General features: G+C 40.9%; 1 protein-coding gene and 3 long non-coding RNA genes across 5 annotated transcripts; 3 read left to right on the top strand and 1 right to left on the bottom strand.

Annotated features, from left to right (window-relative positions):
- Nucleotides 1-8,007: 8,007 nt before the first annotated feature.
- LOC133504543 (uncharacterized) lies at nucleotides 8,008-25,986 on the top strand. Its single transcript, XR_009796012.1, has 3 exons — nucleotides 8,008-8,069; nucleotides 22,510-22,559; nucleotides 25,781-25,986. It is a non-coding gene; the product is annotated as an uncharacterized LOC133504543 (long non-coding RNA).
- Nucleotides 25,987-48,261: 22,275 nt separating this feature from the next.
- On the top strand, nucleotides 48,262-64,705 carry LOC133504542 (uncharacterized). The gene is made up of 5 exons (XR_009796011.1): nucleotides 48,262-48,531; nucleotides 49,970-50,079; nucleotides 61,730-61,853; nucleotides 63,435-63,522; nucleotides 64,305-64,705. It is a non-coding gene; the product is annotated as an uncharacterized LOC133504542 (long non-coding RNA).
- On the bottom strand, nucleotides 52,331-139,119 carry zgc:153039 (uncharacterized protein LOC767698 homolog). Of its 2 annotated transcripts, XM_061826883.1 has the most exons (14): nucleotides 138,462-138,582; nucleotides 136,228-136,416; nucleotides 128,497-128,631; nucleotides 125,925-126,062; nucleotides 125,333-125,647; nucleotides 123,942-124,049; nucleotides 123,743-123,854; nucleotides 97,359-97,516; nucleotides 96,022-96,104; nucleotides 90,447-90,571; nucleotides 64,761-64,953; nucleotides 59,622-59,796; nucleotides 58,180-58,326; nucleotides 52,331-54,589 (listed from the first exon to the last, which is right to left on the bottom strand). In XM_061826883.1, exons 3-14 carry the CDS (start codon nucleotides 128,588-128,590, stop codon nucleotides 53,658-53,660), a joined length of 2,580 nt encoding a protein of 859 aa, XP_061682867.1. In that variant the 5' UTR covers nucleotides 128,591-128,631; nucleotides 136,228-136,416; nucleotides 138,462-138,582; the 3' UTR covers nucleotides 52,331-53,657. The 2 variants fall into 2 exon arrangements, with proteins under 2 accessions (XP_061682867.1, XP_061682866.1); XM_061826882.1 differs by lacking the exon at nucleotides 136,228-136,416 and having other exon boundaries at nucleotides 52,336-54,589; nucleotides 138,462-139,119.
- LOC133504541 (uncharacterized) lies at nucleotides 138,535-142,263 on the top strand. Its single transcript, XR_009796010.1, has 3 exons — nucleotides 138,535-138,667; nucleotides 139,640-139,737; nucleotides 141,786-142,263. It is a non-coding gene; the product is annotated as an uncharacterized LOC133504541 (long non-coding RNA).
- Nucleotides 142,264-144,179: the final 1,916 nt, after the last annotated feature.

Genomic DNA, 144,179 nt, shown 5'->3' with positions numbered 1-144,179 from the left:
AAGATCAAAAGGTCCGTGAGGACTTGTATTCGGAACCATTGGAAGGTGGACCGGTTATGTTCACGGATGGGTGTTGTTGGCGGGCCAAGGATGGGACACTCCACGCGGCAGCGGCAGTGGTGGATTGGAAAGGTTCTTTCTTCCTCCCGGTGACAGCTCAGAAGTTGACAATAAAACCCTCCGCCCAGGCGGCTGAGGTGTTGGCTCTGGTGTTGGCCTTGGAACAGTGTCCAGGACAGCAATTAACTGTATATACGGATTTGGCATATGCAGCGTCGGCTGCCCTGATTGACCTAAAGGGGTGGCTGCACAATGGCTGGCTAACAGCGAAAGGCAAAGAAATTGCTCATAGAACTTTGATGGAGCGATTGTATGAAGCAATTAAGGGTCCCCACGAATTGGCGATTGTAAAGGTCCCGGGACACTCAAAGGCCAACACCATGGTGGCAAAAGGTAATGAGAGGGCGGATGCTCTCGCGAAAGAAGTGGCTGGGTACACCCCTCAGGACGAGATGATGTTTGCAACCACGGCTGTGGTCTGGGATGGGGAACCCCCGGATCTTCCAGTGGCACCCGAGGTTACACTGGAGGACATTATGGACGCACAAGGTAAGTCGTCGCCGGAACAAAAATCTATGTGGATCGCATCAAAGGCGGTCAGGCGATCGGATGGTCTTTGGGTGGGTCCCAGAGGCCAGCCGGTCCTCCCTGAAGGACGACTCATGACCTCGGTGTTGACTGAGGCCCATACAGTGGCACATGTGGGGCCTCAGGCAATGCTTCCAAAACTTTGTCAGTGGTGGCATCCAAGGTTGCAGGAGGTGGTCTGGCAGTTTGTGGCGGCTTGTGAATTATGTCAAACATTTAATGCACGACCGACATTGAAACCCAAGCCAGGGGCATTCTCCCCTGTGGCCTGGCCTGGAGTAGAAATTGTAATTGACTTCACGGACATGATTGACAGGGTCAATGGTCATTGTGGATTCTTATTCTCGCTGGCCGGAGGCGTATCCGTGTGCAAGGGAAGACACCACGTCAGTCATTAAAGCTTTGGTGAATCATTATATTCCAACACATGGTTTTCCTGCTTGAATCAGATCTGATAATGGGACACATTTTAACAACAAAGCAATGGCTAAAGTGGAGGCGCTGTTTGGGCTGAAGCATCGCTTTGGGTGTGTGTACCACCCCCAGAGCCAAGGCAAAGTTGAAAGGTTTAACAGGAATTTGAAAGAAAAAATGGCTAAGATCATGGCTCGAACAAAAATGACGTGATTGCAAGCTTTGCCCCTAGCCCTGTTGGTCATCCGCTGTTCAGGAATAACAGGTTTTGCGCCATTCGAACTGTTAACTGGTCGCCTAATGCCAGGGCCTGCCTCCACCTTGGTCCCGCCAGCTGACGTACCGACACCTGATTTATCACACGCTGCATACTGGATGTACCTTCATTCACTTGTATCCAGTGTGTCTGCCCAGGTCACAGACAAGGCGGTTGCAGATTCGTCATCAGCATCACCGGAGTCGGACATCACTCCGTACGTCTACCTCCGGGTGCTTTCCCGGAAGTGGACTGAACCTCGCTGGAAAGGACCGTTTAGGGTTCTGGCTAGAACTTCACACACCGTCCAATTGGAAACTAAAGGACAAAAGTGGTACCATTACTCACAGTTGCGCCCGGCCCCAGACTTTGTGCCTGCCAATGATGCGCTTAAAGGTTGACCGCCCGGACGGGCAGGTCAAGAGAGGGAATGTGAAGATGGCGAGAATTGGATGAAAGTCGGACTCGAAAGTGTCTGAACAAAGACGACGACGATGCAAACGTTTAACTTTATTGGCTATTTTGCTTGCTGGCTTGTGCTTTGTGTGGACTATGTTGGCGTTTGAACATATGGTGCGGGATGACAGAAGTGATGGAGCGAAAGGAGAACGAGTGGTGGTGTACCATTCCTGTAATAGAACGGTATGGTATGAAGCAGAGCAAGATGGTGGTAAGACGCTGACACAGACAAAACAACTACTGCTAAATCTGAAGTGTAAACAATCGACACAGGTGAACGCTTGGGTGACAATTTCGTCTGAGGTCATGAGAGGGAATAAAGGAATATAAGAGTTTGAGCTTAAAGTAGTTCATTAGATGTTGCTGCATCCTGTGTATGAAAGTGTGAGACTGTAAAGTGCTGAGCGTGTGACTGGCGGAACGAAACAGGGTATGTGGTGCAAGAATGGAATGTTTTAGAACAGACGGTGCTAACTGCTAGGAGGATGCGGAGACAAGAGGACTCAGAGGCAGTTGGTGGAAAAACTACTGTCAGGAAACCACCACCAGGAGGAGCCAGCACATGAGTCTGCAGGGGAGGAGTCGGGCCAACATCCGGCGGACCAAAGGAGACCAATGAGAGAGCGCCAAGGATACCTGGAGGAGACACAGAACCAATAGTGAATCAGTAGATTGTACTTTAAAATTGTTCTGGGAAACTCGGATGTAGAGTACGTCGGCTGCAGGGAACAGAGACGTACAGGGTTGTAATGAGAGGGACCCGAGACCCAGGTGTTTGTTGAAGGAATAAATCCACTCGTGTGTGAAAATGCCGGCTTCCTGATACCTTTCTATTGCAGAATGAGTGCGCGTATTGTTGGATGAGTGGCAGTTGGGTAAGGTCACAAATTGGAGTCAGATTACTAACTTAAGTTTATGATGATTTAGAAATAAAATTTCCAACACAATTGAAAACTCTTTGCAGAGCTTTCCTGTCAGCTGTTGTACACCCAGCATACTACACTGTGTTGCAGTATGCGAGTATGCTCTTCACAGTGGTTCTGTCGAAAGCCAGCAGCAGCTTAACTTTCAGAATGCTTTTCCTGAGCACTCTCATGAAGTGGAGTCATTGCTCGGCCTTTCCAGGTGAGTTTGTCTGTGATGCGGACTCCTAAAAATCTGAAAAAGTGGACCCTCTCCATACCCTCCCCATTCATGAACAGTGGGGCCAGGTCTATGCCCCATTTCCAGAAGTCCATGATGATTTCCTTCGTTTTGTGGTGTTTAGTGAGAGGTTGTTTACCAAACATAACTTTGACAGTTTTGCAACCTTATCTATGCAGGCAAACTCTTCTCCCTCTGAGATAAGCCTGACGATGGTGGTATCCGGGTACCCGGTGTTGAAGGTGATGTGGAGGAAGAGACGTATGGGCCAAGTCTGGCAGATTGTGGAGAGTTCTTGAGAAAGACCTGAAATCCAACAGCAAATGGAAGAGGATAGTCCAAAGAATAAGTGTTTGCCAATCAAAATACCTGGGATGATGGGTATTGAAGGCTGCGCTAAAGTCTTTGAAGGTCATCCTCATATTGTTTCCTTTGTTTCCAGGTGGCTCAGTGCAGTGTGAAGACCCATTGTGAAGGCATACTTGGTGGACCGATTTTCCCTGTATGCAAATTGGTGAGGGTCGAGTGAGGGAGGGAGTCCCTTATGTGGAGTACAACCAGCCTCTTAAAGCATTTCATGATTACAGGCATAAATGCAACAGGCCTGTAATCTTTGAGACTCTCTATGGCTGCCTTTTCAGGGAGAGGGATGATTGATGCAGATTTCAGGCAGGAAGGGATTGTTTATTTTTGAAGGGAAGAGTTAAAGATTTTTATGACAACATCCGTCAGCTGATCACCACAAGCTTTCAGTACCTTCCCAGGCACTCCATCTGGGCCGGCAGCCTTCCTGGTGTTTGCAGTCCTGAGCAGACATCCCACTTTGCATTTCTGAAGTGTCAGTGTGATGTGTGATGGGAGGTCTCAAAGCAGGCATAGAAATGGTTTTGTTCCTCTGGCAGCGAGATGTCCATGTTGGCACACATCTGGTTATTTTTGTTGAAGTTTCTGAGGTGTTGAAATCCTTCCCACAGATTATGAGTCTCTCCTGCAGGTGTAGCATACGGTTTGCTAGCGAAACTGCAGCGTTGGAGATTCGCAAATGTCGCCACACATTTCCTTGATGAAATTAACACTGCTGTTCCAGACAAAGCTGTTTGTGGCGAGTTGTAACTCCAATTTCTCGATTTTTTTGGGTGATGGATATGGGGTTGATCTGCTTGGTAGCAGTGGTCTGTGTGGATGTTTCCTTAGGTTAGCAGCCAGGCCTTACCGACATCCTCGTTTTAGCTTTCACTACCTCCGCTGTCTCCGCCGCTTGCTGGGTTGACCAACTATCCACAGAGAGACGGGTGGTCTTGAGATGTCATCTGGAATATTGTCTTTTTCCTTGATAGTTGTTTGTTGTTGATAGACATTGCTTTAGTCCCAGATCAATCAGGACCTGGAAGTAATAGGTAAATGTAGATTTACAACAATCCACAAACAACACCAAAATAATTAAGAAGAAAAAGCACAAAACTGGAGCACTGGCATCTTGAAAATAAAGACGCACCTGGTTGAAGAAGGTATCATGTTTGATTCATGTTTCAATAATCGAGAAAAAGGAGCATGATTGCAAATTAATAGTAGATGTATTTTGGAAGTCCTGTTTTGAGCAATTTAGTTATTTGTGAGAGAGTAGTCAGTTCCAGAGTAGAGGTGAATTGAAGAAAATTTTTTGTAAAAAAAATAAAATAAAATCTCCAAATGTTGGTAAATCTAAAATCGTGCATATATTCATCTAATATTATGAAAGACCATACTGCTCCTTTTTGTTTTTTCTGTGGTTGGATTAAGTATTAAAGTCAAAACATATAATAATAGTTGAATTAGCTGAAAAAATGGAAAGTGTGTGAATAAAGTTTGGAATTTTTTTTTTTTTTAACTCTTTAGTAGTTAGCCTATGGACAACTGGTTAGAACATCTGTCTCAGTTCTGAGGACAGATGTATCCCTGTTCAAATCCAGCCTCACCTTTGTGGAATTTGCATGGTCTCCCTGTGCCTGTGTGTTTTTTCTCCTGGTACTCCAGTTTTCTCCCTCAGCCCGAAACATCTATGGTAGGTTACTTGAGGACTCTAAATTGTCTGTAGTTGAAAATGTGTGTGCGAATGGTTATATATTTGTGCCCTGTGATTGGTCCAGGGTGTGCCCTACCTCATGCAGAGAAGGTAGTTGTGATAGACTCAGCACATGAGGAAAATCCCTATTGAAAATGAATCAATGAACTGTTAACTCAGTTTTTGTCTTCCTGCCCATTTTCACATGACCGACTGAAGCTAACACAACCACCCCGCACACAGTTTATGAAATTTTTACAGCTATGTCTCTCTTGTGGAGGTGTGCAGTTTATCCCTGCCATGACTGTTGTTGAAACACTTTTATTTGGCGACTATAAATGCAGAGCTGTGTAATACGCAAGTTGTACTTGTTAACCTGTGTGTGTGCGTGTTTGTGTGCATGTGTGTGGTGTGAGTGAGCCAGTGTTTGTGCATGCGCCTATGTAAGAGCGAGAGAGAGACTTTGTGTAAAAAGACACATGAGTGATTTGGGATGTGCTATTCCTGAGAGAACTTGACGGGCTTCCTTATCTGAAAAAGCACATGGCCTTTTTGTATCCTCACTCTCAGCCAAGGCTGTCATAACCACAAAACAGGATGGATAAATTGTTACCACATTTTGGTTACGTTTCCTAAAATTAATCTTTTTGGAACGTGGAGGAGAACCCAGAGAAAGTCCATCCAAGCACAAAAAGTCCAGCCGAGAGTCACTTTGGCTCTCCCGCCCGTAGTTTGCCTTTGTACTTGAGTGTATACTATGCGCTCAGTTTTGAAAATGTACTTCTGTTCTTCTCCAAGTCAAAGGTGTTGGTAATTTTGGTCATTTCTAGTCACTATTCCTCCTTTCCTTTCCATTACAGGGAACAAAGCAAAAACAACTGCGACCATGGAAGAGTGTCTGCTTGAACAAATGGACCTAAACGATAAGATGATACGTTTAACTGTGCAGCAAAATTGATCAAGAAGGGAGCGCCGTAGGTGGTATGTGGACCCAAAACAGTGAATATGTCATCACAGCACACATTTCCAAATTAACAAACGTGCATTGAGCCTTTCGCTTGTTCGAAAATCCAGATACACTTCCGTCCCTCCACTTCCGCCTTAATGTTATACTGACACCATCATTGAGTGGGAACTGAACCAACAATGCCTCAGAGGCAGGCGTGTAAACTACTCCACCATCAGTGATCTCATTTGTATTTCATGTATGACAACTCATTATGTTTAAATGTTCCATAAAGCATTACCTGTACAATTAACTCTGGAATTTTTTTTTTTTTTTTTCAAAATTAGATTAAACTATAAATTGGCCAACGTCATCAAACAGATTGTGTTTCTTTCTGGAGATTGTACGAGATTCTGCACTTCTCCACTTAGGACCAATAACAGGATTGTCTAAATGTTTAAAAGAAACACAATGACAGTGCAAAATGTGTTAAGAGATTGGCAATTGGACATCATGCTACTTGAAGAAGAAGAAAATCTGCCAGTAAGCAGGTCTTTGTATTTTTGAAGTATCCAGGTTGTCCTTCTGTCACCTTATTGATACTCCTTCAATATTTCCACGTCTGCAAGCGTGAGTGCCATCAGGCCTGTTTCATGTGGATTCAGCCCTCCCATAGTTGTTCTACCCGTGAGGACACGGCTTGGTTTTATGAGTTGTTTCCCATGTTTTCTTTTTTTTTGATGATTACGATTGTTCACCTCCAACCATCAGGCTCATTTCCCCCACTGTTTCCCTCCTGCTATCTTCTTGTTTTCATGCCTGCCTCTTGACCAGCAACCCACCAGGCAAACGTCTACCTCACCACTGATTCCAGCCAGACTCTGTTGACACAATTCCTTCCTGATTAATGATCACAACCACCTTCTCTCATCATTCTCTTTCTGTCTCATGAAAAGACACTATGAGAGGGAAGGATCACAGTTTGGTTTAAACAAAATCATAGCGAAGCAAAGCAAATTTGTTTATGTAGCACATTTCATATACTCTATTTTCGCGGCTACAAGGCACACTTAAATGTCTTGAATTTTCTCCAAAACAGATAGGGCGCCTTATAATGCGGAGCGCCTTGTATACGATCCGTCACAAATTTGTATCCAACTGGAAGCATTTCATGCTGACACGCTGGTTATATAAAGGAAAAGCGGACCTGTGAGAGGACAGCATATGAAAGTTACAGGGGAAAGTGTGGGCATAAGAGGATGCTAAGGGCACGAGCCCGAGAAGGTACATAACGCCTGTATGTGTTTTCTGCTAAACAGCATAGTTTTGGCTAAGGGCCCCCAAAAATGGAACCAACAAAGAGATATGCTTACAAAGAACAAACAACCGCTGTGAATAAACAAGCGCAGCTAATGAACTCGGAGCTTGCTGTTATACTGGAGCCTACAAGGCGAGGAGGACCAAGTTGGAAGAACAACACAAGCAATGGATTACTTAACAAAGAACAAATAATTGCAGTGGGAAAAAAAAACAAAACAATGAAGTAACTTCCTTTGCTGGACATCGCCGTGAACAACATAAACAAGGTGAAATTGTGAGCGGTGTGGGAGCAATGGATGATATATGGCAAACACGTTATTAAGAGGCAGTCCAGGGCGAGTTATGCCACAATTTCTGAAAGGATTGTGGATGCTTGGGTTAACGTGTCTGCTTCAACTTGAGGAAGTAGGAAAGAGAGCTTTGCCAAGTCACGAAGACCAAGCTGAGTTTCCGTGGAAACAAGGTGAGGTGGCCCAAGTTGGAAGAACAACACGAGCAATTAATTAATTAACAAAGAACAAACAATCGCTGTGAATGAAAAACAACAACATTTGCTGGACATCAACATGAACAGGGTAAGCAAAGTGAAGTTGTGCGCAACGTGGGATATACCAGATACGCAGTGAGTTCGGTTGTTGTCATGCTCCTGGTTTCCTGCCCAGGCTGGCGTGGCCAGCCAATCAGCCAGAGCACACCTGCACCGTGTTACAGTTGATGACGCCCAGTATAGATAGGATGTGGGGGACGACTTGTCCTTCACGAGATCGTCGTCCTTGATACCTCGTTCCCGAACTCCTGTTTGCCTCCGTGCACCGACCCACGCCTGTCCACTGACCACCCTGGTAAGCCTGCCGTACTATTACTAAAGGTTTCCTCTGTACTGTCTGCTGTCTCTGGAGTCGTGCATTTGGGTCCACCCTCAAGCCCAGTTTCGTGACAGTTGTACTTTATTAACGTATTTAAAAATGTAGCTATACTATATAGCGATACTAGTTTAAAGTATGCGGTAGCATGCATGCACGCTATTTAAAAAGGCACCCGGAAGAAAACTTGAGTTCGGTTGTACTTTAATTAAGTTTTTCACATTGTAAACATTGAGCTTGGTTGTACTTTATTGAAGTGTTTAAAAAGCGTGCATACACGTTACCATATGGTTTAGGCTAGTATCTCAATACAGCTATATTATATTGCTACATAGTTAAATACTTAAATAAATTACAACCGAACTCACAATTTCCACTGTTAAATATGTCAGTAAAATACGCACTACTGAAGTTGGTTTCCTATCGGGTACCTTTTTAAATAGCGTGCATGGATGCTACTATATGCTTTAAGCTAATGTTGCTATATAGCTATATCCTTTATGGCTCTAAACGTGTATGTAAATAAAGTTTGAAGTGGATGTATTGTGTCAATCAATTCTTCGCTCATTGTTTTGTTGTCTGCTGGTTGTGCTGTTCTGTTTGGTTCGGTGTGAAACTGTGGGTGAAGATGGTGTGTTGACTCGTGACTCGCTTCCACCGCTCGTAGTGAGGGAAAAAAAGTGTAAGCGTGTTCTTCTGCTTACAAAAATAAAGGTGCAATTGTGCCTCACTGTCTCGCGAGCGCTACCCCGCCTTTACCGAATAATACGGTGTGCCTTTTACATGTTAAATTCTGGAATTTCACCTGCATCTGAGACTGCGCCTTATAAAGTGAAGAAAATAAGTATTTGAACACCCTGCTATATTGCAAGTTCTCCTTCTTAGAAATCATGGAGGGGTCTGAAATTTTCATCGGAAGTCCATGTCTACTGTGAGAGAGATAATCTAATAAGAAAAAGCCATAAATCACAATGTTTGATTTTTTTTTTCACTTTATTTGTGTGATACAGCTGCAAATAAGTATTCTAACGTCCGAGAAAACCAATGTTAATATTTGGTACAGTAGCCTTTGTTCGCAATTGCAGAGGTCAAATGTTTCCTGTAGTTGCTCAACAGGTTTGCACACAGTGCAGGAGGGATTTTGGCCCACTCCTCCACAAAGATCTTCTCTCGATCAGACAGGTTTCTGGGCTGTCGCTGATAAACACGGAGTTTCAGCTTCCTCCAAAGATTTTCTATTGGGTTTGGGTCTGGAGATTGGCTAGGCCATGCCAGAATCTTGCTATGCTTCTAACTTAGCCACTCCTTGGATGGAACTCATCATTCATCTTCCTCCAAACACGGTTAGTGGAATTATGACCAAAAAGTTCAGTTTGGGTCTCATCTGACTACAAAACCTTCGCCCATGACTCCTCTGTATCATCAAATGGTCACTGGCAAACTTCAGAGAGGCTTTGAGATGTCCTGGTTTAAGCAGGGGAACCTTCTGTGCCATGGATGATTTCAAACCATGACGTCTCAGTGTATTACCAACAGTCACCTTGGAAACGGTGGTCCCAGCTCTTTTCAGGTCATTGACCAAGTCCTGTCGTGTAGTCCTGGGCTGATTCCTCACCTTTCTAAGGATCATTGAGACAATATGAGGTGATATCTTGCATGGGGCTCCACTCTGATATAGATTGACCATCATGTTTAGCTTTTTCCATTTTCAAATGATTGCTCCAACAGTGGACCTTTTTTCACCAAGCTGCTTGGCAATTTCTCCGTAGCCCTTTCCAGCCATGTGGAGTTGTACAATTTTGTCTCTGTCTTTGGACAGCTTTTGATCTTGGCCATGTTACAAGTTTGAGTCTTACTGATTGTATAGGGTGGACGGGTGTATTTATGCAGCTAACGACCTCACACAAGTGCATCTGATTCGGGATAATACATGGAGTGGACGTGGTCTTTTAAAGGTGGAGTAACAGGTCTTTGAGGGTCAGAATTCTAGCTGATAGACAGTTGTTGAAATACTTATTTGCAGCTGTATCACACACATGAATTGTTAAAAAAAAAATCATACATTGTGATTTCTGAATTTTTCTATTTAGATTATATCTCTGACAGTGGACATGCACCTATGATGAAAATTTCAGAGCCCTCCATGATTTCCAAGTGGGAGAACTTGCAATGTAGCAGGGTGTTCAAATACTTATTTTCTTCACTGGAGCTGTGAAAATACGGCACAGGGTAATTCAATGTGCTTTTCATCATTAAAATAATTAAAAAAAATAAATGCATAAAACTGATTAAAAAAAATACAAATAAAATGGTAAAAGTAGGGCAGTATGGTGGGCCAGCTGGTAAAGCGTTGGCCTCACAGTTCTAAGGTCCCGTCTTCAATCCCGGACCTGCCTGTGTGAAGTTTGCATGTTCCTGTTCCAGTGTAGATTTCCTCCGGGCACTCCAGTTCACCCCCACTTTCCAAAAAACATGCAATATAAATTGGACACTCTCAATTGCCTGATGTGTAATTGTGAGTGCGGGTGTTTGTCTCAATGTGCCTTGTAATTGGCTGGCAACCAGTTCAGGGTGTACCCCGCCTCCTGCCCATTGACAGCTGGGATAGGCGCCAGCACTCCCCGCGACCCTTGTGAGGATAAGTGGCAAAGAAAATGGATGTATGGATATATGGATGGATGATAAAAGTAAATTTATAACACCTTACAGTGTAAAAAATATGATTTACTCAAAAAAGCATGAGCAGGAAGAAGTTATCACTCATTGATGGTTTCAACAGCTGAAGTGTTTTCTGTTTTTTTTTTTTTTTTTAATGGTCAACTATCAAATTCTGACATGCTAATAGAGTTTTCCCTGGGTGGCTTCAGATGTAGTATAATCTTATCATTTTTCTGGTTTGTGCCGGTATTTGACCTGATGGATTGTATTTTTCACAAAAAACAGACCAAATTATTGGATTTATTTGTTGTTTCGAGTTCTTGAGCTATCTGATTTTGGGTTGGGGGCTAGTTGTGAGCTTGTCACCTACAGCAAACAGACTGTGAATATTTTAGAGGTTCTTCCTGATGATTTCAGAAATACATTGCTGTTTAGCCCTTGGTAACTCTCGGTTCAAGTTACAAAGACTTTATAGAATTCATAGTGAATTTGTTTTTTAGTTTTTCTCCACTTACATTCTGCTTTTCTGCACTTATTAATTTAGAAGTCTTTCCCATCTTAGTGCTCCTCTTTAGTGTTCTTGATTGTCTTAGTTTTAATTGGAGCGACAGCATTCATGACATTTCAGATTTACAGGTGAAATTGTAGCTCAACAACTGTCGCAGCATTCATTGTTTGTGGCACAGCTATGGTCTCCATAAAATGGTCAAAATCTTTATGATCAACTGACTTTTCCCTTGTCTATTCCCTCCTTCTCTCTCTTTCTCTCTGAAACCTTGGCACAAGCAGAGACACAAATCTAAAACTAGTTTTTCAACTTTTCCCAACCTATTGCTTCTGGACTCACATATCCATTCTTCCTTTTCTCCTTCTTTCTTCATCTACTGTTTTTATTTCGTCTGCTTCATCAATCAGTTCAGTACAGCCGGTGTCCCCCGTCCACTCCCTGGCTGGCTTTCTGTGTTCTCTGGGACATTTTTTTCATTAGAGGAAAGGATATGAGTTGGGGTGATTCCTTGATTGCCCGAGCGTATTGAGAGGAATATAAATCTATCATCACATGTCCCACTAAACATGCACCCATGCACACAGACACAATAATTTCCTCATGTCCTCACTGGAGCTCTGTTCTGTAGCCAGATGTGTCCTTGAGCACATCTCTGCATGTAGGCTAATCTTGATGAACTGCATACTGGACACTTTGTAATAATCCATTCCCAGATAGAACCGGTTGAGACAGAAACCTTTGTCTAAGTGGAAAGCCCTGATCCCACGCCACAGGTTTGATACCACCCACAGTCCGCCTTTTTGATAAGATAAAGGATGTGCGTTTTCTCTGTATCTTTGCGCTTATGATCTGCTCTCTACAGCCATTGTCTGTAACTCATAAGTGCCCAGAATATTCTGTAAGTAAATTCTTTGAAGAAACTGTTCATCACCTCCAGCCTTTATTTGGATAACCAACATTCTCACTCCCCAAAATTAAACAAAAACGGGGAGGAAAAAAGCATCCTCCAACACAGCTTTCAGAGCAGAGGCGAGACATGACTATCTCTGAGCGACGGTTTACATTCAATCGCTTTTAAATTGAGCACAAAACCTTTAAAACTGATCTAAAATTGTGTTTTTTTTAAAAGGCATAATCCTCTTTTTCCTCATTATGATGAGAAACCCTTGGAAAAATGTGTACGTGCGTGAATTTGTCTGACTTATTCATCAAATTCATCACTGGGGATGACCTTGATTAAACATTTCCAATTGTCACCAATTATTATGTTGAACCAAATAATTCTACCATATTTGGGCTGTGTATTACAAATTTGGTTTTGGATATGATCGGACGGATGAAAGGTTCGTGTGAGTGTCACTGGCTCACTGCAAATCGTTGAGGGGTTTTGCAGCTTTGCGTGAAATCAGATTGCATGCGTCACTTTACTTTTTTGAACTTTCACTTTATGACCTTTATGAAAAGGATTTCCCTTTCCAAAACATTGCTGTTTTAGAAACGATACTGATTTCATGAATCAAACTCAAAATGGTTCAGTACATTGTTTCCATGTCTCAGGAGAATTCCGAGGAAATTCGTGCATCTTGAAGTATTGGCGGTGTAATGGTATGTGGTGCTCTCTTTCATGCAGTCAATGAGGGTTCAATGCCTGGTCAGTGACCCTATTTCTAGCCACTATTAGTCCCAATCCTTAAAAAAAAAAAAAAAAAAAAAAAAATAGGTGGGCTGTGTCAGAAAGGGCATCTTATAAAAACAATGCCAAACAAATCACTTGACTGACTTGCTGTGGTGACATCTGATCGCAAAACCTGAAAGTCGGACCAATTTTCCATCTTCAAGAGGAGTAATTTCATTCTGCTCTGCTTGTTATTCTTGATTGTTGTCATTTATCTGCTTTGAGATGACTTGGGAAGCACACATCTTTTTTGAACAACTTTCCATTATAACAATGTCACAAATCTGCAGATGATCTGAAAAATAACCCTGAAGACATCATTTTTTTTGTTGAGACGGATGCTCACTTTATTAACTTTATTCAAATATGTGACATTTTGGTAAAAAACTGCTTTGAATTAAAAGGTAACGCATGGACACAATAAATGAGTTACCAACATGTATTGTTTAATTTCTTTTTTTTGGCTGTTTTTTTATTTTTTTCATTTTTTTACCCAGAGAGGTCCAGATTTCCATGCAATGGGTTAGTTTGAGACAGTCTTGTCTGTCTAGTAGTCAGTCTACTATTAGTTGAGATATTCTGATTGGTTGCTTTGATTGAAAATTCAAAAACAAATTTTCTGCTGCACAGGCCATTATTTTTAGATGGTCCCATATTGTATCTGTTTAGACCTCCATAGAGTGACTCTCTAACATAGCAAGAAAGTGTCTGTTTTATAAACTTTGACAAAACCACCCAGGTTTTGTCCTACAAGTGTCCAGAAAAGCCAGCTTTGACAGCTACCTGTGTTTGACCCAGTTTTGTACCTTCTTTGTGTACATTTGGCTAAGACTGCCCCCTTTCATCCGATTGGTTCCAGCTGTGGAAAAGACCCACTTGTGAGAGCACACATGATAATGTTGGCAGTGTTGGCTCAGAGCAGAGAGGTTGGCAAATATCTTTCTTAGAGATGTAGATCAGCTCGAGAAATTGGACCTCAGGAATGAGTGGATCTTTTCATTTCAGGTTTACTGAGGCACCAAGTACCAGTAAAGTTTTGTATGGCAAAATATAGGACCTTTAAATACAGTCATCAGTTGATCTAACTGATTAAACAGTTAAAAGGCATATAATCCAAATGCATGTACAGCAAAAGTTGTCTTGGTTTGAATCCCTGCCCTGAATGTTCTGTGTGGGGTTGGCATTGTTGTTTGTTTCCTCCGCATGTCCATTTAATTTTGGGTAGTGAGAATGTTGGTTATCCAAATAAAGGCTGGAGATGATGAACAGTTTCTTCGAAAAATTTACAAACAGAATATTCCGGGCACTTATGAGTTACAGACAATGGCTGTAGAGACCAGATCACATGTGCGGAGGTGCAGAGGAATCACACATTCTTTATCTTGTCAGAAGGGTGGAAAATGGGTGGTATCAAACCTTTGGCATGGGATCGGGGCTTTCCACTTAGACAAAGGGTTTCTGTCTCAACCGGTTCTAGCTGGCAATGGATTATTACAAAGTGTCCAGTATGCAGTTCATCAAGGTTAGCCTACGTGCAGAGACGTGCTCAAGGACACATCTGGCTACAGAACAGAGCTCCAATGAGGACATGAGGAAATTATGCAGTCATGATTAAATATGGGCATAAGACATACTTCAATCCCCCTTTCGGACTCGAAAGAGTCCGACACCTGTAATGAACAAAATTAAAGAAAGCTGCCAGCTTCGTCATTGTCCGGAGTGGGTGGTGCATCGGGCATGGGGCCCTTTCCTCTGGGATGAGTTGAGCTAGAACGCAGTCAGCTTCCAGAGTACCAAACACCATTCCTAGTGAAAGCAAAAAATTGCTTCAGCAAGGGTGAAGAAAAAGAAAGCATTAGCCAAGTCAATCCAAGTGAAATGAGTGTGGGCTGATGTAATTTGGAACAATGCCGAGTCTGGGTTCGGGACGGGCAAACTGAGGGTTAACACAGCCGCATTAATTGCTCGCAGGTCATGGACCATGCAAAACTTTCCAGTGTTTTTCTTTTCAACAGACAAGATGGGGGTGTTAAAATCAGAGCCAGGAATTTCACACAACACTCCTGCTTTGAGCAAGCTGTCAATTGTTTCAGAAATTCCAATCATACAAGCCTCTTTTACAGGGTATTGGGGAACATATATTTGTTCTGGTTTCATCTGAAACACAACAGGTGATACTTTGCAGTGACCAACATCAGTGGGGTCCATGGTGATGTGGGGAGGGAATCAGGAAGTTGACCAGCAAAATCACTGTCAGTTGTTTCACGCCCATGGTGCTCATCCAGAAGCTGGTGTTCCAAAACAGAAGTGGGTAAAAATGTGTTAGACTGAATCCAATAAGCATCGGGGGAACAGAGCAATAGAGAGTGAAATGAATTTTGCCAATCAGTGGCCTGTGTGCATGCCAGGACAAACGGACCGATATCCTTCGCTGTGTGCTGAGGCGAGACCATCAAAGAGACATGTGGGTGACAAGGAGGCATAGAAGGATCTAGGGGATCCACCATCCTGTAGCATTTGAGTTGTTCAGGAGTCAGGAACTCCAAAAAGGCGACAGCCGGTTTGCCTGCGAACACGTCACCCATGTTCAATTTCCGTATTTTGTTTTCAATTTCCTGAAATGCCTCACTATACCTCTCATCGCCTGATCTGTCATAGAACAGAGTGCAATGCATACAATCAGTTACCATATCATAAAATCTGAGGTTGCGAACCCGAGGTGACCAGAGAGTCCAAAAGTGTTCAGCGTCGAGCCAACCACTGGAGTCAATATCCACTCTTGCCCAGTAGATGTCGGCAGTAGCGCATGCCACAGGGCATTGTTCAACAAGCGGGAACTGGGAGGTGGCACCGGACGCAGAGGCGCAGTAGGTGTTACCATCCGGAAATTCCAGGATGAGTCCATCAGGGCTGCATTTGAAGAGAGGGCATGTGGCGATGAAGAGATCTCTGCCCAAATGATTGACTGGAAAGTTTGGTGCAAACACAAAAGAAGGCAAAAGAGTCTTAAGTGATTGTTTGTTTGACTCTCTTGGGGTTGGTTGTAACCTCCTCGATTGTAGCCACGTGCTCCATCCAGATGCTTGAGGTCACTGTCTGCCCTCGTGGGCCCAATGACCAGGCTGTCCACAATTGAAGCACACGTTACAGCCACCAGGGGTGCATCTCGACCCATGAATGAACCTGCTTGATACTTCATGCACTCGAAACCGACAGAGGGAGATGAGATCAGAGCAAGAGCGGCTTCTTCCGGCTTTTTAGATTTTGCAACTGCAACATGGCAAGTTGTGTTTCTGTAGTTTTGTGTTTGTCAACCTTAGACTCTTTTTCTTTAGCATGTCTCCTCAAATGATGTTTACCACCAGTCAACCTCAGCACCAGGATGGTCTGGATTGGCCTCCATGGCTTGCACCACAGACTTGGGAACGCCCTTCAAAATGGCTGCTCGGAACACTTGCGAATGCAAAGCGGAGGCTTGAGGGGCATGTCCTGTTTTCAGAGTGTAATCAGTGAGGGCTCGGTCAAGAAAAGCCACGGCCTCCTCATCTGCTTTGGGAGCAACCAAATCTGAAATGATACCCGCAGGAATTGGAAATAAAGTCTCTTACGCTGCAGATAAGGTCAAATAATTTTCTTGTGTAAGAGCCTAAATGATCGGGGAGAGAAGAAAAACCTGAATTTTGCATCAGGGTTGATTGTGTTAGTAGAACACGGATGTCACCTGCTGTTAACTTTTGTTCCGTAACTGCTTTCTGCACTGCTTGAAGCCAATTGCGACGACCAGATTGCATGGGTGGAAATTTCTGCATCAGTGGGAGGGAAAGATTTGTAAAACATAGCAGAGTTACCAGTAGCCGGGTCAACTTTGGGAAGAGTCACATGCCGATGAGGAGGAAAAGCTGGACGTTTGGAAGATTCCTCTGGGTCTTCAGGACCTCTGGTTCGATCCAAAATGGAGTCTTTCAACTGTTCTTTCTCACAAACTCATTCTTTTTCAGGCAAGCTTCCAACACACACATCACATGCATTTCTCACTTGTACACTGAGCAACAATTGTTCATAATGGTTTGGTATTTGCCGCAAATCGAACCATTCAATTTCCCTATCAAACTGTCCCTCCATTTCATTTTAAATCGAATCCCCCGTCTCTTTGTTTTGTTTTTTGTAGTCAACAGGTCTTTCTATTTCTAACAGAGAGGCAGATAAGTGACAAAGCAACAATAACGCGGAGAGTGGGCCTCCTTGCACACTCACGCAGCCAACAACTCAAAGAACTTAGCATTAAAAATGCAAATATATCAAAACAAGAATGAGAACAGTAGACGTACAGGCAGTGTTGCCTCTGTTGATCTTGCACTCAACCACACACACATACATACAAGCACGCTTGCCTCACTATGCTACAATCGTGTGTGTGCACGCAAGACACTCACCCGCGAGCCAGCAGATGCCGAACGACGCTCCTTTTTTTTTTTTTAACTACCATTGGGTATCGTCATACCCTTCTTAGGCCATTTTATTAGGGTCACTTTAATTTCCACAATTTATATAATCTCTCAGATGGATTTCCCTAACCCTATTATTATTATTATTATTATTATTATTATTATTGTTAATATTGTTGTTGTTGTAGTTTATTTATTTAAAAAAATGCTTGAGCCTCTTAATTTACAGTCCTTTGATTTCGAATGAGGAATTCTAGTCTCTCGGATTCTCCGTAAAGTACGAGACAACCTCTCGGTCCAGAAAGTTTTGGACTGGCCCTCAACCTACTGGCTTGTCTGGCAGTCACGGGATTTACAACCTTTCTGTGTCAGCACAACCTCCGAACACAGGGCTCGTCTAAACCCTTTCTAGGGTGGTACGCCCAAACACTCTAAGGCTTTTAAACCTCTACTCATAGGACTATACCACCCAAAGTTTCCCCTACTTTTCAACCAGCCAGAGACTAATTTCACAATGTCACAAATTCAAACGTGACATGGACCTCAACCCCAGTTAAGATCAAGATCATTTTTGGAGGATAAATGTCCTCTTACCTTATCAATTGTTGGCCGGCTGATGTTCTGTCTGTCAACCAACATCTCAGTCCGAAATCACGTCGGGGTCACCAGTTGTTGGAGGACGCTTTTTTTCCTCCGCGTGTTCGTTTAATTTCGGGTAGTGAGAATGTTGGTTATCCAAATAAAGGCTGGAGATGATGAACAGTTTCTTCAAAGAATTTACTTACAGAATATTCCGGGCACTTATGAGTTACAGACAATGGCTGTAGAGAGAAGATCACAAGTGTGAAGGTACAGAGAAAGCACACATTCTTTATCTTGTCAGGCGGGCGGACTATGGGTGGCATCAAACCTCTGGCGTGGGATCGGGGCTTTCCACTTAGACAAAGGATTCTGTCTCAGCCGGTTCTAACTGGCAATGGATTATTACAAAGTGTCCAGTATCAAGGTGAGCCTAGGTGCAGAGATGTGTTCAAGGACACATCTGGCTACAGAACAGAGCTCCAGTGAGGACATGAGGAAATTATGCAGTCATGACTAAATATGGGCATAAGACATGCTTTAGCATGTTCTCTTTGTCCTTCCATGGGAACAAACCAAAACATGCATTGGAGGTTAAGTGATGACAATGTAGAGGAAATAAAAGCCTGTTTTTATAACCATCAGTCCTCATATGCGCTCAGTCAAGAAAATTAATTTCTTTCCATCGAACTTTCGGTGTAAAGTAAAACTAAAAAGGAAGGAAAAGACTTTAAAAAAAGAAAATAATTTTACTTGACAATAACTTACAGATTCACTGAGTAACATCACAACCAAGTAGTAGTGCAGTTATTTGATTTATTTGTTTGGTAGCACAAAAAAGAGCACATGAGCACTTCCCAAGTCATGAAACAGTAAAGTATCATCACTAAGGATTATAAAAAAAAAAAGCATGATGGGTTATTTCCATTGTGGCCCTCAGTACACAAAAACACCATGCAACAGAAAACAAAGACATAAAACAGAAACATCCAATTCATAAAATACTTCACATATTTAAAAAAATCTACAATGTAAAATAGTACAAAGATCATCATACACTCCCTTTTTTGAAAATCAGGGTAATGCCAGTAGCAGGGCAATAGTGCTATACATCTTAAAAACATGAAATGATCCAAAATTAGATAATTATCTGTTGTAGGTCATTCCAACTGCCTCCTTGGAGCAGTTTCCCCACCCATTCCTACTCTGTAAGTTATGCCATGCGTATATACATCTTGCCTCCTGTTGTTCATTGCGAGTTTGTTGTACCTCATTTCACGTTCCTGCATTCCTTGTTCCATGATCTGACTCATAGTAACCTGACCAGTGTTTTTGACCTTGCCGTATGCCTAACTATTTGGATACTGTTGCCTTTTCGACTCCCTGCCTGTGTAGCAATCGTTGCCTGACATTAAACCCACTTCTAGAACTACATCTTGCTCTCGAGTCATGGATTTGGATCCTCTCCCATGTTCTGCACTTGACATTATCTATGACAGTGACTGACAAGCAGCTAAGAGTGTCAGTGTTTACGAAATTCAGGGACAGGTACTCCGAACTGGATTTGACTGCTGAGCTGACAAGAGACAGCAGTTCGGATCCGTTTGTGCTGGAGCAGCGACGTCATGTAATTGAACTTCTGACAACCATAAAGACAGGCACTGGTGACCCCAACTCGGCTGCTGTGAACTCGTTACGGCGAAGCGACTACCGAGAACTGCTAGACTTGGTTTTAGTTTACCTAGGAGAGGACAAGACATCCAACTTTCAGAAACCCGGTGCGACAAACAAAGCTCGCTGGATGGGAAAACTTTTGTATGCGATCAAAATGATTCTTTTAAGAAATTCTGTCGCCGATTTGAAGGATAGACTCTTATCAAAGTCTGTCATGGATAAAGTAGCAAGATTTGTGACTTTTTTTGACGCACACTTATGTGCCGTGGTGGTTCATGTGTCCAATTAGCTCGGAAGCGCCGATCAATGATTTACAATTGGCTAAAAAATGGACAAAATTTGTGAATATTGATCCAGTAATAGCTAAAGCCGTTTTGAAGGGGTTCATGAATCACTATTGGTACTTGGTGCCAGAAATGATTCCACTCAGTCTCTTCAGTGACAGTCTCGACAAGACAGAGAAACGTGAAATAGCGGAAACAATTATCTCATTACCAAAGAAACCACATAACGAGAGTCGGCACGGGACTGGTTATGGGAAACCAATTTTCCCCCATTTTGACCCTGAACATACAAAGTTGAAAGATTTGTGTTCATGCGATTCGTGGAAATTCTTTGAATTACTTGATAAAGACACTGATTTTCTTCATGAAGATCCTGAACAATGGCTGTCAAAGGAAAACTACCGAAAACATCGATCTGTCGTCCGAAACCTGAGGATGACTAACGACAGCGCCGAGAGAGATGTAAAACTAGCTGCCAAATTTCTAAAATCTGCTAAAATGGAAAAAAACTACCAAAATATTTTGCAAGTTGCGGGAAATGACAGGAAAGCTGTACAAAACCAACGGAAGAAAATGAAAACCGAAATTGAAAATTGGTATTTGCATTTGTAGACTGTAGACAAACTGAGAAAAATGTAAGATTTTACTATTGCAGCAGTTTGTAGGTATATTTCAGGATGTATGTTTTGAATGATGGATGTTCATTTGAATGAATATTTTACGAATAGATTTTAATTTGTATTATTAAATTAAATTTTTTTATTTCCTATAGGCTATTTTTTTTTATGAAATCACGGATATTTTATTGCCTGCAGTCCACTGATGCGAGTAGAAATGTAGCCTATAATGTGTCAATTTGACTGATGCAATGTTGAGATTTCCATCGCGATGAGGAACCCCTAAACATTGAAATATTTCATCCGAATTTCACCATTTTACTTTTAATATCAAGCCTCACGCTAGAAAAAAAGTTCAGTTCAAAAGACTCAATTTTTCAAAATCAAGGGGGACCAGATTCAACCTAGTGCCCTTGTGACCTGACCTCGGATAGGCAATGGATTTGGTATATATGCAAGACTATTAATCAACCCAACTTTCGAATAGTTGATCACAATGAGATTAATATGGTAACACAAATGTGAAAAGTGTTATTTCAGTTGATTTAATGCAATCAATATTGGTTTTATTTCTAAAGCAAGTAAAAAGATTATTTCAACTGTGAATGAATTGTGATTAAAACGCTTTCATATATTCTCAGGATTTATTTTTCAATTTGATGCTAAAAGTGTTCTTCAGTTAAAGGTGGTGTACCTCAATGAGTAAAAAGTCCAAAGTCACAAGAGTTCATGTTGTAGTAGTGATTGCAGTTCGAATACATTTCATTGAGTCACAAATGATTTACTTTTCTAATCTGACTTGATAAAAGCAAAAATATATGAATCATCAAACCACTGGCTCCAACATCAGTAATCCTCCATGACCTCCTTTTAATTCAGTTGAGTTTTTCTACACACACAGATTGTATTTATATGATGTAGTTTATGAAACCTATATCTTCTTTATAAATTGGATGTTATAAATGGAGAATTTTTACTTTTATTTACACATAGAGAGGGCAATGAAGTGTGAGACCCTACTTCTGAGCCTTCTTTAAAAATAAAGAAAATACATGAGCCTTCAAGAGAAATCTATTGCACAAGCCATTATTTGATACATCCATCAATTACATGTACAGTTGAACCCAGAAGTTTACACAAACTGCAAAAAACAATTTCATTGTTGTTTCCTTGTCAGAAGCCAAATCAGACTAAACCTGTCCTGCTTCACATCAATCAGCATCACCAAAATTATTTGATTTTGTGAAATGCCACAACAATGAGAGAGAGAATTTCTTAGAGTTTTAGATTTTCTTCTAAGTAAAAAATTTACATGCATTTCCTTCGTATCGACTAACATTTCTTTTGAACCGTGTGACTTGAGTCAAATGTTTTGGGTAATCTTAAAGGATTGATGTTCATAAATACGTGGACTCACTACCTTTAAAAAGCAAAAACTAAGCCCGAAACCTAAACAGTCATATCAAATCAATTGCTAAAACTGCCTTTTACCACTGCGATTGGCTATCAACCAGTTCAGGGTTTACCCTGCCTCGTGCCTGTTGACAGCTTGGATAGGCTCCAGCACTCCCGCAACCCTTATGAGGATAAGTGGCTAAGAAAATGGATGGATGGATGCCTGCCTTTTACCATCTGAAGAACACATCTGGAGTGAAGGCTTACATGTGTCAAGCAGACCAGGAGAAGCTCACCCATGCTTTTAACTCAAGTAGACTTGACTATGGTATGGTCTTCTGACTGGGCTCCCCAAAAAGAGCACTAAACAGCTGTAGCTTGTTCAGAATGATGCAGTTTAGGTTGTGACCAGAATAAAGCGGTGAGAGCATATAACACCAATTCTCAAGTCTTCACACTGGCTTCCAGTCAGTTTTAGAATAAAATTAAAATTTCTACTACTGGTCTTTAACTCACTAAATGGTGTATATGAATTCTTACAATCCATACAAATAAATTTGCTTTGCTTCATTTTTCATTTTCAGGTTGGGTGTTTGTCTGTGAAGAATACATTGAAAATTGCTCAAGTCTACAGGTGAAAAACTATCCATTGTGAAGTTGAGAGAAAATTAAATATCAACCAGTAATTGCACAAACCATTTGTAATGGCAACCTGAAGCATTTTGAATGTGCTAAAGAAAAATTAAGCCTCACGTGTAACTGAAGTTGATTAAGGAGATCAAGGTAAAGAGCAGCAGTTGATGATCGAAACAGTATAAGTCAAAAACAAGGCCCGGAAAAACATTGTTTAAACTCTTGTAGACATCAGCACCTACCTCTGGACAGCAGCCGTGATCATATAATTTATTTTATGAGAAAAAATACACAGGCTACACAAGAAAATATAAACCACGAGAAATAGAAAAGCCATGCTGTAATTTGCCGAACAATTAAATAGTGACTCTAATATTAGATTTTCAACAGGGTATCAGTTGTTTGCATTTTGATTCTTTTTGTTAATTTTGAATGAATGCATATATATATATATATATATATATAATGGCATATAATCAGAGAAAGACAATCAAAAACTTCAAATTTACAAGGAAACAGTATTATGGAAAAAATAAATCTGAGGTTTTTCAGCAATTTTTTTTTTCTCAATGGTAACCAAAACTGTGATCATGGAAATTTCCAAAAGCAACTGTAAGTCAATTACATATTTTCATCCAGTAATGCAAGGAAATCCATAAACATACAATAACTACATAAACTAAATAACTACTACTATAACTACTTCTATAACTACATAAATTAACTACAACATTTTTATTTTTTTCATTTAACGACATAATCTAGTGAGGTTAAAGGTAATTAGGTTACACGTAACACTGTCAAACATACTAAAATGTTGATCTCGTGTCTGATACCACATTTTTTAGTTTACAGCAAAAAATAATGAATTGGTATCAGTTACATTACATTTGGAAAGCTGTATATTTTTATTTGATTAAAATGTAATTTGTGAGGAATTAATCACAGTGCAATTAAATTAAATGTTTTTGTCAGGTCCCACCACAAAAAAAAGCTAAAAAAAAAACAATAATGTATTGCTATTATCAATGGGATTACATGTACAGTAAAAACAATGCAAATATGCCATATTAACACCACAGAGGAAAATTTCGATCCATTATGATGTTTTTCCACTCCACATTTAATATTTGTTACAATTTGGTTTGTTTACACACCAGACATGTTAGTTTCTTTTGCAGCTTGTTGTAAAATGGGATGCAGTTTTTGAAAGCAGATATGAAATGGAGTGCTCTGCTGTGCCCCCCCCCACTTATTTTTTTTAACCCATGTGAGTATTGTTATTGCAGTCAGTGACGCAGTGTAGCGTAAAACCACTGCTTCAAACCACACTTAATCACACACTGCAGCACAGAGTAAATATCTAATCACACTCACAGGACTGCATGAATGCTGATGCTCACACAAAAATGCTTATCACACACACACACACACACTTACACTCACACCAGTCTCACACATCTGAAAAGGAAATTCCATCTTTTTCCACTTTGGGGCATGGTCGGAAACACTCACACACTCCACGCAGACAAATCAGAGTTTTTGATCTATCTCAATGCCACGCCTCAACAAATTCAATCAGAAGGGAGCTCGAGTTTTTGTATGGCTGTTGTTTTATTTTTTCTTTACTCTCCCGATTTCGTACTCCCTCTTTGACTGCCCCTGTCAGGTATTAACGCACACACTTTTTTTTTTCTTTACAGTGAAGCAAGGAAATATTGATGAAAGGTTGCATTAATTGAAATAGTGTAGATCATGTGGCTACAATTGCAGTAAGTAGTACATAGCTTTAATGGATTGATATGTTAAAATTAAAACATGGTGGGCAACATGTGTCACTAATACGGCAGTATTTTCTCTTACAAGCACCTTTTTCAAAATGTTATTCCATTGATTCCTTAAGGCTACACTGAAAGAGACACTATGAGCAAAACTCAGAGAATTAAGAGAATACATTCATGTTTTACATGAATCAATGCCAAAAAATTACATATCCACTAAATACGGGAGAAGGAGCATCAGAAAACAGCAAAGAGTAGCATGGCTGCAACAAAATACCAGCAGCATTACAGAGGAACAAAAAGAAACTGAACGTGTAACAAATGAGGGACAAGAGAATTCTGCTGTGATTTTCAGTATCCTTGTATTTTGTTTTTCAAGAAAATGCAGGGAAATGTAGAATGCACTATACAAAACCATTACAAATATACATTGTGTCACAGTATGGGTTTTGAAAATGAGGAAGGCAAGGCAAAAAGATGTGGAGGACCCAAGTGCAGGGAAGCAGTGTAGGGAAACAATCACTTTTTTTCATCATTTGTTCTTGAATTTCTTTGGATCGTGGCATGAGGCATTGGTTCTTGTAGCCTACTTCACGTTCTCTGACAGTCTATTAAATTGATTTCTTGATTCAATAAGTGTGGTGGTAATCAGATTTGGGTGCGGTAACTCACCTTTCCAAACTGTGATTTAACATGGAAGGGGTGGGGTGGGGTGGTGTGGGGGGGGGAGTTTTTCACAGTTGTATTTTTTTGCGCCTTAATAAATTGAATTGCCATTTGAAAACTGCATTTTGTATTTCCTTGGGTTATCTCTGAGTGATATTGAAATTGGTTTGATGAGTTTAAACCTCTGCGTGTGACAGATGGATATGCAAAACAATAAAAATCAGGAAGGGAGTGAATACTATTTCGCAGCATTCTATATGTGTGCTTGTGTTTGTGTGGGTGTCTCATCAGACCAAAGCCCTTTCCGCTTTTCATCAGTTCATCTCAGATGTGCTCGGCGGTTCTGAGTGTTTTGAAACAGTAGTTCCCTGGGATAATTAATGAAGCTAAAAAATAACAGTTCTTCATGTCAGTATAACCTACCAGGCTTTAGGAACAGGAAGTCGGGCAAGAAATTACTTAATAAACAGCAGCATAAGATTTGTGAGACAAATGTATTTAAATACAAAAATTTTCCAATTGAACCGCTGTTGCGTATAAATTCAGATTGCATCATCCCTGGTGGGACCTCAATTAGCATTTAAGACACTAATTGTAAGAACTTATACATGTAAAGTTGTTTCACACTCAAAATAGGTTCAATTTCATGATATTGGCTACTAAATACAATGTGAAAAAATTTGTTGGATAAAAAACGTTGTGAAGACACTTTATTCTGAATGTGGATGGTGACATGACCCTGGTTTATTTTAAAGCAGTGTGGAACTGTGTGCAGGAAGCGGGAGACATCAAGGACAGATGCGGAAGCAGGAATGCTTGTGTTTTCACAGAGTTCTGTGATTTATTGATGTCATCGTTGGAGGAGAGATAAATGATAAATCTGGACATCATTACGAAGCATATCCTAATTGCTGTCCCAGTGTTGCTATACCTATTATTAAACAAAGTGTAAAATAGAATTGACAATTAAGCACCATCATATGGAAACCATGGATTATGTTACCGGGTTACTAATTATGCCTTATAAAACCATCAACTGTAGCCCTCCTTCCTCTATATGCTTCATTTTTCATCACTTTATAGTTTCAGGAGAGTTCTAAAACGAATGAACACAATTGAGAGCCTCCAAGTAAGAAGCCTACTAGTGGGATCCTGGATCGTGGCAGCGGATTGCCTCATTAAAAAAGAAAATCCCATTTACGCTTAAACTTTTCTTTTCCCAAGTGTGGTTGGTTACGCCAAATCCAATACCAACCTCTAAAACCTTACCTGAGGCAGCAAATATTGCCAAGTGTCTGAGTAGAAGTCTAAATTCATCTGTTTGCACTGAATGTTCAACCCTCTGCTGTCAACCTGTGCAGAGTAGGATCACATAGGCGAGTTAGGCAGATGTTTCGTCGAAATGAGGATGTCGTTTCTTATTTCCTCTCTCCCTCAGCTCCTCAACCACATTCATTGTTTTTTTCTCCCCTCTCTTTGGGTTGTCCTCTTTTTTTTTCTTCTGCTTCCAAATACCATTCCATGATATACTCTGCTGTGTGAGACCTTTTTTATGATGAGACAATTTCGCACTTAGGCTAAAGAACACAGAACTGTGAGAGTGGATGAGAGAATTTACCTTTGCAGTTACTTCAACAATAAAAAAACATTTTTTTTTCATTTTTATACTACATTTAGACCACACATGTATCAGTAAGTGTCAGTTTTATCCTCTGAATAAAGTCTGTTCTTGCAGAGAGCCATATTCTTCCATGTGTGCAAGAAGGTAAGGCAAGCAATTCCATGCCTTTCTGACTGAGCTGATTCTCCCATCCCATCTCCTGCCCCAAGTGTGAATGTTATAATTATTTTGTTGTTAATTGAAGGTTGTGTCAGGAAAGGCATCTGTCATAAAACTTTGCGACACAAATATGAGCATTTTCCTAAAGAATTCCATACCGGAAAACATTATTAACCATGAGAAGAGAAGAGAAGAGAAGAGAAGAGAAGAGAAGAGAGAAGAGAAGAGAAGAGAAGAGAAGAGAAGTAGGGTTATTTTAAAGGGACTGTTAGCTAAGAATATCTTGGAGGTATAAATATTGTCTCTGGTGAGATTGTAACTTCAAATTGAGCGTTATGTATGCTGTCGTTAGTGGCCATTCCCCACAGGTAGGATTGGCTTCGAGATGAAAGAGAAATTTTGGAAAGAGCCAACCAAAGTAGTTCTGATCATCCTAGCCAAAGACTCATGAGTGGTGCAGATTTAAATGAACATGTGGTGAAAGGGTATGGGAGGGATAAAGAAGTAATGGGCAAGTTCAGGATCCAGAAAATGAACTTAAAGGGACAGATGATGGCAGACTTTGCTAAAAGAATGGAAATGGCTGTAATAATTTTCTTTACAGAAGAGGAAGGAACATAGGATGACGTACAAGACCTGAGGTTGAGGCATACATTTGTATTATATCTTGACCAGACAATATACTCTGAAGGAGGGTACTGGATGGAAGGTAGAGTTCGTAGGACGATAGTGTGAACGATGACTCTGAGGGTGGGAGTTAGATTAAGAAGACACATAGACAAGAGAAGCATGTGGTGGGAGCAGAGAAAGGAAGAGTGTTATAGAAGAGATGATACAGGTTCTTGTTGGACAAGAGAAGCTTCCAGAAGACTACTTCAGCCATGGTGAGCTGTGAGACAGACAGGAAAATGGTAGAAAGTGGGAGAAGGAGCTTCGGTAGTGCCACTTCAAAGTACAGGAAATTACGTAAAGAAAGAGGTTAGCTAAGAATCAGAGGGTCACACAGATGCCCAATGAGAGGACACACGAATGAATGGAAATGCAATGTAGGGAAAAAGTAGGATATCAAATTAGTAGAAAAGAACACCAACAAAACAAAAACTGTATGATAACATTTATGTTGCCAGGTTAGCCAGGTTGGACACTAAAGAGAAAAAAGCTCTGTACAGATTGGCAAGACAAAGAGATATATGTGTAAAGGTTGTGCAACAGGTTAGGGTGATGAAGGCTAGACATGGAAATGTGTTGAACGGTACCAGCAATGTGCTAAAGAGATAGAAAGAGTACTTCGAGAAGTTAATGAATGAAGAAAATGAGTGAGGATAAAGGGTAGACGAGAAAAGTGTGGTGGACCAGAAAGTATCAATGATTAGTTCGGGGGAAGTTAGATAGGCACTAAAGAGAATGAAAAATGTAAAGGCAGTTGGTCCTGATAACATCCCTGTGGAAGTTTGAAAGCATCTAGCAGAGGTGGCTGTGGAGATTTTGAGCTGCTTGTTTGACAGGATTCTAGTAGTGGAGAAGATGCCTGAGGAATAGAGGAAAATTATGATGGTGCCCCCATTTTTAAGAAAAAGAGGGTAATTTCCAGCGTTATGGGGACTCTCAAGGAATGGAAAAGAGTCATGCAGGCTAGACTCAGGACAGAATTTGCGAGGAAGAGTACCAGAGATGCATTATTTCTGTAAGATTTTTTGTGAGATTGTTGATGGAGATCTCAGAAGAAACTACATTTTTGTAGATCTAGCGAAAACATATGACAGAGTACGCAGACAGGAACTATGGTACTGCATGGGGAAATCAAGGAAGTGTGGTTTAGGTGTGACAGAAAAGTTTAAGGTGGCAGTAGGACTGGATCACAGATCAACCCGGAGCCGCTTCCTGTTTGTAGTGGTGATGGAAAGGCTGACAGATTACGTTAGATGGCATTGTGATCTGCAGTGAAAATAGGGAGCAGGTGGAGGAACAATTGGAAAACTGGAAGAATGCAATGGAAAACAGAGGACTGAATATTTATCTATTTAAAATACAGTATAAGTGAAGAATATATGAATCTGCATGATTGCAATGGATGAAGGAGGGCATAGTGAGGCTAAAGGGAGAAGAGATCGGGAGGGTGCAGGACATTAAATCCTAGGGGCCACCAGTCTAGAGCAACGGTTAGTGTGGTAAGCAATTAAGCAAATGGGTGCAAGCATGTTGGACCTGGTGGAAGAAGGTGGAAGGTGTGGCATGTGACAGAAAAGTCTCTGCTAGAATTAAAATCAAACTGTATAAAACAGTAGTTAGGCAGGCCATGATTCACAGATTGAAGACAGTGGCACTGAAGAGACAACAGGAAGCTCAGCTGGTGGTGGCGAAAATTAAGATCTTGAGGTTATCTTGAGGGCTGATTAGGTGGGATAGGATTAGAAATTAGGTCATCAGAGGGACAGCCAAGATTAGATGTTTTGGAGACAAAGTTGCAGAGAGCAGACTTTGGACAAATCCAGAGGCGAGATCGTGAGTATATAGGTAGAAGGATGATGAGGATGGAGCTGCCTGGTGAGACAGCGAGAGAAGGACCATAGAGGAAGTTAAAGTGTATGGAAGGTCCTCAATGCACCTTTTTTCTAATATTATCATTTTTTTAATGCAGAATTTGAATCTGAATTCCGTTATGAAGGAAACATTTTTATTTTTTGATTATCGGCAAAAAATGATTGCACATTGCCGGATTCGGCGGAAAAAGAAGGAAACGAAGCAGAAACAGTCAAGTAGGAACGTGACGTCAGAACCCGTGACAACAATGGCGAGCATTGGAATAACTTGTGAGAACGATGATGAATTTTCCGATATTTTGAGCGATGAACACTATTATGAAGGGTCCCACAAAGACGGCGAATAGTATAAGCTTTACAAAGGTGGTAAAGGTTATCCATTTGCAGCATACACATTGGAAGGCAGATGAAATAGCTGGCCACGAAGAAAGTGCCGAGCACCCAGGGAGCAGGATATGCCTCGTGTTGGAAACAAAGACTGATAAGCATTTGTGAAGTTCTTGTTTGGTTTAGTTAGTCATAAACAGATAAATAGTAAAGGCTTTGATATCCTGAATGTATATATGAAGTTTTCGGTCTTGTTTTTAAATTATGCAAACGCCCTGTATTTAGTAAATAGGTACGCGACCACCCGGCCGTTCATTGTACATCGCGATGGATCTGCATGTGCTTGTATGAGAAACTATCTGCAGTATGATGTGTTTATCTGTAGTGACGTCAGAGGTCAGCCACACGCGCTTTTCAGACACGGGAAACTAGGTCAAAGTTCGCAGACTTTAATTCATAAACACATATTTTTTGCTGAAAACATCAAAAAGGTTATGCATTTTATGGTACAGTGGAACATATATTTTCGGTTAGATAAGATAATTTGCATTAGAAATTAGACATTCCATAAAGTCGTGAGGGAAGATGTGGGAAGTTGACATCAGAGATAGGCTTTCATGGAAAAAACATGCATCATTGAATTTTTTTTTTTTTTTTGGCTAGAGCGAAACTACAAAAATGTTAGAACTTTTTTCCCAATCATCTGTTTAGTAGTTCAAAACTGCAGTATTTAGCTCACACTCCCATCTATTGGTTCGATGCAACAGTCTGTTATATCACCAAAGGATAAGGTTGCATCCTGTTCAGGTTGGAAGGTATACAACTTTTTCCAATTCAAAATAAAACATTGTTTTGTGACTTAATCTCCCCGGCTAAATCAGAGGGGTTACATCAGGAAGGGCATCCAACGTAAAACTATTCCAAACATATATGCATGCATCGAAGATGACGCGCTGTGGTGAAAGGAAAAGAAGAAGGCTACCACTTCATTTCATCTTCACTTCAAAATCTCATGAGATGTGGCCCCAGTCATTCTTTCCTTTCAACAAATCAGTCATCCTGGTCCCTTTGCAAAAACAGCCCCAAACCATGTTTCCACTCTTATGGTTCACAGTCGGTATGGTGTTCTTTGGATCCAAATCAGCATTTTTTCTCCTCCAGACACAACAAGTTAAGTTTATACCAAAAGTATTGATTTTGTTTTCATCTGACCATATGGGATTCTCCCAATCATCTTCTGTATTTTCCAAATGCTCTCTAACCAACTTCAGATGTGCCTGGATATGTACTAGCTTATGCAGGGGGACACATCTGGCACTGCAGAATTTGAGTACCTGGTGGTGCAGGGGGTTAATGATGGGAGCCTTTGTTACTTTTATCCCAGCTCTCCGCAGATCATTTAGGAGGTCCCCTGTGTGGTTCTGGGATGTTTTTCCTCACTGTTCTCCAGGGTCAGATCTTGGGTGCAGCCCCAGAGTGAAGGAGATTATCAGTGGTCTTGTATAGCTTCCATTTTCTAAAAATTGCTCTCACAGTTAATTTCTTCGCACCGTGCTTTTTACCTATTGCAAAGTCAGTCTTCCCAGGCTGATGCATGTCTCAAATTTTGTTTCTGGTGTCCTCTGACAGTTGTTTAGTCTTGGCCGTAGTGGAGTTTGGAGTAGGACTGTTTGAGGTCTTTTATACTGATAATGAGTCCAAACAGATGCCATAAATACGGGTAATGGGTAGAGGACAGAGGAGAAAGAATTTATCTTTCTGTGAGAGCCACAAATTTTTCCTGTTTGTAGCGGACCAAATAGGTATTTTCCACCATAATTTGCTGATAAATGATTTGAAAATCAGACTGGGATTTTTCTGGATTTTTTTTTTCTCATTTTGCTTCTCATTGGTGAGTTATGCCTAATAAAAATTTCAGGGCTTTCTCATTTTTTTAAGTGGAAGAAATTAGTTGAGAAATTGGTGGATAACTAAATGTTATTTTTCCACACTGTATTTAATCCATCCATTTTCTTCGCCACTTATCCTTACGAGGGTCGCGTGGCGTGCTGGAGCCTCTTCCAGATGTCAACGGGCAGGAGGCGGGGTACATCCTGAACTGGTTGCCAGCCAATCGCAGGGCACATTGAGACAATCAGCCGAACTCCCAATCACACTTAGGGGCAATTTCGAGTGTCCATTTAATGTTGCATGTTTTTGGGATATGGGAGGAAACCGGAGTACCCGGAGGAAACCCATGCAGGCATGGGGAGAACATGCAAACTCCACACAGGTGGGTCCGGGATTGAACCCGGGATTACAGAACTGTGAGGCCAACGCTTTACCAGCTGAGTCACTGTGCCGTCTATATTTAATCATTGTTTTTTTTTCCTGCAAATTCATTAAAATATGTCTACATAAAAAGAAACAACTCTCAAACAGTTGTTCCAAAGCGTATAAAAGGATGGGAACTGCCGAATGAGACCATGTTAGGCACACCCCCTTTTTATTTATTTGTTTTTTGAGTGTTTGTTGTTTGACTTTGTTTGTTGTTTTTTCGATTGAATAAATTTTGTTGATTTCATACATGCTGCATCTTCTACATGAGGAATTTTCAAATTAAAAGTTTTGTTTGTCTTTTGAATGAATTTCTATGACTTTCTCAAATCGAAGGCACAGCGGAGGACTGGTTGGCATGTCTGCCTCACAGTTCTGGGGACCAGGGTTCAAATCCCGGCCCCGCCTGTGTGGAGTTAGCATGTTCTCCCTATGCCCGTGAGTTTTCTACGTGCACTTCGGTTTCCTCCCACATGCCAAAAACATGCACTAATTGGATACTCTAAATTGACCATAGGTCTGATTGTGAGAATGGCTGTTTGTCTCTATGTACCCTCTGTGACTGGCTGGCAACAAGTTCAGGGTGTACCCTGCCTCCTGCCCAAAGATAGGTGTTATAGGCTCCAGCACTCCTGCGATCCTCGTCAGGATAAGCGACTCAGATAATGGATGGATGGATGAATGGATTCTCAACTCTCGAAAAGTACCAATTCAATGATTTTAATGAAGTTGTTAGTGGAATACGCATCTTCCTGTCCATTCACAGGTTTTGTGCGGTGGGTGTATTCAAAAGTCGGGACAGCAAAATCTGTGTACAAGGAAAGTGTACAAGGTTGTGCGAATGGGGAATATGGCCATTCATGAGTGATTACAACATTTTGAATGAAATTTGTATGGAAGGGGATGACTGGTACATTTGAGTAGTGATGAGGATCAAATCACAGCTACAGGGATCATCATGCAGCCCTCAGTTTTTATGAGGATACTAAAACATTGAATGTTGTTTATGGCACTTTAAAAGTACAGCATTTCTCCCTCCTAATCAATGAGTGTATCTTTAACAATGACATACTTCTCAGATTTTTCAGATTTAGTGGATGTTTACATTGGATGAGGTAATTGCAATACTTTGTTCCTAAAGGACATGTCTGGAAACATGGCTTTTTTTAGCTCCTCTGCCTTTATTAATTCTTGTGAACTGGCTTTCTTTCTTCCTTTCTTTCTCATATCATTATCGATCTCTATAGTTTTGGCCTTTCAATGGTTTAAATATTATTTGGTATATTGTGTAAACAGTTTAAATTATCTTAAGCAAGAGATGAACACTAAGATTTTTACAATAGGGTACAACATTTGTTGTTGTTGCTGTTAGGTCAAGCAGAATGGAGGATTTGTATCCCTTTTAGGTGGGGACAGTTTGAATGTGACAGAGTGCAGTTTTTTAGATGCTGCTATATTTTTTTTTTAGTATTATAATTTATATTGATTAAGAATGGGAGTTAATCGAGTGGCATGGTTGCACAACTGGTTAGACAGTTGGGCTCACAGTTCTGAGGACCAGGATTCAAATCCTGGCCCCGCCTGTGTAGAGTTTGCATGTTCTCCCGTGCCTGCGTGGGTTTTCTCCGGGCACTGGTTACCTCCACATCCCAAAAACATGCATTAATTGGAGACTCTAAATTTCCCTTAAAGTACTAATCTAGAGGATATGTATTAAATTTGTCTATCATACAAATGTAGCTAAAATTTCATTTAAAATATTTAAACGTCACATGTCGACAACCCCAGTAAAGATAATGGCTTCCTACGATGACCATACACGCTGCGAGTGGGATCTCGAGGAGATAGACAGCAGTGATAAGAGGTTTTTATGGAATGCTCTGTGCAAGAGATAGGAATTGAAGAGGAGAATTTTCTAATGCTTCCCAATTTCGAAAAACAGGTGTAATTCAACCATATACGTATGTTCAAACCGGAGTTGACGAACGCAACACAAGTACAGGATTTGGCAAGACCTTACCAAGTTGTCGTGGAACTTCGCACCCAAAACACAGACTTCTACGTGCCTCAAGAAATCTACGTACACCTTGTCAACGAAACAATCAAATTCAAACATATTTAAACGTCTGGTGCTGCTTGTACACAACAGTGAGTCGTTTGTTGTTGTACTAGTAGCTGAGTCGGTGTAAAAAAAAAAATGTAAACCTTCGGTATCGTGCGTTTAAAGATCACATCTATTGTACGCTCTGAGTTGGACAGTACAGTACACTTACATTTAGCCAGTGGTTATCCTTATTTAAATTAAATGATCACTAGTTGTAGCTAATAGCCATATACATAGAAATGTGTAGTTTGTATTTGTATCTGTACTAGAAGGACATAAGGCTTCAAGGGGTAAGTTAAACATTTAAAGTTGTCCATTTCTTAATAGTTGTTAAAGGTAGCTTTGCATACATTCAAGTATCTGATGTTTTCACTCTTTAGTCAGAAGATAATGAATGAATAAATGATACGGCTTTACGCCACAGCGGCATTATTTCAGCCTTATCTTGGCGAGAAAAAGATAGTTATGAAATACAAATTTGTGCTTAAAACAAACCAAATAACATTATTTTAACTGATTATATTTTTACCCAGGTGTAAATGTGGAAATTGCTAGCCAATCCCTTCCCAGAGAGAATGCCGCTCCTGTAAGGAAATTACACAAACTCCTCGGAAGTTGGATGGAACCGCTTTGGCTTGCATTGTTAACCACGACGGCTTTGACCGAGTCTGCCTAACCCATTTGTATTGGAGACAGCTTGGCATGTCTATCAATACCATTATGGCAGAAACACCTTCGCAAGAGAAGGACATCAAGGAAAACACCATGTGGCGTACAGACAGTTGGTGAGGTGGCGTTGGGGGCCTCTCGACAAAAGCCACAGGGTTGTTATACCATCATGTGCTGTGCAGAGAATCCAAGCAGAATTCCCCCCCAGGACTTGAAGATGATGCCGTGTTCACGGGATTTATGCCCAGTTGATGAACATTACCCTTTTCTTTTCATGAAAACTAAAGTGTGGGTGTTGATCCTTGACTAATAATTGATGGACATTGCTGTCATTATGTGACAGTTTCGACTCTAAATTATCTTTTGTTGTTCTGGTGTAAAATTTGCCTTTCGAGTTGACTCTAATTAGAGTAAGGGAAATGGTTGAAGAATTTGTGATATCATCTGTATCACAGCACTGAAAAAGTTTCTAAACCAAGTTATTTTTTTACAAACCACTGAAGGTGAAACCATCATTCAAAAAATATTTGTATATGCACATGCTAAATATGATATTGTTTCATTCCATAAAATGTAATTAAGAGCTGGAGAGTTGAAATCCAGAGTATGCCACCTCACCTTGCTTTCACCATGGAGGTCATATTATAGAGGTTCACACAAGTTGAGAAAATGACTATTGAATAGACAAGACTAATGCCTTATTTTTTTGCATCATGCAACATGAATGGTTAATCAGCATGCGTCAGATGTTTGTAACACAGACACAGTTTTTAACCGGTTTCTTCAAATTTGTATTTTTTTTTTCACAAATACCGTATCATTTCAACAGCTTTGATTTGAAAATCTTGAAAAATGATCCCGGATAGCCAAATCTTTGCTTGGTTTTGTGTACTGGCTGCTGAGTGGTGGTGGTGATTTGGCATCAGCAGAGGAAGTAGTTCAGTTCACATCCATAAAGATGTTCCGGTACTCTTCTAACAGGGGTTCCACATACCCTGAAACATGAAAATTAAATTTCTTCATACATATGCAGATACTGCTGTCCGGGTTTACTCCTTCATCCTATAGGTATAATATTTTTTAACATGCATTTGGAAACCATACCACACCAACAATCATATGAGGCATTGAAATTAATTCAAATTCAGATTTATAAAATGTATCTCACCCCCCCTATTCACAGATCTGAGGACTACATGTGCAAGAAAACTGTAACATGATGGATTATAAAACGTACTCTTAATCTTTCTCGTTTTTTTATGAGCTCATCTTTTACGTTTGGGGTTACAATTCTCTTTGTCTGGTGAAAGGCACGAGGTAGTAACTTTGGCCTTCTTCAAGATAAAAAAAACATTTCATTCATATTTTCAATTTGGAATATTTTGTCAGATCAGAGTAATGTCCATTGTTCATAGAGCATTCTTCTCATTATTGACATGCATTTAGCCCATATTTTAAATAATGCACCAAAGATTTGAGAGCACACAATGCTGTAGTCGAATTTGAGGAAGACCTCAGCGTCAACAGTACACTAACATTATACAGTGTACAAATGCTGCCACCTCCTAAACATCACATGGATACGGATTAGCTGACATATATATCTGTATCGGTATTGGAGTTACATTTAAAGTGAAGTAGATACTTGTCAATATTGAACGGTTGAACACGCACATACTTACTTGCTACCGAAGCCAAGTGAACGCTGTACCGGGTTTTCAAAGCAGTCCTCCGTGAAATGCTTGGAACATATTAATGTCTACTTTCATATGTAAGTCCAATGCGCCCACTTTGTCTTCACAAACCAGGTCCATAACCTGCCTATCCGTTCATCTTTTGGCAATTCATGTGAGCTAACTCCGTCCGCGTTTGACACAGAACAGCTGTATGCATTGCACTTCCTCATTATCTTTGCTAGCTTTTGCACTCTCTGGCTAAATGTTATCATGATGTCACGTCACATTCTGGAGTGAACTGAAACTTGCCGCATCCAAGCGACATTTCAAACATCTTCTTGAGACTGACTTTGACACTAATTGATTTCATTTCTGTTGTGTTAAGGATTTTAAAAATTTGTTTTATGAAATTTTAGCTACATTTGTATGACAGACAAAACAAAACATTTCTTCAGGATTAGACCTTTAAGTGCAATTGTGTTTCCATGTGCCCTGTGACTGGCTGGCAACCAGTTCAGGGTGTATTCTGCCTCCTGCCCGATGACAGCTGGGATGAGCTCCAGCACTCCTGCAACCCTCGTGGGAATAAGCGGCTTAAAAATTGGATGGATGAATGAATAGACGAAATTGATCACTTGAACAGAATAAAGTTTCTCAAGGGGAGTGAAAACCAAAGACAAAAGACAAAGCACTAATTGTAAACAAAATGAGGAAAGTGATACACACACCTGACTTTGGTGCGGGCAGTGTGGGATCGATTCCTGCTCACTGATGGATTCAATATCTGACCTCTGACTGACTGGTGACTAGTTCAAGGTGTAGTCTGCCTTTCGCCCAAAGCTAGCTGGGATAGGCTCCAGCTCTCTCGTGACACTTGTGAGGATAAGCGGCTTGGATAATGGATGGATGACAAAAGTAAATCTTTACATATCTAAAACAATTACTTTTGTATGGGGCAGTCCTGAGGGAAGGACAAGACAAGGATTTGAGAGGAAGCATGCAGGACAAGGGTCATGACCCGGCTTGACAAATGAAGTATATGTAAATTATTAAAGTCTATTGAAAGTGAGGGGATACCCAAACAATTAATATGTTCAGTAGTTATTGTTGAGTCCCAGGTAGAGAAGATGCCAGAAGAATGGAAGAAAAGTGTGCTAGTCCCAGTTTTTAAGAACAAAGGCGATGTTCAGAACTGTGGGAACTACAGAGGAATAAAGATGATGAGCCACACAATGAAGTTATGGGAAAGAGTAGTGGAGGCTTGACTCAGGACAGAATTAAGTATCTACGAGCAACAGTATGGTTTCATGCCTAGAAAGAGTACCACAGATGCATTATTTGCCTTGAGGATGGTCGTGGAAAAGTACAGAGAAGGTCAGAAGGAGGAGAATTTAAGATAGAGGTAGGACTGCATCAGGGTTCCACGCTGAGCCCCTTCCTGTTTGCGGTAGTACTGGATATGCCGACAGACGAGGTTAGACTGGATTCCCCTTGGACCATGACGTTCAAAGATGATATTGTGATCTGCAGTGAAAGCAGGGAACAGGCGGAGGAACAGTGAGAAAGATGGAGGTACGCACTGGAAAGGATAGGAATGAAGATTAGCCGTAGTAAAATAGAATATATGTACGTGAATGAGAGGGGCGGCGGAGGAAGAGTGAAGCTCCAGAGAGAAGAGATAGTGAAGACAGACAACTTCAAATACTTGGGGTCAACAATACAAAGCAATGGAGAGTGTGGTAAGGAAGTGAAGAAACAGGTCCAAGCAGGGTGGAACAGTTGGCGGAAGGTGTCTGGTGTTCTATGTGACAGAAGAGTATCTGCTAGAATTAAGGGCAAAATTTATAAAACAGTGGTGAGGCCGGCGATTATGTACGGATTAGAGACGGTGGCCCTCAAGAAACAACAGGACGCAAAACTTGAGGCAGCAGAAATAAAGATTTTGAGGTTCTCACTTGGTGTGAACAGATTTGATAGGATTAGAAATGAGCTCATTAGAGGTAGAGCCAAAGTTGGATGTTTTGGAGAATAGGTTCAAGGGAGCAGACTACGATGGTTTGTACATATTCAGAGGCGAGTGAGTAAGTATGTTGGTAGAAGGGTGCTGAGGATGGAGCTGCCAGTCAAAGAGCGAGAAGAAGACCAAAGAAAAGGTTGATGGATGTTGTGAGGGAGGACAGGAGGACAGTGGGTGTTAGAGAGGAGGATACACGAGATATGATTACATGGAAAAAGATGACACGCTGTGGTGACCCCTAATGGGACAAGCCGAAAGAAGAAGAAGATTGTTGAGTCCCAGGGGTGTGTGCTTGCGGACGCATGTGTGTGAATTCACATCATTTCACATGAACAATGACTGACAGAAGTGTCCTGTTATTGCTGTGCCTGCGCTGCTGAGGATTAGGTCCCAACTCAATCAATCGAGAGGTGGGATCGGGCCCAGCATTTCACCTGTGAGCAGCCAGATGGACGGAACACGTCCCAAATCAGTCTCTCAGCCACACTGAGACGCCCCGACAACTCGGCACCTGGAATAGGCCGCAGGGATCCCATGACAACCCCCCCCCCATCCACCTGCCATCCCACACTCCCCGCTGCACTTCCCCACTCCACCCACAAGGGAGTCAGATGCCCCAAACTTGTAGAGCCCACGATGCAGCCAGTCAGGAGAGGGGATCCCCAACTCCAAGCAATCATCCAGTCTGGGGGGTCTGGCCTGAGGTGCAGCACCATAAAACTTAGTGAGAACCCACATTCAAAGAATCTCCAAAGTTAAGTTCTACACTTTGGAGTACAACCAAAATCTTCTTAAAAATATGCACCTCAAGTCAAATAAAACAGTGTTCAACATCATTAAGCAACTCAGCAATTCCTGTAAGAATTCAGGTGCTTTACTCCCAAATTATTTTACTCTGGACTTCTTGTGTTTTTTTGTGATGCAACCAGAGAAGGGTACCAGTGATAGCAAAGGCCAAAGTTACACAAAGCTCTTGAATTATGCTCATCAATGAAGGTCTAACTAACTAACTAAGTTATGTTATGGGAGTCCTGTAGCCTGTTCCAGCTGTCATCGGGCAGGAGGCGGGGTACACCCTGAACTGGTTGCCAGGCAATCGCAGGGCACATGGCGACAGACAACAGTTGCACTCACAATCACTCCTAGGGGCAATTTAGAGTCTCCAATTAATGTTGCATGTTTATGGGATGTGTGAGGAAACCAAAGTGCCCGGAGATAACCGGCGCAGGGATGGGGAGGACATGCAAACTCCACACAGGTGGGGCCGGGATTTGAACCGTGGTCCTCAGAACTGTGACGCCAAGGCTGTACGGCTGCTCCACCATGCCTCCAAGGAATATGTCCATGAAAATTTTCTGTGTTTGATATGTTGTTTTGCATTTATTTTTTTTTTATTTTGTAGTTTTCCAGTTGGCAGACAAATCGTTATCGATCATAAGATTACCAAAGTGTACCAAATGTTATGACAATTATGACAGCTATGACTATTGATGCACTCGTGTTCAGAAAATTCCATCGATCAATTTTCTGCATCTGTTATCATCGCTACGGTTTTAGGTGTGTTCGCACCTATCTCTGCTGACTTCGCATGAGGTGGCGGGGTCCACCCTGAACTCGTCGCTAGCCAATAGCTAATGCTCAGAAAATTATTTTATGAAAAGATTTACAAAAGTGACAGTTTGTTTGAAACTTAAAACTCTTTTTTCAATTGATGGAACCCATGCATAAATTGATTTAGATTAGGATTAAACCTCATTAACATGTGATTATTTCACTTGTTGGAAAGAGCTCCTTTTGCACTTTAATGTACTCATCTACTCCTGTGCATGTTTATTGTAAAATTAACATCAGGAGGGCACTATGCCCTTATACTCTGCTTGGCTAACCTGAGCATTTTATTCACAGCATCATGAACTAATTACAGCTGTACATACACACAAGAACAAACTGTTGTAACAATTTGCCTTACACTAATTTCACTGAGACAAAATTCCCCATTTTCATGCTGTCTGCACAGTGATTCTGTCGAAGCGATCATGCCGGTTTCGACTGTGTGAAAAGGACACACTATCTGTTTGTTCTCTGAAGCACAAAGAGATGACCTGCCTCCTCTTTGCAAAGGAAGTGGGTGCAGGAGAAAGGTAGAGTGGGTGCAATTTAATCTTCATGACTGAATATATGTGATTACATCTGTGGCGGGGTTGGGGCAGTAGGAGGTGACAGCCAGTGAAATAAGAGGTGGGATGATAATGACTTGCAGCAGGACTGAAGCAGAGCAGAGATGAGATCTGCTTTTGTTCTTCATTTGGGTCACCGCTCTGATTTCTGCACATCAAATGAGTAGTCGTGTTTTTTTTCTGAATATAGTTTAAGCAGCCCGATAAGGAAAATTAGACATAATGTTACCGGTGTGTGATGGGTTCTTGTAGAGCCCTCGCATTACAGTATGATTCAAAGCGAGAGTAGTTTTAATAAAGAAGCAGCAGCAAACACATCTGGGGCAGTGACAACAGTGATAAACTGCCAAAATGGAACTGTCTGAAATGTGGGACCACACCAACACTGTCACCTTGTGAGTAGTGAACCAGGAAAAAAAAAAGCTGCCAATGAAAGTGAATGCGAGTAAACCTTTCATGGTGGCACTAAAATAAAAAAGTGTGGTCAGCACATGCCAAACCAGACTATCATTGTAGTCTGCAAACTATGATTTATATATAATCTATAAACAAATAGTTTAATTGAAACCATTTAACCATCTTGACTGGACAATTCCTCTTGCTACTAGACAGCAATATCCAGCACAACAAAACAGTAAGAGCAACGCTCCAGATGTCAATGATACAGTCATCCCTTGAGATACAATGCCTTGTGAAAGTATTCGCCCCCCTTGAACTTTTTTGAATCTATCGCCACATTTCAGGCTTCAAACATAACGATATGAAATTACATTTTTTTTGTCTAGAATCAACAAGTGGGACACAATCGTGTAGTGGAACAAAATTTATTGGATATCTTAAACTTTTTTTTTTAACAAATAATAACCTGAAAAGTGGGGCATGCAATATTATTTGGCCGTCCAGGTGTAATCCAGGTGGCTTGTGGCAAACTTTAAATGAGAATCCTTATGAATATCTTTGAGAAATGGCATTCTTCTTGCCACTCTTCCATAACGGCCAGATTTGTGCAGTGTATGACTGATTGTTGTCCTATGGATAGACTCCCCCACCTCAGCTGTATATCTCAGTAGTTCATCCAGAGTGATCATGGGCCTCTTGGCTGCATCTCTGATCAGTCTTCTCCTTGTTTGAGGTGAAAGTTGAGAGGGACACCTAGGTCTTGGTAGATTTGCATCCTTCTGTCACGACCCATCGAAACGGAGGGAGGACCCAAATGGAGGACTCGAGAGATGCAAACTTAATTCGGGAAAAACGTTTATTGTTTCAAGGTCGGGGATCAAGCAGACAGTCAGGTGCAGCAGTGGTGGTCAGGACGTCGGGCGGAGAGAGCAGGTCCGTGGGCAGGCAGGAGTCGGTACACGGGAGATCGATCATAGAAGGCAGGAGTGTCAAAGGAGTCAGGCTTACGGGGTTGGTCGGAGAACAGGCAAAGGTCGGTACACGGGTTCACGATCAGAGATACGGGAGTGCAGGAACGGGGCATGAGTTGCAATGCTCTGGCCCAGGACCAGTTGTCCCCAGGGTCCTATATACACCGGGGCCAATCAGCCAGCATGAGGCGCAGGTGTGCACCTCCCAATCAGCGCGGCCGCGCGGGAACACACACACCCTGGGCTGGACCGGCAGGACCATGACAACTCCTTCCATTCCTCTGCAATTCTACCAAGACCCGGTCAGTCTTGGTAGATTTGCAGTGGTCTGATACTCCTTCCAATTCAATATGATTCCTTGCACAGTACTTCTTGAGATGTTTAAAGCTTGGGAAATCTTTTTGTATCCAGTATCTCGGATCTGCCTAGTGTGTTCCTTGGTCTTCAAGATGTTCTCTGCACTTTAAAAATAACCCTTAGACTATCACAGAGCAGGTGCATTTATACGGACGCAAGGCACTGTACAAGTGACATGACTTTTTATGAGCTTTCATCTGGCTATTTTTAAAAAAAAATTCTGTGCTGTGGTTTGTTTTCCCTCTGACTCGGCAGTCAAATTACAAGTGTTGAATGGTGGCAGTAAGCTTAACTCAACTCTTTTCACAGCAAACACCTGTGTGGCAGATATTGAACAGTTTTTCAAAAAGCCACCCCTAGTTGAAGTCAGCTGTCACACTAAATATAAAACAAAGACAAGACAATATAACATTTGCACGTACTGTATATATTCAGGGGTGCACATGATGATTTTGTTCTGGTTGTTAAATGCGCACCAGGGGTTGTTGCTTGGTGCTCTTTATTTTTTTCCTGACATACTGACCTCAGTGGATGAACTGTTTGTAGACGTTATATTCCTTACATGATTATTTTCTGGACAAATAAAGGAAAAAAAAAACATTTTTGTAATAATATTGTTTGGTGCAAAGCAAAAATCCATTGATGCAATCAAATCGGTTGTACTTTTCATATTTGCAGTGAACATGCACTCCTGTACACCACTTATGTGCAGCCCTGTATATATTCTTTATCTTCTGTTTAAAACCACTAACCTTCGCTAACTGAGTCTCTTACCGTGATTGTGAAACTCTCAATATTATATGGCGCTCCTTTGTTCAAGTCACGCCACCAGAAATAATGCTAATCATCAAGTACAAACTGTTTAATTCTTTACACTCCATAATTACTGCGTGGCGTGACCGATGGTGTAGTGGTACACTCTACTGACTTTGGTGCAGGCAGTGCGGGTTCAGTTCCCACTCAGTAATAGTGTTGATATGTTTCCAATGAGTGGCTGGTGACCAATTCAGGATGTATTCTGCCTTTTGTGCAAAGTTGGCTGGGATAAGCTCCAGCACTCCTATGACCTTGTGAGGATAAGTGGCTCGGACAATAGATGGATGGATAGATAAAGATTGCATGGTTTTGTAAATTAAAATATTAAATAGCTTCTTCTTTTCCTTTCGGATTGTCCAAATTAGGGGTCGCCACAATGTGTCATCTTTTTCCTTCTAACCCTATCTTGTGCATCTTCCTCTCTAACACCCACTCTCCTCGTGTCCTCCCTCACAACATCCATCAACCGATTCTTTGGTCTTCCTCTCGCTCTTTTGCCTGGCAGCTCCGTCCTCAGCACCCTTCTGTGAATAAACTCTCTTTCTCTTCTCTGGACATCCAAACCATCGAAGTCTGCTCTCTCAAACCTTGTCTCCAAAACTTCCAACTTTGGTTTTTACATAGCAATATACAATAATGTTAGATATATATTTTCATTATGAAAAGGAACATTTTAAAATGTATGTTGGGTTTTTCAGAGGCTTGAACAGATCAAAGGCATTTCTTTTCAATCATGGGGAATTTGAGACATTTTGAGTAAGGAGAATGTTTTGAGCGTTTCACATTCACCACTGTATTGAAAGAGGATACATTTTGCCAAACCAACTTTTTTCCCCAGCATTTGGGATGTAATATTATCTTGATGGGGCCTTAGTACACATTTAAAATATGAATTAAAATCGTCCACGCATTTCTGACTTCTGAAGGTTTTTCTGCTGAGAGGCTTGTAATCCGGTCATTCGAATTTCTTGAGTTTATTTATGTCAGTAGCAAAGATCTCAGCCTTTCCTTTCCACTTCTGTATGAGTGCAGTCAACATAAACGTGCTCTCACAAGTGGGTCTTCTGAACAGAGACAACCTATGAATGAATTAATGAATTTGACACTTTTGTTCTAAGTCAATGTTAGTCACTCTAGGGAGGTCTGAACGGCCAAAATATAAAACCTTTAAAAATGTAGTCTGTGCCATGGTGGCATGACTGGTTAGTGCGTTAACCTCACAGTTCTAATAACTTTGCTTCAAATCCCAGCCCCTGTCTGTGTGGAGTTTGCATGTTCTCCCCGTGCCTGTGTGGGTTTTCTTCAGGCCCTCCAGTTTTCTCCAACATCCCAAAAACATGCATTAATTGGAGACTCTGGATTAACCTTAGGGGTGATCGTATGTGCAATTGCTTTTTTGTTTCAATGACCACTGCGATTGGGTGGCAACCAGTTCAGGGTTGCTTCCTGCCCGATGACCGTTGGGATAGACTCTGGCACTCCGGTGACCCTTGTGAGGATAAGCGGCTCCTAAATGGAGTCGAACTTCAAATTTTAAAACTAAACAAAAAAATATGTGAAATTTGGAACTTGCCACCCTTAAAAGAGACAATGTGCATTTTGTTTACATTTTAAAACAGTTTTGAATTGCCTTAAAATACCTGTGACATTCATTTGGTGAAATACTCCAAGTATCAAGAACAGTTGCATACTTTCTACCCAGAGGCATGCAGACATAGGGGTTGAGGGGCCTGCGGCCTTGGACATCTAACTTCTGGGTGGTGGGCATTCAAATGAGGGAGGTGGGAATAATGATTAGCCAACACTCAGCAAGGTTTTATGTTGGTTGGAGCATGGTGCACCCCACCTTCTGATTAAAGTCACATGGGATAGGCCTAATGATGACAAGCCCTAGATTTTTTCCCGTGCCTGTGTGGATTTTTTCCGGGCTCTCCAGTTTTCTTTCACATCCCAAAGACATGCATTAATTGGACACTCTAAATTATCTCTCGGTGTGATTGTGAGTGCGACTGTTGTGTGTCTGTATGTGCCCTGCAATTGGCTGGCAACCAGCTGGGGTGTAAACACGCCTCCTGCCCAAAAATAGCTGCGATAGGCTCCATCACCCCTGTGACAGTTGTGAGGATAAGCGGCTCAGAGAGGAGATCTTTGAAGTTCAGAGTGTATTCAATTGTGGAATGTGGTGAGCTATGAAGGAAATTGATTTCAGAGTAGCAAATAAATGTTGGATCGTTTAAAGCTGGCAAGGACTGCTACACTTTATAGAGACTCATTTGTTGAGGTGTTTTTACAAACTTTCCCAAATCAATGCTGCAATAATTCTTTGGTCCTTCAAATGTATACGTAGAACCAAGTATGAAATGCAACTGAGAGGAAAGAGTTGTTCAAATCGTTGCAGAAAATCTAGAATACTTTTTGATGGACTCCAAAGAAAGAAAGGAGATTTTTTTTCAGGGTGAAAAAGGAACAAATAGATGACAAAAAATTCATGAGGTTTTAAAGAACCAAACTATTTTGTGTTATTCAGTATTACAGAAAACACACAAAACACACAAAGTATTGTATCCTTAAAGCACAAGTGGCAGGCACACATTTTCCTGTTACTGTGATACATTTAGAGGCATCTATTCTATTAGTTCCATTGGATGTCATTTCTTCCTCAGACCCCGATCTCAATCGAGAAGGTCCATCCTTCCATTATCTGAGCCGCTAAGGGCCACCGGAGCACTAGAGCCAATCCTAGCTATCTTCGAGCGCGAGGCGGGCTGCATCCCAAACTGGTTGCCAGCCAATCAGAGTTGTAATTGCAGAAGACACAGTGAATTTGGTTGTTGTGCATGGTGAAACAGGGACCAAAATGCAATGTTCTTCATCCACTGTGTCACCATGGTTATGAACCTTCTGTTGCCCCACTTGAGCAAGGCAATTATTGATTTTCATAGGACAGTGCACTCTACAAATGAGACTGAATAAGAAATAAGGCATAGTTTCCACTTGTAGCTCTGCAAGCACAACCAGCATAAATATTCAAACACTCCATGGGAGGCCCGGGGTGGTGCCCAATGGAACGCCTCACACACACTTCAGATCCTTTACAGATACATTACAGTTTGTCATTCCACATATGAATATTTTTTCCCAAATAATTTACATTCATATGTATGTAAATTAGGCAACATGGTGCACAGCTGTAAAGCATTGGCCTCACAGTTCTGAGGACCAGGGTGTGGATCCCTAGACCACCTGTGTGGAGTCTGCATGTTCTCCCGTCCCTGTGTGGGTTCTTTCCAGGCACTTCAGTTTCCTCCCACATCCCAAAAACACGCATTATTTTGAGACTCAAAATTGCCCCTAGGTGTGATTGTGAGTGTTGTCTTTCTCCATGTGTCCTGTGATTGGCTCGCAATCAATTCAGGGTGTACCCTGTGTCTCATCCGTACATAGCTGGGATAGGCTCCTGCACGCCCATGACACTAGTGAGGACAAGCAGAACAGAAGATGGATGGATGGATTCTTTCTCTCTGTTGCTGTGCTTTAGAGTAGTTCCTTTTTTATAATATCCCCATGGGAACAAGTATAAAAAGTATATACTTACCGGTTTATTATTATTTTTCAAAATTCAGGATATGCTTTTAAATAGACAGTTTCTTAGTTCACCACATCACTTAGAAGGGAAAAAAAAAGTACATACTGTATGTTCTCCTTTGTGATTGGCCAATGATAGGCCTGTTATTAGTACACTGAAAAGCCCTTGACATATTCACTATTGCAGCGACGTTATTGCAAGACTTTACAACTTTAAATGTCAGCACTGTGTTGCCAACTAACACGTTTTCTGCAAACTCGTATGCATATATGGCCCAGAGCAATCGCCAGGAGTCTGTTTAGCTTCCAAAATTCTTAACTGGTAATCGAATCTGAGTATCAGCATAACCAGATTGCTCTTGACATCGCACCCTGAATACATCTTTTAATTCCTTTCCTGTCTCGATTTCCCCGATCCATGTGATGACTCAGGAAAACTGCATGTCTTGTAAAATAAAGTGGATGTGAAGATGCGGGGAGGCAGATGAAATGGAAAGTAGGGTAGAAATTAAAAGTGAAGTGATAAGTGAGCGTGTCAATCCTTTGGCTAAGGTTTTAAGGCTATGATGCATGGAGGGAGTGACACGTTTCCTCTGATCAGGGCTGTGGACGTGACAGGGCAAAAAATGCTTTGCCTGGAGGCAAACATGCTGAGCCTGGATGTTGGCTACCTTTGATTTTGCACACACACACACACACACACCACACACACACACCACACACACACACACACACACACACACACAACACACACACACACTTTATAAAACTTTTTTTGTGTGTCCTCTCCACTAATGCATATTTCTACATTGCCTCTTGACAATGATAACACACAAAAATTCATGCTTATAGAAAAGCAGACTATATCCCACTGGGCAACCTGCATTTGTTTGTAACATATTTGATACCTACAGTTTATCTGTATTGAAGTAAAGGAAATTAGTAAAGTGTATTGTAATGCTAGGAGGACTCCACGCTGGACTTCCAAGTAGACTTAGCAGCATTTTGTTAATACAGTAATGTCGCTCTTTGTATTTTAACACTAACTGTAATTGATTGGGCAGGACGGTGGCGCAGCTTTACGTCGTTGGCCTCACAGTTCTGAAGACCGGGGTTCAAAACCCAGCCCCAACTGTGTGGTGTTTGCATGTTCTTCCCGTGGCTCTGTGGGCTAAGAAAATGGATGGATGGGTGCAGTTTGTGTTTCCCAGTATTTAATGGACGCTGCATGTATGTTTTACTTGTTGTACATCATTCTATGGTACCAAAAGGTTGGTATTTTGTTTAGTGACCCCTCCTATACATTTCAACGTGTTGACAAACTAGTTGCAAGATTGGCTGCTGGTTGCTGAACAACTGAACCTCTTCTTCATGCAAGCTAAAGTCCCTCTGCCTATTAAATAGTGACTATTTCTTGTGCAACTCAATGGACCTTTCTGACAGACGATCTTAAGCTCCGCCCCCTTAGCTAAAGTTGCCATGTCCCACAAGCTTCCAAAATGGCAACTGAACAGAACAAGTTTGAAGTCAATTCTCTATTGCGTATTCCAGATAATATTGGAGTATGTTTTTTGTAAAGTGTGTCAGACTTGTCTAAGAGTTCTACATAGAGGTCATAACTATTTAACGCAAAGATATGTACACGGAATTAAGATTTTCGACGGAGCAGGACTCAATGTCAGCGTTACAGCAAAATGTTGGCAATCGATGCACAAAATTTGACGCCTCACAAACTTCATATTGAAATCCAACAGGATAAAATAGTGGAATCATACTGCGTATGTAAAGCAGGGTGAGTACTTTTTACTTGGAAAGATCACGAGTGATATCATTGTAGTCTGTATAAGTGAGTGGGTGTATTCATTTGACTTGGCTCATAATGGAACCCAGTGATCTGTCTTAAAAGTCCGATGTGATAGAAATAGGCAAATAGACATTTCTCTTGCATGACATCGCGCATTTACGTGTCCCTAACCCGACTCTTCGGCATAAAACATTACACACTTCATTCAGCAAGTTAGTGATACGCTAACAAAGTGAAAGTTGTTCTCCTGCAATTTATAAAGCACTGATAATAATGAAATCAAACTCAGAGAAGTTACTTCTCCCTCACTTACCTTGGAACAAACAGCCTTGTGTTTGGTGATATTGTTCACATTTAGTTGTACGTGCGGTCTTCCGCAAGGCTTAATCCATCGTAGCCACTTCTTCAAGTGTGTTAGGCTTTGGAAAATGAATCAACTGGGCCCCTTGTAATCTAGCAGGATATCTTTCATCAGAATTGCATGTTCCCCAAGCGCATCTGGGGACCATCTTCTTCATAACATTAACATTTCCAAGCGCATGCTACTGACAACCAGCATCGCTTGTGGGACAATACGGTGAGAGGGGTGAGTCAAGCCAGGGGTTGAGACAATGCGGCTATCTGATTGGCTACTATTGTACGAGTGATTGACAGGTCGGAAAGGTTCATATTGCCACACTTGTGTCAGAAGTGGGATTGCAGGAAGGCAACCACATCTGAGGAAATCTGAGATTTTTTTCAAACACTTGCAGAAAGTGGATTCTTTGGCCACACCTTCCACAGTACCTCCCAGAGGCAATGACCAATTCCTGCCCCCAGAGGCACCTTGAGAAAGAGATAATACCCACTACTAGAGTGGCGCATGGAGTCGACCTGTTGCATCGGTGATTCTTGCCACCGGGGGCGCCTTATGGTGGTGACAATGAACCCCCGCCACCTGGAGTTTAGCATGGAGATATGCAGTCAAGGGAGTGAACTCTGCCACCAAGAGTTCAATGCAGAGGAGACGTGCAATTAGTCTAGAGCTGCGACACTTCTAGGTCATGAAAACAACATCCCCGCCAACATCTCCAGCACCTGATTACCACCATACTTAACACAGGAGATGAATGGTCATTGGGGGACAATGAAGCTGCCTAGCTGCAATGGAGAAGGATCTCCCAAGGCATACTGTACCGCATCTGGGTCCTGGTCCTGGTAGTTCCTCACTTGAATGCTTAGTACTCAGCCTCAGGATACTAGGTCATCAAAGTAGTTTTCCTTGCCTTGCAGGTGAGGCTTTGTCAGTCTTTGTGGACGAGTGCGAGGTGGGATAGTTTAACTTTTTATTGTTAAAAAATAAAGTGGTTTGTGTTTCCCTTTTTTGTAGGAAAAGGGCTCACGAATAAAGATTGACTGATTGATTGATTGATTAATCTAATTGCAGATGGAGGCAGAGTTCAGTGCCTGGTCAGTCAAGGTGACAGCAACCTTGCTGTGGAAGCCAAAGTTCTGCAAATAATCACGGATCTCAAACAAGAACAACTTGATTGAAGGGTGAGGGAGCCCCGCAACAATGTTTTTAGCCATCGCACCCATGCTGACGACACGAGACACAAATCGGTTCTTTCTCACTCTAAATACAACAAATACTTTTGAAAAGTGCAGAAAATGTGCAATTTAGTCCTGAAATGTATGGCTTCATTTCAGTTGGCCCTCCCCCATTTTCTAAGTACGTACCTAGTATGATTGTCCCATGCTGTTCACCGCAGTTGCAACTTCTTTATTGATAATAATTTGGCCCAATTTTGAACAGAACTACAACTTCCAAGTCCAAAAGAATTTTGGGGTAAGATACCCGCTTCACACAAGTTCCACCTTTTTACTAGCTCAATATGTCACACACAATGTTCTATTTTTATTTTGGTATGCCTATTTTCCTTTTTATAATCATTTTATTTTCACAGTCAAGACCCTTTTTGCATTGTTTTTTTTTGTAGTTTCCCTTTTATATTGAATTAAATTTCCTCTAAAACTTCCAGGCGGCATGGTGGACAACTGGTTACAGTGTCTCACTCACAGTTCTGAGGACCTGGGTTAAATCCTGGCCACACCTATGTAGTGTTTTCATGTTCTCCCTGTGCCAGTACACAACATTTCAGTGCAGAGATTGAGATACTAGAGAAGATCATCTTATTACCATATGATATATACTGTTCTGGCAAATCTTTTTCTGACAGAATAATTAAAGAAGCAATCATTTCTTTGTGGGTTTTTAAGTAAAGAGAAAAGACAGGAAAACGTACAAGTCTTATGTGTTGTCACCACTTACTGAAGTCCAAGCAAACTATGACCTCTGTTATACAGAAGTGAGAGGACCGAGAAGAAAAGGAAAGGAAAACAATTATTTTTATCCAGCTGCACTCTACTTATTTCTTTATCAAAAAAAAAAAAAACAACTAGTCAGAACATGGAACAATAAAGCATGTGAAGGTTTTATCAACAAATAGTAACTAACATATTTGATATATATATATATATATATATATATATATATATATATATATATATATATATATATATATATATATATACTGTATATAAAACATAAATTTCCAATGGCCAACATGTTCATTGTAAATTTGTCAAAAATGCAGCACAATCTGACTCTGAGTACCCTAATCTCAGGGCATGGTGAGAGCATTGGTCAGAATTTCTGAACGTACCCAGACACTGAGGGAAAACTAAAATTGGTCAAGACTTCATGAGGACAGAACAGAAGGCAGTTTCCAAACTACAAAAATAACGTCCAGTCTTTTTCAGCCCCTGAGCTGATCGAGCTATGTGTGGAAGACCCGAGTCCTGAGCCTTTCTCAACTTTATTGGTTGACTACTTTTGTATAAATTGCTAAACGTTTCATCCAGACTAATTACCGAAGAATCACCTCAACCAGAAGAAAAGTGTAAAAGTAATTTATATTTTATTTTCGTGTCTGTCATCAGCTGTTATGTTGCTTTAGAGACGAGAATAAACCCCAAAAGCAGGGTTGCAGTGGTGGCTAACTTGTTAGCTGACTCAATGTTGGAATTGATCTATTTTATTGTTTCATTCGAGGCCAGAAGTGGCAGGGAGCACGTCAGACTTCTACACATTATAAGAGCCTCCTTTCCAATCTTATAATCTTATTCCAAGCGGAGGACAGAGGTGATTGGTCACTTATTGCAACACGCTTTTGTTCGTCGCTGCCATTGGGGAAAAGCCTTTGGTTTTTGCGTGTTCTTTGATGGTTTTCTCCACTTTCATCGAAACTGGGAACAAAATTCTTTAAATTCTAATTATTCTGGTAGTACTGGAATGTTCTTTATTCTCGATCCCAAACCCTAACGTCTTGGTCTTGCCAATGAGGAAACACTTTCCTTGCAACATGAGGGTAATGTAATATTTGATGACATGCTGAGAGTGCAACAGTGCAATCAATGTACTATATATATTTGCTGACTGGGATGTTTTGCTTTTTTAATGTTCACACTATAGGACAATTTCTCAAGTTCAGATATTGTGGGTTACTACAATAGACGACAGTCAAAACAAACAGCATTGTAAACAAAATTTGCAGTTTTGCAAGTAGTCCGTAGTTGAGAAGTTGATGCTGTCCATAGTTTGCGAGCTTTGAACTAAGCACTTAATGTATTTGTGTCCATTGCTTGATTTTATTAAAAAGTAAGAGATTTTAAGAAATTTTGTTCATGCAAGATGAGAAATGCCCAAGTGTCAATTTTGAGGGATAATGATGTCCTTTTTAATTTTTTTTCATGCCATAAAGCAAGAAATTAATGAGATGTAATAAGTCTTTATTTTTCATCATAGGTTACATTTCTTTGAGCACAAATTTAACAAGAAATTCTCATTGATCATACCACTCATTTAAATAAATGCATAAATAAACATGTACATCATGCGCAATTATATCAAGAAATGTATAACATGTTTATGTACTGAGGAGTGTTGAGGCGTACCGATTGAAATCAAAAGGATCCAAATGCTCCCGAAGTGCTACAAATATCTCAACTCATATATCAACAACCAATTAAGCATATCAGGATTTTAGGATCAACTGATTAAACATAAATTACATTTAATTGCGAATGTTTTTTATGGCAAACACTGGCTAACAAGGAGTCTTAAGATCTCAGAAATAGTGCTTAAATCGGAGCTGCACAAATAAAACTGTGGTAAAAGGACAAGAATTGTATTGCATTTTATTTTGACACGTAATTATCCAAACTGATTGGGCAGTACTAATGAGGAAAAACAATTCGAAAACTTATGAAGAGAATCACAACAGCTGTAAACATTGTGAGCAGTGTAGTTTGCTGGAGAAACGGGGAAAAAAAAACCTTTCCCATCACTATAAAATGGAAAGTGAGTGTACTCTTGAGTGTACCTGCTATGAAAATTAAAAGCCAGACTTCATTTTCAGGCTGGACTAGTTCCACACATTAGATCGCTAACATGCCCAACACTTTTTGATCTGAAGGCGTATGGAATGATCATTTTAAGAAAATTGACAGGCGACCCATCTCTGCCCCTCTCTAAAAATGGAAAAAAAAAAAAACAGGCCAAGGGAAGCCAGAGGACACTTCAAATTCAGCTCAGACTGCATCGGCCAGTGGAAACCTCTCACTAGTGTGGGATGGAATGAGATGAGGGAAAAGATGTGAGTTCCCCATCTTGATGAGAGGACATATTCCCATGTAACTTCTCTTGGCTCATTTCATACTCATTTGATACATACCCATTGTTCGCCATTGTTCTCTTTTTAGACTGTCTCTGTGCCATCCTTCACATGACTACTGAAAATTATTATCAATACTTTTACCTTTATTTAAAACATTCCAATGAATAAGATATCCTATAGCACTGACTGTGGGCCACATCCGGCTTGTCTTTCACCAGCTATTGCAGTGTTCATGAAGTTAAAAAAAACACAAAATATCGATTGGTCCATATTAACATGCTCAGTTGTTGCTCAGATTTCAAGGGCTGTTTGTCCAGTCTGATGTTGAGAAAAAAGTCAGTTATAGACAACAATTTCAGTAGCCATTAGGAACACACAAATCATAGAGGGGAGTTTTCAAATATCAGTGGTGATGACAGGCGTCACACCGTGAATGAGCAAAGTGGGCCCCAGGTTATGAGTCAGCAGCTCCAGCTGGTGCAAGTAAGACCTGTAGCGACGGGTGTCAGCCGGCGGGCGCGGCAAGTACAGGAAACGCACTGCAGGTGAAGGCCGGCCCTGGTCTAGAATAAGCTGATTGACGGCTGACAGGTAATCATCAGACAACCGCGTCGTGTTGCTCGGGAAGCTGTTAGCGTAATCCTCTTCATCCTCCTCTTCGTCTTTTCCCAATTTCTTCTCTTCCTTGATGGTATTGGAGGAATGTGAGGAGTGCCTGTTGTCCCATTCACCTTGGCGCTGCCAATGTAGTGCCACTTGCTGGTCCCAGGCCACAGGGTAGATTTGAGCTTTAATTCTTAACTCTTTTAGAAGCTGTCCAAGCTTCTCTTCCAAACCTGTCACACTACGTCCCTCTTCCACGCAAAGGAAGAGACGTAACGTAGCTTTGCGCCAGGCTCGCACCATATTGAGGATGCAAGCTAGCTGCAGCAAGAACAGTGAGCAAGTATCCACGTAACTTGTGCTGTCTGGACGCAGAAGGTTGACTGGCCAAACGTCAACATACACAAAACTCTTCCCTGGAGAGGGGGAGGCCACTGACAGAGCCTGAGCCCGGTCAAAACTGTTAAAATAACGCGCCAAAACCACATTCTTCAGCATTTTCATTGCATCTGCAATGATGGCGACATACTCCCGGGGCCCCAAAATCTTCCCATCATGTACGTCATCATTTGCATCCCGAAGGGAAGCAAAATGGAACACACTTGAACGCTGCTCAATATCTTGAGTGGGGCATGGAAATTCTATGGACTGATTTTTAGAAAGCTTGTCCTTTGGGAGGCTGTCATCATAAAAACCCAAGACAAGGGTGTTGGGACGCATTCCACCTGAAATGTAAAGATGGAATAAACAAGTCAGTAAGACAGTGATTTGTTTCACAATAATAAAAAAAATCCTTTGATGATAAAAACATGTATGGAGTAAGCGCACCTGGGAATATCAAGTTTTTTTTTTTGGTTTTTTACTTCCTTCAAAAATTATCTAAATTAACCTGGCATAACCTGTGGGAGAGGAAGATAAGGTGAGTGGACGTTGTAAATAGACCTACAGAGAAGATAGCCAAGGCGCCTTTCGATAGAGTAGCAACAGTGCTTACTTTTTTTTTTTTTTTTGGGAGTCCTGATTTCATCATCACAGCTAGTCAAGTTTGAGTGAATGCTTACCCAAGCAGACGACTGCCCACTATTTATTTCACCATTAATGAGCTTGTCCATGTCATTAATACAAGAAACAGAAAAGTCAATGGCAAGCGATCACAGCCTTCTCAAATGGATAACAGGAAAAATGACCAGACTAATCTACCATAGCCAAAATAACGAGTGAACTACATCAGGTTAGATCCAGTTATTACACCTGTTTATAACTCATACCACATGACACATTTCTTTATGTGTCATGGGCTATAATGGTACGAACAGCTGGGCATTTTCTATTATGTTGTTTAGCGTACCTTTACGACCATGTGCATCCAAAGTAGTTGTAGTACTAGTGTCAGTGTTTGGTCTCCACTCTTGGTAGTAACTCTAACTTGTTTCCAGTGAGAGTTGGACTCTGCCAAGGCTGTGTCACTGATTTTGTTCATAACTTTTATGGACAGAATTTCTAGGTGCAGCAAAGGCTTAAATGCGGGTTTGGTGACCTCAGTATTGTAGGTTGTTTTTATTTTTTTACAGATAATGTGGTTATGTTAACTTCATTAAAGGAAAAATCCAGTACTTTGCATGAACAGTATATTCAATAGGTCATGTAATATGTACCCTATTTTGACAATGTGATGCTAAATCCTCTCTCATTTAATCGTGTTTTGAGAAGGTTTTTGTTGACAATTACGAACGTTCAGGGGCGCTGCCATTTTCGCGAGTCACATGATGTATATGGGCGTATGTGATGTGTACTGTGCTGTTCCATACGCTAGATTACATGGGACACCATTATGCCCAGTGCCGAGCTTTCAGGCAACGGAGGCCTTAAGCCGAGCTTCGGTGGTGGCGGAGGCCTTTAGCCTAGCTTCGGCGTCCAGGGCTAACGGCCTCCGCCGTCTGGAAGCTCGGCTCGTGGCCTGCCGCCGCCCGCTTCGTTAGCCCTGGATACTATCCTGCGAATGTCTCGGGATCCTCTTGGAAGAGCTGGATGAAGTGGGTGGGGAAAGGGAAGTCTGGGTGTCCCTGCTAAAGCTACTGCACTCGTGACCCAACCAGGATAACCAGTAGATTACATTATCAATACATTACCAATCGTACTAATAAGATAGGCATCTTACACCCCGTTTAAATGTGAAATGGAGATTTTATTTTCATAATTTTATGCACTCGTTGATCTGTCTTGTCCAATGTTCTCTCTAATTATTTACGTGTCTGAGCAAACACACTAAGGCCGTGAGCGCTCCTTTTGACCACTGTGAGCAATATATAGCAATATACGTATGCACTGTTGTCAATTAGTGTCATCCATTGAAGTTACATAGCTTGTTAAAAGGTTCAGATTACATTCCCATCAGAACATTTTTAAGAACAATTTTGTGTTTTTAAAAACTTAAACTGAAAATTTCAGCAAACAAAAAAATACATTACAATACAAATCCATACCAAGCCAACTGTTAAATATCAATTTGAAATGTCGCTTCCAACTTTGCTTAATTTTTTTTAACCCACAATGATATCCCCGTCTGTTTTTTTGGTGTAAAACTTAATGTTATGTTGCCTCCTCTATTTAAAATACAGAATTCACTTTGTGGGCAATGTATCGTCTGTGCGTTCATCCTCAATCAGGCTGTGCCAAGGTGGAATTTTAACATTACACACCATCTCATCCTGCCCTTTCTACTTTGGCTTCAGACCAGACCTTTTTTTACTCTAAAAAGAGATAATCTCTCTTTTATTATTCACATACCCCGGTGTTTGTTCCCTTTAAAATGGAGGGGGGCGGTGTCAGGTAAACTAGGAAGAAGAGTGTGTGGGTTGGTGTGGCCCACTGATCTAAAAAAAAAAAAAAAAAAGACTGGATGGCACATTGGCCAGCAAAACTGAAGTCGCCATCCGCCATCTTGACACTCCCAAAAAAACTATGCCGACCTGTGCATTAATCGCCAGTTTCGTGGCTGTGAGAAAATATTCCACAAATAAGTTAGAAAGACTTACTTTGACAGTTTGTTTGTAAAGGTTTTTTTTATTTTCTGATGATCTTAATTCACTTGAACAAAGTTTTGTTTACAGTTATTGTTCTTCACTGCTCACTCTCTGCTTCACCTTTATAGGCCGACGGTTTTTCGCGAAAAAGCGATGTAAATATTCTCCCAAACTTCATCAGTGGATAAGCAAAAAAACAAATTTTCTGTGAAATTTTTTATAAATTTCATAATACAGAACTCTGCAAATTGAATTTGATTTTCAAATGTGAGGAAACAAGTTTAAATTTTTTGTCTGAAATAGGATGTCACAGAGACAACAAATGAACAATGAGTTTAGCATGTATTTTCGCATTGGAAGTCCTTATTACCAAAAATATATCTAACTGATTGACTTATGTTTTTATGGCAAAAAATGCTTAGTGTTTTACTATGTTATGAAGATAATGCTTCACAGCGTATTTTGGGAAAAGTTAACGTCACGGAAATTGGGCCCTAGGTAATATGCAAGGTTTCTTGGTAGTTACAGTGTTATATGTCTTTCCTTTGCACATTGTCTTTTTTGGTTTACCAAATCGGATTAAAAATCCTTCATGTTACCAGAACTGAAAAAATGTCAAGCTCACACGACCAGTTTTAATTCTACATGCTAAAAGAAAACCCCCGCCATAATCCAACCTGTAAACCATGTCCTCCACACGTTTTAGGACTACCAAGATGGAGGCCAACTGGCTTCAACCAATCGACATACCGCTCGATGTGTATGCGCTATCCAGTCTTTTTTTTTTTTTTTAGATCAGTGGTGTGGTCGAGCAGCAGCTCTTTGTGAGAGGCAGTGTGCTGCTGTGTTTAAAAAAAAAAACAAAAACACGCCAGGCTGTAATTCACTGCGCTGGATCTGTTTTCTTCTGCGCTGAGAGTGTGCGACAAGTGTGCAAATCCACAGTTGCACAGCTTAGAGGGAACATTGGTCTTATCTGTTTTGAGTCACCTGCCAAGGGATTAAGAATATAAATGAGCTATATGATAACTTTGGTCATACATTTTATATGTAAAAAGAAAATCATTATTTCAAACCTCTTTTCTCAATCGCTTTGCCTTGGTCAAATGGCATGCAAGGGTTTACCTGTGGTGCCATTAGCAAATGCTTTGCCTTTTGCCACCAGAAAGAATGCATAACATCATGATAAATTGTCCTATTGGATTTCATTAATGTTCATGTGTACTTGGTAAGTGTATAAGCAGAATGCATATCTAAAGAAAAGTGGGATTTGTATTGATCCTGACACTAACCGAGTCCAGAGATGAACAGAAGGTGTTGGATTCCATGGCGCACTGAATCAGACAGCGTCAGGTTCACAAAGGCCTTGATATTGAGATGGTCTACCAGGGACAGCCAGGAGGCATACTGGGATTGTAGAGGGTCAGAGGGTAATGTGCCTGTGTGGGTGATTAAGGGAAGGCAAATGAATATGTCAGTCAAAAAGCTCAACATACACAATCATCAGAGCACAAATGGTCTTAAAATCATTCAGGCACATACACTACAGTAGCGATTTCTAACCTTTATAGAGCCAAGGCACATATTTTACAATTGAAAAATCCCACGGCACACCAACAAAAGTAAATGTCACCAAAAATGGATAGATTAATTACTGTATGTACTTCCTGCCATCTAGTAGAAGAGGATTTTTTTGTTCTGTCTGTCATTGTGCCTCACTGGCATAAATACATGAATAAAGATCCATTATTCCTTGGAAATAAATTGAAATAATTGGATAACTTCCCACGGCACACCTGAAGAGCGCTCACGGCACACTAATGTACCCTGGCACACTGTTTGGGAATCACTGCACAACAGTATACTCATAGTCCTCTTTAGTTCCATGAGTGTGTGTGAACCACTACTTGTTTTATCCCAACACAGAGTGGCAGCTGAAATTAGAGAAAGACTCTTCATCTGCTAATGAAACTATAATTCCGTTCAATTGTGCTCAGGCAACACTCAGCCACTCAGGTGATTTTGATTCTGAAATATTCGTTGAGGCTCAGCCCTGTGTCTAGTAGGAAAAATTTAAGCTTGTGATCAAAATGTACACCAGCCATACAAATCTCATTGGGTACGTTCAAATGAACAGAGTGCGCAAGCCTCTTTAATGTTGTGAAACACCCACAATCTTATTTTTATTCCCGACCACTCTCTTTTGCAACTATCTATTTCCTTACCTATGATTATATCTTTTTTGTTGTGTAAGCAATGAGATAAAATGATCTGTATATACTGCATTAAATGCTGGTACAGGTTAGCTGTTCGGGGCGTCCATACTGTATATCCACTTGCACAACGTGCACGGGTGTGTTGGTAGCTCTTATTTTTATGAAATGGCCTGACCCAATTAGGTTATACAGTACTGTGTTTTGTATATAAGATCTCAGTCAAATGCATCCAGACAATATACCCATGTATCCATCAAGGGGAAGTAACAGTGTGAAGTATGCACAGCAAAGTAGAGGGCTTTCTGCGTAGACTATGCCATGTTTGTGGAGTATGTTTGGGAATTAAACTTTTGGAAGGTGATGCTTTATCATTCCATAAAAATGGTGAATAAATGTAACTAAGTGGGTTGGTGATTTTGATTTTCTATTACAGTGTATTTCCAGAGCTTTGTAGACATTCCTGACAATTACATTTTATCAAGACAAAATAGAAGAATGACCCATATCAGCGTTCTTACTGAGATCTCCAAGTTGGACATGCCCCAGTACGTAGAGTCCACTCTTTTTAATATCATTGATGAAGGTGATGAGGCCTACACTGCTGCGAGGGTTGGAGACCATCAGCAGAATCTGAGGCCTCCAGAATTTAACATGATCCTTCCTCACATCCAGCATCAGCAAATACTTGCGTACCTAGAAGTAACAAGAAAAAAAAAAAAAACATTTACCCCAAAGTTGAATAATAAGTTACATTTAAAACATCTCACTAAACTTACTGGGCACTTCATTCTAGATTTTTTTGTGGGCAATAAAGAAAAGAGGATTGCTGTTAAAAGATACCTGGACTCATTATCTTTAAAAACCAAAACCTTTCGACCTTACTTTCAGCAGTCACATGAAGGCAATTACTAAAACTGCCTTTTACCATGTGAAGGACATATCTAGAGTGAAGGCGTGTATGTGTCAAGCAGACAAGAAGTTCATCCATGCTTTCATCTCAAGTAGATTTGACTATTGTAAAGGTCTTCTGACCGGACTCCCCAAATAGTGCATTAAACAGCTGCAGCTGATTTAGAATGCTGCAGCTTGGGTTCTGACCAGAACAAAAATGTCAGGGCATAGAAGTCAAATTCTAAAGTCTTTACACTGGCTTCCAGAATAGAATATATAATAGAATAATTTAAAAATTTCACTACAGGTCTATAAATAACTTAACTGGTTTAGGTCTTCAATACATGAAAGAAATGCTTGTGGAATACAATCCCAGTAGGGCTCTCAGATCAACTGACTCCGGTCAAATAGTGGCGTACAGTGTCCAAAGAACACATGGTGAAGCTATTATGCTGGACACAAATTGAATAAATTTCCAACACAGATGATGTCAGCCTCACCTGTGAATGTTTTCAAATCCAAGTTAAAAACTCTTCTTTGTTCTCGTGCCTTTTAGAGTACTTCCACTTTTCAATGGTATTTCTTGCACTGTAATCTGTTTTATCCATCCATCCATCCATCCATCAATTTTCATAGCTGCTTGTCCTCACAAGGGTCGCAGGGAGTGCTGGAGCCTATCCCAGCTGTCAACGGGCAGGAGGCGGGATACACCCTGAACTGGTTCCCAAACAATGGCAGGGCACATCAAGACAAACAGCCGCACTCACAATCACACCTAGGGGCAATTTAGAGTGTTCAATTAATCTTGCATGCTTTTGGGATGTGGGGGGTAACCTGAGTGCCTGGAGAAAACCCACGCAGGCACGGGGAGAAGATGCAAACTCCAAACAGGCGGGTCCGGGATTGAACCCGGGACCTCAGAATTGTGAGGCCAACGCTTTCCAGCTGAGTCACCGTGCCGCATTTAATTTCAAATGTTTTTATTACTTTGTATTTGAATGTTTTTAATCATGTAAAGCATATTGAGTTACCTTGTGTATAAAATGTGTAATACAAATAAATTTGCTTTGCTTAAATTCTGGGTCACAGTTGGGAATGGATTATCTGATAGAAATCCATTATGTTCTTTCATTCAAAATTTGATATAGAGATAGACTCATTGTGTCCATCATTAAGTATACTCCTTTGATATATGTCTAAAAAGATGAACATGAAGACGTGCAGAGGTTATTTTTCTACATTAGTAGCTATTTGTTCACATCCCTGCATCCTTAGGCTGACATTTTCTCCACAACTTTAATTTGGGTGAGGACCACCAACCATCAAGCACCAACTAACTAACTAACTAACTAACTAACTAACTCACTCACTCACTCACTCACTCACTCACTCACTCACTCACTCACTCACTCACTCACTCACTCACTCACTCACTCACTCACTTCACTCACTCACTCACTCACTCACTCACTCACTCACACAGAAGATAAAATGAATTTGTTATATCAGACATACAAGCTCACACACATACAGTATTAGTTAAAACACCAAACCTAAATGACCTAAGAAACCTGAAGATAGCCATGTAACATCACGCAGTGTGCTGCTTTCTGGAACTACTTTTCACGGTTGACCGACCGTCAGCCATACATTTTGCTGCAATCACAGGTGACTGCCATTGCAACATCGCAGATGCCAAAAATCTCCCTCTCCTTTTTTTGTGTGTTGTGGCCAGGACGGCAGCAGGAAAATCAAGCTCAAGCTCACAAAGTCACAAGCCAAGGTATAATCACCTGCTCAAATGGAGCAATAGCAGACTAAGTTGTCTTGCCAAAGAACACACGGACACTGGAATTCAGGTACAAACATCACCCTCTCCGATTTCTTTGTGGACTTTCTACTTTCCTTGATGCATTTCTTTTATGGAGTGCTTCCCTTTTTGGAAGCTAATGGATGGGCTTGAGTGACGGCTATTTCAAAATATTTTTAATGTGTAAGTACTGGATGCTGTAACGCATTGCCAGACTTCTAAAATTTAATAGAATTCATGTAGGAGGATAGTTATTACGTTATTGTTATTAAGTTATTATTAGTTGTAACGGGTTGGGGTAGAGATGGGAATAGCTATCAGTCCATAGAGTATGTAATTGTCTAGAATTTGGTAGGATTTTCAACACTCTTACTGTAACTGTGTCATGAAAATCAAATGCAAAATAGAGTGCACGACTTGGACACAATCAGTCCAGAACCTGTTATTTCAATCTAAGCTAATTTATAAACAAGCATGTCGTCAGCTATGGGAAATTGAGCTATAGCTCTGGAGATTTGCATCATGGCAACTTCTCTGGGCAACATCATTCTACTCAACACAGCAGTAGTGTTGAAACAGTTGAATTCATATTATTCACAGACAAGCTCACATCACACTCAACTAACAGTGTAAAATGAATAAATTGAGGAGGAAGCTGCTTCAATTACCCAGCCCTCAAAAAGGGAAAAAAATTCTTAAACAGTGGAAAAGTTAAACAAGAATTTTTACCTTTAAACACTTTTCACAGTAGACGTGGATGCATGAGAAAAAACATATTGCAAATAAACTGGGATTTACAAAAATTACATAAATGGGCTCCTGATAATGAGCCCGTTCAGGTATCAGCAATCTCACTGAAAGCTTGCATCTGATCAATTTTAAATTCAGCCGTTACTTGCATTACATTGGATTACATTGCAATTACATGTTTGCATGCTTGCTTGAACAAATAAGGGACAATAGTCTCAGAGGTGGAGACCGACTGCCTCCACTAATCTAATCATCTGTCTTCTTTATCTTCCCATTTTCTTCTGTCTTCCCATCCATCAGGCTATCATGATTTCTGTCTTTTCAGTCTCATCCATCACTTCATCTGCCCAATCACTCATCCTATCACCACGCTTATAGTTTGTCTCCATCTATTTCTTTACTTGATACCATTGGCGTCAGTTTGCCTTTTTCGTCCCTGTCTTTCCTTAACACTGTTGTCAGCAGCTTATTATCTTCTAGTGTGTTTTTGTTATGAGCTCTCCTGTCTCCATTCCTTGCTGCAATGCCATCTAGCTGGCACTCTGCCATACTGACTGCTGTTGCAATTTTGACATATTGTACAGATCTACACACCCTTGTAATAAACAGTTTTTTGCAATTAAAAATTGGAGACCAAGATAGAAATATCTTAATCCGGTACATGTGCAATTCATTTGAGAAATATATTTAAATCTTCACTGCGTAAGAGGAGTAAGTACTGTAAGTGTGCACTTAGTATGGAAATGATCAATTATTTTATTAAACGTTGGGAATTGTGAAAATTATTGTTGACTGAACATGTCTCAAAGAGGACATATTATTACAACCAAGTCAATCATTCTTGATCTGCCATTCTCCTTTTCTGATCTGCCACTTTCAGGCAACGGCTGGCATGCACTGGCTGAAACTCTCAAAGCCAAAAAGTTAACAGTAAACTGAAATGAGTTTTAGCAATACTTTCAGATAAGGTATGTACTTAACGCCCCAATGAAGTTTTTTTTTTTTTTTTGAGTATGTAGTTGTTGATCCTTTGAATATTTTGATGACAATATAAATTTGGGAAAAAATGCATAAAGAAAAACAGAGTGAAACAGAAGGCTGCTGATTCAGTTTTAACTTGTTTATGGCCGAAAGAAGAATTTATTGGGTGAGCTGTGGTAAGTTGAAGACATCAACACATTTATTTGTATATTCAGCCATTTATATTAAAAAGGTAAGAATTAATTGCTTGTATGTCCCCAATAGTTCCCATTTAATAGTTTTTATGAGTACTATTTAGAATGCACTTGAATGTAATTGACACCAGCCATTTACTGTCACATATCCCAAAATAAGCCGTGATGTGTAAAAAAACATTTTCATTCATCAGTAAGGAAATACTCTCTTTTCTTCTACCTAATCAGTCCAGTTATTTTTTTTCTTTCATCAAAATAGGAAAAAAAATAATCTGAAATTGTTGGTACTATTTATTTTTACACCAAAAACGACAATTTTTTGACGATTGTATGCTGTAGAAGAAAACATGCAGCATCTACTGCTGGACCCGAGTCTAATCATTTAAATTGCTAAACTGCCCTGTGTGAGAAAAAGAGCAGAGAGGGGAGGAGGAAATGGATTGTATTCAAATACTGGCGGCAGATGATGGGAAGGGAGGATCGGTGTGAAAGTAAAAAAAAGAACAAGGAGGAGGAAGGAAGAAAAGTGCAATAAGTTGAGTGGTTGTAATAATGTTCTGCTTCTTGACAAACAGCAAGCCAACCCAACTGCCCTGAATCGCCTTGGCAACAAGCCGTGCTGGCAACAGAGCTCCCTCACCTTGAGCACAACTGGCCCGCCTATAGAGGACATAGCAAAATGTATGATATAAAGTTATGTATGCGTGCGCTTGTACAAGCAGCACTTCATTGAGGGAGAAATATGAAGTGTCTGTCAGATAGGTCTGATATAAAAGTGATAGATGGCTGCACAACAATGAATGGTTATGGATTTTGAGAGACAGAATTTGATGTGTGTTTTTGTCTGATGCATGCACTTGGCTTGGGGGGGCAATAATCTGTGTGTCTCAATAAACATTTTAAAGAGATTGCTTGGCAAGAAAAATATTTTTTTTTTTTTAAGTTGAGGGGGCGAGATTTTAATTGCTGTGATAATGACGAGGCAATGCTGCATGAAACTGTTTGAATGTGTGTGTATGTGTGTTTCAAACCTGGTGGAAAATGAGAGCCTGGCTGATGTAGCCCCAGCTGGAGGTTGGACTGAGGTAGTGAATCAGCAGAAGCAGCAGCAACATGAAAGCGATGCTGGCCGAGGCATAGATTGAGTTGATGAGAAACATCATGACAGCACAGCCTACGATGCCCAACACACACGTATGCCATGTGAAGTAACGAAATGTGGGCCTGCAAAGGAAAGAAAGTAAGATCCCTCTTAGTCTGACCAGAATTACCATTTTCTTAATCATTGCTTCTTTAAATTTTCACATTTTTCGTCTTTAAATATTATATTTCTTCTTCAACATATGTACCTGTTTTCAGAATGAATCAGGAATTAAGTCAGTAACAACAAGAACAAATATATTACACATGGTTTCCTGTAAGTAATTGAAGCTGTTTTTCTAATTGATTTGTACAGTGGGAGGGAAAATTGTGTGAACTTCTTACATTTTGCCTTCTTGAAAATTTTGTTACACTCTCGTGCATTCCAACTTTCATGCCATCCCGCCAATAGCTATTTTCGCCGGCCATTTTTTAGTAGGTCTTCTTTTCCTTTCAGCTTCTCCCGTTAGGGGTCGCCACAGCGTGTCATCTTTTTCCATCGTAACCAATCTCCTGCATCTTCCTCTCTAACCCCAACATGTCTTCCCTCACCACATCCATCAACCTTCTCTTTGGTCTTCCACTTGCTCTTTTCCCTGGCAGCTCCATCCTCAGCACCCTTCCACCAATATACTCACTCTCTCGCCTCTGAACATGTCCAAACCATCGAAGTCTGCTCTCTCGAATCTTGTCTCCAAAACATCACACTTTGGCTGTCCCTTTAATGAGCTAATTTCTAATCCTATCCAACCTGCTCACTCCGAGCGAGCACCTCAACATCTTCATTTCTGCCACCTCCAGTTCTGCTTCCTGTTATTTCTTCAGTGCCACCGTCTCTAATCCGTACATCATGGCCGGCCTCACCACTGTTTTGTAAACTTTGCCCTTCATCCTAGCAGACACTCTTCTGTCACATAACACACCAGACACCTTTCGCCAGCTGTTCCAACCTGCTTGGACCTGTTTCTTCACTACCTTACCACACTCACCATTGCTCTGGATTGTTGACCCTAAATATTTTCAGTCGTCCACCCTCGCTATCTCTTCTCCCTGTAGCCTCACTCTTCCCCCTCCACTTTTCTCATTCACGCAAATATATTTTGTTTTACTTCAGCTGATCTTCATTCCTCTCCTTTCCAGTGCATGTCTCCATCTTTCTAATTGTTCCACCGCCTGCTCCCTGCTTTCACTGCATATCACAATACCATCTGCGAACATCATGGTCCAAGGGGATTCCAGTCTGACCTTGTCTGTCAGCCCATCCGTTACTACTGCAAACAGGAAGGGGCTCAGAGCTGCTCCCTGATGCAGTCCCACCTCCATCTTAAATTCTTCTGACACACCAACGGCACTGTTCTAACATGTTTCTCTGCCGCACCAGACTTACACATCCAGTACCATAGTTCCTCTCTTGGTACTCTGTAATAGGCTTTTTCTAGATCCACAAAGACACAATGGAGCGCCTATGGATCTTCTCTTTTCCACGAGCATCCTCAAGGCGAATAATTCATCTGTGGTACTCTTTCTAGGCATGAAACCATACTGTTGCTCGCAGATACTTACTTCTGTCCCAAGTCTAGCCTCTGCTACTCTTTCGCATAGTTTCATTGTGTGGCCCATCAACTTTAGCCCTCTATAAATCCCACAGCTCTGAACATCGTCTTTGTTCTTAAAAATGGGAACTTGTACACTTTTCCTCCATTCTTCAGGCATCTTTTCGCCCGCTAGTATTCTGTTGAATAAGTTTGTCAAAAACTCGACAACCATGTCTTCAAATTGCTTCCATACCTCTACCGGTATGTCATCAGGACCAACTGCCTTTCCATGTTTCATCCTTTGTAGTGCCTTTCTAACTTCCCCCTTACTAATCATTGCCACTTCTTGGTCCTTCACACTTGGCTCTTCTACTCTTCCTTCTCTCATTTTCTTCATTCATCAACTTCTCGAAGTATTCTCTCCATCTATTTAGCACACTACTGGCACCAGCCAACACATTTCCATCTCTATCCTTAATCACCCTTACCTGCTGCACATCCTTCCCATCTCTATCCCTTTGTGTAGCCAACCTGTAGAGATCCTTTTCTCCTTCTTACGTGCTCAACCTGGTGTACATGTCATCATATAAATCCTGCCTCTTGTTTAGCCTTTGCCACGTCTACCTTTGCTCTACGTTGCATCTCACTGTACTCCCTCCGCATCTCCACAGTCTTCTCAGTGTCCCACTTCTTCCTCACTAATCTCTTTCCTTGTATGACTTCCTGTATTTTGGGGCTCCACCACCAAGTCTCCTTTTCCCCTTTCCTACCAGAAGACACACCAAGTACTCTCCTGCCTTTCTCTCTGATCACCTTGGGTGTAGTATTCCAGTCTTCCAGGAGCTTCTGCTGTCCATCGAGAGCCTGTCTCACCTCTTTCCAAAAGGCCGCACAACATTCTTCCTTTCTCAGCTTCCACCACATGGTTCTCTGCTCTACCTTTGTCTTCTTAATCTTCCTACCCACCACCAGAGTCATCCTACACACTACCATCCTATGGTGTCGAGCTACACTCTCCCCTTCCACTACTTTACAGTCAGTAACCTCCTTCAGATTACATTGTCTGCACAAAATATAATCTACCTGCGTGCTTCTACCTCCACTCTTGTTGGTCACTATATGTTCCTCGCTCTTCTGGAAATAAATGTTCACTACAACCATCTCCACCCTTTTGCAAAGTCCACCACCATCTGCCCTTCAAAGTTCCTTTCTTGGATGCTGTACTTACCCATCACTTCTTCATCGCCCCGGTTTCCTTTACCAATATGTCCATTACAATCTGCACCAATCACAACTCTCTCTCTGTCTGGGATGCTCAGAAGTACTTCATCTAGTTCCTTCCAGAATTTCTCTTTCAACTCTAGGTCACATCCTACCTGTGGGGCATAGCCACTTACCACATTATACTTTACACCCTCAATTTCAAATTTTAGTCTCATCACTTGATCTGATACTACCTCCAAGACATTCTTAGCCAGCTCATCCTTTAAAATAACCCCTACTCCATTTCTCTTCTCATCTACTCCGTGGTAGTAGAAAGTACTGTGTTTTTCTCTTCTTGGCCTTCTTTCTTGTGGAGGTTACAATTTATTCTTCTAGTTTATTTTTGGTAATTTCCTTCTGCGGATTCCCCTCTACTGTCACGGTTTTCACTTTGACCTTCTGTCATGCCACTTTCGGTTAGTAATCGTCTTTTATATTAACATGCTCCCTATGTTGTATAATGTCTGTAACCCTCCATCTTCTGTTGTTGACTTAAGGAATCGAAATATGCATGAATAAAGGGATGTTAACATCTAGTCCTATATAATACATCTACTATTTACTATTTAATTACAACCATTTGCTTGACACAGCTTTTACAGATTTCATATTTTTTACTGAAAATAACAAGTAAACATTCTCAAAACAGAATAGAAAAAGAAAGTGAAACTCTGGGATATGGATTCTCTAAGAGGTAATGAGGGTCAGGTGTGAGCCAACTTGAAGTCCAGTCATTTTGACAAGTTTAGAATCGTGGCCATTAGAAAACACTCAATAAGTTATAATTGCCTCCTGTCATGAAGAATAGTTTCATGTGTACCATGCCACCTCTGAGAAGACCAACATTTAAGAATGTTTGATTAAGAAGGTACTGTAAATTAAAATGGAAAAAAATAGCATGTCAACTGAAGACTCAAAGAAATCACTGGCACGTGCCAACAAATGTACCACATGTAAAACATTACACAAGAATGGCAGAACACCATGTGGACAGATGAAAGTTGAATTGTTTGGGAGGAAGATACAGGATGTGTAGAGGAAAAATTCCACAGCACACCAACACAAAACCTTATCCCAACTGTGAAGCAAGGTGGAGGGATCCTTATCGTATGGGTGTGCTTTGATGCATCAGAGCACCGACAGTTTATCATAAATGGAAAAATTAATTCAGTAGTTTAGCAAGACACGTTGCCGAAGAACTAGAGATTAGCTGTTCAGCAGTTGAAGCTGAAAAAAAGATGGGTGTTGCAACAGGACAATGATCCAAAAACAATCACCAAATGGCCACAGAGGAAGAAAATATGTGTTATGGAGTGTCCCAGCCAAAGTCCTGACCTCAACCTGATCGAGATGCTCTGGCATGACTTCAAGGGTTGTACAGATCAGACAGGAATTTTGCTCTGCATGTGTGTGTGCAAACATTTTGTAATGAGGAATGGTTCAAAATTCATCATTTTCATTGTGTGCATGTCTGAACTGAAATAACGTCAACCAAAGAGAAAAGTTTGGATCTAGATATTCCTCCCAAAGGAGGGTCAACCACTTTTTAAAGCCAATGGTTCAATTTCTCTCTGACCACCTGTCACGTGAATGTTTATGTGGTATGCGTTTAGCAGACCCGGTTTCCTCTTGTGACATAATGATGATCAAAATATATTTAATGACCAATATATGCAGAAATGTAAGAAATTCCATAGCATTCACATACGTTTTCTGAACACGCTATATTCTATAATGATATTCACAACACACATAATCATTATTTTATTGATGTGACATTTATTTTCCTTTACGATGTTTTATCAATGATTGCTTTGTGCCGTCTAGACTCATGAAGCCACATACTCAAACGTTTGGTAGTTATGTCACATAAATTCTTTGAAAGTAACTTTCAATTACATGAAAACAACTTTTAATTTCATGAACAGGTAGGTTAGGTTAGGGCCACCAAAAGTTGATTGACTGCAGATTTTTTTTCATTGTTCAAAGAATGGTACAACAAAATGAAAGTGATGACATTCGGTGCTGTTTAAGGAATAAAAACAAAAAAAGGATAAATATAAAACAGCAGTCCTACTACAGTGCCTCCAAAATGGCATGACACGAGAAAAATACTACAGCAGAAAAATATTGCACCTGCATCAAAATAACAATACACCAGAGGAATACTGCACCAGAGAGGTGAGAAAAATATTACATTTTTGCAGCTTTAAGAAGGATATTTGAGTCTGTTCGAGAGCCATTTAATGCATCTGAAACGTCTGCTGTCAGGCTTCTCCAGTGGAAGGAGAGGTTTGCCAACTATACATTGGGCAGTGCATATAATACTCTGGAGCTCTTTCCTCTGTGCTACTGTGCAACTGGAAAACCATGTACAGAGGCAGTAGTGTAGAACCCTCTCTACAGTGCTGTGGTACTAGCATTAGCATCTTGGACTATGTAAACGATTGTGATCAGGACTGCGGTAAATTTTCTGGGAAGGTACGCGAGTCTGCAATGAACATTAATGTAATCCTGGTCCAGGGAGCAGTGAAAGTCCATAGTTTCTGTGTTTGTCACAGGCACAGTCATCCACATCCAATTTTACACAAAGCACTGGTCCTGTGATGGCACTGCAGCGTGTAGCCTGCTTGCTCAATTGCAGATTCTGGAATCAATGGATGAAGCCAGGATTCTGTGATAATCAGGATGCAGCTGTTCTTGATGGTGTTGTCAGTCACAACATGTAGCCTTCAGTTACTGTAATTTGACGGGCACGGATGCGCCCGCGCGTCATTGCACTCCCAAATTTGGACCTTCGAGCAGGAAAAATCATGCACGTAAAATTTTTGATGAGTAGAAATACATAGATATTGAAAGACATTGCTTATTTTGTCGCTCATTTAGTCTCGACATTAATCATTGTTTATTTCATAAATTTTGGTAACAAAACAAGCCTGATCCTAAACAATCAGTATTCACCCGGAAAAAGGAAATCTAAGTTAAGCGTACTGAGCATGTTCAGAAGTTATGCCAAAAGCACACGTTCCGAGCTTCTTCACATACTGAGAGTGCATTTACGTCGAAAGTCATCGACATCATGAGCCATGTCAAAGGAAATTCAGTTACACTGAAAACATTTCTGGGATATAATACAAGTAATGTTTGAGTACCTAACTATAATCAGTATGAGATTGTGATTTACTTTGACTTGATTTACGTTCTAACGTTAGACTAGTCTGTCCATATACAGTATCTAAATGCGAAAGGTCATTTTCCCCTGTGGTACAGTGTTATCTTGAAGTTTGAAACTTTTCCCTTTTACATACTTTTGGGAGATATAGATCATTTACTGGTAGTTTTCATCAATGGATTGACAATAGATACCGCCATAAATTACACTAGATCACAATACATCATGAATGCCGACAAGAAAGTTTGTTACACTGGGTCGCTGAACTTTCAGCACTTTCAAAACATTGCGGGTAAAGACTGTTCGTGTTTATTCCTTGACAGGCCAGTGCATTTAACTTTACGTCAGATTAAGTTTGTCAGATGAAGAATTTTTATTGATGAAAATTTTTAAATACGGTTTTATATCATGTTCTACTAATATCAGTTGAAAATGGAAATGATCATTTCTGAGTTTGAAATTTTTGTTTTCCATTTTAGTTATTTTCACACAGATAGGATGTGATTTGTGTACTTATGTGCTGACTGTGTTTATGTGATTGCTTTCATTTGACCTTAACTTTAAAATAGATTAGGTAGTATGTGAATTGTGCATCTTATGTGCTGACTTTGTTTATTTGATTGCTTCTTCTTTTTGACTATCTGCAGCCCGTAGGGCAGCACAATATTGTGCTACCTGTCATCCGGTCCCAAGCCCAGATAAATGCAGAGGGTTGCGTCAAGAAGGGCATTCGGCATAAAACTGTGCCAAACATATATGAGCGTTCATCATACGAATTCCATAACAGTTAGGTCATGGCCAAGGCTTCCTACGCCCGCCCCCGGAAATGTTAATCTGCGAGGCCTAGGTAGAAATTTAGATAATGTAGGTCGAAGACAAAAAAGAGGATGAAAGCTGCTTCGTCAGCAGAAGGAGAGGAATGCACAAACCATACAGCTGTGTGTAGGGACTTTGAATGTTGGGACTATGACAGGAAAAGCTCAGGAGTTAGTTGACATGATGATTAGGAGAAAGGTTGATATATTGTGCATCCAAGAGAGCAAGTGGAAAATGAGTAAGGTGAGAAATTTAAGTGCAGGGTTAAAATTATTTTATCATGGAGTAGATGGGAAGAGAAATGGAGTAGGCGTTATTTTAAAAGAAGAGCTGGCGAAGAATGTTTTGGAGGGGAAAAGAGTATCAGATCAAGTGATGTTGAAACTTGAAATTGAGGGTATTCCCAGCAGGCACAAGACGTGGCTTCTCGCTATGATTATGGTATTAGGTAACAGGCACATACAGGTATAACAACTCAGTAAATTATTTTAAGGTCATGAGATTCCATCCCTAATCCCCCCCGTAACTTTATATGTGCGGGCATGACTGACCACACCCATACATTTTTCAAATGTGATCTAGTATATCTACTGCTAGGCTGGGAGTGCATTGCCGCATCTGTAGTGACTCAGCCCCCAGCCTTGTAAACCTTTTTTTTTTATTAACAAAAGTGCAGAATAACTTTAAACAAGCAATAATGAGGAGGAAAAGAAAAAAAATAATGAGGGAGTGTGTTTGAAAGCACAATAACAAATCGTCATGGGTCAGCTGGTCGGGGTGTTCGAATACCGATTTTTGTTCGAAAACATAAGCAAAACAATATCAAAATTTTCGTTCGAAAACCGATTTGTTCGAAAACCAAGACGTTCGAAAACCGAGGTACCACTGTATAAGGATAGAGTAGTCTACCGTTAGAACTGAGATCAAGTCAAAGTAAATTCATAATCTCATACTTATTATAGTTAGATACTGAAACATTACCTGTGTTGTATCCCAGGAATGTTTTCAGTGTAACTGAATTTCCTTTGACATGGCTCATGATGTTGATGACTTTTGACGTAAATGCGTTCGCAGTGCATGAAAAAACGCGAAACGTGCTCTTGGCATAATTTTCGAACGTGCTCAGTACGGTTATCTTGTATTTCCTGTTTCCGGGTGAATACTGATTGTTTAGGAGCACGCTTGTTTTGATACCAATGTTTAGAAAATAAAAACGTAAATTAATGTCAAGACCAACATTCCTTCTAATTCTTTACGTGCATGAACAAAGACACTTAGCCCGTGAGCGCTCCCTATGACCCGTGTGAGCAACATCAGACGTATGCACTGCGGTCAGATCAGTGTCATCCATTGAAGTTACATGGCTCATTCAAAGATTCAGATTACAGCATTTACATTCCCATCAGTCCCTGTCCTGGCCGTACCTGTCCCCGAGGCGTCACACACTTGCCGCAATCGGTGGAGTTGCACACCTGCGCCTCATCTCTAGTAATTACGTCCCAGTTATATATAATCACACGTACGCTCTGGCCTTGACCAGATCGTTGCTTCATGCCTCGTTCCCGCACCCTAATAATTCTGTTCCTGATCTCCTGTGTACTGACTCCTGCCTGCCCACTGACCTGCCTCCTATGGCTGAAGTTCTTGTTCCTGCTGCTCCCATTGACTGCCTGCCCGATCCCCGACACTGGACTGAATAAATACATTTCCCGAACTGCCTCTACTTCTCTTGAGTCTTGGATTTGGCTCCAACCCCGTGTTCTGGTCGTGACAGAACGATCTGGCCATAACATGGACCCAGCAGACTCAGATACGATCTGCCAGTCCTTGCATATCCAGGGAAGACGTATCGCCGAGCAGGAAGCCGTTCTCCAGGTAAATGATCACCAGTTACAGGAGCTGTGTGCTCTGCTGGACTCGTGGTTCACGTCCATGTCCAGTGCTGCTGGCGCCAGTCTGCTGACAGCCACTGCCGCCCCGAGCCCAAGTCCGTCCGCGCTCGCTCCCCTGCCGGTCACGGACACCCAGCGGAGCGTGTGTACGCCACTCTCCCGACCCGAATGTTTCTCTGGAGACACGGGTAATATTAAACCCTTCCTTGTCCAATGTGATCTCCATTTTGAATTACTGCCCTCCGCCTTCCCCACTGACCGCTCCCGGATAGCCTTCATGATATCCCACCTGACGGGGAGAGCAGAGGCTTTGGCTACAGCCGAATGGAGCTGAAACCTGCAGCACCTGGACCTCCTTTGTGTGTGCAATGACGCAGGTGTTTCAATACACGTCCCCGTAACGTGAGGCATCCGCTGCTTTGATTTTGCTCTGGTAGGGGCACCGCAGTGTTGCATATTATGCCATCAAGTTCCGCATTCGAATGGCGGAGGAAGCTCCACGGAGGAACGACAACGACGCCGGCATTGTTACTACTGTGGACGGCTGGGCCACCTGGTGACTTGCTGCCCAGTCAAACCCGTATGACTTGCATCAAAGGTATCCACAATGGTGAGTCTGAATTACATCACGGACAGCCCAACGCGGTCCATGCTCAGGTGACGTTAAGCGCAGGAGAACATTCATACACGACTATGGCGTTCATTGACTCCGGGTCTGACGCCAATCTCCTGAACCCGCGAGTAATTGACTTATTGGGCTTGGAGACTTTTAGAACGCAGCGTCTGACACGCTTATGCAGCCAATGGCAAGTTTTTATGCCAGATTATTCACCGCACTCAGAGTTTAAAGATGACGTTCCCAGACGCACACACTGAACGCTTGAATTTTCACGTGTTCGATTCACGAAGCAGTGACATCATCTTGGGGAGTTCCTGGTTCAGGAAACATAACCTTCTCATTGCCTGGCCATCCGGACAAATCAAGGCGTGGGGTTCGAAATGCGGAGGCGCGCGCTTCACATTCCCTTATGAGGAGGGCTCGCAGGTCGCTTCGGAACCTCTGCGGGACTCTCTGCAGGAGCCAGAGTAAACCTCGGTCTCTGGCTGCTACTCGGACAGGGTTCATACTCAGTCTGACCAAAAAAATTTAAGGGCTTTTTAGGGGCATTCTTAGGGGCTGACATGAAAAATTTAGGGCTGACACGGAAAAAATTTAGGGCCGACACGGAAAAAATTTAGGGCCAACGTGGGAAATCAAGAGTAAGGAAAAAAGACTCACCCAATGGTGCCCTCAACCGTTCTTGGTTCATCAAATGTTCCAGTACCTCAGTACCTGTGATCGTGATCACCTGTCGCCCCTTGTGATAGTTATCATTGATATGACCATTGTCAATGTCTTCACATAACAGTCTACAGAAAAACAGATTCTAACTACAATTGCAACTATATACACAAATGTCTTCTACTGATGTCTGTCTCAGCACCCCTACTGGAGCTCCTTGAGCCTACCCAGTGCCTCCTCTATTTGCTGCTGCAGAGGTGCCAAAGAGGCTCTCTTGTCCTTTGCTCTGCCTCTGAGTGTATTGGCCTCGGTGATAAACCTCAGATTCCTCTTTTCTTCTGCCTCCTCACACAGCCTGTCAGCCTTCTCAATAAGCGTAGATATGTCAGTTTCTATTCTGGCTTTTTTGGCTTTGAGGCAGTAGAGATGAAAAGTGGGCAGCGATGCCAAATGTAGCCAGGTACGAAGTCTTCCTTTCCCCACAGTGGTAGTTTTTAGCAATGTCACTGTCTGGGAACATGACTGCAAAAACTTGCGAATTATTTTCACAAGATTTGTAACTGTAATGGCTGCAGATCACTTTTAAAGTCCACACGATCTCTGCCTTTAACGAGTCCGTCTTCGTGTATTGAACTACGTTCATAAAGCCTGACTTCTGGCTGGACAACTTTAGGTGCGCATTAGGGATCGCAACTGGCTACAAATAACCGGTTATAACCGGTTTTCGTGTTTTTTTTTAAAAACCGTAATCGGACTTTCGAAATCGGTTAAAATTTCCAATCATTTCTCCCGGTTCCGTTGTTGAAGAACATTCAATAAAATCAAAGAAACATCAATCATGGCATCGAGGAAATGCTCCAAAGTATGGGAGTTAACTTGTTTTATTGGCAGACATCAAAACACTACTCGCATAACGGGGGGGAAACTCTATGAACTCGTCACTCCGGAAGAGCAACAACAAAACAGCCCGTGTGGAACCCCGCACCACAACTCGAGGTCCCGCGGGTGAATTATGTAAACACCACTATGGTACCGTTTTTTTGCTACAGCTGTTCGGTTGAAACCGGTTATGAAAGTAAGCGTTTTTTTGCGATCCCTAGTGCGCATGCACTGCTAGTACCACTGCCTGAAGCTGATGCTTCACTATCTTGATATTTTCCAAACAGATTCATACCCATGGAAGATGAGAGAGTCTTCGCCAAATCAGCGTGTCTCCTGTTTTTCTGGTGCGACTCCAGCGCTTTGACGCCCATCTTTTCAAGCTGGTAACTCTGCTTGCACAGATGGCAGTAAAACATGTGCCGATCTTTTGGATCTCGACGAACCCAGCTCCCAAACTCCTTACTTTCAACCCAAGCTTCTTGAAAAATGCACTTCCCCGTGATACAAGTTGGATCAATGAAAGAACTACGCTACGTCGTAACGAAGATGAAGTGAAATGCCTACTCACGGAAACAAACAATGGAATATCGACAAGATGGCGACTAGTTGTCAACACGGTGACTTCCGTTGACAATTTCCGGCTGATTTGGACGCCAGACGGATCGCTATTTTTTTTAAATAAAAGATTAATTTATTTTTTTAGGGAGAATTTTGGTGGTAGAGGTCCTCCCTTTGATTTTTTTTTTTAATTTAAGGCCTTTTTAGGGGCTTGACCAGTTTTCGCGGATTTTAAGGACTTTTAGGAGCCCCTAAATGCACCTTCAAAAATTTGGGGGTTTTTAGGGACTTTTAGGGCCGCGTGCGAACCCTGTCGGATCTGAAGGAGGTGTTTTCTGAAGCTAAGGCTAATTCCCTTCCACCTCACTGGCTGTATGACTGTGCTATTGATTTACTTCCTGGCACCTTACCCCCCGCTGGGGAGATTCTTCTCTCTTACAGGGCCTGAACACCAAGCCATGAGGGATTATGTGGAGGATTCACTGGCAGAGGGTCTCATCACACGCTCGTCATCACCTGTCAGAGCAGGCTTCTTCTTCATAAAGAAAAAGGCTAAATCTCTGCATCCCTGCATTGACTACCAGGGGCTGAATGACATCATGGGAAGCCGGGGATCCTTGCTTTGTCTGCCAGCATGTTGTGGGAGTGAATAAACTCTGCCCAAACAAATCTCTCGTTGTAAGCGATCACAAGAAGTTTGGGACATTTGTAAATTTTGTTCACCTCACTGAACGGGAACGAAACATATCTCCAGACTAATAAACATGTCCAAACAAAGCACCGAAGTAAAGAGCACAGAGCTGCTGCATCTATGTGCACCGCCATCTTAAATATGATCCAAAACAGGTTTATTTCTATAATAAGGGGCAAGTGTCAGTAACTAACAACAACTAATTCTTGTTTTCATTGTTTTGGTGTCCTGTTAGGCTGTTAGATCAAGCAGAATAGAGAATTTGCATTCACAGCGTAGTTTTTGAGCTTCCTTTGTGATTTCTTCATATTTTAATTGAAGTTTTATAGAGGATTAGAGTTGATCAGTCAAACAGAATTGAATTTCAAGAGGTGTGAGAGAAAAAAAGACAGACAAAGCACTAACTCTTAAATGAATTACAAAAGTAAATTATTACCAATCTATAACAAAGAAACATTAAATATGAATATATCATGAGACTGTAGAGCTACACCCTGTGAAGGAAGAAAAGGACAAGACAGGAGAAGAAGCATACAAGACAAGGATCGTGAACCCATGTATACAACTGGATTGTGGTAGGACTGACTAAGTGAATTATATAAGTCTACAGAACAAGAATATAAGAAGGGGGACACATAAGGGGCGGCACAGTGGAATAACTGATTAGAGCGTTACCCTCACAGTTCTGAGAACCGCCCCACACTCCGCTACCCCTCCCCCTAGGAGAACAGGAAGCCCCATGCAACACGCAGGGCCTGCGATGTGGCCAGTCCCAGCCCAGCACAAGTACGGGAGCTTGTCCCCTATTTGATGGGAAAGGATAGGGCCACCAGACAAGAGAATGATTAGGGTGCGAATGCAGGGAGCAGCCATGGGCCATGAAAGTTAAGGCCCCACGACAAGGAGCCACCCAGTCCAGGGGGCCCAGCCTCAGGAGCACCGGCATGTAATTAAGTGTAAAATCCACCTCCCATTGTTACTATGATGGCCAGGTCCCCGACTAGCAGCCTTTGGTCCTACCCCTGAGAAAAGGCAAGGCATCCCGCACTACTGCCTAACAGCCAAACCCTCTCCGCCCATGACCCACTGCACTCCAGAGATGTGTAAATGTGATGCATTAAAAGGAAAAGGAGATGACTGTGTGTAGTGCATTTAAAATCCAAGTGGGCAGGCAGAGTGGAGAGGAAGCACGTTCGGACCAGGAATCAGCACTGACGTGCTCGAACAGTCTGACACCCGCACACCCTGACCCTGCGTCAGCCCCTCAGGTACCCTTTGACATGGATGTGTGTCCAGATGTGATAAGTGCCAAAGTATGTTCAGTGAGTGACATGAGTGTGTGCTAAGTGAGTGATTAACCGGCACAGTTCCTTCTGTTGTGCATGCCTTGGCCCTCTAGGCTCAGTATAAGACAAACATACAGATATAAAGTACTGTGCTGTAGACTCAGCTCCTCTCTTGGCTTCTCAGTACATCTGAAATATTGGTCATTGTAGAGAACAAAGAATACATAGATGTAAGTCCTATTAAAAAATGTTTACGTGTTGCTGCACTGTTTGAGTTCCGATACCCATTGCTAGAAGGGTAACACCACCACGTAGATGCTAACTGTTAGCCTGTGTGGCTATGATGTTTCGGCATTGTATGTTGGCCTTAATGTTGCAGAAAACAAAGTGTTTGTTTCAAATACACATTGTGTAAATTATTTCATGTTTAGTTTGACTGTAAAGGCAGTCCCATTAAAAATAAATAGCCCCACTCCTTTCAAATACAATAATCAATGCAAAAATAAATATGTAAAATAATTCATCAAAAAATAATCTCAATATCACAAAGTGGAGGAAAAGAACGTCAGTAGAACTCCCATGATTATATTACTTATAGTTACTTGGCTGTTTATAAATGTGTCTTGCCTTGAAGTGTGTTCCTGCATTTCTGATTTGACTTACCGGATTTTCACGACTATAAGGCACACTTAAATGTCTTGAATTTTCTCCAAAACGGACAGGGCGCCTTATAATGCAGAGTGCCTTATACGTGTCCCATTTTCCAAAATTTGTAACTGACTGGAAGCATTTCCTGCTGACACACTAGTTATATAAAGGAAAAGTAGACCTGTGAGAGGACAGCATGTGGAAGTTACAGGAGAAAGTGTGGGCATGGAGAGGACGCTAAAGGCAGGCCCCCCAGAAGGTACATAACGCCTGTATGTGTTTTCTGCTAAACAGCACAGCTTTGGCTAAGGTCCCCTGAAAATGGCACCAACAAAGAGATATGCTTTCAAAGAACAAACAACCACCATGAATAAATAAGCCCAGCTAATGAAATTGGAGCTTGCTGTTATACTGGGAGCCTACAAGGTGAGGTGGCACAAGTTGGAAGAACAACACGAGCAATGGATTAATTAACAAAGAACAAATGATCGCCATGAAAAAAAAAAACAAATTCATTCGCTGGACTTCGCCGTAAACAAAATAAAAGTGAAGTTGGGTGCGATGTATGACAAATGGTGAACACAACGAAAAGGGGAAAAAATAAAAAACAAAGGAAAGAGGCAGCCCTGGGCGAGTTACGGCACGATTTCTGAAGGATTGTGGATGTGGATGTGTCTGCTTCAACTTGAGGATGTAGGAAAACGAGCTTTGCCAAGTTGAGAAGATCAAGTTGAATTTCCATGGAAACAAGATGACGTGGCCCAAGTTGGAAGAATAACATAAGGGATTGTATAATTAACAAAGTACAAACAATCGCCGTGAAAGAAAAACAACATTTGCTGGACATCGACATGAACAGGGTAAGCAAAGTGAAGTTGCAAGCGGCGTGGGATATACCATATACGCAGTGAGTTCAGTTGTATTTTATTAACGTATTTATTAATGTAGCTATACTATATAGGGATACTAACTTAAAGCATACGGTAGGATGCATGCATGAAAACTTGAGTTCGGTTGTACTTTAATGAAGTTTTTAACATTGTAAACAGTGAACTTGGTTGTACTTCATTGAAGTATTTAAAAAGCCTGCATACACGCTACCGTATGGTTTAGGCTAGTATCTCTATACAGCTATATTGTATAGCTGCATAGTTAAATACTTAAAGTACAACCAAACTCACAATTTACACTGTTAAATACTGTACGTCAATAAAATACATACCACTGAACTCCGTTTCCTATCTGGTACCTTTCTAAATAGCGTTGATGCTCCTGTATGCTTTAAGCTAATGTTGCTATTTAGGTTTATCCTTTGTGGCGCTAAACGTGTATTAAAATAACATTTGAAGTGCATGTTTTGTGTAAATTATTTCTTGGCTCATCGTTTTGTTGTCTGCTGGTTGTGCTGTTCTGTTTGCTGTGGTGTAAAGATTTTGGTTTGGTGTGAAACCGTGGGTGCAGATAGTGTATTGCCTCTTGATTCGCTTCCACCGCTCGTGGTGGCGGGGGCGGGGGGTTTGGACTTGTTCTTTTGCTTACAAAAATAAAGGTGCAACTGTGCCTCACTGTCTCGCAAGTGCCACCCTGCCTGCGCCTAATAATATGGTGCGCCTTGTACGTGTGTTAAATACTGGAATTGCACCCGCATCTGACGATATGTCTTTACGGTGCACCTTGTAGCCATGAAAATGCGGTACATTTTTAAACTCAAATAAATTACGGTTTGTTGGCAATATTTTAATTATGTAACATTTTAAGAATATGATAAATACTGTACTGTTAAATTTTCATTGAGAGCACATCATAATTGTTGCTGCAGCAATAACAGTATTTTGGAGGTACAGTACAAAAATGTAAGCATTGGATCAACCGGTATAGAACTGCACAGTAATATATGATTTTAAGATGTCTTTTTCACAAAAGCCTGTGGTAAAATGCACAGACGCAGCTAAAGCCTATTGAGGACCAGGCACGCAAGAGGTTTTTGGTTACCCCACGTTAGATTTTAGACTTCACCTCTATCGTGAAACCTCCTCAAATACCGTCAGCTTTCCCTGGATATCGAAATAGTTATCGTACCATGAGATTAATATCAACCGAAGTGTGAAGTATGGATATTATTTAATCTCTATTGAGTAATCATTAACAGATTATGTACTGCATGTGCTGTATACAATAAACATACTCTTTTGTACTACCTGAATGCGAGGCCTGCTATTTTGAAGGGAGGATACTGAAACTTTCAGTTCTTGTTTTGTTTAGGTTCTTTTCTATCTTCTGTGGACTGACGTAATGTCTGGTATAGTAACTTTCTCCGGGTGCCTGACTGTGAGCGCACAAGGGTGAAGTTTCTGTCCTAGAGTTTCCATAATTATGACGTGATTCTGGGCAAATGTCCAAGTCTCGTCGCCTGTTTCACTTCCCTGATTGGCAGTGATTCTCTTAGGGTACTTTTGTGGTGTCAGCAAAGTGACATCAGCTGCTGGAGAAGCACAGACGGGAAGGGGGTGAGAGAGAGGTGATTGTATTGAGGTATATTTGTCGCTGATAATGAAACAGAAAGATGAGATGTATTGGTGGTGGGGGGTTTAAGGTGAGCTTTTATCATTATTAATCCTCCTCTCCAATAAGATGAAGAGAGTAAGATGCGATTTCAAGAGTTAAAAGCAAAGTTTGAAGTTGTGAACTGTTGTGGCACATCAATAAGTAAAGGGCAGGACTCTTAAAAGTTAATTATCAGTAATGATATTAGTTACTATATATTTCAAAAGATTTGGATGCCTTTGCTACACTCTTCAGTTAATACTGTATTTTGCATTTTTCATTTGATTGTTTTATATTTCTATGATATTTGTTATGTGTGAATTTAGACTAAAATCCCCAAGCTCAAACCAGGAAAATATGACAAAGCAGTTGTATTGCGTTTAAGACAATTTAATTACACACACAACAACACAATACAAAAATAATAAAACAACTAACACAGAATACAAGTTCAAAGATGGAGTAGTTGAGCCTCGCTATGAAAAGTCACCAGAGTTGAACAACCAGGCAAATTTCTTTCCAGCGAATATTCCAAGTCAACAAATGTCCAGAAATGTCTAGGAATGAAAGGCAGAATGCAGTGTGGCGTGTACTTGTCTACTTGTCCAAAGAGTGGTGGTAAGAAGCTCTGCTGACGGTCCTTCTCAGTCTTCTTATATAGGCACACCTCGGAACATTCCAGAATTCCACATCACAAAAGAACCGCATCATAGTAAAATAGGGTTAGGATGGACGGGAAATAAAGGATAAAAATACACACACATAACATATTTTTCATACAAATATGTATGGTAAATAATGAATATGACTTGATTACTCCATTAACGTATGTTTGTGATAGACGGCACGCTTTGACTGATGTACAAATTTGGATTAAATTGCTGATTTACAGATGGACATAGATTTTTCTTATTAACTAAATATCCCTGCACACATGTACGTATATGAAAGGAAAAAGGAGTAGGGGTTATTTTAAGAGAAGAGTTGGAATGTCTTGGAGGTTAAAAGAATATTAGCTCGAGTGATGAGACTAAAATTTGAAATTGAGGGTGTTATGTATAATGTGATTAGCAGCTATGCCCGACAGGTAGGATGTGACTGAGAGTTGAAAGAAAAATTCTGGAAGGAACTCGATGAAGTAGTTCTGAGCATCCCAGACAGAGAGGGAGTTGTGATTGGTGGGATTGTAATGGACATATTGGTGAAGGAAAAAGGGGGAATGAAGAAGTGATGGGTAAGTATGACATCCAGGAAAGGAACTTTGAGGGACAGATGGTTGTGGACTTTGCAAAAAGGATGGAAATGACTGTAGTGAACACTTATTTCCAGAAGAGCGAGGAACATATAGTGACCAATAAGAACGGAGGTAGAAGTACGCAGGTGGATTATATTTTGTGCAGACGATGTAATCTGAAGGAGGTTACTGACTGTAAAGTAGTGGTAGGGGAGAGTGTAGCTCGACAGCATAGGATGGTGGTGTGTAGGATGACTCTGGTGGTGGGTAGGAAGATTAAGAAGACAAAGGTAGGGCAGAGAACCATGTGGTGGAAGTTGAGAAAGGAATAATGTTGTGCGGCCTTTCGGAAAGAGGTGAGACAGGCTCTCGATGGACAGGAGGAGGTCCCAGAAGACTGGAATACTACACCCAAGGTGATCAGAGAGAAAGGCAGGAGAGTACTTGGTGTATCTTCTGGTAGGAAAGGTGAGAAGGAGACTTGGTGGTGGAACCCGAAAATACAGGAAGTCATACAAGGAAAGAGATTAGAATTAAGACACTGAGAGGACTGAGGAGAGGCGAAAGGAGTATAGCGAGATGCGACATAGGGCAAAGGTAGAGGTGGCGAAGGCTAAACAAGAGGCATATGATGACATGTACACCAGGTTGGACATGAAACAAGGAGAAAAGGATCTCTACAGGTTGGCCAGGCAGAGGGACAAAGATGGGAAAGATGTGCTGCAGGTAAGGGTGATTAAAGGGCCACTGTCATGAAATGGATGATTTTTAGTGTGTTATTTATGAAAAAACGGCAGCCAATATGAGCCCATGCGTTTGTTTTTTTTTTCCACCACAAAACATGATTTTGACGTATACAGTTTTTCGTAACTCCCACCATGAAAATCCTCTCGAGGAATTTGTTTTCGAGAAGAAGCAAGAAGTGACATAAAGGACAGAAACGCGCCCAAGTGGACTCGTTTGTTTCCATTAGTTTTACTTCCGGGAAGGTAGCTCAATGTTCCTTTGTGTTAGCCAAAATGCCGGCTCGTTGCATTGCTGGACATTGCTTGAACACTCGGGAGAATGGATTTATCCTTCATAAGTTTGTAAGAGACCCGGTTCGTCGTGAAAAATGTACTGCGGTATCTATTGTCAATCCATTGATGAAAACTACCAGTAGATGATCTATATCTTCCTAAAGCATGTAGAGTGGAAAAGTTTTCAACTTCAAGATAACGCGTACCACGGGGAAAATGACTGTTGGAACTGGATCAAGTCAAAGTAAATCCCAATCTCATACGTATTATAGTGAGTGGGGCGGGTGGGGTGGTGGTGGGGGCTGCGCACGTTCTACGCCGCGACTGCTGTAAAGAGGAGGCCGGCTTGTTAGAGCACGCCTTTATGTGCGTGCACTCAATGTATAGGCCACACCTCAATCAAGCGACGAGGTGGATGATAGTTTTACACTTTTTTTTTTTTTTTTTGGCCACGCTGTGATATGATTAACCAAAACTGCCTCGCGATAGACGCATTGAGCACCCCTGATCTAACTAAATTTCCTTTGACATGGCTCATTATGTTGATGACTTTCAATGTAAATGCGCTCGAAGTACGTGAAGAAGCTCTGAACATGCGCTTGTGGCATTACTTCAGGAGATGCTCAGTACGGTTAACTTGCATTTCTTGTTTCCGGGTGAAGACTGATTGTTTAGGAGCAGGCTTGTTTAGTTAACAACGTTTATGAAATAAAAAGATAAATTAATGTAAAACTACAGAAAATAAGCGACGTCTTTCAATATCCATTTTTTCTACTCGTAACAAATTTTATGCGCGTGATTTTTCGTGCTCGACTGTGCCGATTTGAGAGTTCGACGGCTCGCAGTCGTGCTCGTCAAATTTTGAAAGGTCGCTTGCAAGCTTTGTTTCATTACAATGAAATCCATGTCTGTTTTTCTTTGTGTAAAACTGAATCATTGCTTTCAGAATATCTTTAGCAATGCATGTTGAAAGCTAAATGATGCTCCCAAACAGTTTTAAGGTTAATGTTATGTTGCATCCAATATTTAAAATACAGAATTAGCTTTTTGTGCACTGTAATGTCTGTGCTTTCATCCTCGATCAGGCTATACCAAGGTGGGATTTTAACAGACACCATCTCATCCTGTACTTTCTACTTTGGCTTCAGACCAGACCTTTTTTTACTCAAAAAAGAGAAAATCTCGTCCAGTTTCATCACTATTTCTTCTATTATTCACATACCCAACATTCATAAAAGCAACAGCACTTCTTTTTTTTCTTTTTATACTTTTACTATTATTATCGAGAGTAAAGACAAGCAGCATGCTCTATGCAGCCCAGACCGTGTGGGTTGATGGTGTTTGTAATTATGAGTGTACCCCTTTAAGAGCCGAAGGGGGGCGGAGTCATTGTGTGTGCTGAGAATGTCTGTGTATTTCTACTCGTAACAAATTTTACACGTGTGATTTTTCGTGCTCGACTGTGCAGATTTGCGAGCGCGAAGGCGCGCGAGCGCAGTCACGCTCGTCAAATGTGAGTGACTGTAGTCTGCCTTTATTAATTTAGCGAGGATAGGCTCCAGCACTCTTGTGATCCTTCTGAGGATAAGCGGCTTGGGAAATGGATGGATGTTAATATTGTGATATCCACATTACTTAATATGGAAATTTTTTTTCAAAGTAGGGTAGAGCCAAATATTGTATTCTGGCAAAAATACTGGTTTTGAAGAATAATATGACTAATAATATGACAAATAAAAGTAGTCCAAATTGTTACTAGAGAAAGAGAAAAGTTTTTTTTTCCTTTTCAAATCAGAGCATGAATGTCAAATAAAATAAAAATCAGTAATATATGGGAGTCCACAGGCGCCTGGCACCATTTCAATGCACAAGTCCCTAAAAACCAACAACATGTGCATTAAGCACTAGAGAAAAATTATTTGCCTTATTCACTTAAAGGACTGAATGAAGAAGCTGTTTGCTGAACAGACTTATTGATAGTGTGCAGGCTCATGCAGAGAGATAGAGATAGATTAGAGAGAGAGAGAGAGAGAGAGAGAGAGAGAGAGAGAGAGAGAGAGAGAGAGAGAGAGAGAAAGAGAGAGAATTTACAGTTAGGCAAGTATCCCCAAAGAAGCATGATTTACAGTGATTTATAAACATATAAAAGGGCTATTGTTGCCTGATGCACTGCCAAAGCAATTATAGAAACACCTGCAACTTATCGCAAGGTGTTTTCTTAAGTTGGAAGTGGGCTAATATCCATGTTTGGGCAGATGCAAGACTACACTGCTTCATAAAGCTGCCTTGTGCCATCTGATGGGCGAATTGGAGTCAAACAACACTAGTGGTTACAACAATTGGATTGGCACAACAGCTCCGATATGGAAGTCGAAGGTGAAGCCTAAAAATAGATCATGCACGCATTAACTGATTGATAAAAGTAGCAAGTGGAATGTTGATGATTGTAACAGAGCAAAAGCATTGATCAATCTTACAATAAATGAAGCGAAAAGTTTACTGCAGTCAAACTACTCAGACAACTGCTATTCATCCAAAATGTTACTTGAATAAATGTAATGGCGTAAATGTAGCATGTGACTACCCACCCCTGTCTGTTATTGAGAGATTGAAGTTCATCTATTTTTCAAAAACAAATTTCATTGCATGAATTCAAGAACTTACTCTTGGTAATATTTGTTCACTACAGAAGTCAGAAAACAATAAAAATACATTGTAATCAACTGGTGATGGTACAGACACAGCACACAGACTACTACACACTATTATTTTTCATTTAATGTCAAGTTACTGACCTGTTAATTTAATCTTGGTTGTTGATTTTTTTCTGTTTGCAACAGAACACCCCTTGTAATGATTCACAATCTTTCTGATAGATAGATAGATAGAGAGAGAGAGAGAGAGAGAGAGAGATACTGAAGATCGATAGGCAGGTTGACAGAGACAGACCGGGTGATAAGGAAATAGACCGAATAGAGGCTGACATTTTTCAGGATTCCAACCAGTTCCTGTAGAATTCCTGCGGGATCGGAGTGAATTTTACCCTCAATAATGGGATTAGGTAGGAGTAAGAGTAGAGATAATCGGGAGTGGGACTATGAAAAGAAATTAGTGTGAAAGATTGCTTATATGTGCCCTGGACTGGCTGACAACCAGTTCAGGAGGTACCCTGCTTCCTGCCCGCAGTTAGCTGGGATAGGTTCACTGGCGGTTCATTCAGATGGTCAATTCACAGATTATTACAGAGATAAAAAAAAAAAGATAACGTGGATGGCAGATCCCACATGTTTTGGTAAATCAGGAATGGGTGTGTTTCTTTTACACTATGAAGTGAAGCGCTGAATCTTGCCCATTCACAAAGCAATAGTGAATATATGTGCTGCATTGGGTACTCCTGTCTGCACTTGTGTCTGCTTATGCTGCCCTTAAGGAATAGTCCAAATTGTTGAAAAAAAAAAAATACTGATAAAGCTGTAGCACATACAGAGAGGCCTTGTCACACTTACACACACACGCAGAAATACACACAAGCGCATACACATAACTGTATAAACACAAAGAAACATTACCAGACAATCACAGACATACACAATACTTGTGCCAGGCAACTTTACTCACACGTCGATGATCGGAAACAAAAAAAACTCCAGCATGACTTCACACAAAAGCAGTCTCTAAATTGCATGGCTTTGCGCTCCCATTGTATACTGCTTCTACAGACAGACACACACTTAACAAGTAGATATCTTTTCCGCTACATCATAATTTCAAACCGACGCCTACACAATGCCAAATTTAAGGGAAAGGGAAATATTTCTGCTAAATTAGTTATGCTAATTACAGAGCAACTCTCCAGGGAAAGACGGTGCTAAATGGCTTTTAATTCTTTTCGCCTGGAAAGAGACGTGGGAGAGAGGCTGGGCACAATGAGCCAAGCAATGAAAGAAGCAGAAAATACGGGAATGAACTAGAAGTGGGTAAAAAAAAAACAAAAAAAAAAAAAACAAAAATTTGAGCTCCCAGACAAGACGCGTTATCCACTGTGAGGACCCCAGGTCCCTCAGCCAACTGGGAGATCAGTTTTAGGTAAATTTTGTTTCCGATTTTAAATCCTGGTGCCTGTGCTACAACTCAACAAGGGACAACATCCAGAAATAACACGCAAAAGAGCAGTTAAACATTGTCGTATTGTATATTGTATTAAACAGTTAATATACTGTAACCATTATCTTGTACTGTCAATTGATAATATCTTATAAATGCATTTGAAATCTGAATGTACAGTACTTTTTTTTTTTTTTTTTGCATACCGGGATTCATCACATTCAAATGTTTTGGATCATCAACCCAAATTACACATCCTAAAATGATCCCAGAGACAAATTAATACATTAATTTTATAAATACTAATTTGACAGAAGGGAGAAAAAAAAATAATTTTTGCCCTGTGACTGGTTGATAACCAGTTCAGGGTTTAGTCCGGCTTTTGGCCGAAGTTACCTGGGATAGGACCCAGCAATCCCGGAACCCTTGTGAGGATAAGCAGGTTGGAAAATGGGCATGGACAAAAAGCAATCTGGCCCAATGTAAAAAAAATAAAATAAATATATATATATATAATATAATTGCCCCCTTTGTTGAGATTAATTGTCATTATCAGAATCAGAATCAGATTTAATGGTCAAATATGTAACAACACACAAGGAATTTGTCTCCGCCAGTCGGTGCCGCTCTGGTATGGGATTCATTCATGTTCTCCACGTGCGTGGGTGAGTTTTCTCCGAGTACTCCGGTTTCCTCCCACATCCCCCCAAAAAAGGATGGTCAGTTAACCGAAGACTCTAAATTGTCCATAGGTGTGAAATGTGACTGCGAAAAATTTTGTTGGTTTATATGAGCCCTGCAATTAGCTAGTGACCAGTGTAGGTTGTACCCTGCCTCTCGCCCAGAGTCAGCTGGGATAGAATCCACCACGCCTATGACGTTAGTGAGCATAAATGGTTCAGAAAATAGATGGATGCTTAACAAGTTCAGAATGAGGCAATGAATTGTTTCAAAAATGGTATGTTGCGTGGTTGATTGTATTTATTTTTGTAATGCAAGACAAAATTTCAACTTGAAGAGTTCCAGCATATAGAGTCTCTCAAGTGAAAAAAGTCGCCCAAGCACTTTCATTTTGTACATTTACTGAATGCGCCAAAACACACAAATACAAAATGCAAATTGCAAGGAGCATGAACAAGATGTTAAGCCTCAACTAACCATGTGAATACAGCTCCAAACGTCACATATCAGGGCAGGTCCCCTTGAAAAAAAAAACATTCATGAATGTATTGTGTGTGTGACTCGATATGAATTTATGAAACAAGTTTTTACAATTATTTTTCATGTTTTATAATTATTAACATTCATAGTATGAAATACTATTTTTAGATAAAATATGGATTTTGTTTTTAGGGGGGCTGAAATGGATAAATGGCATTTTATATTTCAAGTCATTTCAATGGGTTAAATGTGTTTCATAAGGTACGAGCTTGGTCACCTAATCTGTAAAACACACAAGTTCAAGGTATCCTGGTAATTTTTCAAAAATTTGGAGTTTTGGATAAATTGCGCTTAAAAAAAAAATCTAAACAGTTTTCATATTTTTGTAAAAGAGCTCTTTCAAATGCAAAATGTAATTAATGTTATTACATTTGGCAAAACATTTCCATTTAAATTAAAGCTCCAGCTTCTTTTTTTAAGGTTTTACTTCTGTGTGTCCACTGTAATTTTTGGTATCCATAATAAAACCACACTGAAGCTATACGTGCTTGGGAGCCTCCAAGTATCCTCATAAATTTCAAGACTAATATCCAGCTTTTACTGCAGGAGAATCCATAATACAAAATGCAATACCGGAGGTGATATGTCATAACAAGGGAGTGATGCACTGTGCCGAAACAGCCTCTCTCCAGTGTGACAAATTAAAAGCAGTTGCACTTATCATGTTTAGAATGTATCACTCAGCCCAAGGAAGGTTTTAATCCTGGAAGCTATGACTTTAGAAAAGCATTCCTGGTTACTGTGTTTCGAGATGCACATCTTTAAAGACAGATAGCAGCAGCATGCAGCAGCAGCAGCAACCAAAATATGAAATGATTCGTAAAAAGTCATGCCCAATGCCAGCAGTATCACAATGTAATCATTGAGCTAAAGACACAATAACTCCGTCCTCATATGTGAACACAGCTTTAGGGAGCTTTTATAAATCAGGATCAATGTGAACACAGCTTTAGGGAGCTTTTATAAATCAGGATCATTGCCCGTGTCCACGGAAAACAAGTCACACGTCAAAATCCAAACATTGTAAATTCAAATCTCTTAACATCTCCAATCCCAGGTACTTGAACATCCAGCGCACATACATACCCACAAACACAAACGGTTTTATTGCTGGTCCCTCTCCAACATGAGCCCATCAGCAGGGACCAGGTTTATGTCTTTTAATTAGTACACAGTTGCCATAGTAGCATCCTGCCGGAATACAAGCACCCCTTTCACACATAAACAATGGTAGCTATAGAGAAGAGAGGAGAGTATGATTAGAGAGGAAAAGGGAAAATGTGCAACAAAATAATATATCTAATGGAGTTTTATGTATCGCCTTTATTATCAGCGTGTGACCTATGCGAGGGTATGATAAGACAACTATATATTTGAAAGTGGTGGGCTATAACACTCAAGCTGTATGCATATTTGGATAGTTGTCTTACCTGAAATTGGGTGCAGAGGCCCATTCCAGAGCGAGGCATGCCAAGTCCACAGCAGCATAAACCAACAGAAAGAAAATGGTCACAATACTGGCAATGGTGTTGAGCTTCCCAGAAAACAGCACCAGCTACAGAAAATAAACAAAAGAGTGGAAAAAATGAAGTATGTACTGAGATACACAAAAACAAGTCAGAAAATACATTCAGTTCGCAAACCTTTTCATAAAGCCTTCACGTACATAAATTCACTCCTATTATGTTTAAAGAGCACCCTTCGAAAGAACATTGCAATTTAAAGGTCAGTCATGAAAAAAAGTCAAGTTTAGCATTATCGGCTTTAAAAAAATGGAAAATCCACGACTTTGTAAAGATCTGCCAGAAAGTATTTTACATCTTAAATCTACTGTAGGCTACATAATGGATACAGTATTATGTAAAGTTCTTATTAGAACATGAGTTACCGGGATTATCCCAATTTCAAAGGGTGGTATATGGAGGGGCATTGTTGTGCCTGGTCATAGAGAACTGCTAAAGTAACAAATCTAATGGTGGTCCAGGATTTTTGGACTGTAATGTTCAGAAACAACACACAGCACTGTAACAGCTATGAAAGCCTTGCCTCTCCTCAGTTGCAAGACACAAGAAATCTCTCACAGAGTCTACCAAAAACACCAAAATCACCCCAGATAACAAGAAATCAAGATTTTATGATTCCATGAAAAACAAACCTTACAGCATAATTTCAGAAAAGAACGTTTCCAGGAAACGAGGTCCAGCATCCAATACATATTTTATGTTAGAATTTTCAGCTATGGTTTCTGCAGTTTCACCCCTTTCATTTTTCAGGTAATCAAATGTCAAATCCTTGTGATGAAATTACCAATTATTTTTTACATAAAGTGTATCACCCAGTGTCTTTGGCAACAAGACGCTATAAATGGAACAGATGGCGTCCCAAAATCAAACATTGCTTGCTTAAGATGTAGAACCTGAATCAGAGTGATGTAACAGTGAAAAATTCTCAAACAGCACGTACCTTTGAAATAATAGTCAGATGCTCTTTTTTTGAACAAAATGCTACTATAACATACTGGATATCTACTCACTTGGGGCAGTTCAGGAAATTGAGAGCATAAAAGCTCCGGAATCTTGATAGAATCTGCCTGTATAAATGTGTTCTTTATTCTGTTTTGCATTGTACATACACCCTACTTCTTGTCTGAGTCACAACAAAGATATTATCAATGTATATACTGTAGTAGTTCCTTTCGGTTTGTCCTGTTAGGGGTCGCCACAGCATGACCTCTCAGATGAACGCTCATATTTATTTGGCATAGTTTTTTATGCCGGATGCCCTCCCTGACGTAACCCCTCTTGGGGAAATCAACATATACTGTATGGTGAGATTTCTTTTTTTTTTAATCAATTAAGGATAGCTACTCATCTGACTTCAAGGGTGTTAGATTTTTGATTGGGAATTTTATAATTGTGAAAACATTTCTACATGTGATAGTATTTCATTTTCTTTATTTACTGTACATGACAGCTTGGTGTCAATTACATCTACACGCACACGCGTGGGTAGAAAGGAAGTATCATATAGAATTAAAGAAACTGTCTGGAATTACAATGTTGACATTCAAATTGATTGATCACTCATGGTTAATAAATCCAAAAAGTATAGGATTGTAATGAAGGGAGATAGCAAGTCAAGTAATACCTTTTACTTGTGTGATTTGGAGGGGAACATGATCAAAACAAAAAAGGCTATGTATGTGAAAATGAGGCGGCACGGTGGCTCAGCTTGAACGCCTTGGCCTCACATTTCTGAGGTCCCGGGTTCAATCCCAGACCCGCCTGTGTGGAGTTTGCATGTTCTCCCCATGCCTGGGTGGGTTTTCTCCATGACATGCAACATTAATTGGACACTCTAAATTGCCCTTAGGTGTGATTGTGAGTGTGGCTGGTTGTCTCGATGCGCCCTGCGATTGGCTGGCAACCAGATTAGGCAGTACCCTGCTTCCTGCCTGTTGACAGCTGGGATAGACTCCAGCATTCCCCGTGACCCTTGTGAGGACAAGCGTAGAAGAAAATGGATTAATGGATGTGAAAATCAACATTTCTGGCTCAGTATATTCATCCATTTTTTTTGCCACTTATCCTCACAAGGGTCGCGGGAGTGCTGGAGCCTATCCCAGCTGTCAACGGGCAGGAGGCACGGTACACCCTGAACTGGCTGCCAGCCAGTCGCAGGGCCCATGGAGACAGACAACAGTCGCACTCACAATCACACCCAGGGGCAATGTAGTCTCCAATTAATGCATGTTTTTGGGATGTTTGGAGGAAACCGGAGAAAACCCACACAGGGACGGGGAAAACATGCAAACTCCACGCAGGTGGGGCCAGGATTTGAACCTCAGTCCTCAAAATTTTGAGGCCAACACTCTGTAGCTGCGCCACCGTGCTCTCCTTCTACTCACTGGCATTTGAGATGGGTGAAAAGGACATGAGTGGGATAAGAGAGAAACGGAAACAAAGTAATGATAAACCTCTTTCTTTGAATAATTATGTTTTTGTCATGCCTCTAAAATCTGAAAAAGTTCTGCTCTGTTTTGCAATACTTTGTCCCACCACTTTGGCAATACTCTCCTCAATCTCCATCCAAACTGACTTCTTTAAACCAATTAAAACAGGAGTCCCCATGCGTGCATGCGTAAGTCTGGTGTGGCAGAGAAGTATGTTAAAATAGTACAGGACATGTATGATGGCAGCAGAACAATGGAGAGGTGTGCCTTAGGTGTGACAGAAGAATTTAAGGTGGAAGTGGGACTGCATCAGGGATCAGCTCTGAGCCCCTTCCTGTTTGCAGTGGTAATGGATAGACTGATAGATGAGGTTAGACTGGAATCCCCTTGGACCATGATGTTTGCAGATGATATTGTGATATGCAGTGAAAGCGGGGAGCAAGCAGAGGAACAATTAGAAAGATGGAGACATGCACTGGAAAGGAGAGGAATGAAGATTAGCCGAAGTAAAAGAGAATATGTGCATGAATGAGAAAGGTGGAGGGGGAAGAGTGAGGCTACAGGGAGAAGAGATAGCGAGGGTGGAGGACTTCAAATATCTAGGGTCAACAATCCAGAGCAACGGTGAGTGTGGTAAGGAAGTGAAGAAACGGGTCCAAGCAGGTTGGAACAGCTGGCGGAAGGTGTCTGGTGTGTTATGTGACAGAAGAGTCTCTGCTAGGATGAAGGGCAAAGTTTACAAAACAGTGGTAAGGCCGGCCATGATGTACGGATTAGAGACCGTGGCACTGAAGAAACAACAGGAAGCAGAACTGGTGGTAGCAGAAATGAAGATTTTGAGGTTCTCGCTCAGAGAGAGGAGGTTGGATAGGATTAGAAATGAGGTTATTAGAGGGACAGCCAAAGTTGGATGTTTTGGAGACAAGATTCGAGAGAGCAGACTGCAATGGTTTGGACATGTTCAGAGGCGAGAGAGTGAGTCTATTGGTGGAAGGGTGCTGAGGATGGAGCTGCCAGGCAAAAGAGCGAGAGGAAGACCAAAGAGAAGGTTTATGGATGGGGTGAGGGAAGACATGAAGGCAGTTGGGGTTAGAGAGGAAGATGTAGGAGATAGGCTAAGATGGAGAAAGATGAAACGCTGTGGCGACTCCTAACGGGACAAGCCGAAAGGAAAAGAAGAAGAAAAAAGTAGTCCCCAATGTAGATCATTTTGTACTGGGCCGCAAAGAACGAATAACATTTGATTAATTTTTGTGTTTTTTCTTCCGGATGTCTAATTTTGAAAGACAAACACTTCCGCCCTCGCCTTATTTCCGCACTTGGCGCTCCTTTTTCTTGCATCAGCAAGCCAGGCTAGCCCTCGTAAAATTAACCAGAAACAGTTCACTGGAGTTCCTTTGGAATGAATAAACAAGACAATGTTGATACAACAGAGGCGTCAAAGACTGCCTGCAAAAAGAAAGCTGAATTTAAAAGAAAATGCACACTACATTAAAAGACGCACTTTCAAACATTCCATTTCATTTGTACTTTTTTTTTATCAAAACACAGTAGAAAAACTCACCAATTTTAGTGGGAACAGTTTTCCTGGTTTCCTGTTTTTTTACCAGTGCCTCAATGTCTGGAGTTAGCTTTTTTTGGGGGGAAATTCTCAGGATAGGTCTGAGGTGTTGGTCAGTTAACCTGGATCTGTGACGGAATTTGTTGATGTTCATAATGCTGAAAGTCTGCTCACACATGTAGGTCGAGCCAAACAACACCAGCAACTTCTGTGCCGTCCTCTGGAGGTTTGGAAACGTGGCTTTGTTGAGTGAAACGTAAAAGTCATTCAGTTTAAGAGACTTGAACTTCTCCTTTGAGCAAGAGTCTGACTGAAGATCAAACAGTTCCAAGTGCAGCTCCAGTGGTGGTGTTTCAGGGTCTTGTGACAACGGACAAGACACAAACTGAAGTGCCGTCTCAATTTGATCAAAAATCAAAGAATTGACAGCAGAAGTCTCTGTGCAGGTCATCCAGTGATTTGCAGTATTTCTTTGTGTTTCAGGTGGCCATTTCCTGCCTGGCTAGTGTGGGGAAATGAGCGAAAGATTTGTTTGACATTTGTCTGGAGAATAAAATTTTCTTGGGGTTTGAAAGCTTTAACATTTTTGTACATATCGTGCTCATCTTTCTCGTGTGGCTTCACGTTCAGCTCATTCATAGGTGAAAATACATCCACAGAACATCCAAAATCACAAAGACAGTTCACTCACATCACTTAGCTAGAATTTCCCATTAACCTCTTAAAAACTAGTTTATCTCCTCTTTGAGCTCCCACTGTCATTGAAATATTCTCCTCTGTACAGTAGCCGCCCGTTCTTATATTGACTGTTTGCTATCATAACTTGCAAGCTTCATTGCAAAGTGACTTCTTGGGATACAAAGCTGTCCATCTTTCGTTATCCACTCTTTATTAAATACTCTTCACCCACTCTCCACTTTTCTACGGTCCACTCATTTTTACAGAGGGCAACATGAAAATGATAGTAAAATAAAGAGTACACTACACTCCAACAAAGGTCCACCAATGTTCTGTGTGCCCTCTGTTGGTTTTGCTGGTATTGCAGGGACAAAATGAAATGAATTATTGATGAATGATTTGGATTTTTTTTCCAAGTGGATATATGCAGTGGGCCCTATTGAAAAGTCTATCGGGTCGTAGTTTGCCCATGCCTTTCCTAGGATCCTTGGGTTACACAAACCTTTCCACTACAATAAGGTGACTGCTCAAGGAGGGGTACGTTGATCACAAAATCCCGAAAATAATCAGTGTTTAACAGGTGCTACATTCTAAATTGTGTACCTGGATATGGAAAATTAAATTTTAATCTCTCATCTCATATTAATCTGATGACATCATACTCAAAAGTCTACAGCAAAAATAAAGGAGCGAGCTTCATTTTTCTTATATTTTCAGAAAAGTGTAATTTCTGCAGATGGAATGTACGCCATTTTCCAATTTTCAATTTATTAACTGGAATTTATGGTATACTCCAATCTTTTTCTTCACTTACTTGTACAAGGAACCAGGAAATAAGCACAGAAACCCAGGGGTTGCCACTATTGGAGGTCTTCTTGGCAGGAGACAAAACCTTACCTGAAGGAAGAAAAGAATACACAAACTGTATAATTATAGGGTGCTGCTATAATTTAGTTTGCATAGTGCAGTTTTAAAATAAATCATACAAATGTGTTGTTATGAACTGACAGTGATTCATGCTTAAAGGGGAAATCCACTGGTTTGCATTAACAATGTATACAATAGGTCATGTAATATGTAATCTATTTCGACAATGTGATGTTAAATCCTGTCTCATTTAATAGTGTTTTGAGAAGATTTTTATTGACAATAATGAATTTTCAGGGCCGCTGCCATTTTCTTGAGTCACATGACCTACTTGCGCGGATGTGACGTGTATGTACTGTGCCGCAACAAAGGCTCGATTACATGGGACACCATTTATGCCCAGCGCTGATTTCTTGGATTTATCCTCATCTGATGAAGAAATAGCAGTATCGGTTGATCGGGAAGACGAAGGAACACTTCCATACATAGCCGTGAGCAGCTCGGCCGCTCAGTTGCTCGGGAAGATGGAGGAATACTTCCATACACAGCCGTGAGCGGCTCGGCTGCTCAGTTGATCAGGAAGACGGAGGAATACTTCCATACACAGCCGTGAGCTTCGACTGTGTATGGAAGTATTCCTCCGTCTTCCCGATCAACCGAGCGGCCGAGACATGAACTCCCTCCCCGAGCCCTGAAGCTCACTCGCCGGGGAGCAAGCTCACAGCTCCCCTGAGCCCCGAAGCTGTGCCGCTCATGGCTGCGTATGAACGTATTCCCCAGTCTTCCCGATAAACTGAGTGGCTGAGCCGTGAGCTTGCTCCCCGAGCCCTGGAGCGAGCTCATGGCTCCCCAGAGCTGTGCCACTCACGGCTGTGTATGGATAGCCGTGAGTTGTGCCGCTCACAGCTGTGTATGGAAGTATTCCTCCGTCTTCCCTTCCCGATCAACCGATACTGCAATTTCTTCATCAGATGAGGATAAATCAGAGAAATCAGCACTGAGCATACATCCAGTCCCATGTAGTTGAGCCTTTGTTGCGGCACAGTACACGCCACATCTGCGTGTGTGACTGAAAATGTGTAATTGTCGATAAAAATCTTCTCAAAACACAGTTAAATGAAACAGGATTTAACATTACAAGGTCAAACTAGAGTACATATTACATGACCTATTGGATACATTGTTAATGCAAACCAGTGGATTTCCCCTTTGAGTTTTTATAATATCATGAGGAAATGCAGAACAAATTTCAACATTTCTTTGGAAAGCTAATATACTATGTACCAAACAAGTCATCCCTGGCCAATGCATAGAGGATGCGTGAGGCTCCAATGAGGTTGCTCATGGCTGCTGAAAGTGTGGAGGAGTAAACTCCAATGGTGACAAAGGGGTTCCAGATGTTGATGTCTCTCAGGAAACTGTAATCCTTTTGAAGGAGGACCCTGGAATAATAAAAAAAAGCAATCATTTAATTCTATATCAATTGTACAGGCTTCTTTATACCGCAATGATGTTGCTGCAGCTATGCTGCACGGAGTTTGCCTTTACATGAAAGCGCAACCCACGTGCGCAATTTTGAAAAGGTACTGCAGTTCACCTCCGAGTCAGGAGTGTCACCACAGCTGGTATTGGCTAGGAGATGACAGAGTGGCATTTCCATTGCATGTTTTGGCTATTTCCGGTAGCCATTTTTACTTTCCTTTCTGTAACAAGGAACAAAGCAAAAAGAATGGAAGACTTGGTGTCTGCATGAACAAATGGACCCAGATGGCCATAATGATACATTTAATTGTATTGCAAAATCGATCAAGAAGGAGGTGATGTAGATGGTATGTGGAACTCGGAGGAAATTTGAGTACGTCATCACAGCATACGACTAAAACAGAACAATCATGAGAGATGATCTACACATGATTCTACACAGAGCAACAATTTTTGCAAACAACAAAATTTTGTGCATGTCAAGTAACACGGAAGGGCCATGCAGGAAAATGTGTCAGTCATGAGGTGGAATGCATGAGTTGTCGTTGTATACTATGCATGTTTTGGGGATTTGGAGAAACCAGAGTACACAGAGAAAACCTATGCAGGCATGAGAAGAATATATGCAAACTCCACATAGTCAAGCCTGGATTTTAACCCGGCCTCGTGTGTATATATATGTGCTTTGTAGTGATGCTGTACAGCTCACTTCACGAGTAATCTGAAAAGCAACCCACACCATGTTCCCACCTCTGAACTTTTATCCTCGAAATGAATGTGCATTATGGCATCCAAACAGTTCAGTTTTGCTCTCATTTGATCAGTCTCTACAGACGCTTTCCCAAAAATGTGAATGTCATAGAAATTATTATTTATTTACATGAATCCATTCATCATGTTAAACTTTCACAGAATACAAATTAGGGCCCCACAAAAAAAACAAGTATGCATTTGTTTATTATTACATAATTTGAACTTCTAGCTAATAAAACCCACAAAACCGAGAATTAAAAAAATGCGAATACTATTAAGAAATCAGGGCGGCACAGTGGAACTGCGGTAGAGCGTTGGCCTCACAGTTCTGAGAACTGGGGTTCAAATCCCAGCCTCCCCTGTATGGAGTTTGCATGTCCACCCCGTGCCTGCGCGGGGTATCTCCAGGCACTTTGGTTTCTTCCCACATCCCATATACATGCATTAATTGGAGGCTCTAAATTGCCCCTAGGTGTGATTGTGAGTGTGGCTGTTTTCTGTCTCCATGTGTCCTGCAATTGGCTGCCAACGAATTAAAGGTCAAGTGTCATGAAATGGATGGTTTTTAGTATGTTACTAATGAAAAAACGTCAGCCAATATGGGCCCATGCATTTTTTCACCACAAAAGAATGATTTTGAGGTATACAGCTTTTTGTAACTCCCGCCATGAAAATCCTCTCGAGGGATTTGTTTTTGAGAAGAAGCAGGAAGTGACGTAAAGGACAGTGGCGACCCCAAGTGGACTTGTTTGTTTCCATTAGTTTTACCTCCGAGAAGGTAGCTCGTTGTTCCTTCGTGTTAGCCAAAATGTCGGCTGATTGCATTTCTGGACATTGCTTGAACACTCGGGAGAATGGAATTATCCTTCATAAGTTTGAAAGAGACCTGGTTTGTTGTGAAAAATGGATTGCACGGGTGCAGAGGACGAGAGCTTTGTGGGTTCCAAATCACAGGTAGGTGTGTATTCAGCTACTAAAAAAAAATAATAGTGTGGGGCGGACCACGTAATCGGTCTCTCATAACGTAACAAAAGATCCAAGTATGAAATATGTCGATGTGCGCGTCGGACAGCGTCGGGCTGCTGCGCGGATGGCGGTGAATCTGAAGAACCCAGCCAACAATGTCTCACTCAGCCTCGTGTGCGCAGTAATGCGGCCCGGCTCGATAGTGTTCATCCCATACTGCGGTGGTTGTGAACAACCCTCTAAAAGCAGCATGCCTCGGCACCATTATATGCCACCACGGCGCCGAAAATCAGTCACAGCAGCTGAGGCGCCGCGTTCGGTGGTCACAGCTTCTGCGAAGGTTGCGCGTTGGGCTTTGCGAACGGGGGGACTCTGAAGAACCCAGCTGAGAATGCGTCAGCCGCGTGCGCGCACTAAAGCTCCCCGGCTAACTGTGTTGTTTATCGTACTGCGGCGTCTATGAACACCCCCATAAAGCGGCTCCGTCATAAGCCACACCGGCCGGCTGCAATGAGCCGCGATGGCTCATCTCCGGCGCGGAAGTGGATCGGACGGGGATGCGGTTTGGCCGTGATCGCATATCATCTGAATATGGCTCGAAACAATAATGTAATATTGCCCTGAGGGCTCGAAACAATAGTGTAATATTTCCCCGGTAACTTCACTCGGTTGTGTGGTGTTGTCCTTTTCGAAACGAGCTTCTGTGTCAGAAGGGACGTGTCCATCTCCCATAGTTAGGGTGCACCGTGTGTTTTCTTTGGCGAATGTCTGGGTGACGTCACTTACAGAGGATGCAGCCAATATGGTGACTACTTGGATATTGTAGAATGACACTTCTGCAACTTTGCGCATGGATGACCCGCTCCCCGCTCACATTTATTTTTTCGTATGGACATTGAAGTGAATAATGTTATATGTATTTTTTATTACAAAATCTATTTTAGAATGTTTATAGGGATGACACTTGGGCTTTAAGGGTGTAACCTGCCTCTTACCAGTTGACAGCTGGGATAGGTTCCGGTCCTCCCACGACTCTCGTGAGGATAAGCGGTTCATAAAATGGATGGATGAATGAAGTAATCAGCCCAAGGTTTGCTGGCCAATGTTTTAGACTGTCACACACTAATCATCTACTAAACCTAAAGGAAACAAAGCAGGTCTTCCGTGATGTCAATAAATTGCTTCAGTTCATTTCAAGAGCCTCAGGTGGGTTCAATATGGGAATGACTGCAGACTTGACAACTGGTCAGAAAACCCTCAATGATACCCTCAATAGGATGGGTAAGCTACAAAAGTTCATAACTATGGAGGCTCGTTGTTCAGAGAATTCTGTCCAGGCAGTGGAAGGACAACATATCTTAAGAGAATTTGCACAAGCAAAGTAGATGACCGTGACCTTCAGCGTATTATTAAACAGAAAAGAGTCAAGATTCAGAGACCCAGAAACCCTGGAATGAGGCAGGGGTCACAGGTTCGAAGAGCACCACATTCAAACGTATCTGGGAGATGCACGACAACTGTCAGGTACCACGAATCAAGACACCTCTGAACCAACATAGGAGATGTTTTGACTGGGCCAATGAGAAGGACAAGACTGTCGGCCAGTGGCATGAGGTCCTTTTTTCCGATTAAAGTGTGGCTCTCATTCAAGAATCAAGATTCAAGGGTTTGGAAGACAGGTGAAGAACAGAATCCAAACTGCTTGAAGTCTAGAGTGAAACATACTGTACACAGTCATGATTTGGGGTGCAATATCCAGTGAGGGTATGGTCATGGAAAACTGTATCTGTATGCTTTTTTTTTTCATGATAGAACCATTTTTCTGAGTGACACAGGATTTTGAAATACTCTCTTGTGACTGTTTTATAATAGTCATTGGAAGTGCATCACACTTAAATGTTTATGATCATTGAGGAAATTGTAATAGATCAGCTATGAGACAACACAAGTAAATACAAAATGCAGATTCTAAATGATTTGTGGTGATGTCACCATAAATATGCAAAAATAATTGGGCATCAAGATGGGGGCTAGTACTTTTTTCGCAGCAATTTATAATTTATCATTCAATTATTTCATGGTCTTCAATCTCTAAAACAATTCTGGCTCACCACCAGAACAGAGGGTCCAATCTAGCAACCATTAAAAATTGCAAATGCAATTTATCTTGGGCTTTAAGAATTTTTTTAAATGCACATTTGGTTATCTGTGAAACATTTAAGTAAAAAAAAAAAAAAAAAAGAATAATTTATGATATATTTTGTTGTGTTTGTTCTGCCTTCTGCAACTGGCTGGCGATTAGTTGAGGATGTACCTATCACGACCCATTGAGGCGGAGGTAGGACCCAAATGCAGGAGTCGGGAGACGCAGAGGTAATTCGGGAAAAACGTTTATTGTTCCAAAGTTGGGGATCGGGCAGGCAGTCAGGTGCAGCAGCGGTAGACAGGACGTCGGGCGTGGAGAGTAGGTCCGCGGGCAGGCAGGAGTTGGTACACGGGAGATCGATCAAAGAAGTCTGAAGTGTCAAAGGAGTCGGGCTTACGGGGTCGGTCAGAGAACAGGCAGAGGTCGGTACACATGGGAATACGATCAGAGATACGGGGGTGCTGGAACGGGGCATGAACCGCAACGATCTGGTGCCGGACCAGTCGTCCCCATGGTCCTGTATACACCGGGGCCAATCAGCCAGCATGAGGCACAGGTGTGCGCCTCCCAATCAGCGCGGCTGCACGGGAACCCGCACAGCCAGGGCTGGACCGGCAGGACCATGACAGTACCCTGCTTTGTGTCCAAAGGTATCTGGGATCGGCTCCAGCACTCCTGCGACCCTTGTGAGGATAACCGGATTGGAAGATAAATAAATGAATGAAGGAATGAATGAATGAATGAATGAATGAATGTTCTGCCATTTCTAATGGTAAATATCACAGTTTATGTTAGTGACACTGTATATTGTTTGAATATGATAGGTGATAGAAATGAAGAGACCCTAAAGGTGGTGTGTCATTTTAAACATTCATTGTCTGAGCAAAATGGTTTTCAATGAAAATGTGGAGAGCAAAGTGATGATTGCTCTGCCAAGGTGCCTAATGATGAGTTCCTAGAACGGACTCACTGCTGAGTAAGAGTTCATGTGGGTGACTGTGCTTGCGTGTATTAGCGTGCAAGATGGTGTAGTCAACATGGAGGCAGTGAGATCAGAGATGAAAAAAACACAGCAGGGTGTGCATGATTACCGCTGGCTCCCCACCTCCTTCCAATACAACACAGCCAGAGAGCGAAATTACAGTGTGAAGCATTTCTCACTCTCTCCTGATCCCTCTAAATCTCTTGTGGTGTTTCAAAACATGCACACGCAGGTGCAGAGACACACGTGCACATACAGACTTAAACTGTATGCTGTCATTCGCAAAAAATAAATGGACTTCTCTTTGTGGCAACCCTTAATTAACCAATTAATTAATGAGTAGAGTACACTAAATGCAGTGTCAGTTGTAGCTCTTGTTCTTTTGTTTTCTTGGTATGGTAATTAAGAGCCTCATCACGTCAAGTTTAAGGTCCACTGATTTTAATACTTCCCATCAGGGCCCTATTAGGTACTGTTCACTCCACTCAGAGATCTGAGCACATTAACAGTGCCACACACACATTCACACGCACGTACTTTTACGACCACGTGCATCTACTGTGGCTGAAATGGAAAATGTCTATAGATACTGATAGAGAATAATTGTCCCAAAGTAGTAGTAGTAGTAGTAGTAGTAGTAGTAGTAGTAGTAGTAGTAGTGTCATAGTTTGGTCTGCACTGCTGGCAGTAACTCTGACTTGTTTCCAGTGAGGGTTGGACTCCACCAAGGCTGCCCTTGTCACCAGTTCTGCTCGTCACTCCTATGTGTCATGGAAAGAATTTCTAGATGCAACTGATGGATGGGGGGGGCTGAGTTGCCTCAGTATTGTATCTGTTTTTTTCCAGATGATCTGTTGCCTTCCTTAAGATGTGATGTCCAATTCTCAGTGGAGCGATTCACAGTAGTGTGTGAACAAAATGGAATCAGAATTAGCACCATGGTCCTCAGTCAGAAAAGAGTGCTACACATTCTCCAGGCCGGGGTTGAGATCCTGCCTAAGTGGAGGAGTTCAAGTATCTTGGGGTCTTGGTCACAATTGATTAGAAGAATGGAGTGATAGATCGACAGGTAGATTGGTACAGCGTCTGCAGCGCTAACTTTATATTGGTCCCTTGGGCTGAAGAAGGAGCTAAGCTGAAAGGCGAAGCTCACAAATGGCTTTTTTCTTTGTTTTAATTTGTAATTTTTTAAGACATGCTGCTGAGCTTGGGGGATCTATCCACTTTTCGAAATAATTTTCATAACAAAGATATCTGGTGTCTAGAATCATATAACCTTTTAGAAATCTGCTAGATAACTGTACGTTAGAAATCTGAAAAACTTTTTAAATAAACATATATATATATATATATATATATATATATATATATATATTATATATATATATATATATATATATATATATATAGGTATTATCAACCTCAAGGACTACGAATAATTGGTATTAGTGTCCGCCCTGAAAAAAAACACATTGGTCTACAAATCTTAGCATCCCATAAATGTTCACAGTTGAGCTGTGATGACTTATATATAGCATATATAGCATGTTTTAAGACTTGTGTATGTAAATATACTGTTACATAATGAGTCACATAAATAGGGCTTGTTAACACTTTTCAAGTTGCGTTTAAACAAACACGCACGAATAAGTGTTGTTTCTTTGGTCAAGTGTGAATGTTATAATCTAAATGCTGGTGTGCAAATACCTGCTTGAGACCAATTCAACAATTGGTCTCTATCTGCTTGCACGCAAATTTTTTTGCAATTTCAGATGGTTCAGGGAGTGCGTGTGTTTGTCTGTGCATGTGTGACCTCTACAAGGTCCAATGACATTGAGCAGTGTCGTCAAATCAGAAATATATGAAATTAAAGATCAACATGGGAGTCTGAAAAGTCTTGATGTGGCATATCTCCAGACTCATTTTAAAATATATTCATGACACGTCAGCAGGTAAAATTACTACCATAATTATACTGTATGTTAAACTAGTAGATTGCACTTTTACTTTAAAAGCTTCAATTTCATAACACAATGTATCACACACACACACACACACACACACACACACACACACACACACACACACACAGACTACCCAATCAGGGTGTGACTTACTACAGATGCTTTTGAGCATGCATGCATGATAAAAATTACAGTGGGAACAATGAACAAACAAATGGTTCAAAGTGTTTGGTCTGGATCACAGCTCCGACAAAGTGAACACCACTTAAGTCAGCCATGATAAAGAATTAAGAGTCTGTGTTAATGGCCCACAAGGGTGTGATATTCGGGTTAAAAGTGATGGGCTCATTATTGGTTTATCGGATATCCAGTCGACACCAAATTAATCTCAACAAGTTTGAGATTTGGAAACTGGGTTTAAAATAAAATCTCATAGTATACTGGGACACATTGACAACAAATGCTATAAAGGTGAATGACAGATGAGATATGATGGAAGCTAGAGTTACAGTATATGATCTGTGTATTAGGTGATAATCGTAAAAAAAGTGTGATTTGTATGGTAGCTACAGTTGGTTTCATAATCTTGTGTGAAATCATTACCAACGCTATTGCTCTTGACTGTGTGTGTGTGTGTGTGTGTGTCATTATTGATCCAATCATCTTGATGAAATGAGCACTGACATCCAAATAAAGAGTGGAATTTAGGCACTGGGAGAGAGTGACAGATTAAAGAAGCTTGCTTATAGTAGGGAGGAAATAACGGCAAACACCTCAAAGAGAGCTACAGCAATTGTACTCACTCCTCGTGGGCTGCTTCAGCCTTCAATTCTTTTGTTTATCATATATTTTCAGAACCTCATTTGCTCAGGTGTGTTTTTAATTTTTTTTATCTATCATTTAATATGTTTGTGCTTTTGATGAGGCATTGACAAGTGAGGGTGGTGGTTATTCACATTGTGTTTCAGTATATTAGAATATAAACCTTGCTCATGCTTCTCTAATTCCGGTGGTCTCAGCTCATTTGGGTGCAAACATTCATCAAAAAAAAAAATAACATAATCATACAGAATCATCTAGTTTAATGAACATGGAGAAAAAGGGTTAAGAATTTCCAATAAATGCTGAAATGAGATCGGAGCCTGTTACTGAGATGGCTCCATATTATGGCTACCATCACTGAAATGGTCATTATATGACCAATTGCGTCTCTACAAAATGAAAATGATGGTCCTGTAAATCAATATACCCATTTTCTGTAAGATGCAGGGGCAAATCTCTTTTACAAAAGGTCTCACGGTGAATTCACACTACTAGATAGTTTTCCCATGATGTCACACACCTCCATGCCAGCAGCCTCCAAGCTAGAAGTTGACGCATTATTTACGATGGTTTCTGTGTGAATACAGAAAATTGTCTGACAACAAACATAAAAAAACAGTGAATTATTGCACGGTAGTGGGCTTCATCTAAGGAGCTGAAGGGACAGAGTCTTTCACTGTCGTCAATTTGGAATCATGGTGAAAGTACAAAATGTTTGTCAGGGAAATAGAGTGTAGGTTTCAAGAAGTTCAGTACCCTCAAGGAACAAATTGAAATATTTTCTTTTTTTAGGTAATCCTCTACCCTTATTTGAAAATAACTACTTTGACTGTGCATCAAATATTCACCTGGAAAATGTTTAGTCAATCAAAATTTGGAAACTTATGATTGACATTGATAAGGGTGAGATTTATTCTCATTTGCCCAGTTATCAATGGACTTGTCTTTGCCACTACAGACAAGGTTTCCCTATTCCCCGTCCACTTTCCCTGTCATATAAGCAGCTAGACTGTTAATGTATAAAGCTAGACTGTTAATGTATAAAATGTTGATATAAAATTATTGCAGTTATTCAGAGAAAACAAATGTGCATCAGTATCCAAATGTTTCAATTTCAAATCTAGTTTATCCTCAGGATCTTGAGCTGAAATGGTGTACCAACAACAGATAACTGAACTACAACAAACAATTATTCATGTGTGTGGGATCAAAAAACACCAGGTCCAAGTGGTGAATACCGATTAGTTTTTTAAAATGACAAATATCTGATACGACTTAAATTTCATAGTACTTGTGGAACCACCAGTATGTGTTCGTGCTTAAAGTGAGTGTACATGACTACATTCAAAACCAACAACAATTTGGAAGTACACAATTATTTTTAACTATACTGGTCAACATCACATATATAGTAATTTGTTTTTCTGCTGATTAAGGACAATATTCATGTGATGAACCCAAGTATCATTTTTTTTGCTCAGTGAGGTAATTTTATTTTCACAATGCCCATGTTTTTGTTTACATGTAAAGGTATTGTCACTTTAGAGGTTCATATAAATGGAGGTTCGTACATGAGTTTTGAACGATGAAGATGAAACATCACATTGTAAAATGGTTAGAGGGTCTGCCTTACAGTTCTGAGGACCAAGGTTCAAATCCCAACCCCACCGGTGTGGAGTTTGCATGTTCTCCCCATGCCTGCGGGAATTTTTTCTGGTGCTCCGGTTTCCTCCCCCATCCCAAAAATCATGCATTAATTGGGGACTCCAAATTGCCCTTAGATAGGAGTACAAATGTTTGTTTCTATTTGCCCTGTGATTAGCTGGCAACCAGTTCAGGGTGTACCCTGCCTCGTGCCTGAAAATAGGTGGGATGGGCTCTGCCACTCCTGCGACACTTGTGAGGATAAGTGGTTAGGAAAATGGAAATTGTAACATTCAATTTACAGGTACCCACTTTTGTTATTGTTGACTTCTCAATTTAGAGAACAGAAAGTTTCTAACAGTTGAGAAATGAACTCGTAATAACTTGACGGTAAAAGTGTTCTGAACAAGAGAAACTGATAGTTATGTCGTCAGTCGTCGGTATTTGGATGACTGGCGACCAGTTTAGGGTGTAGCTGGCCTTTTGCCTGAACTTAGCTGGGATAGGCTCCAGCACTACGACTATCTACGTGAGGATAACTGGCTTGGAAAGTGGATGGATGATGTCAAGAATGTATTGATGAGATACGGTTTCTCTGATCTGTTCATTTCCACTGCATTTGCTCACCAGATATCTGATACTTAGATGTTTCTCCACATTTGGAAAAACACAGAAAGGTGTGCATTCCTTGTGCATTTCTGAATCCTGCCAAGTGAAAGCAAAAAAAAAAATAAATTTTAATGTGTCATGATGTTTTTTTTCCCCCACATATGGTGTGAGTCCCCCATGTTTGATTTCCTTTTCTATATAGTAAACATTTCAAGACCACAAAAATCATTCACAGGAGCCAAAGAATGTAGACACTACAGTGAAGAAAATAAGTATTTGAACACCCTGCTATATTGCAAGTTCTCCCACTTGGAGGGGTCTAAAATTTTCATCGTAGGTGCATGTCCAGTGTGAGAGAGATAATCTAAAAAGAAAAATCCAGAAATCACAATGTACAATTTTTGAACGATTTATTATTTCTGTGATACAGATGAAAATAGGTATTTGAACACCTGAAAAAAACAGTGTTAATATTTGGTACAGTAGCCTTTGTTTGCAATTACAGAGATCAAACGTTTGTGACGTCATGTATTATCCTGAATCAGATGCACCTGTGTGAGGTCGTTAGCTGCATAAAGACACCTGTCCACCCCATACAAACAGTAAGACTCAAACTTGTAACATGGCCAAGACCAAAGAGCTGTCCAAAGACACCAGAGACAAAATTGTATAACTCCACACGGCTGGAAAGGGCTACGGAGAAACTGCCAAGCAGCTTGGTGAAAAAAGGTCCACTGTTGGAGCAATCATTAGAAAATGGAAGAAGCTAAACATGACAGTCCATCTCAATCGGAATGGAGCCCCATGCAAGATATCACCTCGTGGGGTCTCAATGATCCTTAGAAAGATGAGGAATCAGCCCAGGACTACACAACAGGATTTGGTCAATGACCTGAAAAGAGCTGGGAGAACCGTTTCCAAGGTGACTGTTGGTAATACCCTAAGACGTCATTGTTAAACCAGCACATGTCACGGCCCGTCTTAAGTTTTCCCATGACCCTTTGGATGATACAGAGTCGTCTTGAGAGAAGGTTTTGTGGTAAAATGAGACCAAAATGCAACTTTTTGGTCATAATTCCACTAACCATGTTTGGAGGAAGACGAATAATGAGTTCCATCGCAAGAACACCATCCCTACTGTGAAGCATGAGAAACCTGACTTATTTGCAGCTGTATCATACAAATAAATCATAAAAATAAATTTAAAAAAAAAAATCATACATTGTCATTTCTGGACTTTTCTTTTTAGATTACCTCTCTCAAAGTGGACATGCAACTACGATGAAAATTTCAGACCCCTCCATGATTTCTAAGTGGGAGAACTTGCAATATAGCAGGGTGTTCAAATACTTATTTTATTTACTGTAGTTGATTAACAAGTGAATCAGAGCCAATAAACAACACAAACCAAAAATGTTGAGATGTTAAAAATTGTCTGGAGAATCTTTCAGGTTACGGTAGACCAAGGTAGCCAGGTTCAATTTAATGTGACTCTGTGGTTTCATCAGTTTCCTACCAACTTATTAATTATGGTAGTTGTCACTCTCTGGTGAGGAATCCTTTAGAACTGCAATATTTAAAAAAAATAGATGGCTAAACCAAAAGTGCAAAGAGGATTGTCATGTTAACACCGACAGTACAGAACACTAGAAAAGCATCATCTTAGATTACCATAAAGTGTCCACAGACATTTTGGGATTTTTTTTTCATGCATTCCTTTACTCTGGGTACTAAAGTAGAATGAGAATGCAGTATACTGAAGTTGTTTTATTGGAGAAGTTTTTAAATGAACAGTTCAACAAATTATAGAGAAGAAAGCTTTATTGAGATTGAGATTTTTAGATGAGCATCTACTGTATAACTCGGAAATGTCTGAATGTGTCAAATAAAACTGATCTGAGATTCATCCCCTGAAAAATGACAGCAATGCATAAAGTAATAGCAATACAATTAAGGTTAGTATCTGATCCCTGTGACTGACTGGCGACCAGTTTAGGATGTAGTTCGCTTCATGTTAGCTGGGATAAACTCCTGTACTCCCGCGGCCCTTGTGTGGATAAACGGCTTGGACAATGGATGGAGTATCTGATCTAGACATGTTTATCACAATCAAGATATTGTTTAACGACACGGAAAAAGTCATCAAAAATATTAATTTTTACCTAATCAGCAGAAGCAAGTGTTTGTTATGATGACAATACAACATACTACAGTACTGTATATGAAGCAATTGGTGACAAAGGTGATACAAAAACTTTTCCAAGTTAGTACATGGGACCAGGTCATATATTATTTCAGGCGTTCAAGACAACACTAAGTCAAATGCACGGAAACAAAGTCACTAGAAGCAAATGTACTCACTAAATCCCTTACTGCCGGATTTCAGTGTTGGTCTTCAACCAGGCTTTACCATGACCTTGTAGGTACTTAAAGAGTATATCTGAGGTACAGCGGGAGCAAGTAAAAGACACGGACCGATAAACTAGAGCCATGGGGAGAAATGTAGGAGGCAGCGAGACAGAGGGAAAGTGAAAGATAAGTGCTCTGAAGGGAGTTGACTGTGGTTAAGGGCTATTAAATGGAATCAATAACTAACAAGGCCTCTGTGTGTACACACACAACTGCACGTACACATTTTCATATTCAACTAATGCTTCTCTCCGTTGATTTTGGTTTTCAAACTACTCACATGCACTCTTCACATTAAACTTTAACTGTTGTTTCAATTTTAATTTTTTTTATCTACCTCTCCTACAAATATGGACAAATTTATAGAGACCCTTCCGCTCAAGAAATGCACACACACACACACCACACACACACACACACGAACATTGATATCTACTCGTAAGCTTCTAAAAAACAGAAAAAGATGAAACATCCTGTGAAGAGAAGGACCCATTTACACCAGAAAGAACCAGAGCAGATTGGCAATAAGGATAGACCAACATAACTGATCGACATGTGGTTAAGTTATTTAGAATGTCAAATGGAATTTGCTGATTGCCACTTTAGATTGTGTAACAGAATGCAAAGTTATGGGAACTATCATTCTTGTCCTGAGAAGTTTGTTTGTTTTTCAAATACATCTGGACCATATAGATAAAATAACACTTGATTTTAAAAAGTTCACTTTCAGTAAATAAGGACATATTATTACAACTGTTATTTTCAAAATATTTCAGTGGCCTTTGTACGTTTTCCTGTCTTTAACATAAGATAACCTACACTTTACAACAGTCCTGTAAGCATGACTACTTTTGTGTTTGCTTCTGTCACCCAAATTATTGTGTGAATTTTGGTTATTATTTATTCACAAAAATCAAAGCCTGTAATCAGGTAACACTGTAGGCCAACGTCAATACATTATAATATTGTGGGAAAAAATTATTTCAGAGATTTGATTTAAAAAAAAAAGCAACATTTATTTCATAGATTCATTTCATTTGTTTTGTAATTTGGATGATTATGTCAAACAAAATGTAAGCACTCATCATCTTAACAATATTGTAGCCAAATCCATTTTCTCTCTCAGTTATTCTTAATAGGGTCATGGGCGTGCTGGAGTTTATCCCAGCTATCTTCCGGTGAGCGGTGCTCAACACCCTGAACTCGTCGCCAGCCAATCGCAAGGTACATTACAGTGTTCCCCTATATTCGTGGGGTTTACGATCCTTACAACCCTGCGAATAACGGAAATCTGTGCATGTGGATGAGGTGGTGTCACCCAGCCTCACCTGTTATGTCCTTCCAGTCAGGAAGTTGTAGATCCACGGGAGATGGGAGGTGAGGCAATGGTTCTTTAATGCCTCATGCGCGCCATCTTATGGGAGCTTACATATACGCATGCATACTAACAGTGTAACCAGTGTGTTTAGGTGTACTTTATTGGACAAGTCACACAACATTTGACAATTTTGGAACTCGGTGTGCACATAAGAAGCACCACATTGTCTATTTAAAAGAGAATTTAAGACCTACACGACCGTGAAACAGTCAATTAAAAAAAATAAAACTTGGAGATAAAAATCTGTGAATATGTGGGGCTGCAAATGGTGAATCACGAATGGGCAAGAGCACTCACATTTTCACCTATGTGCAATTTCGAGCCTTTAATCAACCTATCATGCATGTTTTTGGGATGTAGGGAGAACTCAGAGTACCCGGAGAAAACATTCACAAGCACAGGGAGAACATACAAACTCCACACAGGCAGGGCCAGGATTTGAACCCAGAAGTGTGAGGCAGATGTGCTAACCAGTCATTCATATGTGGCATCAATTGAATATACAGTATGAAATATTTTAAAATATGCATGGAGAGAGGTTAGGTAGTAAGTAGCCTTTTTAAAAGTATTTTCCTTAGTGTTCAATTAATCTGTATCCAGGTTCCAGTTTTTGAATTTTCTATTGTCCATTGTCCAAGCTGCTTATCATCACAAGGGCAAAGGAGCCTATCGCAGGTAATGGAACTCATTGTCATTTATCAAGCCACATTGATAGAGATGTAGTATCTATATCTCACAGTTTGGTTTTATCATAGTATTAATCAGTACGAAAAATTACTGCAATGTCGTTGGAATGCTCCCGTTCTTCCAGTAAGATTCACAGTATTGAAGGAAAATTTGAGAATGGAAGTCTGAATCATTGCTCTCTCCGTGAAAACTTGATTCACCCACAACTTAGCGCACCACTAAAGCGTGACACTGTAGACTACAGCGGATTGTCTCTTAGATAAGGCAGCAGCAGCAGCACAAGGCGAGGAGACTAATGTGGCTTCCCTGTGGTGACCACCGCAAGCCAGGATGCAACCTCCAGAATGGGGGTTGCGGAAAGCGGAGGTCCGTTGGCAGCCTACTCCCAGCCCGTGGGTCTGGATTTGCTGGGATACACGTTGGCACAAACAACAAGGTGTTTTTTGCCTTATCGATTGTCAAGTGACGCAACGCTTTATCGGCTGTAGGAGACATAGCAAGTTGGAATATTTCAGGAATCTACATCCTTTCGAAAGAGACCCTTCGGTCAGAAGGGGAAGTCAGCCAATCAGTGTATTTCTTCTGACGTACCCACATACTCATATGGGTTACGCATCCAACCAGGTGCATTTACACTCAAATGAGGAATAGAAGCGATCCAGAAGCCTGAGTATGCAGTGTGGGTTCTAATAGCTGGACCAGAACTAAATTTAAAAATAAATAAATAAAACACATTGGCTCATTACTTTTTTACACACAAAGAGTTCAAGGAATTTTTCATTTCACAATAATTGTTATATCCTGTCGATTGCGACATCCTTAATATTTGGATTTATAGTATATGAGCAGGTATACTGTAGTAGATTACATTGTAAGAATATGTTAATTACCCTATAAAAAATGACAGAAAAATTTTTTATTCCACCTAATATTATGAACAATTTTTCTAATATAGATGAACATTATATTCAAGAAAAAAATGGCCACGATATGAATTGGTGTCAGTAAATGAAAAGATTTATTTTTCCAACCATATGATAGATTGCTGGATCAGAATTCGCATTTATTACTTGCCATAGATGGATTATGAGGTACTCATCAATCACTAGGAACATAAATCACATAAACGGCAGTGTGCCTATCATGGAAAACGCATGACCAATGGGCTGGCAAACGATTTTTAAAGGCCAACATATCGAGCTGTCACCCAAATCCTTCTTGTTCTTCTTTCTGTTCACTCCACTTCATCACACTGTGTCATCTGCTGATTCTTAGAGATTTTAATTCAGACAGGACATGTTTGTGAAAACATGGCCTATGTTAGGGGAGCATCCCTTTATCAAAACAAAAATGGTAAAACAATTTTTTAAAAAGGTATAATTGGAAGAATTCTGTAGTGGTGAGAAAGAGGTGAATAACAAATGTTAGATGGAATGAGGAAGGATAATGGCAAGAAAGATAAGTCAAGAGTGTTGCAGTTTGGTGATAGTGCCAGGAGAACAGGGAAATTTTGTTACATTTTTGTGGCTGTGAAATTTAGAAAGAAAGGAAAAGAGTCTATATAACATTCATTTTACCAAATCTGAAATCTACTTTGCCATAACAGACAAAAAAATTATCAAAGCAAATTTACCGTAGCTAATTTTGTGTCAATGTATTTTCCCAATTTACACTATCTCCCAAACTTTGCAATTAAGGCAAGCTACTTGACTCTACTATCTGAGTCAAGATGTTACACATGATCAATAACATTCTTTTTCAAATTCATCCAGTATAGCTAAAACAACATTCATTATGGTGATTACATATGCATAGTATTTGGATGATATTAGCATCCAACATAACAAAATGCCATGTTATTTGCTCCGTAGAATGCCAATTCTTGTTCAGAACAAGTGTGTTGTGCTACTGAACAGATTGTTTTGAGTTTTACGGGAAGTTACATCTTTCAAAATATTGAATGAAACGGAAGAGTTACGGAGATATTAAAACAATGTTACTTAACCAAAGGCAATAAGGGATTGAAAATGCTCCAGGTCCAGAGCACAACAGAACTGATAATGACAAAATACTGAATGTGGCGGAATGGTATGCTGACAAAAAAACAACAATTAATTAAACTGAAATAATCACATTGCCATGCTTCATCATGACTTTTAGTTCTGCAACAAGTCACACAATTATACATCTTCAGATTTTAGGGAGATTTCTTGAACTCTTATAAGAAATGTGACTAATGCAATGAGCATGACCACAGAAAGTGTGGAAATATTAAAAAAAAGTGTGGGTCTGTTCATATTTTTAGCAGATGACAGACATTTCAAGGTATGTGCGGGCTGAAAAAACATCCACAAGGCTGCATGTCAGAGATAGCACAACAAAAGAAAACCCAGCAGATTCAAACTAATGTGATTATCAAGTAATTTATTAATACAAAAGCTTCTGTAGCACAGGGTGGATTAGCCCACAGGTCACTGATGCACAACATTCTGGAGGAGGAAACACTTATGCCTATTGTTTGCACTCGCTATATATATGGAAGTAAATACCAGGATTTGAATTAAAAATCCCACTGAAAATTTCATGTTGTAAAATTCACGTTATTTCAAAGGGATCACATTTTCAATAGCTGTATTTCAGTTTAACTTTTCAATGCTAATGTCGCCATGTAATAAAATTCAACCTTTAAAATTGCCTTCTTAATGCTGAATTTAGACGGTGAATTTCAGACAGCGAATTGTAGCCAGTTGAATCTCAGGAGACTGAAAATATTGTTTCAATTTTAAAGGTGGAATTTTTTTACATGGTGAATTTGTTAACATTGAAAAGTTAAACTGAAATACAGCTATTGAAAATGTGATCACCAACTTACTTTGACGAGTCAAACACACAAGTTTAAATAAAGACACAGGACAATCTGTCATGGTTGGCTAGCTGGTCACAGGAGGTTAATAGATTTTTCATATCTCACATTGGCTAACTCTTCATCACCATCACTGTCCCTTTCACAATTCTGTTATATCGCATATGGTTATTTTAAAAAATGGCAAAATTTGAGGACATTCTATTAAGTGGCCTGCAAACTATTTGTAGTATATGCTAATAGTGATGGAGATGATAAAACTATTCTGATGAGTGGAAAGAAATGGCTGATCCTGTAAAATGTCTGTATCATGATGGCCATGTTGACCAAACCAGCAGAAAGTCGACACAATTCAGGCCAGCAGCCTAAACCTGCTGGAAAAGAAACTGAAACAGGAGGTGAAATTTGGTACTTACATGTTCTGTAGTGGTACAAAATAGACAGTGCTAATCCTATTACTACAGAAAGAGAGATGCTGCTTGTTGGAGTAAAGAACAGAAAATAACTAATATTTCACCTGAACTGATGGAAAGTGATTTATATGACGCATCTTTAGCTGGCATAACTAGAGCACCAATTCATCATGTTAGAAGTGCGTGCTTCCAGCTGTTGGACTAAATGTAACGAGACTGTTCATGGCTTCACATGCTCATATTTCACAATCAGCATACTGCTGTTATTTTATTTTGTTACTCTTGGCTTGTACCTTTTAGTGTGAAAAGATTATTTAGCGAGATGATTTTTCTTTTGTTGAAATATTTCATGTTGGTATAAAATGCCCTTTCAGTGTATTCCACTAAGAGGACCCATGACCAAATATATATTTTTAATATATTTACCTGTTTATTTCTTAAATAAATCTGTTTGAATATTCTACACAAATGTATAATACATGGACACATAGACCAGCTTGCACAACCTTTCCCAATAATTAGAAGCCAAAAAACAAGAACTTATGTCCAAGGAGTTGAAAGATTAGTGGGAGGTCCAGATAATAGCATGGTGCAAAAGATTGAGTCTTTATCAGCTGTTGCCGCAAACCCCAGTCCTTACAATGAGCGCTGACATTATTCATCTCTGCTGCTACCATGGATGCTGTGATGGTCACTCCCCACAAACATGGGTGGGCAATTATTATTATGCTATGCACAATAATCAACTTCCACAGTTATTATCAAAACTCCCTGACATTTTCTTAAATGCACTATTGACTTTTTTTGTAAGATTTGATACAGAACAACAATTTGGGATTGAGATTTGTGCTAAGGCTGGTTTGTCACTGAATGTTCTTGAGTGAAGCATAGCAGATTTCTTAGAAAGCATGACTGCCACCATTTGGACGATTCATACAAGTGCAGTGAATGCTGCCTCCTGAAAAACTATCCATCCATTTTCCTTACTGCTTGCCCTCACTAGAGTCGCAGTGTGTTGAAACCGCTCCCTGCTAACTGGGCAAGAGGCAGGGTATACCCTTAACTGGGCGTTAAGGAATCACAGGGCACATTTAATGCTACAACCATTCGCACTTACATTCACACCTACAGGCAATAGTCAATTACGGTAATTGCTGTGAGGGGACATCGAGAGAGGCTGAACTGAGTCATTTAATCATGCAAGATTCTGAAATGTTGGGGGGGGACAGGAGTACCTGGAGAAAACCACAGACAAGGTCAGATTTGAACCTGGGACCTCAAAACTATGGGACAGATGTACAAACCACCATTCCAGCCACCTAAAAAAAAGTAGACCAGGGGTGCTCAATGCGTCAATCACAATCTACCGGTCGATCGCGAGGCAGTCTTGGTTGATCGCGACGTCATGCCGGCAAAAAAAAAAAAAAAGATGTCAGCCTTATTTTTCTGACCTTTAACTCACTGTGCATGTGCAAACAACGACACTCAGTACAGCAAAATATGCTAGTCAGCAAGTTCCCCCACTATTTTAAGCCCTTGCTTTTTTCTTAAAGTAAAGAAGTCTTATCAAACATGTGTATGGATGCTGGAGCAAAGAAGATAACAAAAACATATCACTTTCATGTGGAATGGGAGCGGATGTTTTTTTTCACGATGTCATTTTCGAAGTGCGTTTGCCTTATCTGCCATTGTAGTGAAATGTGTAGTAGCCTTTTCAAACTGTTCATGGCAAATACGACACCGAAAAAAACAAAAAGCAAGCTGAGAATGCGAAAAGTGAACGAACTAAAATCCCAATTGACCCCACAGCAGTCACTTTTCGCACATCAGAGTTCAACAGCGAACGCCGCCACCGAATCATTGTTCCGGGTTCGTCACATCATTGTTAAAGTGTATGTCAGGACCCCAATGGATCTTTTTGCTAATACGGTGGTGCCTCAGTTCTCTAACACAATCCGTTCAAAAAGGCCAGTTGAAAACCAAAACGTTCAAAAACCGAAGCATGTTTTTCCATTATAATGAATGGAAAAGGAAATAATGTGTACCAAGCCTAAAAAAGTTTTGTTAAGCAATTTTTTTAGCTATTCCTGATAATAAACTGCATAGTAGAAAAAAAACATACATATATATATATATATATATATATATATATATAAAATAAAGACTAGCATTACAAAATACAGCACTTCTTGCGATCTGGTGAACCCACTCACAGTGCAGTGAAAAAGTATTTTTCCCTGCCTCTAAATCTTATTTTGTTGCGTCGTTTCCCCACTTTGCTTAAGATCATCAAACAAATCTAAATATCAGACAAGGATAACCCAAATAAACATAAAAGGCAATATATTGATGAGAATTTTATTTACTAAAGGGGAAAAACTATTCAAACCACTTGGCCATGTGTGACAAAGTAAATGAATAACTCCTGTGTATTTTAAAATTTCAGTGGTGACATTTTGGTCCAGTCTTCACAACAAAATTGTTCTACTGAGCAACACCGCCGTGTTTTCAATCATGAACATCTTTTTTAAGGTCATGCCACTACATTTCAATATGATTTAAGTCCAGATTTTGACCACACCACTCCAAAAGCTTCATTTTGTTTATTTTTTTCATATCCATTCAGAAAATGACTTGAGTTCTAACGAAGGTCACGGGAGAGCTGGACCCATTCCCAGCTGTCATTGGGTAGAAGACAGGGTACACCCTGAACTTGTTACCAACCAATCGCAGGGCACATAAAGACAGACAACACTTGGACTCACAATCACACCTAGGGGCAATTTATTGTCTCCAATGAATGCATGTTTTTGGGATGTGGCAGGAAACCGGAGTGCCCGGAGAAAACCCACACAGGCAGAGGGAGGACATGCAAACTCCACACAGGCGGGTCCTCAGAACAGTGAGGCCAACGATCTAACAGAGATGGTGTATATCACTTCAGGTGAGAGCAATATACTACCCCAAGGTTAATAGAGGACAAATCAGGTGAGTGTAGTATTATTATTATCATGTAATAATATTTGCATATGGAACTAGAAGAGGGTGAAAGCTCAGAATCGGATAAGGCTCAATGAAGTAATCTACTTTAGCACACAATTACCAGGGGGAAAAAAGATTGTCAGGGAGGAGAGACCGCAGAACATGCATGCAACATTTTGTCATCCATCCATCCATCCATCCATCCATCCATCCATCCATTTTCTTTCTTCAATTTAACGAGTGTGAATGAATGAATGGACAGAGACTGAAAGACAGATACAGCTATGACAGACAGACATCCATCCATCCGTCCATCCATTATCCGAGCCGCTTATCCTCACATGGGGCAGGGGAGTGCTGGAGTCTACCTCAGCTGTCAACGAGCAGTAGGCAGGGTACACCGTGAACTGGTTGCCAGCCAATTGCAGGACAGATCGAGACAAACAGCTGCACTTACAATCATACCTAGGGACAATTTAGTGTCCAATTATTGTTGCATGTTTTTGGGATGTGGGAGGAAACCGTAGTGCCCAAAGAAAACCCACGCAGGCAGGGCTGGGATGGGACCCAGGACCTCATAACTGTGAGGCCAACATTTGACAACTGATCTACCATGCCACCAACATTTTGTCATTTTATAGCAAAATTATGTTAATACTATTAAATGGGTGAAATGGGGAGAAGTACACATTTAATAGAGAAAAGGCTCCTTGGGTTGCTTTGGAGTTACCTATGATGGAAGAGTAGTATTGTTGTTTTTTTGTTCTTATGAGAGGGTGGTGGATGGGCAAATTAAAGGGTGGCAGGGACCATAATTTTGTTGTGAGGGGTGGCCAGGGGCCACATCTGACAGCGATTTTGTTTGTTGAGTTTTCTCTTACTGCATCTTTTCGCCACTGCATCGCTCTTCCTGCTTATTTTCATCATGGCCTGACTCATTCCTCTGTGGTATTGTAAGCAATGTCTGCTATCTAGTGGGTAATGGTATTATTACAACTTAAAACTGTTCTGTTATGGTGGAGGAAATGTATTTATATATTTCTGAAAAAATTAATCTAGGGGCCACTCCAAGTGTGGGTGCTGGCCATATTTCTACTACCAAATAGTCCCCCCCCCAAAAAAAAAAACTAGCATTCTCCAAAATAATAGTATTTTTTCTAAAATTAAATCAAATCCATGTTTCCCCCTGCTTTGATTTATATTTTTTATCTCCTTCTTTCCTTCCAAGACAAAAAAAAATGTTTTGTTTTAAAATTAAATGAAAGTCCACCCCAAGTGGGCTTGCGGGCTGCATGTGGCTCTTGGGCCGCTAGTTCCCAATATCTGATATATCATAGAAGAAATTCCAGAGAAACAATATGACCAGATTGCCAGAGCTGCTAAAATGTTTCGTAATTTCACACAAACACTATAATTAAATGAAATTTCCTTATTCTTTTGGAGAGTGGTGTTTCTGAAAGAAAAATGTGTTACTTTTTATGCTGGACAGATTGCCTCATCTTTTTTCCTGTAAAGTTGATGCCGGAAAATGCTGTGGTAAACTGGTCAAGATGATTTGCAGAGTAAGGTTTAGCTATCAATTCGAAGTGGTGGAACCTAAAGTCAGTTTCAATGAATGAATGAATTAATTAATTAATTAATGAAGTGAACCGTTGCTGAGATCCCCAGGGTCTGTGCTCCAAAAAAATAGTCATTGTTTTTTGATTATTTGTTGTTCAAATAGTCAAATTAGCTATGTACATGCTTTAGTGGTTACAATTGATTAATTTCTGACTTTCTCAGAAAAGCCCAGTAAACCAGCTGAAATTTGGGTATAAAAAGCAAAATTAATAAATTCCTCTTTCCCGTTCAAAAGAAAAAAGCCTCATTGCTATTGAAACAGTGAATGACAGATCTTTTCTAGTTTTTACCACAGGTGGGCAAATAAATTAAAGTTATGTGTATTATGTTCCGCAAGCAATTTTCTGAAACCACTTTTGGCCCTTTTGTTGTGACTCAAAAGGTTATTAGTAATAGCATGATTTTCAACATTACAACAGTCACTAAAAGTCTGTAATGTTGATCGCCTTCTGAAACTTTATTAAAGGAACCAGTTTAAAACTAAAAATTCAATCTGTGATTATTCACACTTACTCTAAGGAAATACAATGTACCTTCAGTGATTTAAATGTGTAATTGATCTTGCTTTCTACTTGTCAGAGGATAATATTTTTAAGCAGCCTATTCAAATATTCACTTTGGGTTTTTTGTTTGTTTTTCCAGTTCACCCTATTGTTTTATTAATTTACTCATTGCAATACACTATATTTTTGACATCCCGTCAAGGGAATTTAGATCTTAGATCCAAAAATGGCTTGAGGATTCCATAATTCAGGAATATGCAACAGTTAACTGACACTTCAAGCAGGAAGTGACTTCTAATCATTGTCCTAAAGTTGTCTGATATGTCTTGAAATGCATTTGTTTAACATGAGTTAACAGAGATGCACCCAAATACCAACAAGTCCTTGCACACGCACTGACGTAATGTGCTAAAGTGCCTGCTGTATCAACATGTCAAGACAGCCAAGAGCGACAAGAAGGCCTTTACACCTCATCCCAACATACAAAGTAGAAAATAATACTGTATATAGGATAGTTTTCGCATGAACTGAACTGCTTTCGGTTGTATACTTGAATGAAATAAAAATGGAAATAAATGAGTTGTAAACAAGGTCCAGAAAGTCTGATAAGAGTCAGGTCTTGATTCAGTGAGTGTGTGTATCACGTGGGCAGATACTGGGTGGATGGTGTGGCAGAGTGAATGATGGGCTGCATTGACCTCCAGCACTGTTTAATAGCCTTGTCATGTCAATTTAGCACTTCAGTAACACTTGCTCTGGAGCTAATCAATACTGAACTCTGGCACTCAGCAATAGACTGGAGGAAAGAGGAAAAATGGGAGGAAAAAAAGCTGTATAAAGACAGCACAAGGGAAAAAAATAAAACAAAAGGCAATGGGGTAATTTACACAACATGCAACTGGTTTCAATTCAAATCCAATTTTGACCGATTTAAGGACTGAGTCTCTTTTTTTTCATAAAAGAAAATTATTAGTAATTATTTTTATGGTCATGGAATACAAACTAAGTTTCAGTTCTGGTTTACTGTACGATGGTGTCACAAAATGACTTCAAAAATCTAAATTAATTGTATTGACACTTTTCCTTTTATCAAGTTTGCAAGATAATTTGAGTTGAAAATGTTTTTTCATGCTATTGTAATTGGTATTTTTGACCTGTTGATGAAATAGAAGGATAGTTCACCAATATTTGATGTGTAAATAAGTTTTACTCTGATTGAATTGCTTATCTTCTCCATTTAAATAAGGAAACCAATGTCACTCGGATTGGTCGTTGGCGATGTCTCACTGCCAAAGCAATTATAGTAACAGAGCCTTTAATAAGGGTGCTTATTATCATTGTAGAGAAGAATTCACTTTACCAAGTATTGGATTGTTCACCCACTAATAGGGAACGTAAGTTGAGCCTCACAACCCCACAGAGGAGGGGATGTGGGTGATACAAAAGAGAGGAGGATATTTTTACAATGTGATCCTGTGCGCTCAATCAAACAATTAAATAAAACTTGCCTCGTGGCGTTCACCACCCGTGTACATTTTGCCCATGATGACTGCAAGCACCACAATTAGCTCATCCGTGCTTTTATCTCAAGTAGTTTTGACTACTGTAGTGATCTTCTGACTGGGCCCCCCAACAACAGCATTCAACAGCTCATTCAGAATGCTGCAGTTCAGGTTGTGACCAGAACAAAGCAGCCAGAGCATATAATGGCAATTCTATAGTCTTTACACTGGCCTCAAGTCAGTTTTAGAATACCTTTGAAAGTTCTCCTACCGGCCTATAAATCACTATATGGTTTAGACCCTGTCATGGGCAGGCCTGACCACTGCAACGGCCGGCGCTTCTTGTGAAGGGTGTGGCCAGGCCACTGCTCTGGGCGGTCCCACCTCTGACACCTGTCACAGCTGTGGTGCATTCAGGACTCTAACTGACCAAGCACTTACGTGGGGAAATGTGCCACCGACATTGCCAAGTTTGCATGCTTCACTGCATCCTGGGATACTCCGCTGGTGTGCATAAGTTTACTGTAGAGCAATCCTTTGTCACACCGAGCCTGTACCTCTTTAGTTTGACCACGTCTTGTCATGTTTCTTAGTTGGCCTCATAGTCATCAGCATCATCAGACCCCGTTTATGTTTCTTGACCTTGCCACTATCCTAGAATTTTTGTGCTTCCACTTGTTTTGGACTGCCCTTTGGTATTGCCCTGTTTTTGGAATAAAAACACTCTGAACATGCCTTTGCTTGGGAGTCCTGCATTTGGGTCTGCCCCCTTGCCGCTGGTCCATGACAGGTCCTGAATACATGTAAGAAATGCTCAAGGAATACAAACCCAGTAGGGCTCTGGGATCGACTAATTTAGGTCTAATAACAAAGAAAACATGGTGAAGTAGTATTTAGCTATTGTAGAATAATAATAATAATAATAATAATAATGGAATAAGTTGCCAACAGAGGTGAGGTCAGCCCCAAGTGTGAATGTTTTTAAAATCTTTTTTCCTCATGCTTTTTAAGAGTATTTCCACTTTTTAATCATATTACTTGCCCTGTACACAGTTTTAATTATTTTTGTCTACATATATATATATTTTGTTGTCATTTTATTATCATTGATGGTGTAGTGGTACACACGCCTGCCTTTGGTGCAGAAAGCACGGGATTGATTCCCGTTTAGTGATGGTGATGCTATCTGCCCTACGAGTGGAAGCTGACCATTTTGGGGTGTAGTCTGCTTTCGGCCGAAGTTAGCTGGGATCGGCTCCAGTTCTCTCCCCGGATAAATGCAGAGGGGTTGCGTCAGGAAGGGCATGCATTAAAATTCTAGTTCTGAAATGTTTAGGAATTTCTTCCACAATAAAGCTATTTATTTCTTAACTCCTCTGAGTTTTGTTCAGGTGACAGAAAATTTTCACTTTGCACAAGATGGGTTGTTGGTCAGTCAGTTTTCCTGACAAACAACTGAATGAGCGAAACTGTCACGTAAGCAATTTCAAATCCATCCACTTAGCACGTGGTTTGATATTCAGTCTATTGCATTCAATCAACAAATAGCATGCAGAAGATCTGAAACTTAAAACAAGTCATAGACTTATTTTAACCTCTGTTGGATATAAAACAGTGAAAAATATAAGATCTTGATGGCTTTTAACCACATAAATTGATTTTTTAAGAAACGGGGAACTCAAGTTGGGGATAAAAGTGCAGCAGGTTTGGCATAACATAAAATACATTTTGATAACATTGTGTGACAAAAAAAATAATTCTAATCTAATGAAAGCTAACTCAGCACTTTTACTTCACCAGTCAAATTGTTGTAGAGTTTTTATCCCTTTGGATGTACTGTAAGAAATCTAATACAGAACATGTTTACATTGGAACTGTCAAACCTTGGGTTTGACTAAGTAGTTAAGAGTGGGGTTCATGTTAATCTTTTAAGACTGACTGACCGGTCACAGGAGCATGCCACAAGGATGCTGAGAAGGTTGTAGATGATGAAAGTGAAGATGACAGCAGTGATAGTACCACGTGGAATAGAGTAGCTTGGATTCTTGAGGTCACCTTGGACAAGGGCCAAGTACATTTATTAGGTCAGTCTGCATACAAGCTTTCTATTTACACAAACCCATGCACATGCAGTACAGATACCTGACATGTTGGACCCCGCCATGATGCCGGTGCAACCATTAAACATCACAGCAAAAACAGTAGCAAACGTCATCAGATTTCCTGTTGTGTAGTCCACAGTGTAGTCGGCTGTGTGAAGAGATCAGATCAGTTAAGTTGTTATTTAAGTATTAAACTTCAATCAAGGTCAATATCTGTTGACAAATTTTCAGAATAGGTTGTACTTTTAAAGTGAAGGACACAATTCTGAGGTGAAAATGGAAAATCATTTATGACAACTAATACTGTATTCAAATAAACAACTTGATAACTTCATTTCTAAAAGTATAAGGAACATTGTGGCAACCACTGAGCAATAATTGTCCACATTCTTCATGAGAACTTGGGGATGCTCCAACATCAATAAATTGAGCCGTCAGAGCTTTTGAACATGTATACACAAAAATTCATTTCAAATCACATTTGTAACAAGGAACTACACGTTTAAAATGGGATTTTCCATGTCAATTTAAAGGTCCTGTAATTTGGCTTCTTAGACTGATATAGAGTGACCTTCTTACATGGAATTAGTATAAAAGTCTCAATTTGAAAAAAAAAAACCACCTTGGTTGTGCCATAGGAGTGACCGGAACAGACCACTCTGACATTTACTTCTGTTTGACCCTGTTTGTCGGTCCTTTCCTCTGCCTGGTTGATTCCATGTAGAAGACCCACTCATGTGAGCACACATTAGTTATGTTGACAGCATTGGCTCAGGAGCAGAAAGGGAAGGCGGAGAGCTCCGCTAGTGACGTAGACAACCGTGAGAATTTCAAATTACCTAATTTCAAGCCTTTCAGTCATAAAACATCTGGAGCTCTGTAATGCATGGATGATTTTAATTAATTTTTCTTGTGTTTTTTTAGGTACCATTGAGACAATAATACATAGCACGGGCGAGAAAAAGTTGTTTTGGCAAAACACTCTGTCGCCTTAAACCGCTGCAAATTGCCCAGTCTGTATGAGATCAAATTGTGTCCTCAACAGTTCTGAGCATGCATACAAATCAGAAATAAAATGTAAAGCTTGTAAAGGGTGGGGGAGTGCTGGCACCTATCCCAGCTGCCAACGGGCAGGAGGCAGGGTACACCCTGAACTGGTTGCCAGCCAATCGCAGGGCACATAGAGACAAACGGCCACATTCACAACAATACCCAGGGGCAATTTAGAGTGTCCAAGTAATGTTGCGTGTTTTGGAGATGTGGGAGGAAACCGGAGTGCCCACGCAGGCACAGGTAGAACATGCAAACTCCACACAGGGATGGCTGGGGTTGAACACGGGTCCTCAGAACTGCTCCACTGTCCCACCTTCAAATAATTGATTTTACAACATATGTGACTGCAGTACAACATACTTTTTCAATCTGCCTTACCCCATAGGTTCCCTAGAAGGGTGTCCAACTTGAAGCCAGTGAAGTTTGCTGTGGTGGGACCTGTTCTATTTACAGAAGGGATGGAGTTGGCAGAACTGGGCAGAATGATGGTGTGAGGCTGTACAGCAAAGAAGCTGATGAAGATTGTCCCGAGGACAAACATGACCACTAAGAAGATGAGGAATGCGGCCTTGGCATAGATGTGTGCACCGACCATGCACACAACCAAACAAAGAAGGGCGATGGCTGTAGCGTAGAGCAGGGACCACCAATAGCCTGATGGCAAAACCTGGTAAGATGAGGCTAGTGCTCCATCTAAGGGAAGATGAGATGTGAGAAACCATGTTTTACAAAGTGAATAGGCATACACGACCCAGAGATTATCAAGGCACCTAGTTTATGAAATAATACAAATAATAATATTAATAGAAATGCTTCATTTCACAATAAAATTCAAAAATTACAACTAATGTCATGTGTCATGTTATGCATTAGAAGTCTATCCTAAACACAAAGAACATTTAGAAACAAATATAAAGAACACTGGCATTTTTCAACCTGGCTGTATTCAACCAGGTAAGGAGAAACTTACCCTCTGGCACTCCAAAGGTGGCAAGAACAGCTTCAACTAAACCCAGCACATAAAGAGCACAAGCGCACACATTTGCCAAGAAGAACATGATTCCGATACTACCACCGAATTCTGGACCCAATGCTCGGCTGATCATGTCTGAGGAATGTTCAGGAAAGGTAGTTTGGGAAAGGATAAAATTATTTTTAAAAATTGCCACCAATAGCCTATTGACGGTAGGATTGGGCATCATTTGAATATAAAGGGAAATTCCAGTGGTTTGGATCAACAATGCATCCAATAAGTAATGTAATATATACTCTATCTTCACAATAAATCCTCTCATTAAATGGTGTTTTGATAAGATTTTTAGAAACAATCACAAATTTTCAGGGGCACCACCATTTTGGCCAGTCACATGACCTACGTGCGCAGATGTGACGTGTGAGGTGCCACACCAAAGGCTCGATTACATGGGACACCATTTTGGCCAGCGTTAATTTCTCAGATTTATCTTCATCTGATGAAGAAATAGCAGTATCGGTTGATCGGGAAGACGGAGGAATACTTCCATACAGATTAGAACCTGTGGCCATAAATAATGTTGAGTATTTGGATGGTTCTTCGTGCGAAATGAACGGAGTCTGACAAGCAAGCTCTGGCGAGCGGCGGAGCGTTGAGCTCGCTCCCCGACCCCCGGCAAGCTCCCCGATCCCCGGCGAGCGAGCTCCGCCGAGCGGTGGAGCCGTGAGCTTGCTCCCTGGCAAGTGAGCTCTGTCGAGTGGTGGAGCTGTGAGCTTGCTCCCCGGCGAGCGAGCTCATGGTTCTTCGGGCGGAATGACCGGAGTCTGACAAGCAAGCTCCGGCTCCGCCATTTGGTGGAGCTCGGTCGTCAGACTCTGCATCATTCCACCCGAAGAACCATCTAAATATTCAACATTATTTAGAGCCACAGGTTCAAATCTATATGGAAGTATTCCTCCATCTTCTCGATCAACCGATACTGCTATTTCTTCATCAGATGAGGATAAATACGAGAAATCAGAGCTGGGGAAAATGGTGTCCCATGTAAACGAGCCTTTGGTGCAGCACCTCATACGTCAAATCCGCACACGTAGGTCATGTGACTCGGTAAAATGGTGGCGCCCCTGAAAATTCGTAATTGTCGATAAAAATCACCTCGAAACACCATTAAATGAGAGAGAATTAACATTACATGACCTATTGGATATATTGTTGATCCAAACCACCTGAATTTCCCTTTAAGCAATTCTGGTCCCGATTCCAGTTTCTTATTATGATTTCTGTTCCAAACGATTGTTGATTCAGATTCTTTTAGGGGATGGGTAAAAATTTTTGCATGGTTTAAATAAATGGTGTCCAAAGTATGAACAACCCTTTTTCTTACCAGCCTCCAGTATAGATTAAATGAATAATCGACTCTGGGTTCTTTATAAACAGTATCAATATCAAACCTTTGAACGAAAAGGCAATGTGTGTGGAACTAACTCAATAGACTTAATATTTATTGATGTTTTCAGCAAAATTTAAATTTAAATTTAAAAAATATTTGGCCCCGTTTTATCACATGAAATGGTTTATACGTGCATGTTTTAACTTGACCTCCTGTTTTAGGATTGAAGCCTTTTATTTTGAAGGGTATGCACTGGAACTCAGCATTTTGCCACAATAAGTAACTTCACACAGCATTTTTTTTTTCTAATGGATGGAACCAAATACAAACCATTTCTTTCCTTACCCACCTATGAGGCACAATTGTTAGTGTTCGTCATACAGTGATAATATTTAAAATTGTTACGGTGAACTTTTGGCTCATTATTAGGCTTTTTTTCTGTCATCACCTTTTATGTTGGTTTGAAGACTAAAAAAAAAGTTTAAAATCATCAGTGCAAGCATGCAACATTTACTTAGTTATAGCCGCCTCAAAGTTAGCATTGATCTATTTTGTTGTTTTACTGACCGAATTGACAGAGTTGACTTCACTGAAGATCTGCATGGTGTAGGTTGAGGCTCGGAACGTCATACACTACACATCATGAAAGTCTCCTTTGCACAGTATAATCTTATTCCAAGTGTTACGCTCAGGAAAGTGATAATTCATTTTAACGAAGTTAAGACAGTTCTGTTCACCGTTGCCGCCCACATCTTCGTGGGCGTTCTTCTTTATTGGTTTTCCCGGCTTCTTCCTTGGTTTTCACTACTTCTTCAGACCAGGTATCGAAACTGGGAACTGAAATGTTTTCATTTGAATTACTCCAGGAGAACCGGAACATTAGTCGCAGTTCTAATTGGTCCTCAATTCTTGATTGCCCAACCCTAACTGGCAGTGATAAAGACACAAATGTATTTTAAACAAACCAAACCTCAACTGGGGTTTTTCTGCATGCACCTTTGGAAGCGTGTTTGCCTTGGGCAGGGGAACTGCCGGTGCCCTTAATCCTGTTGCATATGAAGTTTCTTGAGATTGCATTGGTGTGATTTGGTGTGGGCATGCAATTATGCCACTTAATTATATTTCAGAAGATGCAAAGTGTAGATTTCAGATATATTTAATGTTTCAAAAAGAGGATACAATAAGCCCCCCCAGCATCTAGGGCTCCATTGGTGGAGATGGCACATACTGACAAAACAGTCATGCAGATTATGAAGTAGGCCACAATAAACATGGTGATTCCTTGGTACAGTCCAGACTGGCCAACCAAGAAACCTGTAGAAAAAAAAAAAGTTAATTCCCATCACATTTAATCACTGACTTAACTGAAAGGCAATTTAACCAGTGTGAATGAATGAATGAATGAACAGAGACTGAAAGACAGATACAGCTATGACAGACAGAGATCCATCCATCCGTCCATCCATTATCCGAGCCGCTTACCCTCACAAGGGTCACAAGAGTGCTGGAGCCTATCGCAGCTATCTTCGAGCAGGACGTGTTGTACACCCTGAACTGGTTGCAAGCCAGTTGCAGGGCAGATAGAGAAAAACAACCAGTCGCACTCTCAGTCACACCTAAGGGCAATTTATAGTCTCCAATTATCACGTCTAGGGAATGTGGGAGGAAGGTGGACTGCCTGGAGAAAACCCACACAGGCACAGGAAGACCATGCAAACTCAGGCAGGTCCGGGATTTGAACCCTTGTTCTCAGAACTTTAGAGTCTCATGCTCTGATTTAGTGCAAACCTGATACATTGCATATTTTAGATGATGTAATTGAATGTTATTTCAGGAAAAATAAAGTAACTATTAGACCACAAAATAAGGCCAGCACTAAAACTGTCTGCTACAGTGAAGTGGCTATTGTGAGGTATAAAACTGCAGAATCCCGTTGGTCATGCAATATTTCAAGTACTTTATGTTATTGTCGATGTTCTCAAATTTGCTGTGCATTTACATTTGTGTTTTAAATTTTGAAATTTCTGCAAAATGGTGTTTTTGAAAGTACCAGCATAATACTCCTCACTTCTTTTACGTGCAGTAACGTGGTTGAAAATGTGTCAAATCTTGAGCTAAATCCATAGACAATATTAAAAAGGTATTCCAGACCAGGCCTCTACCAAGGCAAAATTATTCTTGGAAAAGAATCTACAAGTTTTAATAATTTTCCAATGTATCTATAGCTGTTATTTTTTCAAACACTGTGCAGCAGTGCGGTGTCTGGTGTACCGTGGGAAAACATCCACTTTCACGACGAATTTGCAAAAATGAATCCGCAGATAATGTGCAGTTGCTGACTGTCCCTGCTGTTCAATGATGGGCAGAGTAATCATGTAATACACTTCTATATCAGCAGGTGGCAACGGGTAGCTAATTACATTGATTAGTTATTAGTTACGTGGTAGTGACGGTGGCATTCTTGCTAGCAAAGCTATACGATGACAGTGATGGAGAGGTTTTGGAAAAGGAAAAATGCTAACTCAGAATTGGACTCTGAACAAAATTCTGACTCAGATAAACGCCCAAGTATGAGTGTAGGTCAAAAGACAGCATGCTCGAGGAAAGTCTCTGGCACGAGGCAATATACCGAAAGATATCTCTTGACTTGGATTTACTGTCATCAGGATGGAACAATTTTGACTCTTGTGTGTGGTGTGAGGTGAAAAGCTATCCAACAGTCCAATGGTTCCATCTTAAAGGCAAGTATCATCCCTATAAACATTCTAAAATAGATATTGTGATGAAAAATACATAACAATAACATTATTCACTTCGATGTTTATATAAAAAAAAATAAATATGAGCGAAGAGGGCGTCATCCATGCACAAAGTCCCAGAAGTGTCATTCTACGACATCCAAGTGGTCGCCATATCGGCTGCATCCCGTCCATGACGTCACCCGGACATCCGCCAATGAAAACACGCGGTGGACCCTATTACCTATATGGGAGACGAACATGCGCCTTCTGACACGGAAGCCCTTTTCGAAGAAGAGAACATCACACAACCGAGTGACGTTGCCAGGGCAATATTACCCTATTGTTTCGAGCCATATTCAGATGATATGCGATCACGGCCAAACAACGTCCCCATCCGATCCACTTCCGTGGCGGAGATGAGCCATTGCGGGTCATCACAGCCGGCCGGTGTGTCTCATTTTCGGCGCCGAGGTGGCTTATCACAGAGCTGAGCCGCCTCAGTGGGCGATGAACAACACCGTCGAGTCAGAGTGCTTTACGGCGTTGTCGTCGCACGCGGCTGAGTGCGGCATTGTCGGCAGCGTTCTTCAGAGCCGCCACCGTCCGCAAGCCCGACGCGCAGCCTTCGCCGAAGCCGTGACTGGCGTACACGGTGCCTCGGTCGGTGAGGCTCATTTTCAGCGCCGAGGTGACTGATCATGGAGCCAAGCCGGGCTGCTTTAGGGCGTTGTTCATAGCTGCCGCTGTCCGCGATCAACAACACCATCGAGCCAGGGCACTTTACGGTGTTGTCATCGCACGCGGCTGAGTGCGGCATTGTCGGCAGCGTTCTTTCTTCGCTGGCGAGGCGACACAACAGCCTTCGCCCGACGCCGTCCGACGCGAACATAGACACATTTAGCACGCCTGTCATACGTACGCAGATCTTTTGTTACATTAAGAAAGACCAATTACGTGGTCCGCCACAAACTATTTTTTTTAGTAGCTGCATACACACCAACTTGTCATTTGGAACCCACAAAGCTCTCGTCCTCTGCACCTGTGCAATCCAGTTTTCACGACGAACCGGGTCTCTTGCAAACTTATGAAGGGTAAATCCATCCTCCCGAGTGTTCAAGCAATGTCCAGCAATGCAACGAGCCGGTATTTTGGCTAACACGAAGGAACAATGAGCTACCTTCCCTCAGGTAAAACTAATAGAAACAAACGAGTCTGCTTGAGGGCGGTCCCACCATGTACGTCACTTCCTGCTTTTTTTTTAAAACAAATCCCTCGAGAGGATTTTCATGATGGGAGTTGCAAAAAGCTATATACATCAAAATCATGTTTTGTGGTGAAAAAAAGCATGGGTCCGTTTGTTCATTAATAACACTAAAAAACATGCATTTCATGACAGTGGCCCTTTAAGGAATATCTCCAAATGAAACACCCTTCACTTCAGAACAAGAATGCAAAGTATTTCGCCTTTGTTTGCAGAGGAAGGGTTAACCCTAACCCTATCAAAAAATACAAAGATAAACGAGAAAGCCCTTAAAGCAAGCTATCATGCTGCTGAACTTGTAGCCAAATTTAAAAAGTTATACACTGTGGCTGGGAAATTACTTCCGACCTTTCTAAATGAGATACTATGACCTACTGCTGCTAAATAAATAGCCAAAGCCCCTCTTTCATTAAACACCGTTTCCATTATGAGTGACAAGTCCGCAGAATTCGGAAGTTTCAAAACAGAAACATCGCCATTTTGCGGAAAGACACGTAGATAAAAGGTGCATGCGATTGGTTTCCAACGTGACATCGACCATGGAGAACACGAGTGGCTTTATCCCATGAACTGATTGGTAGCACATCATCGAAACCTCACCCAGCAACTTCCTTTGTCTCACCCATTTCCTTGTTTCCCGCGTTGTCTTGTCCACGCTGATGACCGTCTTGCATATGTACTGTATCTTAGTTTTGTGTTTGTGAGAACTTATTTTCAAGCAATATTTTTTTTTATTATGTAGTTACAACACCAACACCATTGTGCCCCAACGAAAGCTTCTTCCGCGGCGCCCGAGAGGGGGTGACTCCGCGTGCACATTTATCTATTTAGGGCAGGGGTGCTCAATGTGTCAATCGTGACACCGTTTTGGTCGATCGCATGACGTCGTGCCCAAAAAGAAAAAAAAAAACAGGTCAGCCTATTATCCATCTCATCGCTTGATTCAGGTGTGGCAGATACGTCGATCGCACTCACATAAAGTCGCATTCTAGCAAGCTGGCCTCCTATTTTTGGTCTCTCAGTTGCTTTCTCCACGGCAGCCACGGCGATGACTGGGTGAGGGATCCATACAGTTCAGCATCGGTTTGTGAAAAGGACATGACTTTACAGTACTAGGAGGAACTAACTGAACTGAGACAAGATCATAGTTTAAAGCGAAGCTTCGCTGATATACCTTTGGACAGTTTATGGTTCGCTACTGCCAAGGAGAATCCCATTCTGCCAAATAAAGCTATTTTGACATTACTCCCATTTTCCACAACATCTCTGTGAGGTGAGCTGCTCAAGCCTGAACACTATAAAAAAGTAAACCCAGAGAGAGACAGAGAGCTGTTGAGGAATAGCTTTGTGTTTGTCTTTCATCAGTTACTGCCAGAATATCAGCTCTATGTTCATCTAAACAGGCCCAGGTATCACATTGAGTGTGTAAAATATGATAATTAAATGTATTTTGTGTGTGTTTGATTTTTATTCACCACGCATTAGTGGGAACGACTGTATATTGTGCATATAGGCGACAGAGATTCATTTTTACATTTTCTGCTAGTGGGATTTTTTTGAATGAAAAAAAAAGTGCGTTGGCTCGAAAAAAAGATTGAAAAACATAAATTTATTGGCATGAACAAAGTATCTACTTAATCTAAAGCAATTGCATTGTATTGTATTGGTCCATGATGAGAAGTTAGTGTATTCATGACCAGCAGCTTCTCATCATAAAAGTATATGACAATACTTAATATTACAATGCTTCATTTCTGTGAATTCACATATTTGTGTTTTATTTTGAGGATTTCAGTTTATGAGCATTGTGTAACTTGAACTTTATCACTCAACTGACAAGAGAAAAGATCTCATCTTTATGAAACATGACCGGGTTGGGTGTAATAAAGTCCTCTGTGAATGATCAGGCAGAAATGTACCAACATTGGGACGTGGCCTTATGGCCCTTATCACTCCAAAATAATACATAAAACTCTGCAGCTAAATACAGTTATTCAAGTAGCTCCACAAAGTTCAACATCAGAAATGCTATTCACTCCTGAATAGTGTAATGGAGTCTAGATTAGACTGTTCCATTTCCTTTCTGGAGAGGGGGGATTTATTTGTTTGAATGTAAGAGTTTTTCACATTTTTAATTCCTATGTACAGTGGTACCTCTAATTACAAAATTAATTCATTCTGGAAGTCGTTTCGTAATAATAAGTAGAAGCGCTTTTTACATATCACTAACCTAATTCATTCCAAGCCACCACCACCCCTGCCGCCAAAAATAAGCATTCAAAGTATATAATGTAAAGAATATTAAAAATTATGTTCATTTACCTTTGCTGTTGGGCGACTATACAAAGAGAAGGGTGAGTGACAAGCAAAAGGCATCGTGGGGGGTGGAGGAGGAGCCAAACGTTTCACAGCTGAGAAAAAAACATATGTACAAATGTACGCACACAAGCAACATAATATAACTAAAGTTTCTTGGGGCCAATGGTGAAGAAAAATGAATAAGTAAGTTTCTTTCGGCTTGTCCCTTTCGGGGTCGCCACAGCGTGTCATCTCAGATGAACGCACATATGTTTGGCACAATTTTTACGCCGGATGCCCTTCCTGACGCAACCCTTCTCAGGGAGTGGATAAACTTGCAAAAAAAAAAACGTAACTAGAGACAATATTTTTCCAAGGAGTCTTTTCGTAACCTGAATTTTTTGTTACTAGAGACGTTCATAACTAGAGGTACCACCGTACACCATAATTTGTTTTATACGACACATATACAGAGTCTCCAAGAGTAGGTTTTGTTTATTTTTGCAAAAGCAACAGTTTTTTTTGTAAAAAATAAATTTTAAAAATACCACTCGTGTGGGTTTTTTTTGAGGGTGAAAGTACTGTCATAAGTGTAATTTTTGATAATAATAAAACAATAATCATCATAATAGTATAATAACTGACACCAGCTCAACAGTAGATAGACCCAGAAAAGACTGATGTACGAAACATATCCTAACTTTCAGTTCTGCAACAAAACTATTGTTAATAGAGGTTGGTACGTTGTTGTGAGAAAACAGTCTCAACTTGTACATAGACGTGACTGCGTGTATGTGCGTGCGTGTGTTTCTGTATGCGTGCGTGGGCATTCAGGCGTGTGTATGTAAACCACAGCAGCTGACGTCTCACAAGATTTGGGTGGGGGTAGAAAATAACTGTGGTGGAACTAAGAGACTTGAGACAGATTATCAACATGAATGGCCTGTGTAGCGATTCAATGAAAGTCAAGGACCAATAAGAACATGGAGCTAGGTTGTCTGGGTTTTTTGTTATGCTTTTATAGCAATAATCGTTTAGTGATTTCCTGCTTCATACTAAACAGCAATGTTTGTTTTCCTCACAAATTTTAATATTAAATTCCATCAGTCCTAATAAAATAATGATTCCTTTTGAAGCCAGTCAAATGCGCTTTACAGCATGGACTTCAAGGATTTAAACCTTTAAACCTTTCAAACTCATTTTGTTAAGGCTATGGCTAAATGTGAGGTTATAGTTTCACTAACCAAAACTTGTACTCCATGGTTAAATTGGAAAGTATTGTGTAATATCCATCCATCCATCCATCCATCCATTTTCTGAGTCACTTATCCTCAGGAGGGTCGAGGGAGTGCTGGAGCCAATCTCAGCTGTCATCAGGCAGGAGGCAGGGTACACCCTGAACTGGTTGCCAGCCAATTGCAGGGCACATGGAGACAGACAACAGTCGGACTCACAATCACACCTAGAGGCAATTCAGAGTCTCCAATTATTGCTTGTTCAGGGGATGTGGGAGGAAACCGGAGCGCTCAGAAAAAAACACAGGCATGGGGAGAACGTGCAAACTCCACACAGGCGGGGCCCCCATAGTATGTAATATTTAGTACCCATTTTCTATAGCACTTGTCCTGATTGAGGGTGACTTGGAACCAGTCCCAGCTGACTTCAGACCAGAAGCTGGGTACACCCTGGACTGGTTAAACTCAGAACTGTGAGAAAGGCACACAATCTACAACCTGTGTGGAGTTTGCACATCGTCCTGTGCTAGTGTAGGTTTTCTCCCAGCAGTTTTGACGATCGGCAGATCAGTTTTAATGTCATAATTCACCAAACAAAACAATGACATCATTGATCAGCTCTGAGAAAAACACTTCCTCCGCGTCACCATCGTGCACAGTGTGTATCTGAATAAAAAAGATAGTTTATTTTTTATACAGGAGTATTTATGTAGTTTTCGGGTGTTTTGACATAGTACTGTAAATATCTGATGGCCAACAAAGTTATTTAAAAAAAAACAATATCAGCTCCATGGGAGAGAGAAGACGACAGAGAGATGACATGTAACGTGAAGATCCAAAAATTTCACAATTGTAGATTATCAATCCATCCATTTTCTTAGCCGCTTATCCTCACAAGGGTCACGGGGAGTGCTGGAGCCTATCCCAGCTGTCAACGGGCAGGAGGCAGGGTACACCCAGAACTCGTTGCCAGTCAATCGCAGGGCATATTGACACGAACAGCTGCACTCAATATCACATCTAGGGGCAATTTAGAGTGTCCAATTAATGTTACATGTTTTTTGGGATGTGGGAGGAAAACGGAGTGCTCGGAGAAAACCCACGCAGACACGGAGAGAACATGCAAACTCCACACAGAGGAGTCCAGTATTGAACCAGGGACCTGAGAACTGTGAGACCAATGCTTTGAGCCCGAAAGAACAAGATCCCGGACACAAGCGGCTGAAATGAGTTTCCTCCGCAGGGTGTCCAGGCTCTCCCTTAGAGATAGGGTGAGAAGTTCGGTCATCCGGGAGGGGCTCAGTGTCGAGCCGCTGCTCCACCGCATTGAGAGGATCCAGATAAGGTGGCTGGGCCATCTGATTCGGATGCTTACCTGGTGAGGTGTTCCGGGCATGTCCCACCAGAAAGAGACCCCGGGGACGACCCAGGACACGCTGGAGAGCCTATGTTTCTTGGCTGGCTTGGGAATGCCTCGGGATCCCTACGGAGGACCTGGAAGAAGTGGCTGGGGAAAGGGAAGTCTGGGTATCCCTGCTGAAGCTACTTCCCCCGTGACCTGAGCCTGAAAAGCGGTAGAAGATGGATGGATGGATGGATGGATGGATGGATGGATGGATAAAAATCAAGTACTTTCTTTGCCATGGGCCAAAGAGAGACAGCGGTGCTACGAGCAGCCAAGCAAAGGAAAATTGAGTGAACCAAAGTGGATTTAAGGAATGACATCATCACTAAGTATGAAAATGGGGTGCGTGTTTGTTACGCCTCTTGCTAACTAGTGTTGTATAGCAACGTTGACTATTTGTACTATCCTAAAGAATAAAAATGGAATAAAAGGCAGCTAGTGTTGCCAAAGAAGTGACTAGCATTACAAAGTAAAGAATAAATGGAGAAAATCATGGAAGGGTTTTTTGGCGTAACACTTCCGTCTTCCCTCCCTCCACATCCATCGACTGATGTCATCACATTACAACCCAAAAGGTAAATGATACACATTTAAGTTGCTTGAAATGTATACATTTTAATTGTTTAAATACAAGGTATGAATGTTTTTACATAACTAAGAATTAAAATGGGAGTTGGGACTGGAGTAAAACTCGCTTATATTATTTCTGATGAAAAAAAATGTTTTTGAGGTTGGTTAAAATAAAAAAAGACTATGAAGACTTCACAAGATGAATTATGTTCAATTTCTGAGGTTCCACTGTAGTACATATGATGTAAAAGTTAGGCTTTACACGATCAGGATTTTTGAGACTGATTACCGAGTTAAATCAATGATAACTGACCACCGATGAATGTCCTCCCCTGTCTTGAGCACTGGTGACCACCAACATGTTTTCTTTTTACAATGCAGTCCGTGCAAGCCACTCCTGTTGTGATCCCCACTGTAATGAGTGTATCGGGTCGCATTTGAGTTCAATAGATGAAGCCCAATTGTTGTAGGAAACGAGATGCGGTGGTATCGGAATACAAGATTTCATTGTAATAATCTGCAATTGAGGCGACACTCGCGAATGTGTGTAGTATGTATGACTGCCTGGTTGACTCAAATTGGGCAGTGGCTTCTCTCAGCACTGTCTGAACTGTGAGTTCAGCATCACTTGACTCAACTCCGCGTTCAACTGGGTTTCAGCTTTGCTCGGGTGTTCAAATGAGGCCTTTGTTCCACTGATTTTTGTATTTTTTGGTCCGAGTCGTTTGAACTCCGAGGTTCAACTGTATACTTTATACCATTGGCTATGCAGAACAGTAGACGACGAGTTAGAAAATCTGCTTCACAGTTCTGAGGAACAGGATTCAAATCCCGGCCTGGTCTGTGTGGGGTTTTCTCTGGGTACTTCCATTTCCTCCCACATACCAACATCAGAATCAGAATCAGCTTGAATGGCCAAGTGTGTAGAACACACAAGGAATTTTTTCTCCGGCACTCGGCGCTGCCATGGTGTGACAATCAGAACAAAGAACAAGTAACAACATAGCGACAAGAAAAAAGAGAAAGAGACATTTCAAATATGCATGATAGGTTAATTGAAAGCTCTAAATTGCCCTTAGGTGTAAACATGTGTAAACATGAGTTTGAATGGTTCTTTGTTTCTATGTACCCTCCGATCAGCTGGTGGCCAATTCAGGTTGAACCCCACCTCTCGACCAGAGTCAGATGGGATAGACTCCAGCACGCACGTGAACATTGTGAGCATAAGCGGTACAAAAAAAAAGGGATAGATGGATTTGCTTCCTACAACACAACTATTATGACGTCCAATCTTTACTCAGAATTAGGGGCATAACCTTAACAATTCGTCACTTCTCATTAATTTTGAACACGTACATTGCACATTCCTTCTTTTAATTGGTGGTCTGTTATTTTTGCCATTTTCGCAACAGACTCTTGTGTTAATTTGTTTGTTTTTTAGTATATATTCAAAAGAACTTTGAAATATATATATATATATATAATATATATATATATATATGCGTGTTGAGGTAGGAATACATTTAATTAAAACTGCGTGAGTCAAAAGTAGTTTCTAACTGAAATGAGAGCATGCGCAATTTAAAATACAGTAATTATAAGTGACAATGCTTGGATACCGGCTCGAGACTCACCGATTCTCAGAAATACAACCACGCTGAACATTGACAGCAAGGTCGGGATGACCACACCGAAGAAGGTGGACAATTTCTTCGGTTGATTCGAGTGGGAGAACCGGTGGCGGGGGCTGACCGTATGCTCCTCCGGCATCTGGCCGGTCGGAGAAGCCCGCAGATGGGATTCATTGACGCTGGTGGACAGGCGGTAGTGGAGAAGAGGGGTGCGTTCTGTCATCTTGAAACTAAACGAGCGTCACTATCTCGTGCTTTACCCGCTCCTTTTTCTGTGTATCCCAAAGATTTTGTGGCGAACGGCACCGCTATAAATTTTCATTCAGGAAAGTTAATCAGTGCGATGTTCTGGTCACGCCGATTTGGAAAAAAAACGTTTCCTCGCTAACAACATAGAAACGGCGGATAAGCGTGTTTGATGTGAGGGAAAAAAAGAACTAAAAAGTTGAACGAACGCTTAAAAAAGTTTTAAAAGTCGGATATAAGTCGATAAAACCGGTGCCCACGATAGTGATTTTTCACTGCAAATCCACTAGTGAGCTATCATGTGACACAAACATCAGTTCCCAATATTCACATTATTCGCATGTATTTCCGGGTCTGCTATTCAAATTAATAGAAGTACGTAATCTTGAAATACCCATTAAAATTTTATTGTGATTGTCACAGGGAACGGTAAACCATTTTTTATTTATAATTATATAAACTACTGTACTTTCATTACGAGCGTCGTTCGTAAAAAAAAATAGATAGAATCAAGTAAACAACTTCCGTTACGACCGTAAAATTTGACGATAGGGTTTCAGTTTGTCTCTACAGCACTTTCATTGAAATCGCATTACTGTAGCTTTTCTGTTCTGAGTCCTGGCCCATCACAGCATTGTATTTTGTCCTCACGCACCAGCCAGCGACCTGTTTAAGAACATAAGAGAGAACGCATTTGTAATAAATCCCCCAACATTTATGTTTTGGGAAAATCCATGCCCTCTTGGGCATTCGGGGCATCTGGGTAGTAACCCATCGGATCCAGTAGGTGCCACTAGGGAGATAAAGGTTTTCTTTGCAACAAGGATACAGTCAGTGGACTACACACAAATAAATGATCTTACCAAAATATATTAAATATTTTAATTGCGTCATGGTGATTTTTGGACCCGTACTTTTTCTGGTCCCTCACCCAGGACCCGTTTGCCATGGGTGACCCTACCAGAGGCATGAAGCCACAGACAACTTGGCTCCTAGGATCATTGTGCCACACAAATCCCTCCACCACGACAAGGTAACAGTATAAGGAGGGGAGACATATTTAGATTAAAAGGAAAATAATTCTAATAGAGTCACTGATGGGTGTCACACTGACGGTTAAGTCAGACTCACGTCAAGAATTGGATGACTTGACAATTTGTGTAAAGTCTTTCAATGTGACTTGAAATCGCAAAGCATTTTGCTGCTTTCTTTAGTTACATGTTGAAGACTATTTTAGTTTTATTGCACTTTCATTATTTGCTTAAATATGACCTTATACATTTAATCAACAGATAAAGTGTTGTCCATTTGCTAATTAGACAAGGATGTGTTGTGGAGCCGGTGGTTGTCCTTGATCTTTTTACGCAGAAAACCGGCTGGCGCCATACTCCTCTCACAGGCGTTGCCGTGGAGACGAACGACACCAGATAAAGAGCAGAAAGTTACCATCCTGGCCCAGGATCTGACTGCGGGGGGGCAGCCACTTCTACCATGGACCCATACATATAAAAACCTCGTGTTACTGGGCAGCTTTTGTCTTATTCTTTGGCTATCATGCCAGAAGACACACGTCTCGTGTGCGGCAGATACCTAGATAAGACCTGGACATCTGTACTGCGCATTCCTTTGTAATAAATCCATTTACTGTTAATTTTTTCTAATCATTGGTCATATCTTCCTCGATTCATGAACACGCGTAGGGTCCGAACTCGCAAATCCCTACAATGTGCAATTTACTGATTTATGAGAGGAAAATTTGTGAAGTGACAACATAATGCTAAAGGTCTTAATTAGTGTTGCCAATGTGTAATTATTTTTACCGGTATCTTTAGAGGTTAATGCCCAATGGAACAGTGGACAACTGATTAGTGCATCTGCCGAAGAGTTCTGATTATCAGGGTTCAAATCTGGGCTTGCCCGTATGGAGTTTGCATATTCTTTCGTGCCTCCTTCGGTTTTCTCCAGGTACTCTGGTTTCCTTCCACATCCTAAAAGAAAGTATGGTATGTAAACAGCTGACTCTAAATTTCCCATAGGTGTGAATGTAAATGCGATTGTTGGTTTATAAATCCCCTGCGATTGGCTGGCCACCAGTTCAGGGTGTACCCCATGTCTTGCCCAAGAATAGCTGGAATAGGCTCCAGGATGCTTGTGACCCTATTGAGGATAAGCAGTACAGAAAGTGAATGAATTAATGTGTTAACGTCCTGTTGTGCAATGCTTTGGTAGAGGAATTGACCAAGAGGTCATTCTTTCACACATTACCATAAAGTAATGGTTTCATTTATTGTCTGTACCACTTAATTCTTATTAAGGTTCAATGCATTTGTTTATCACATTTGTTTTCCAAATCCTCACTATCGTCATAGGCATGTGTAACCCAGCTGTCTTCAGGACAAGACCTGGAAGTTCAAGAGTAGGACTTGCAACTTTACCCGGAAAAAACAAACACAAAGGCACGGCGACAACATGCAAACTCCATGCAGGTGGGGCCAGGATTTGAATCTAACAAAGGGCTAAGGGGAAGGAATAAAGAAAAGGGAAGGCTCAGGGGTCAAATTGGGACTGCCGCCTTGTTGTGAAAAAAATATTTTAGAAATATCCTGAGGAAAAGAACCAGATTTCATGCAAGCAGGCTACAGATTACTATGTGTGCTATTCCTAATCACATGATCATAGCACACTGTTGACTGCAGGGCAGTTGAGACCACGGCCCCTGCTTGCGCTGTTCATTATCACTAGCACAATGCACAGATCATTTCCAGAACCCTGGACCACGCTTTTGAGCCCAGGGCACAAATATACTGAAGCCACACATTTGAGTTTGTGAATCTCACAAATTTAAGTCCTGAAATGTAAATTCTGATGACATTCTGGGGAAGTTAGTATTATTTATTGCCTCTCTGCCCCTCCTTAAGTCTAATGAAAGTGGCGGCTCCCATTGACGTGGATGAGCACATTTTTCAAGCATGGACATTTATAAGGGCAAGCTGTTAGAAAAGTGTGTGTGCATGTGTGTGTAATTTTTTGCACTTTAGCAGGCATTGTGTTCTGTCTCCCATAATTGTTCTGTGCAAGCAGTGTGAGTCTTCAGTGCGGAAGAGGAAGAAGAGGACTCGTGTTGAGAAAGAGGAGGAGGATGCACTAACACTTGATCGCTTGACAACCATGGTGGGAATGGCCAATGAACTGCAGTGAACTGCACAAGTATGGAACCTTTTGATGTTTTGTTCGATGCACTTATAAAATACAATGGATGGTGTCTTTATAAGAATATTCCCGGCCAGAAGAAAATTGAGCAAAAACAAATACGTTTTTCACTTGCAAAAAGACACCCACACCAAGGTCTTCAGCGGAAAAAGATGCCACAGCAGAGCAGCGCCTGGACAAAGCGTCAGGGCCAAAAGAACTGTAAAATATGCATGTCGCTATTAATTATTTTTTGGGGTCTCCAACCACATATATTGATCACTCAAATTTCATTAGTTATTTCCCACAAAATGATTTGCTTGTATAAAACACTTATAACTGGTCTTGGATAAATCAGAAGAAAAGGGATAGAGGGATGTTTATATATTTCATTTTCAAATAAATGTTTTGGGCTCAAATTGGTTTTGGACTTTTGTTTCATTCTAGAATGCATCCATCCATTTTCTTCACCGCTTATCCTCACGCGGGTTGCGGGAGTGCTGGAGCTTATCCCAGCTGTCAACAAGCAAGAGGGAGGGTACACCCTGAACTGGTTGCCAGCCAATTGTAGGGCACATCGAGACACACAGCCGCACTCAAAATCACACTCAGGGGCAATTTAGAGTGTCTGATTAATGTTGCATGTTTTGGGGATGTGGGAGGAAACCGGAGTGCCCAGAGAAAACCCACGTAGGCACGGGGAGAACATGCAAACTACACACAGGCGGGGCCTGGATTGAACCCGGGACCTCAGAACTCTGAGCCCAACGCTTTCCAGCTGCTCCAACAGTGTGTGTGTGTTTTATTTGTTGTTGTTTTTATTCTACGAAGATTTAAACATTGAGTGTTCAAACAAGAGAAATTTAGGAAAATGTTAATGCCTGTCTGTGAAAAGTTTGCAAAGTGCAAGGCTAGACATTTAGCTAGCCTTAATATATATATATATATATATATATATATATATATATATATAACAAACAGGGGGAAAAACGTACTGTGAATGACAAAACATACTGTAAACAGAAAACAAACATCCTGGAAACGAAAAACATAAGATCAACTTCTACGACACCCATTTCATCTAAGTTGGGTAGTTTTTGGAACGTAACCCCGGCTTTAAATGATGGAACACTGTATCCATCCATCCATCCATCTATTTTCTGACCCGCTTATCTTCACAAGGGTCACGGAAGTTGTGGAGCCAATCCCAGCTGTCATCGAGTAGGAGGCAGGGTACACCTTGAAAATGGTTGCCAGCCAATCACAGGGCACACAGAGAACCTTCACACTCGCAATTGCACCTAGAGGCAATTTAGAGTGTCCAACTTATGTGGCATGTTTTTGGTGATGTTGGGGTAAACCAGAATTCCTGGAGAAAACCCATGTAGGCACAAGAGAAAATGCAAACTCTACGCAGGTGGGCTGGGATCGAACCCTCGTCCTCAGAACTGTGAGGCCAACACTTTACAGCTGCGTTACCATGCCGCCCCATCCAATTATTTATTTATCTATCTATTTATCTATCTATCCATCCATCCATCCATCCATTTTATTACCTGCTTATCCTCACAAGGGTTAGGGGGAGTGTTGGAGCCTATCCCAGCTGTCAATGGGCAGGCGGCAGGGTACACCCTGAACTGGTTGCCAGTCAATCGTAGGGCACATCGAGACAAACAGCCGCACTCACAATCACAACTGGGGGCAATCTAGAGTGTCCAATTAATGTTACATGTTTTTGGGATGTGGGAGTGAAAGGAGTGTTAATTAGTGATGCTTCCCATAATCGCTGAATACCCGAATGTATTGTGCAACAATGGTTATATAAGTTGTTTTTCACTCACTTGTTTTTCGCTATCTTGTTCGCATGCAAACACTCACTTGTTTTTCGCATCACTCACTTGTTTTTCGCATCACTTGTTTTTCTGGTCAAGACGTCTGGACCGTTTCACTATCTTGTTTGCATGCATACCAAAGACGAACATTGTTGTGGGATGTCTTGACAGTTATGGCTGTGTAAGATGTTTTTCAGAGCCTGAAGGACACACTTAGGTGTCAATAGTAAATCAGGAAACAAATGTTACGGCGCCAGGTGGGACGGGTAGGTCACCCGCCCTTTCTCTCGCACGCAACTGAAAAGTATAATAGAGAGATGCAGAGTACAAACAGGTAGAGTCTGCTGCGGGTTTCGTACGGACGCCCAGCTAGTTGACAAGCGGAGTGCTACCTGGGTGATCGGCTCTCCACCTTCTTGGCATAGGTAAGGGGCTCATATGATTGATTTTGCGC

Source organism: Syngnathoides biaculeatus, chromosome 8 (assembly GCF_019802595.1).
Source record: "Syngnathoides biaculeatus isolate LvHL_M chromosome 8, ASM1980259v1, whole genome shotgun sequence".
In the NCBI taxonomy this organism is placed as follows: Eukaryota; Metazoa; Chordata; class Actinopteri; order Syngnathiformes; family Syngnathidae; genus Syngnathoides; species Syngnathoides biaculeatus.
Note: the sequence above shows the minus strand (reverse complement) of the source record. Positions and strands in the feature narration are given on the sequence as shown.

Coding starts and splice junctions, on each gene's coding strand:
- zgc:153039 (XM_061826882.1), bottom strand. CDS start 138,681: ATGACAGAACGCACCCCTCTTCTCCACTACCGCCTGTCCACCAGCGTC. Junction 90,572..96,021: donor TTTCCTGGTTCCTTGTACAA/GTAAGTGAAGAA, acceptor TATTTTCTGTAG/CTGGTGCTGTTTTCTGGGAA. Junction 58,327..59,621: donor TGTCCAACTTGGAGATCTCA/GTAAGAACGCTG, acceptor TCACCCACACAG/GCACATTACCCTCTGACCCT.